The 138,850-nt window shown below is 57.2% G+C and overlaps 5 protein-coding genes across 8 annotated transcripts in view; 1 reads left to right on the top strand and 4 right to left on the bottom strand.

The window, feature by feature from the left end:
• Nucleotides 1-14,064: 14,064 nt before the first annotated feature.
• LOC140912302 (RING finger protein 112) lies at nucleotides 14,065-24,867 on the bottom strand. The gene is given in 13 exon segments (XM_073346520.2): nucleotides 14,065-14,553; nucleotides 15,018-15,092; nucleotides 18,514-18,567; nucleotides 18,791-18,849; nucleotides 18,852-18,920; nucleotides 19,057-19,186; nucleotides 19,352-19,438; nucleotides 19,648-19,704; nucleotides 20,527-20,577; nucleotides 20,876-20,980; nucleotides 21,323-21,460; nucleotides 24,122-24,337; nucleotides 24,613-24,867. Coding segments are annotated over 13 exon segments (1,785 nt in total).
• Nucleotides 24,868-36,203: 11,336 nt separating this feature from the next.
• On the bottom strand, nucleotides 36,204-43,343 carry LOC140912300 (RING finger protein 112). Its single transcript, XM_073346518.1, has 14 exons — nucleotides 43,299-43,343; nucleotides 42,297-42,403; nucleotides 41,802-42,117; nucleotides 41,107-41,322; nucleotides 40,559-40,696; nucleotides 40,224-40,328; nucleotides 39,996-40,046; nucleotides 39,279-39,335; nucleotides 39,043-39,129; nucleotides 38,758-38,881; nucleotides 38,505-38,635; nucleotides 38,048-38,101; nucleotides 37,254-37,328; nucleotides 36,204-36,701 (listed from the first exon to the last, which is right to left on the bottom strand). The coding sequence occupies exons 2-14, from the start codon at nucleotides 42,317-42,319 to the stop codon at nucleotides 36,204-36,206; spliced, it is 1,875 nt and encodes a 624-aa protein (XP_073202619.1). The 5' UTR covers nucleotides 42,320-42,403; nucleotides 43,299-43,343.
• Nucleotides 43,344-48,586: 5,243 nt separating this feature from the next.
• On the bottom strand, nucleotides 48,587-98,394 carry LOC140912299 (RING finger protein 112). The gene is made up of 20 exons (XM_073346517.1): nucleotides 98,350-98,394; nucleotides 95,590-95,692; nucleotides 95,096-95,411; nucleotides 94,421-94,636; nucleotides 93,950-94,087; nucleotides 93,619-93,723; nucleotides 93,391-93,441; nucleotides 92,649-92,705; nucleotides 92,414-92,500; nucleotides 72,509-72,638; nucleotides 72,256-72,386; nucleotides 71,798-71,851; nucleotides 69,951-70,025; nucleotides 55,961-56,017; nucleotides 55,726-55,812; nucleotides 55,435-55,564; nucleotides 55,182-55,312; nucleotides 54,724-54,777; nucleotides 52,877-52,951; nucleotides 48,587-52,258 (listed from the first exon to the last, which is right to left on the bottom strand). Exons 2-20 carry the CDS (start codon nucleotides 95,610-95,612, stop codon nucleotides 51,737-51,739), a joined length of 2,439 nt encoding a protein of 812 aa, XP_073202618.1. The 5' UTR covers nucleotides 95,613-95,692; nucleotides 98,350-98,394; the 3' UTR covers nucleotides 48,587-51,736.
• Nucleotides 98,395-108,106: 9,712 nt separating this feature from the next.
• ELOB (elongin B) lies at nucleotides 108,107-109,942 on the top strand. Its single transcript, XM_073350514.1, has 4 exons — nucleotides 108,107-108,398; nucleotides 109,143-109,277; nucleotides 109,469-109,577; nucleotides 109,655-109,942. The coding sequence occupies exons 1-4, from the start codon at nucleotides 108,126-108,128 to the stop codon at nucleotides 109,765-109,767; spliced, it is 630 nt and encodes a 209-aa protein (XP_073206615.1). The 5' UTR covers nucleotides 108,107-108,125; the 3' UTR covers nucleotides 109,768-109,942.
• A 16,813-nt stretch (nucleotides 109,943-126,755) lies between these two features.
• SRRM2 (serine/arginine repetitive matrix 2) overlaps nucleotides 126,756-138,850 on the bottom strand; it is a 14,124-nt gene continuing 2,029 nt past the window's right edge. The window contains exons 2-15 of one of the 4 annotated variants that reach the window (XM_073346512.1): nucleotides 138,839-138,850; nucleotides 137,662-137,772; nucleotides 137,152-137,322; nucleotides 136,805-136,882; nucleotides 136,596-136,658; nucleotides 136,342-136,374; nucleotides 135,955-136,005; nucleotides 135,485-135,574; nucleotides 135,163-135,349; nucleotides 129,739-134,930; nucleotides 129,162-129,431; nucleotides 128,749-128,871; nucleotides 128,451-128,558; nucleotides 126,756-127,987 (exon numbers count right to left, since the gene is read on the bottom strand). The exon at nucleotides 138,839-138,850 is cut by the window's right edge and continues 264 nt beyond it. In XM_073346512.1, coding sequence (XP_073202613.1) covers nucleotides 127,978-127,987; nucleotides 128,451-128,558; nucleotides 128,749-128,871; nucleotides 129,162-129,431; nucleotides 129,739-134,930; nucleotides 135,163-135,349; nucleotides 135,485-135,574; nucleotides 135,955-136,005; nucleotides 136,342-136,374; nucleotides 136,596-136,658; nucleotides 136,805-136,882; nucleotides 137,152-137,322; nucleotides 137,662-137,772; nucleotides 138,839-138,850 — 6,499 coding nt within the window. In that variant the 3' untranslated portion in view covers nucleotides 126,756-127,977. The remainder of the gene's footprint in view (nucleotides 127,988-128,450; nucleotides 128,559-128,748; nucleotides 128,872-129,161; nucleotides 129,432-129,738; nucleotides 134,931-135,162; nucleotides 135,350-135,484; nucleotides 135,575-135,954; nucleotides 136,006-136,341; nucleotides 136,375-136,595; nucleotides 136,659-136,804; nucleotides 136,883-137,151; nucleotides 137,323-137,661; nucleotides 137,773-138,838) is intronic. The other 3 variants (XM_073346514.1, XM_073346515.1, XM_073346516.1) reach the window with 3 other exon arrangements.

Raw genomic sequence — 138,850 nt, 5'->3', positions numbered from 1 at the left:
TGAGAGGGGGCTATTCAGTTTGGATGGCCTCCATCTTTGCGGAATGGGGACCAATCTGCTCTGGGACAGACTGGCTAGAAGTGTCAGGAGGGGGGTTAAACTAATAGCAAACAGGGAAGGTAAAAAGAGGGAAGACAAGAGCACTCAGCTAGCTCTGAAACTGAGATGTTCAGAACAAAGGACAAGAAACCAAAGGACTGCTAAAGAGAAAGAGAAGAAATTCTTTAGTTGCCTGAGACCCAATGCTAGGAGCCTGCATAATAAACAAGAGGAACTGGAATTGTTCATTTATAATTCTATCTGAAAGCCGTTGGAATGAATGACACAATAGTAATGCTAAAATCAACCGAGGAAGGAGCAAGTGGGGAAAAGGGGTGGGGGAGGAGCACTCTACCTTTAATATGGCATTATCTGTTTCTGCGTCACTCATGGCTCAGAAGAAAATTGATTTTGAATGTTTATGGATTAAAGTCCTTATAGATAAAAGCACAAGATAGGGTACTAGTTGGCATCTGCTACAGCCACCAAAGCACACTAGGGAACAGGACAACTGCTTCCTTATGGGGAAGGAATGTGTAGGAAAAAACACTGTGTGATCATGGGGGACTTCAGTGTGAGTGGCATATGCTGGAGGTCTCCCACTGCCAGGACTAAAACATCCTTGGAATGTCTGAACATAACAGAAGACGATTTCCTAACTCAAAAAGTGTTGGGGCCAGCATGGGTGAATTCTATGTTAGACTTTGTCCTAATAGATAAAGAGGAATGGATCGCAAGAACTAAACGTTAATGGTTATTGATGACTTGATCACATTTCTAATGTGCGAGTGGAATAAAGTCCAGAGCAGTAATAGTGCTTTAATAGGGCCAATTTCACAAAGCTAAAACAAATTATGAGCCAAATCAACTGGGAGGAAAAATTTAATCAGAAAAACGTGAATGATGATTGGGAATCGTTTAAGCAACGTGAATGATAATTGGGAATCGTTTAAGATTCCCAAAAAGCCACAATACCACAACTGAGGAAGAAGGTTGTACTAGTTAACAAACTGACCTGGTTTAGAGGGGAAGTGAAGGCACCTGTAAAAATAATATCTAACATTTGGAAGAAAGGGGAAGGTGATAGTAATGAATATCCCACATGACAGTCTGATTCAAAAATTCTCATGCCACACATTAAATGGATTAAAAATTGGGCTACTGTTAAGCCTCAAAATGTGACTGTAAATGGGGAATTATCACTGAGCTGGGCTATTTCAGGTGGCATCCCACAAGGATCTGGTTTGGGCCCTACAGTATTTAACATTTTTATCAATGATCTGGAAGAAAACATAAAATCATCCCTGAGAAAGTTTGCTGATGACACAAAATTTGGGGACGTGGTAAATAATGAAGAGGACAGGTCACTGATTCATAGGGTATGTCTACACTACGAAATTAAGTCGAATTTATAGAAGTCGGTTTTTTAGAAATCAGTTTTGTATATTCGAGTGTGTGTGTCCCCACAGAAAATGCTCTAAGTGCATTAAGTGCATTAAATCGGCGGAGTGCTTCCACAGTACCGAGGCTAGAGTCGACTTCCGGAGCGTTGCACTGTGGGTAGCTATCCCACAGTTCCCGCAGTCTCCGCTGCCCATTGGAATTCTGGGTTGAGATCCCAATGCCTGATGGGGCTAAAACATTGTCGCGGGTGGTTCTGGGTACATATCGTCAGGCCCCCCTTCCCTCCCTCCCTCCCTCCGTGAAAGCAAGGGCAGACAATCGTTTCGCGCCTTTTTTCCTGAGTTACCTGTGCAGACGCCATACCACGGCAAGCTCAGGTAACCGTCACCGTATGTCTCCTGGGTGCTGGCAGACGCGGTACGGCATTGCTACACAGTAACAGCAACCCCTTGCCTTCTGGCAGCAGACGGTGCAGTACGACTGGTAGCCATCATCGTCATGTCCGAGGTGCTCCTGGCCGCGTCGTCCGGGAGCGCCTGGACAGACATGGGCGCAGGGACTAAATTTGGAGTGACTTGATCAAGTCATTCTCTAGTCCTGCAGTCAGTCCTATTGAACCATCTTATGGTAAGCAGGCAGGCGATATGGATTGCTAGCAGTTGTATTGTACCATCTTCTGCCAGGCAGGCAAGAGATGAGGATGGCATGCAGTCCTTCTGCACTGTCTGCTGCCAGCCAAAGATGTAAAAGATAGATGGAGTGAATCAAAACAAGAAATAGACCAGATTTGTTTTGTACTCATTTGCTTCCCCCCTCTCCCCCGTCTAGGGGACTCATTTCTCTAGGTCACACTGCAGTCACTCACAGGGAAGGCAGCGAGGTAAATCTAGCCACGTATCAATCAGAGGCCAGACTAACCTCCTTGTTCCAATAAGAACAATAACTTAGGTGCACCATTTCTTATTGGAACCCTCCGTGAAGTCCTGCCTGAAATTCTCCTTGATGTAAAGCCACCCCCTTTGTTGATTTTAGCTCCCTGAAGCCAACCCTGTAAGCTGTGTCATCAGTCGCCCCTCCCTCCGTCAGAGCAACAGCAGACAATCGTTCCGCGCCTTTTTTCTGTGCGGACGCCATACCAAGGCAAGCATGGAGGCTGCTCAGCTCGCTTTGGCAATTAAGACCACATTAAACACCACACGCATTATCCAGCAGTATATGCAGCACCAGAACCTGGCAAAGCGATACCGGGCGAGGAGGCGACGTCAGCGCGGTCACGTGAGTGATCAGGACATGGACACAGATTTCTCTGAAAGCATGGGCCCTGCCAATGCATGCATCATGGTGCTAATGGGGCAGGTTCATGCTGTGGAACGCCGATTCTGGGCTCGGGAAACAAGCACAGACTGGTGGGACCGCATAGTGTTGCAGGTCTGGAACGATTCGCAGTGGCTGCGAAACTTTCGCATGCATAAGGGCACTTTCATGGAACTTTGTGACTTGCTTTCCCCTGCCCTGAAGCGCATGAATACCAAGATGAGAGCAGCCCTCACAGTTGAGAAGCCAGTGGTGATAGCCCTGTGGAAGCTTGCAACGCCAGACAGCTACCGGTCAGTTGGGAATCAATTTGGAGTGGGCAAATCTACTGTGGGGGCTGCTGTGATGCAAGTAGCCCACGCAATCAAAGATCCGCTGATATCAAGGGTAGTGACCCTGGGAAATGTGCAGGTCATAGTGGATGGCTTTGCTGCAATGGGATTCCCTAACTGTGGTGGGGACACAGACGGAACCCACATCCCTATCTTGGCACCAGAGCACCAAGCCGCCGAGTACATAAACCGCAAGGGGTACTTTTCGATAGTGCTGCAAGCTCTGGTGGGTCACAAGGGACGTTTCACCAACATCAACGTGGGATGGCCGGGAAAGGTGCATGACGATCGCATCTTCAGGAATTCTGGTCTGTTTCAAAAGCTGCAGGAAGGGACTTTATTCCCAGACCAGAAAATAACTGTTGGGGATGTTGAAATGCCTATATGTATCCTTGGGGACCCAGCCTACCCCTTAATGCCATGGCTCATGAAGCCGTACACAGGCAGCCTGGACAGTGGTCAGGAGCTGTTCAACTACAGGCTGAGCAAGTGCAGAATGGTGGTAGAATGTGCATTTGGACGTTTAAAGGCGCGCTGGCGCAGTTTACTGACTCGCTTAGACCTCAGCGAAACCAATATTCCCACTGTTATTACTGCTTGCTGTGTGCTCCACAATATCTGTGAGAGTAAGGGGGAGACGTTTATGGCGGGGTGGGAGGTTGAGGCAAATCGCCTGGCTGCTGGTTACGCGCAGCCAGACACCAGGGCGGTTAGAAGAGCACAGGAGGGTGCGGTACGCATCAGAGAAGCTTTGAAAACCAGTTTCATGACTGGCCAGGCTAGGGTGTGAAAGTTCTCTTTGTTTCTCCTTGATGAAACCCCCCGCCCCTTGGTTCATTCTACTTCCCTGTAAGCTAACCACCCTCCCCTCCTCCCTTCAATCACCGCTTGCAGAGGCAAAAAAGTCATTGTTGCTTCACATTCATGCATTCTTTATTCATTCATCACACAAATAGGGGGATGACTACCAAGGTAGCCCAGGAGGGGTGGTGGAGGAGGGAAGGAAAATGCCACACAGCACTTTAGGCACAGCACTTTAAAAGTTTACAACTTTAAAATTTATTGAATGACAGCCTTCTTTTTTTTGGGCAATCCTCTGTGGTGAAGTGGCTGGTTGGCCGGTGGCCCCCCCCCCACTGCGTTCTTGGGCGTCTGGGTGTGGAGGCTATGGAACTTGGGGAGGAGGGCGGTTGGTTACACAGGGGCTGCAGTGGCAGTCTGTGCTCCAGCTGCCTTTGCTGCAGCTCAACCATACACTGGAGCATACTGGTTTGATCCTCCAGCAGCCTCAGCATTGAATCCTGCCTCCTCTCATCATGCTGCCGCCACAGTTGAGCTTCAGCCCTGTCTTCAGCCCGCCACTTACTCTCTTCAGCCCACCACCTCTCCTCTCGGTCATTTTGTGCTTTCCTGCACTCTGACATTATTTGCCTCCACGCATTCGTCTGTGCTCTGTCAGTTTGGGCGGACAGCATGAGCTCAGAGAACATTTCATCACGAGTGCGTTTTTTTTTCTTTCTAATCTTCACTAGCCTCTGGGAAGGAGAAGATCCTGTGATCATTGAAACACATGCAGCTGGTGGAGAAAAAAAAAGGGACAGCAGTATTTAAAAAGACACATTTTATAAAACAGTGGCTACACTCTTTCAGGGTAAACCTTGCTGTTAACATTACATACATAGCACATGTGCTTTCGTTACAAGGTCGCATTTTGCCTCCCCCCACAGCGTGGCTACCCCCTAAACCCTCCCCCCTCCCCGTGGCTAACAGCGGGGAACATTTCTGTTCAGCCGCAGGCAAACAGCCCAGCAGGAATGGGCTCCTCTGAGTGTCCCCTGAAGAAAAGCACCCTATTTCAATCAGGTGACCATGAATGATATCTCACTCTCCTGAGGATAACACAGAGAGACAAAGAACGGATGTTGTTTGAATGCCAGCAAACATACACTGCAATGCTTTGTTGTACAATGATTCCTGAGTACGTGTTACTGGCCTGGGGTGGTAAAGTGTCCTACCATGAAGGATGCAATAAGGCTGCCCTCCCCAGAAACCTTTTGCAAAGGCTTTGGGAGTACATCCAGGAAAGCCGCGAATGCCAGGGCAAATTAATCCTTTCACATGCTTGCTTTTAAACCATGTATAGTATTTTAAAAGGTACACTCACCGGAGGTCCCTTCTCCACCTGGCAGGTCCGGGAGGCAGCCTTGGGTGGGTTGGGGGGGTACTGGCTCCAGGTCCAGGGTGAGAAACAGTTCCTGGCTGTCGGGAAAACCGGTTTCTCCGCTTGCTTGCTGTGAGCTATCTTCTTCGTCCCCAAAACCTGCTTCCGTATTGCCTCCATCTCCATTGAACGAGTCAAACAACACGGCTGGGGTAGTGGTGGCTAAACCCCCTAAAATGGCATGCAGCTCATCATAGAAGCGGCATGTTTGGGGCTCTGACCCGGAACGGCCGTTCGCCCCTCTGGTTTTCTGGTAGGTTTGCCTCAGCGCCTTAAGTTTCACACGGCACTGCTTCGGGTCCCTGTTATGGTCTCTGTCCTTCATGCCCTGGGAGATTTTGACAAAGGTTTTGGCATTTTGAAAACTGGAACGGAGTTCTGATAGCACGGATTCCTCTCCCCATACAGCAATCAGATCCCGTACCTCCTGTTCAGTCCATGCTGGAGCTCTTTTGCAATTCAGGGACTCCATCATGGTCACGTCTGCTGATGAGCTCTGCATGGTCACCTGCAGCTTGCCACGCTGGCCAAACAGGAAATGAGATCCAAAAGTTTGCAGTTCTTTTCCTGTCTACCTGGCCAGTGCATCTGAGTTGAGAGTGCTGTCCAGAGCGGTCACAATGGGGCACTCTGGGATAGCTCCCAGTGTCCAATACCGTCGAATTGTGTCCACAGTAGCCCAAATTCGACCCGGCAAGGCCGATTTAAGCGCTAATCCACTTGTCAGGGGTGGAGTACGGAAATCGATTTTAAGAGCCCCTTAAGTCAAAATAAAGGGCTTCATCATGTGGATGGGTGCAGGTTTACATCAATTTAACACTGCTAAATTCGACCTAAAGTCCTAGTGTAGACCAGGGCATAGTGTTGTCAGCCCTTTTGCTCAAGATTCTCTTACTTTTCTGTCTGTATGTTTGTGTCCATAATAAAACAAAATAGACTGAGGGGGAAAAAAGCTCTTTATTCATTCCACACATGGTGGTTAGTGGGGGTGGAGTTTACAAGGGAGAAAATGCACTGAATGGGACAGATTGGTAAGGAACAACACAGATAAGTGTCACATTATTCTGGCTCATTGCTGAAACTGGTTTTCAAAGCCTCACAGAGATGCAGAGCTGCTCGGTGGGCTCTTCTTCTTCCCCTGGTATCTGGCTGCTCAAAATCGCCTGCCAGGTGATCTGCCGCAACCCCGCACCCCGGCAGAAACTTTTCTTCCTTTGTTTCACAGATATTATGGAGCATACAGCAGGCAGAAATAATAATGGAGATATTGCTTTCACTGAGGTCTAACCTCGGAAGCAAACAACGCACACGACCTTTTAAATGTCCAAAGGCACATTCCACCACCATTCTGCGCTTGTTCAGCCTATGGCTGAACTGCTCCTTACTGCTTTCCAGGCTGCTTGTGTACAGTTTCATGAGCCATGGTAGGAAGGGGTAGGCTGGGTTTCCCACGATCATGATTGGCATTTCAACATCCGAAGTGCAGGCAAGGCAATGTTTATTGGGGTTAATCAAGCAAGCATATCAATAGCTCTGCTTGCTGACAGAGCCTTTTTCCCTTGTCCCGTTTTTCCCCACCTCCCCCTTCTTAGCAGGCTTAATTATACCTGTAGCGCACACCCTGGGTCCCACCCCCTTACAATTTCTGGTCATATTCTGTTCTGGAGGGTCTTGAGTCTGGGAGCTTTGGTACCACCTCTTTTGTATCCCATGGGAGAGGTAAGGAGTGAGGTTGTGCACTGGACAAGGCCAGGCATTTGTTTGGCTTTTAGTGTTTCTTATGCCACCCCACCCCTCCCATCCCACTCGCCCCTCCCAACTGGTAGCTTGACCTTATCTCCGGAGAGGAGTTGAGGCAGGACTGTCCTGCAAGTGTACACTCGTATATTAAACTCCCACCAAACCCAGAAATGCTTTAACTCTATTCCTTATCTTTTCTCATTGTACTAGCAAACCCATCTGGTTGGGCAGAAGCAACATGCAGTGTCTTTGTTCACACACATATTAGGAAGGATATAAAAATATGAAAAGTCAAATGGGCAAACAAGACGCAAAACTCTATCTCAGGCAAATATACAGGCCTGAATACGACATTATCACCACAAGCAATCTCAAAAGCCACCCCTTTTCATGCACTGATGGCAGTGTGTAGATGTGTGTAATTTCATCATGTGCTGGTATAATTGTGCCCCCTAGTGTTATATTACAGGATCGTGTACATTCCCAGCAAAACACATCATACCCCATCTACAACACCCTAATCACTCCCCTTTTGCAACAGGCCACTGATCCTCCTCTTCTGTGGCCACTGAGGAGGGGCACATCCAAATATCTTTCATGGACATACATTGCTCTACTTGATTATTGTCCAACTTACACCATTCAACCCTCCCTCTCTATCCCCCAATGGTTCCCAGTGAGCTAATCCCTTTCTCCTTACTCCCATAGGGCTCCTGGGGACCACCTTTGTTACCGTCCTGTTCCAAAGTATCATGGTGACTATTACCCAGGTGCTAAACCCACAGGTGGAGGATGTTATTTTCCATGCAGATGGGTGTGTCAGGCAAGTGTGGATAACTATGGACTAGCTTCACGATTTAAAGCTGAAGGACATCGTCCCACCCATGTGTCCCTCATGACATTCATTAACATTGCTAGCTGAGCATATACACCTCCCGCCAGGTTAGCCTTCTGAAACCGTCCCCCACCAAAATTACCAGGTTTCCTGTCCATTGAGTTAACTGCCAGTTCACCTCTGCTGCCCTTCTCCATCCTGTCACCATTGCAGACACTTGCTGAGCCAGTAGTTAATTGATTTGATGTTGAAGTTTCACATTTTGGCTTATCAGTTATTTGGGTACCCAGCTGTCCCCCAGGGTCCATGCACCCAACCCTGTGTTTCCTGCTGCCCGCGAATCCCTTCTCTGGTGACGACTCCATGTGTGTTCCCTCACCCACCAACTAAATTGCTGCTTTAACCCTTCTGTGTATGTACTGCATTTGGGATGTACTCAGTCCACCCACCGTTCTTGGGGGTGCACCATGTAATGGTCTGAAAGGACACATTGGAGATCGTGGGTTGCACTTGCTTCCACAGAGGATTCCATACATTCACCCATCAGAGAGTATTTCCAGCTCCTGGCTTTGGCCAGCTTAAATTTGTATTTTCTTTAGCTTGGTATTCATATTACCTGAAGCGCAGAATGGTGGTGGAATGTGCCTTTGGACATTTAAAAGGTTAGTTCCATAGGAAAAGTGGGCTTAAATTGCAGCAAAGGGAGGTTTAGGTTGGACATTAGGAAACACTTCCTAGCTCTCAGGGTGGTTAGGCACTGGAATGAATTGCCTAGGGAGGTTGTAGAATCTCCATCATTGGAGATTTTTAAGAGCAGATTAGACAAACACCTGTCAGGGATGGTCTAGAGAATAGTCTTCCCATGAGTGCAGGGACTGGACAAGATGACCTCTTGAGGTCCCTCCCAGTCCTATGATTCTATGTACATAACTGCACGCTCAGGGATTTTCCTTTATGGAGGTACCATTATGATTACACATGGTAAGATTACACCCTAATTGTGGGACCCCATAACCCAAAGGTGGTTCATATCCTCTGGGAGACCAGAGGGTTGTTTTTTTGGGCTCTGTCTGACAAACCACTTTTATGGAGTCACAGGACCAGTGCTCTGGAACTACTCCATACGAAGCCTGTCAGGACTCTGGGAAAGCAAGCCTCCTCTCTCTGACCATCCTGTGCCAGGGCAAGAAGCTTACACAGCTTTTACCTTCCTGGGTCTGACCTCAGAGCATTCAGCATCCCCTTCCAAGCCGTGCACTTCCTGCAATGAGTCCGCTCGGGCGGGGATCTGGGGAAGACAGAGGGCCCTGCACTCCAACTCCACAGTCAGCCGTGACTCTCAGCCAGCTGGTAAAAATTTATAAGTTGACAGGAACACAGCATAGAACAGACCTTGATAACACAGACATCAGTGACTTTCAGCCAAATCCATCTTGGGGAGTCATGGACCAGGCAGCCTGGACTCCCCATCTTCCAGTCCCAAACAGGCAGACTTCCAGCTTCCAGCAACCCAACCTCCAACACGCCCGTTGCTCCTCCTCTTTGTCTTTGCCTCACTTCCTGGTCATCACCTGGTTGCATCCCCCTCATGGGTCTCAGGTTACGAAGGGCACTGGTCACAGCATAGGTGCAGGCAGCTGGAGCAGCCTCACCTGCCCCAGAGGTCTCAGCCAAAGTCACACACCTCTATTCCCACCACCGAGGAACTGGTGCAGCACACAGGGAAACTGAGCCACACACCGTATTCATGCAAAACAGTAAAACTCTCATCGGCTCAACAGTAAGACTCACATACAACATAACAAGGGAAAATCCCCACTTCGTCACATCTCTGCCCCCTTTGAGACTGAACGGAGTGAGGTCACTTTAGCCAGTGGCCTGGGAAAGTTCCACTCCCACCATACCTGGTAACACTTTAACTCTGTTTCTTATCTGTTCTCATTGTGCTAAAACCCCCAACTAGTTAGGCAGAAGCAACACACAGCGTCTTGGTTCTTTGTTCACACAGATTCGTGTCACCCTTCTGCCAGGTAGAGCCAGCAGGACAAGGGCCTGGTTTAATAGCTAGAGGTTCCTTTTCAACAATACAACACAAAACTGGCTCGAGCCCCCACCCAGTAACCTGGGACAATTACACACCACCCCCTGGGTGTCTCTGAGAGGCAATACTTCCCCTCTCGCAAGCACAGAGCCTGAGTGTAGTAAAACCTTTTAATAAAAGGAGGGATTTAACTCTGCATTAATTTGTGGAAACATCGCAACTAGGATTCATAAACATAAACCATGAGCAAAAGACCCACCCCCAAGTAAGTTGGGCACTGTCCTTTTCCCCTCAGGTTCTTAAGTCCAGCAACCCAAAAGTCCCTTTAACGTGCCCGTCCCTTCTCTGCACCCCACTCACAGTTGCTGTCCTTGGCCAGTGCAGTCCCAGAGTTCAGAGGTTCAGCCGCCAAGTTCACCTCCCACCCTGGATGGAAGTGGGGGGAGAAGGAGGCACCTCAAACACTCTGCTGCTCAAGCACTTGCTAGTTGCCCCAATGGCGGATTGCCACCCCTCTCTGCCAGCTTCCCTGCTGGCCACTCACCAAGATGTCTTCAGGGTCCCCCACTTCACACAGATCTCAGTGATTTTAGCTGTTAGTCAGGGAGACCCACTGCTGGTGCAGTCTCTTGCAATAGAGACACTGACCCAAAAAAGGTTTATTACTTAGACCTGGTTATCAGTGATTTTAGCTCTGCAGCATGTAACAAGACTCTCAATAGAGTCTAAATTATCTCTTATTATACCATGGAAAGAGAAAGGTCAAAGGGTGTGTCTGCCAGACCCAGACCCACCAAGTACAATTACCTACCACCAGCCCTTTCTTCTTATGGCACTTTGGAACCCATGTCCCCTGTCTAGCAAGTACCATTCAAGTGAGGGTGAGTCCCTCCTTCAGGGTATGCCAGGTACACTTCTGCTGCCCTCGGTTCACACAACAAGGGTAACACAACCCTTTATTACTCCTACCCCAATAACAAGGAGACTGGGGATCCAACACCAGACACAAGTGATCACTTGGGCAAGCAATCCAATCATGCTGAGCACTTAGGCAGGGTGGGTGTGTCCATGCAAATGAGATCAGCTCCTGAAGTCCTTTCGCACAACTCACCACTAGATGTCAGGGGAGACCTCATTCAGACTCCGCTTACATTAGTAAGTATATAAAAGTATCAAAAGTCAAAAGGGCAAAAAAGTCTAGCTCAGGCAAACATACAGGCCTGATAAGACATCAACATCACTGATGCTAACGTACGTCAGCATACAGCCACCGCAGTAATTACATCGCTTGTGCGTGGCTACACTTTTCTCCTTGTGTCGGTGGTGCGTGTCCTTATCAGTAGGGCTTGTATCGATTGTACTGTCAGTGTGGGGCATTGTGGGAAGGCTCCTGAAAGCCATTAACAGTTGACGTAAGCAGTGCAGTGTCACCATTTACATGCATCAACCTAATTACATCGACCTTGACTCTAGGCCGCTCGCGGAGGTGGAGTTATTAAGTTGGTGCAGTGGGGCACTTACATCGGCAGCAGCAAAAGGTTAGGGAAGACACTTCCAGAGTCAGGTCGATGTGAGCTACCTTGTGTTATGCTAGCCAGAGCCGTCCCATCCATAGGATAGACTGGGGCAACTGTTCCGGGCCCTGTGCTTTGGGGGGCCCCGTGCTTCTGGACGTGAGGTCCAGGGTGGCCTGGTGGGTTAACGGAGTGCCAGGTGCTGGCAAAAGCGAGTGACCCAGCCGCAGCCAACCCCACCCCGTTCTGCTCCATCCCGCCGGCTCCTGGTGTCGCTCATGGGACGGGGTGGAAGAGGTGGGTGGGGGTTTAGGGGAAGGGGTGGAGTGGGGGAGGGGCCCCAGCCAGAAGGGGGGGTTGTCCCTGGCCACACACCCCCTAAGGATGGCCCTGACCCTAGCTCTGTAGTGTCAACCAGACCTAAGTTTCTGAACCGAGAACAGAGATTCAAAGGTTCATAGACATGGTGAGCCAGGGTTATGGAAACCGAAGGGTGTGACGTGTCAGCCCTGTGACCTGAACCCTACGAGAGGCAGGGGGTAATTGAGCGGCCGCTCTGATGGCATCGATTGGAGAGCCAGGGCAGTCAAGTGAGCACATCGATACTTCTTTTGCATGTTAATTGGAGGTAGTCTGGGGACATTGGGATATCGTTGGACTAAAGTTTGGATTTGGGGCCATATTTTGGAGCATGCCTTGTGGGGAACCCACCTGGACAAGGACCAGGTATCAGGTCCCCTCAAAGACATGATTGTTGGCTGAGGTGAGGTAAGAGGCCCTGGACGCAGCACAAGGGAAGGAGAGAGAGACTGCAGGTTGGTGGAGCGAATACATTTTGGGGCAGTAGGGACGTGGCTGGTGCTTAAAGCCCCCGACCCCCTTGTAGCTCAAAGAGCTGAGCTAAGCGCTGGAATTGCCCTGGGGAGGCAGAGCTCACCGGGGGGCCAGTTGTCCAGCCTGGGAGGAGCAGATATTAGAGCCCAGCGGCCGTTCTGGGTGCCCAAGCAGCCGAACAAAGCAGCGGCTGGAACCATCGATAGGCCACCGTGTCTGGTGGGGGAGCCGCCGCGGGAGAGCAGGTGCACGTCCCAGAGCGGCAGCAGAAGGATTCACAGCAACCGCCTACAGCAGCTGAGTGACTCCCGTGAGGCCTCCCTGTCCCAGCTTCTGGAACTGCTATTGCTGGGCGGGCCGTAGCGCCCCGGAGCTGCCCACGGAGCAGGGACCCTGGTTTTCCTGAACTCCTGGAACCCAAACCGGGAGCGAGGATGTCGGGGAGACATGAGCTGAGGGTGGGGGGCAGAACAAACTGTGTTCAGGGTCCCATCTATTTGGGACTGTGACTGATGCAGCCTGAGGTACACGGCGGCGGAAGGCGTTAAACTGCAAATATACATCGCCAGTTCAACCCGGCCCTTCCCTTCCCTTTCCTGCCCCCAGCAAACTTCATTCCTTCCAACCTCGGCGCTGGCGAGTGGGTACAAACTTGCCTGGCAAAGGCACCCAGCAAGGTTACAGCTTCCCAGACAGCTGGGGGGCTAGAGCCGAAAGTTAAGAAATTGTAGCGAATCCCCTAAAATAAGGACCCAGCCCTTGTTGCTGCCGATGCTGATGGTAAAAGGGCGGCACGTACGCAGCAAAAGTGTAACGCGCTTCTTAGAGTGCAAACGTAACAGGGTAAAGGAGGTTACCTCACCTAAACCAAGCTCCTTGCATCTCAGACCGATCCCTCGGCCCCCTCTTTGGCAAATCGCTGTCCTCTTGCTTCGGCGGTGAAGGATACAGGGGCGTCCTTTTACCTTCTCCTTCTATCCAGCCCCCCAAAAGTCTGTGTGGCCCCAAAGTCAGGAGGATGTTTCCACCCGCCATGGTTTATTCTCCAGTGTGGTGACCCCACATCTTTGTGTTATCTTTGTGTGTCAGGTGTCAGAGTAGCAGCCGTGTTAGTCTGTATTCGCAAAAAGAAAAGGAGGACTTGTGGCCCCTTAGAGACTAACCAATTTATTTGAGCATAAGCTTTCGTGAGCTACAGCTCACTTCATCGGATGCATCATTCGTATGTCAGTGAGGCATCCACGGGGCTGGCTTACAAGGCTTAATTGACGTCATCTGAGGTGGACGGGCGAATGTACGTCCATTGTCTGGCAGAAACTTGTCTGTCGATCCTGCCTTTATTCAGACTTGAAAAGAAGTTTTCCACATGTCCATATATGCATAAATCCTCCCTCCCTGACAGTTACACATTACACACAGACATTAATGCCCAGCGTGCTCCCGGCTTCCATTTGATACATTACAAGACACTACGTATGGCTCTATACCATGACCATTTATGGCTATATACCCCTATATATAGCGGTGTGTTAGATGCAGCGAGTTTGACAGACCTGTTAGAAGCTGCTGACGCTGAGCACTGAACCCTCTGCCAGCGGGTGCCGATGGGCCTGGGTGCCACACAGTGGTTGGAGGTTTTCAAGAGCGGGTTGGACCAATGTCCCTTCTTAGAACCTGTGGGCGGCGACCCCCCTGCTCGGCCGTGGTGTGTGGGTGACGTGTCTGGGCCACGCCGCCGCCCTGTCACCTCCGTCGTCACCCCAGACCGGGGTGGGGGGTGGGGGAACCGATCAGATCAGGGGAACCTCATCGGACTGCTCCTCGGTGCCATCCCCTTGCTCCCTTTGGCCGGCGGTGGCCTCGGCCCTCATCGTATCCCTCCGAGAGATACTGCCGCCCACGCCCCCGCCCACGCAGATCCCAGCCACGGCACCCACGCCAGCGCCAAGGGCTGCTGCCTCAGCCATGCCGAGAGCAGCGGCCGCAGCGATCCCGGCACCGGCAGCGCCGCCCACCTGGGCCAGCACCAGCGCCCCCGCGCCCACGCCCGCCGCGATGACGAATTCCTTGAAGCGCTTCCCGTAGCTCTGCAGGAAGGTCTCGGCCTCCCCTGTCAACTCCTCCTCCAGCTCCGTCAGCTGGGCCGCTTTCTCCGGCGCCGGCTCCCGCATGTCCGTCCGGCACCGCCCCAGCAGCTGCCCACGCCGCTCCGCGAACAGCTCCGCCATCTTGCCCGGCCGCACCTTCAGGCAGGAGATCAGGGTCTGGGAGTCGCCGTCCTGCGTCCGCCGGGAGAGGAGACGGCCAAGAGCGTTAGAAGGGGCAATTGCTGAACTGACCCCACCCCCCTGACCGAGATGGGGGCCCCCCCTCACGCCCGGTATGGCACAGACCTGGCTGGAGGCTGGGGCTCACGTCACTCCGGGGACTGCCCAGACCCTCACCAAGTAAGATCAGGGCTCCCATTGTGCCCAGCACTGCACAGTCCAGCCTCCATTATCCTGGGTGAGGCTCACGCCTCCTGATGGAGATCCAGCTGCCATCATGCCGGGCGATGCACAGACCCCCCTGACTGAAATCGGGCCCCCCCTTGGGCGAGGGTTGGGGTCTCCCGTCTCTGCAACCACCCTGGGAGCTGGAGATGCGAACTCCCGTCTCCTGCCCCGAAGTCCAGAGCCCGTGGGGCTGGCTTGGATGGTTCTCTGGGGTTCCCCTAACTGGGGACACACCCCGCCAAACGCACCTTCTCTCTCAGAAAGTCAGCGTGGTCTCGGCGGGCTCTGTCCATGGCTCTCTCGTTGTGGAAGGTGATGGCCATCTGCGCAGGGAGAACAAGGCTGGGGCAAGCCGCAGGTCGCGGGGCCCCAACTCCACCTTGTGCAGGGGCAGGCAAACTTTTTGGCCCGAAGGCCACATCGGGGTTGCAAAATTGTATGGAGGCCGGGGTAGGGAAGGCTGGGCCTCCCCAAGCAGCCTGGCCCCGGCCCCTATCTGCCTCCACCCACTTCCCGCCCCCCTCAGAACCCCAAACCCATCCAACCCCCCCTGCTCCTTGTCCCCTGACTGCCCCCTCCAGAGGACCCCGCCTGCCCCTAACCACCACCGCCGGGACCCCACCCCCTATCTAATCCCCCCTGCTCCCTGTCCCCTGACTGCCCCCTCCAGAGGACCCCGCCCGCCCCTAACCACCACCACCGCCGGGACCCCACCCCCTATCTAATCCCCCCTGCTCCTTGTCCCCTGACTGCCCCCTAGACCTCCCATCCTAACTGCCCCCCAGGACCTCACCCCCTACCCACTGCCTCCTGCTCCCTGTCCCCTGACTGCCCCGACCCCTATCCACACCCCTGCCTCCCTGACAGACCCCCGGGATTCCCACGCCCTATCCAAACCCCCCGTTCCCTCTCCCCTGACCGCCCCCCCCCAGAACCTCCGCCCCATCCAACCGCCCCCCGCTCCCTTTCCCCTGACTGCTCCCCCAGGACTCCCTGCCCCTCATCCAACCCCCCACCCCACTTACCATGCCTCTCAGAGCAGCGTGTCTGGCAGCTGCGGGGCCCGCCAGAGCTAGACACGCAGCCCCGAAGGAGCTCGCAGCCCTGCCCCCTTACCGCACCGCTCAGGAGCGGCGGGCCAGAGCGCTGGCAGCGTGGTGCACTGAGGCTGTGGGGCAGGGGGACAGCAGGGGAGGAGCCGGGGGGGAGCCTCCCTGGCCAGGAGCTCAGGGGCCAGGCAGGACGGTCCCGTGGGCCGGATGTGGTTTGGTTGCCCCTGACCAAGTGGCTGCAGCCTCACATAACAGAGCGACTCCGCTAGCCCGTGCGGCAAGTGCTTGGAGCTTCGGGCAGCACCGGTGGGCCGTCTGACCTTCCGGCAACCCCGCCTCGGCTCCCTTCCCCGCCCCGACCTGCACTTTGCACTGACGTCACTTTCCTCTAGCCGAGGACTTTGCAAACCCCTGTCCCAGCCGGCATCACCGATGTGCTCGCAGACTTTGCAAACCCCCGAGAGCACATCCGTGACGCCGGCTCTCACGGGTCTGGTGGTGTGTGGGGGCTTTTATCGATCGCCAGGAGGCAGGTGGTTTGGGTGTGACTCTCAGCTCTCGGTGTTCTGGCTGGGTTAAATCTTGTGGTGGAGGAGCAATGAATCTGGAACCGCCTCTGCTCTGGCGCTGGGCTGGAGTGGCTATTGCGGAGGAGTTATTCCTGAATAGCTAGGCCGGTCTATTCCCCCCCATGCAGAGAAGACCCCCCACCCCAATTCTCCTCTAGAAGATTCCCTGGGTAGCACCCGTCCCAGCCGATCTGACCAAGAGAACTTTACAGTCCACATCACAGGGTCTGTCTACGCAGCCTCCTGCCCGGCTGCGGGGGAAGGCGGCGTGACTCGGACGTGAAGGGCTTGGTGAGGGCTGTGCTGAAACGCTGCCCGGCTGGCACATCAGACCGAAGGAGCCAGGGCAGAAGTTCTGCTCAGCCGGCCCGATTCCCAGCTCCCCAGAGGCCCCGTGACACTACGTAGAAAGATCCGTGCTCTGCTGTGGCTACGCCCTGCTCTGCAGAGCGTGCCAGTGGATAGAGCCCCTGGATCCACCTTATCCTGCTCCCTGCCACTGCATGTGCCTCCCATGGTTCCCTGGGGCCATGAGACACACAGCAAGAGAGGAGATGCTGGTGCATCATGGGAAATGTGGTTCAGATGCCTGACTCTCCTCGATACACCAAGCACTCAGACTACACCTCCCATGCTGCCCTGCAGCCATGATGCACCACCACCCCTTAGCAAGAGAGGACACCGTGGTGCATGATGGGAGATGTAGTTTGGTTGCCCCAACGTCCCATTCTTCTCTATTAGCTGGGCTCATGGCAGATGCAGTCAAAGCCGGAAGCCCAAGTGTGACGGGCTGGACTAGGCCCAGAGACCCACAGCTGGAGGCCTCAGGGTCCTGCCGCACTTGTCCCAGGAAAGGAGCAGTGAAGAGGTCCTCCAAGCAGGCTTGAATGGCTGCAGGGGAAGTGGCCAATCAGAGAGGCTGCAGGGAGCAGCCAATAGGGGCCCAGGAGAGCCCTGTAAAAAGGAGCAGCAGAGGCAGAGATAGGCAGTTCCTTGCAGGAGCCAGTGGAGTACAGATGCGGGCTCCTGGTTGGCCAAAGGGAACTGCACCATAATGGAGAGCTCAGTGCTAGGAGGGACCAGGGGAGTGAGGAAGAGCTCCTGGCTGGCTGCTGGGCCTGAATTTAGAAAGGCCCTCAGCTAAGGATACGGTGTCGGTGAAGGCTGGGGCCATGGGAAGGGGCCCAGGGAACTCAAGGCATTTTTGCTAAAGGGATACAGTGGTGCACGGTTGCTATTGTTAGGGTCCCTGGGGCTGGGACCTAGAGTAGTGGGTGGGCCCGGATCCCCCTATAAGTCCCTGGGGAAGTGGCCTACACTTGGACAGTGATTAAACTCACAGAAAGGGATCTGAGCTGTCTGGCTGGAGAGCTGGGGTCAGAACAGACCTAGAGAGGGCAAAACTATCGTCTCCAGGGAGGAAGCCCTGGGGTGTGGCCTGATCCTGGGGATGGGGCTGGTTAAAGAAGTGCAGACACACCCGACCAGAAGGGGCACTCGTGAGAGGTGCGTGCCACGCCATTACACCAACCCATAGAGGAGATTGGGGAGGATGGATGGGTTGCCCAAGATACATCCCCCATGATGCAGCACCAGGGTCTTATCCCTTGGCGAGGGGTGGTGGTGCATGGTGCCTTCAGTGCATCATGGGAGGTGTAGTCTAATCAGGGTGCTCAACCCATAGAGGAGAATGGAGAACGTGAGACACAAGTTCCCAGGAGCTGCGGCAGTGGCCTTTCCATACAAGAGATATTTGGGGGTTTTGCTGGAAACTCCAAGTTTTCTTCAGGAAGAACACCCCCGTCTTTGGACCAGCTCTAACAAACTCCTCTTGTTTAAATGCGGACAGGCATCTCCTGGGGAAAAACAGGTTTTGGTGACGTGGGTCTCATGGATTGGAGATGTGTCCGTAGGCTGGCGAACACTCCAGTGCCAGTCGTCCCCCACGCTAGTCAAATTCTTCTACCCCGGAGTCCAAGAACCTGAGATTTCACGCAGACCCAGATTTCCCAGTCACCTCCGGCAGAATGGACCCAGTTCCCAGTATTGTCCCAGGCCTGGCATGGACGGATGAGGGGAGACACCCCACGATCAGGTCAGAGAGAGAGAGAGAGAGACGGTACCTGACAGGGAGAGGAGAAGCCGAAGCAATGCTTCTTCATCATATCAGATAAATTCTGCAAAGGAACAAAAAGAAATCATCACATCACAGACTCCCCATGTTCCCAGCCTTTCAAAGCCCTGTGGAGGGCTTGCCCAGCTGTGAGATGCAGCCACCTCTGGGGCAGGGAAGCAGGGGAACAGCTGCACAGTGATGCCACACGGGCACTGGGGTCATCACTGAGTGCCAGCGGAGAGCACCCCATCCCGATCCCTGCAGCACAGCTGGCCGGTCCCCACCTTTATCTTGGCAGCGAGCTGTGTCCCGGTGAGCAGCTCCCCGTGCTGGTCCCTCCGGCATGTCGACTGGCCGAGCCCACCACGGCGGTGATGTAGTCCCTGAGCCGCTCCCGGAAATCCTCATCCATGCCTGCGAAGGGGAGAGAGACGGACAAAGGTGGATTTAATCCCCCTTCTCTACCTTCCACACGCTGGCGTGTGCGGTGACCCAGCTGGGTTGCTCTGCACGTGGCAGGGGCTCAGAGCCACTCTCCCGGCTCCGTTACCTCTCAGGGTTCCCTCCATCCCAGTCACGATCCGCTTGCCGGGGAAGGGCATCAGGTAACAGCGGGTGCTGTTTCTCTTCAGCATTTCCAGGGCCTTGGGGTGTTTGCAAGGGGACGTCGCCGCCAGCATCTGCCGGAGCCGGGGGGATCGTTATATCGATGTACAGAGCTTACAGCAGTGAAATGCAGCGAGCAACAATAACTGATGAGTGGAGACACACTCAGAGCCGACCCACACCAGGTGGGAAAGGCTCCATCTCCCATTCCCCACCCCCACCCAAAACCCCACACTCACCTGTCTGACGTGTCTGAGATGCTGCTCCCCACCCTGGGCTCCGAGGACCTGGGAGCTGCTCCAATCCCTCACCAGCAGGTCTAGATGCTGCAGGGGAGACAGGAGGGGAGTGGGAGTCACTGGGGGTGGGGTGAAGGCTGGGACGTGGAGAAGGACAGTGTCTGCTGGGGTAACCTCAACCCCTCGGGAGTGGGGCAGGGGGTGCATGGGGCAGGAGCATGCTGTGGAGTGGGGGAGGAGTGCAAAGTGGGGATACATGGGGCAGGGTGGGTGATGGGGGGAGGAAGCCGTCTCACCTGAATGGGGTCCAGTCCATAGGCCTCTCCCACCACTTCAGCCACCTGCACAAATATCTGCGGAGTGAAGAGAACAGAGTGTGGGGGCGGGTGAGTCTGGGGGCTGGGAGGTGTTTACACTGGGCGCGGGGATCCTTCCTGTGAAGCGCAAAGGGGCCTGGTCACCCACACCCCCAGTCTGATCTGCTCCCTTCGCAGTGAGGCCTGACAAGTACAAAACAAAGCTGGAGATGGACGGAGACATTTTCCATGGGACAGAGAGAAGCGGGATGTTCCCAGCCAACGGGGTCAGGGGAGGCCGTGGGGTACAGGGGTCTGGTGCTGGGGGGGATAGCCATTGGGCACACCCCACTTTTCCGTGCACTATGCCCCGGGGAGGAGCCAGTCTGGTTCCAGGGCTCGCCAGATCCAACCCGAGTCCCGCACAGAGAATCTCCCCAGGGCGCGGTGCAGGGACAGGACACGCCATATGCCACAGGCGGCAGTGACGTCGCTAAGAGCACGACTGCCAGGGGCTCCATCCGGCGGGGCTGGGGCTGGGTAAGAGCCTGGTGAGAAGAGCAAAGCAGAACCGGGGGCAGAGTGACCGCCCCAGGCCCTGGCCCCAGCAGCTTCCCACCGACGGCGGAGCTGGGCTGGAGGGGAGGGAGGGGTCCTAACTTTGGCCCAGTGGCCCACACGGGACATCTGGGAGCAGAGAGCCAGGCTGGGCCGTGCGGTGACAGTGGTGACCCCAGAGGCCCATGTGACCATGGGAGAGTCGTTTTTTCTCTCTGGGCCTCAGTTTCCCCATAGGACCTATGTGGAGGGATAATAACCCTGAGGGGCTAATGGGTGAACCTGGCCTGGCCACGTTCTGCGTCTCGCTGCTGGCCTCACCTCCAGGTACTCGAGATCCGGGTCCTTCACCCGACAGCCAATGTTCAGTATCTGCAAATAGCCAGGGGACAGACAGAGCTACAGCAACGAGCAGGGCCGGCCGGCCCAGGCCCCTTCCCAGCCACGTCACCCGCCCCGAGCACAGCGCCCCCTAGTGCCGCAGGGGGCATCGGGGCCTGCCCAGCCTGCCAGGGGAGAGCGCCCCCTGCTGAGCCCCTGCCCCGCTCCCTGCAGCACAGCGCCCCCTAGTGCCGCACTGGGGCCAGCCCTGACTGCCAGGGGAGAGCGCCCCCTGCTGAGCCTCTGCCCCACACCCTACAGCACAGCCCCCCCCACTGAGCCCCCCAACCTGGTAGGAGCTGAGCAGCATGGACAAGGCGGAGAGTTTGATGCTGGTCTCCTTGTTCCTTTCAATGTCCATGGAGCCCTCGGTGTCCACCAGCAGCACGGCCACCTGGCGGGGCCAAGAGGGAGAGCCCTAGGTCAGCTCCCAACTTTGTCCAGCCACGCACGGCCCCTCCACCCCCAGAGCCTGACCCCTGCTCTGCCCTGAGGGCGCCTGGCATCTCGTTGTCACCCGCCCCAGTGTTAGTTCCCTCCTCTCGCTCTTCTCCATTCCCACCTGTTCTCTCTCCAGTGGGTTCCCCTGGGGCCTCCTTCCCACATCTCTGTCCATCCCTCCCGGTTTCCCTCATTCCCTCTGTTCCCAGCCCTCTACCCTGTTCCCCTTTCCCTTCTCCCAACCCCCCCATGGCCTCCTCCCCCTTCCCTGTGCACCCCCAATGCCCCCACTTACCTTCTCACCCTTGGCCAGGACCCAGAAGGGCTGACTCCATGCCCACACCCCCTTGGTGACTTGCTGCATGTCGGCGCGCCACTCGAACCCCTCCAGGAGCTCGTCCTCCTGGCCCATCCATGACCCGTCCCTCGCATCCTGCCGGGAGGGGGGCAGTCAGATCAGGGTGGAGGATGAGAGTGACTGGGCCCATCTCTCAACAACCTGTCAATCCCCAGGCCTCGGGGGGTGGGTATGGGGGGTGACACAGGCCAATTGGTGGGTCAAACTGCTCTGTGTCACCAACTCTTGACAGGCCTGATGGACTCTCTGCACCTCACACCCTGGTGTCAGGCTCCAGACCCAATGGGTGGCAGGTGGCATCTCAGTGGCAAACTCAGCCCTCGTGGGTCTTTAATATTCGTGCGTCACGTCTGCATGGGGTCTGCACAAAGGGGTGTGGCCGTGCACGAGAATTATGCTCTTAAAATGTGTATGACAAAGCATGCATCAGCCGGGCTGCCCTGGGCCAGGGAAGGTGATAACCTGCTTGACTGGGTCTCCAAGGGAAACCGCGGGATATTGGAAATGTATTTCCATAGAAGCTACACAAAGACAGCAAGCCACCGAGGGGCAGAGATAACCCCACAACTTCCCAGCGGGAGAGAGATGCTTAGGCTAGGTTTGAATTTTCAAAGGACACATTTCAATGGTTTCCTGGGCTATAAAGAGGCGGGGGAGGGCCTGAACCTCAAATAAATCATTGACTCAATGGCTCATCTACAATATTCCTGTGTTATCAAAAGTGTCTCGAGTGAGGCCTTCGCTGAAAGTCAGTGACCCACAGGCGATAAATATCACTCTGCAAGGTCTGTATTAAAGCTAGAGGAGAAATTTGAATACTCGCTGGTATTACGCCTTAAACAGAGACATCAGACTTTGGGGTAATAGGAGCGGGGCAAAGAGACTGTGAAGGTTCCTTCCCCACTCTGAACTCTAGGGTACAGATGTGGGGACATGCATGAAAACCCCCTAAGCTTATCTTACCAGGTACAAACTATTTTACCTTTTGCCCTTGGACTTTATTGCTGCCACCACCAAGCGTCTAAAAGATACATAACCGGGAAAGAGCCCACTTGGAAACGTCTCTCCCCCCAAAATCCTCCCCAAACCCTACACCCCCCTTTCCTGGGGAAGGCGTGATAAAAATCCTCACCAATTTGCATAGGTGAACACAGACCCAAACCCTTGGATCTTAAGAACAATGAAAAAGCAATCAGGTTCTTAAGAGAAGAATTTTTATTAAAGAAAAAGTAAAAGAATCACCTCTGTAAAATCAGGATGGTAGATACCTTACAGGGTAATCAGATTCAAAACATAGAGAATCCATCTAGGCAAAACCTTAAGTTGCAAAAAAACACAAAAACAGGAATCTCCATTCCATTCAGCACAGCTTATTTTCTCAGCCATTTAAACAAAACAGAATCTAACGCATCTCTAGCTAGATTACTTACTAAATTCTAAGACTCCATTCCTGTTCTGTCCCCGGCAAAAGCATCACACAGACAGAGAGAGAGGCTTTGTTTCTCCCCCCCCCTCCAGCTTTGAAAGTATCTTGTCTCCTCATTGGTCATTTTGGTCAGGTGCCAGCGAGGTTATCCTAACTTCTTAACCCTTTCCAGGTGAAAGGGTTTTTCCTCTGGCCAGGAGGGATTTTAAAGGGGTTTACCCTTCCCTTTATATTTAGGACAGAGACATTGGCGTTATCCTACACTGGTGGGACTAACCAGAACAGAGCTCCTGAAATCACAGAATGGTGGGTCCTTCGACCAAGGGGGCTGAAGGCTCCAGGAAATGACTGGAGGGGAGAAACCTGCCACGGCCAAGACTGTGACTTGCAGAAGTTCAGCATTAGACTGGGAAGCGTATTCTCCCTTCTCTTTGCGTGTCGCCCTTTCCAGCTTTACTCCTCACACGAGGTGTCACCTAACCCTGGGGCCTTTTCTTTAATCAGCCTTGTCTGACTTTGGATATTAACCGGCCCAGGGCTGGGATTGGGATCAGCGTGTTTGCCACACTCGGTTAAATCGATAAGGGGCAGCGCATTGTCTCCGTCCAGGAGCAACGCACTGAATGGTTTCTGGGCGTGTTGCAGGAGTGGGATGGGCACTGCGGGGAGACGTCTCTGGGGAGCCCAGGAGTCGGGGTTCAGTGTTTCTTTCACCCAAGACGGGGAGAGGGCTTGCCAAGTCCTGAAGGGTTTGCTGGCAGGGTGGACAGGGAGGCTGAGACCATGACCCGAAACTTGCAGTTCTAAGAAACCCAGCAATTCATCACCTTGGCAGGGGGTTTCGGGGTGACTCGGGACAGGGTGCTGGGGTCCCTCTGCAAAAAGCAACGGGACAGTGGGAGCCTGGGTGTGGCCTGCAGGCTTGTCGGCTGCCTCTTGGTGTCCAGGTGCCATCACAGCATTGAAAGCAGAGGACGGCGGTGACAACACCCCTCCCTAGTCTGGGTTGAACCCCAAACCGTCACAGGGAGTTCACTGTGCGAGCGCGGGGTGGGGGTGGTGAGGAATACTTGGTGATGGGTGGGCGTGCTCGGAATCTGATAGACAGATGGACACGTTAGGGTGCAAACAGATAGACAGACACACTACTTTTAGACAGAGAGACACACTAGGGTCCAGCCATGGCTCCAGCTACCTGGACGTGTGGAGGGGGGCACTCACAGACACGTGTGCAGCTCTGATTCCTCCAGCAGGGGGCAGGATGGGGCCGCTCACACCCACAGCTCACTCCTGCTCCCGTTTACACTCACCGGGCTCCGGAGCAGGCACAGCAGGCAGTTCAGCAGGAAGGATTTGCCCCGGCGCTGCTCCCCGATGATGGACACCAGGCAGACGGGGGCGTCCCCCGCCCCACCCTGCTCCAGGCAGAGACTCAGGGCCTCCTTGTCCAGGATCAGGACCCCTTCCTTGTCCAGATGCGCCAGCTGCACCGGGCGCCCCGGCGCTGGCTGAGCCCCTGGCCCCTGCTGCAGGGAGAGAGCAGGGTCAGAGCTGGGACCCCGCCCCTGAGCCAGCCAGTCCCCAGCTCCCCAGAGCAGAGCCCCCTGCCCCATTCCCATCCCCCTGAGCCAGCCTGTCCCCCGCCCTGGTGTCAGATCAGAGCTGATTCCCCCTGGAGGGAAAGGCCCCATGTCCCATTCCCACCCCCTGGGTCAGCCGGTCACCGGCCTCCTGGATCAGAGCCAGCACCCCCTAGCGGAGAAAGGCCCCGTGTCCCGTTTCCAGCATCCACTATTCTCACCCGCTCTGTCTCTCTCCCCTCCTGTGGTGTGTCTCCGATTTTCTCCACCAGGTTTTTGATGCGTGTGTCTGGGATCATCCTGTGCTTGGAGCAGGGGTGGCCGCACTCGGGGCACCGGTATGTCTGGGACGACACCGAGCTGCAGTGAGCCGCGAGGCAGCCCCGGCAGACTTTGTGGCCGCACTCAATGGAGACGGGGTCATCCAAGATATCCAGGCAGATGGAGCAGGGGACGTCCTCCCGGACTCTCTGCATAATCTCCTCTGGTGCTGGCTTCAAGGGACAGACAGAGGGGAGTAGGGTATAGTGGTTAGACCAAGGCAGGGCTGGGAGCCAAGACTACTGGGTTTTATCCTTGGCTCTAGAAGCAGAGTGGGGTCTAGTGGTTGGACTAAAGGGGAATGGGAGCCAGGACTCCTGGGTTCTTTCCCCAGCTCTGGGAGGAGAGTGCGGTCTAGTGGTTGGACTAAAGGAGAATGGGAGCCAGGACTCCTGGGTTCTTTCCCCAGCTCTGGGAGGGGAGTGCGGTCTAGTGGTTGGACTAAAGGGGAATGGGAGACAGGACTCCTTGCTCCTGCAGTTTTCCAATGGAAAGAGAAATTTTCAGGCTCTTACTAGACCTGTGAAACATTTCCCTCTTCTCCGTTCTCCCACATCTGATTCCCAAGTGAAACTAATTTCAATCTTGCCTGACACGTCCTCAGGCCCCGTTGGGTTCGTGGTGTTCACAGCCCGGCAGGGTTAGCGCCATTGGGTTGAGTGGGCAAATGCTGGGGAGAGGGGGTGTATTTACAGCACCACCCACACCAGGCGATCCAGCACCAAGTGTCTGGTCCCCAGCAAGTGCAAGGTGGAACTTACACACCTGGAACATGTCTGAAAAATTAACCAGATGAACTAATCGAGGGGCTGCACTTCCCGTGATGGGATTTCTCCACTTGGCCAGCCAGCTGCAACACACTCCCTTCCCAACGCCACCTCTGATCCCTCCCAAAATCTCTGAGGCTGTTCTATGCATCAATGGCCAGAGCCCGGCGGGTTTCCGTGAAAATCGGAAAACCAGAAACGGGGAGAATGGGGGGGACACAGAGCCCCTGGCTGCTGGAGATCAGAGAGCCGGTCGCTGGGAGCAATGAACATGTCCCTGCACTGCAGACCCTCGGTCTCAGCTGGGTCCCAGCATCTGGGTGGGGGCAACACGCTGACACCTTGAAGGGGTGAGTGCCCAGCCAGCAAGGAAACAAATAATAATGGGGGAAATACAGGGTAACAGAGAGTCACTTACAGGGAGCAGCCAGGGCTCTGTGTGCTCCCTTCCCCCGACAACAGGCACTCCCTGTGCCCCCATTTGCCCCTACCCCTATGCAAGGGGATCCATCTGCCCCCCATGCCAGGGGCTCCAGGTGCCCCTTCATTCTCCCCAGACAGCCACACAACGAACACCTCTCACTGCGGCAATAACAACTTGCAGCTCCCAGTCTCTGTGGACACTTTCCCCCAAACTAGGAACCCCTCATTCCCGGATCTGAGGGGGCAGAATTCAGGGGTGTTTCAATCTGGGAGATTGCTCCTTAGTGCCGCCCCATGGCAGCCTGTTGCAGGCACTCCCCAGTCAGCCTCCCGGTGAACATGGGAGAAGAAAGAATCGGAGCCTTTATCTAGAAAGGGCTCGACCCTGCACTGCTCCAACAGGGGTTTCTCAGGCTACATCTCCACGTCTGGGACCATAGCAGCACAGCACCGAACTCTCTGCAGACGCCAGTCCCGAGTGACTTCTGCTTCCTCTCAACCTCCTTCTCCAGACAAGCTGGGTTTCTTGCCCCTCCCCCGCAACCCCACAGGGAGGCTTTTCCAGAAACTGCCTTCTCTGGGGGCTGGGAGCCACCTTCTCCTTTCCCACCTCGATTGGGCCAGCCCCCATTGTCCTTCTGCTTCCATGGCTCTTCCCCATTCTTGGCATCCCTCTGCCCCCATGTCTACAGCCCCTCTCATCCTTGCATTAGGCTGAATGAGCCAGGCTCTTTGAGTCTCCTCCCACAAGATGGGCTCTCTGTCCCCCTGAGCATCCCAGCATCCCCTCTCTGCACCTGGCCCAGCACAGAGCCCTCTTGCTGCAACATAGGCTTACAGATCCCTGGGCCAGAAGGGACCCTGGTGATCACCTAGCCTGAGCTTCCTTTATAACTCGGGCCAGAGAATGTCCAGGAACTAATTCCTGGTTCAACTAGAGCAGATCTGTTAGAAAAACTGTGGTCGGTGATGGAGAATCCCCTGCGCCCCTTGGTAAGCCATGCCAATGGGCAGTGACTCTCACTGTTAAACACTGACACCTTATTTCCAGTCTGAATTTGTCTAGCTTCAACTTCCAGCCAATGGGCTGCATCAGACCAAAGCGATGGACGAGGCCTCTAAGATCTCATTTCTATTCTCCTTGTAGGTACTTTCAGATGGGCTTCAGGCTCCCCTGAGCCTCCCCGTTGTTAAGCTGAATAGACAGGTGCCGGATTACAGATGAGGTCTTCCCAGTGGTCGCATCATACACAGAACAGAACACTGTGCAAACAGCATTGTGACATCCCTTCCAACCCATTCCCAGCAAGAAGGTTTCACTTCTTTATACGGAAGCTACGTTAGAGGAAATAGCTTTGCTTTCAGTGGATACAGACTCTCTGTGAACTGTCTGTGGGTCCCGTGTGATCCTCTTAGGAGAATATTGTGCTGCCCTCTCTCAACAAATGGCTCAGTCACCTCGTCAGCACAAAAATGGTGACATGACCATTTTCATTTCCTTTCAAAATCATTCCGTTTCTCTCCGTTCCCTCACTTTTTAAATTAACCTCCCCCCACCTCTCTCACTCTCTGACTGATGGACAGACAGACACTTTTCGACTATGAGAGAAAAGGAACATAATTTTTATAAAAATGGGAATTGTTTCATATTCGGTTTTATTTTTGTCAGGAAAACAAGTTTTTTGGACAAAAACAAACATTTTCATTTTGGTCCAAAAGCCCTTTTTCAGTCAAAATTCGTTTAACAAAAAGTTCTCAACCCGCTCTCCTTAAAATATTTCTTGACATTTAGGACAGCGTTTGGCTGGCAAAGTATAAACCCATTACGCCCTTAAGCCATCCTCAGACTTCACAGCCTAAACATGTAAGTAGTTAAACAGAGGATAGCCCATACAGTGTTGGAGTAGAAGGGAATTACATGCAGAAAACAAGCCATCGGTACCTGTCTGTGACCTAGATGTGGATTTTCCAACTCAGCCTCTACACCTAGATGGAGCTTTAGTTCCGCTGGGTTCGTCTACACTTCAGCTGGTGCTGGCAGCGGCTGTACGGTTCTTACTAGATTTCGGCACAAGTTCCCTTCAAGGGTCTCTGGATGCGTCTTTGAGGGCAAGTCAGGCGACAAATTTTCATATTTAGTAACAGGTGGCCAATCAAGTTGAACCACTTCTCTCTTTAGCTATCATCCTTTTTACAGTGAGAGAGAAACACAGGCTGACTCATGTAGTTTCATTCTTTGCAACAGGATACAGTCAACTCCCGATTATCTGAATAGCCTGGGTGGGACATGGATTTTATTCAGTTTATTGGGAGTTTGGATAAGCCAGAGGGCAGGAGCCGTTCAGTAACAGGGTGGCCTCCCACATGTCTGGAGCGGGTCATCGTCCTCCTTCTATTCCTGGCTGGGGGGTCTCTGCTCTCTTATCTGGACCTCCACATTGTCCAAATCCCTTCCTGGTCCCCAAGCATGAGATACATGAGATCATGCTGCAGAGGACAGGTGTTTCATGCTGGGGGTCAAGGAAGGGACTCAGATAATGCAGAGGTTTGGATAACAGGGTTTCAGAGAAACAGGAATACACCGTATATCTCTTCTTGTGGGATTTTAACTTCAGGATCAATCACGGGTTACGGACGTTCCTAGATTCTTCCTTTCAGAACTTTGCAGATGGGAGAAGGTTGGCTAACTGCCATAATTTGTCAGCTAGGGTTCTCCACACAAACTTCCTGAGGTTTTCTCTTGGGGGTCGTGTCCATCACCCAAGAAACACCAGACTGACATTTCTAATTCCTATTTTCCCTCTTTACACAGGTGTCCATTTTGGAGCTTTCTGACCTTTCAGGCTTTTAAACCTAGTGCATATCAATCATGTAGGATCTGTGACGGGTTCCTCCCCTTAGGGTGCCACCTGGAACTGGGGTACCACTGAGCCTCCCTGACCCACCTGCCTGGGCTCCCTTCTACACCGTATTGCTGGGACAACTTGCAAAGCCCTCTCCAGTCTCCAGCCTGCAGCTGCAATTACATGCAGACGCTCTGACCAGCCCCTGCATGAGAAGGCTACAGCTAGGGCATCTCCCAATTCCAAAGGCACACACTCCCTTTGGAGTATAAACGCAAAAATTATCCTGTCTTGCACTGTACAAGGAAATGTACAGCATAAGCTCATGAAATTCACCCCCTCCCTCAATGTGGAGAGGAATATGCAACTGCTTTCTGCCCCAAGTTATGACTCCCACACACAGGTTTTAGATAAAGCAAAAGCAAGTTTAACAACTGCAAAAGATTTTAAGTGATTATAGGGGACGGCAAACAGATCGAAGCAGATTTCCCAGCAAATAAACAAAAAATACAAACTAAGCTTAATACACTAAATAGTTTGGAGATGAATTGCAAATTATCACCCTAAGAGATGATACAAACAGGCTGCAGATTCTTAAGGGGCCAGCTGCACTTCCTTGCAGCTTGCAATTCCCAGGTGTTCCATTCACAGGCTAAAAAGCCCTTTTGCCTGGGTCCAGCACTTCCCCCGGTTCAGTCTTTGTTCCTCAGGTGTTTCCAGGAGTCTCCATGGGTGAGGGAGTCAGTGAAGAACCTTGATGATGTCACTCCCCTGCCTTATATTGCTTTTGCATATGGTGGGAATCTTTCGTTTCAAAGCTTGGTTCCCACGCCAGTCAGTGGAAAAAGACTGACATCCCAAGATGGACTCCAGCACCAGGTGACCTGGTCACATGTCCCTGTAGGGTCACAGCAGCCATTACTTGGAGGCTGTCTGTAGCGTCCTCAGGAAGGCTCCCCAGGTGGGAGATAAGCTTCTCCTAAGACCTATTGTTCTCCTAATGTGCCATTGCACTGAATAGGCCCTTCCCCACTGAATATCAAGAGTGAAAACAGCTTGTCTAGTGGGCATTCCCCAGGTGAAAACACATTTCAAATACAGATACATAGAAATATTTCTAACTTCAGAGACAGACATGATACATGCATTCAAGTAGGATAAACATATTCAGCAAACCATAACCTTTCCAATGACACCTCACATGACTTATCTTGCATAAAATACATTATGATTATGTCATACTCATATAATAATATCACTGGGAAGAATATGGGGTGAAGTGTCACAGGATCCTTTGCTGAGCTATTGGCCGATGGATCCGCCCCAGAACAGGGGAAAGTTGAACAGCAGGATGCAGTCCCTGGATGCATCTCCGCTACTGGCATCTTGGCTGACTTTACCTTTCAGCCATGCTGTTAATATCACTTGGGTCTGTGGGTCTGTGGGAAGGGTCCTGCATTGTGGGTAGATAGCCTGGTATCACAGCCTTGTGGGAAATTTTCACAGTGAACTCATAGATTCCTAGATTCCAAGGACAGAAGGAACCTTGTGATCGTCTAGTCAGGTCAGAGAACTTCCCCAAAATCATTCCGAGAGCGGAGCTTTCAGAAAAACATGTCATCTTGGTTTTTAAAAATGCCAGTGATGCAGAACCCACCACGACTCTTGGTAAATTGTTCTAGTGGTTAATCTCCTGTTAAAAATTTACACCTTATTTCCAGTCTGAATTTGTCTCGTTTCAACTTCCAGCCATTGGATCGTGTTAGACCTTTCCTCTGCTAGTCTGAAGAGCCTGTTATTAAACAGAGATACTGACAGACTGGGATCAAGTCACCCCTTAACCGTCTCTTTGTTCAGATGGGTAGACTGATCTCTTTGAGTCTATCACTCGAAGGCAGGTTTTCTAATCCTTCAATCATTCTTGTGGCTTTTCTCTGATCCCTCTCCAATTTATCAACATCCTTCTTGAATTGTGGGCACCAGAACTGGACACAGGATTCCCACAGCGGTTGCACCAGGGCCAAATACAGAGAGAAAATAACCTCTCTCCTCCTGCTTGATAATCCCCTCTTTATGCATTCCCAGGATCACATTAGCCTTTTTGGCTACGGCATCACACTGGGAGCTCACGTTCAGCTGATTATTCACCACAACCCCACAAATGTTTTTCCGAGACACCGCCCTGCTGGATTGAGTCCCCCAGCCTGTAAGTAGGGCCTGCATTCTTTGGTCCTAGATGTATATGAGACATACCCAGGGTACAATCTGAACTGCTCCCTGCAGTACCCCACTAGGAACACACCCGCTCAGCAGGTTTCCTGTTTACAATTACATTCCGAGACCTATCAATTAGCCAGTTTTTAATCCATTTATGGTGGGCCAAGTTCATGTTGCATCATTCTAGCTTTTTAATCCAAATGGCGTTTGGTGCAAGTCAAATGCCTTACAGAAGCATGCGTTTATTCTGTCAACACAATGACCTTTATCACCCCACCTTGTCATCTCATCACAAAAAGATATCAAGTTTGTTTCCTAAATTAGTACTGTGAGGTACTCTCTGCTGACAGAGAATTGTTGGCACTTGGGGTCAAAGGTCCAGAATTCCTTCTGATATAACCCATAATCCACCCTTTCCTCGCGCCAAAGCAAATATCCCGCTCTATGCAGGAGTGAGGAACAGAGCAAAGCCGCACGCTTCTTCCCCCAACACATCACTACCAGCGTTAAGGTTGCCTCAGGCTGTTTCAGACCATTCCTGAACACTGGATGCCCCTGGATTTAAATCTCTGAACTCCAGGAACTGCAGAGTTGAGGCAAAGCAAAACTAATCTTCTAAAATCCAGGAATTAAGGCTTTACGGCAAAGCAAACTTACCCCTCTGAAAACCTGGCCGAAGCTGACCCCTCAGCCCTACTGCAGACTCCGTCATCTAGGACCCTTCCTGGATTCCTCCCTGATGCTGAGCTCTTGCATACCAGCACCTGCAAGTTGCGCTGTCAATCATCTCCGGCTGCCTACGAGCCGTCACCCATCCTGGCCGATGATGACTTAGCTTTGGTTATTTACGCCATCGCCTCTCCCCTGGGCTGCAGCAATGTGTCACCCCAAGGCTCCGCCACTCAGAAAACTTCAGCTGTTCCATAATGCAGCAGGGCATCTCCGTGAGCGTATCACCCAGCCCTGCACTTCCCACACCAACTTCCCATGGAATAACTGTGATGCTGGTTTGGGGTTTCCCGGGGTGTCCACGGGTAATCACCACCCTCTGCTGCCAGCAGGATGGAGCCCTGTCTGTGCCCACCAGGGGATACTCTTGCTTTCCACTGGCAACTTGCAGACCCAGTGTGGCACGCTGAGCCTCAAAGCAACACCCTGGCACCCCCATAATCACCATGGTCAGATAATTATGATGTTTTGTACAAAGTCTGCCTTGTGAGGTATCACTTTAAAAGTCTTGATCTGTTGAACATTAATACCCGGTTGGACTGTGTGTGCTGTCTCTGGATGGGAAGTTATGAAGTTTTGCTCTGTGTGCGTGACTGAAATATGTTGAGAGGTTGGGAACACCCACAACCAGCCTTTCAGGTGCAACAGCAGAGCAGCCAGACATGCTGATGGCCCATTAAAGGAATCCACACTCCCAAGGATTATCCCAGGATCCGTATACAATGGAGACTTCTCAGAGAGAGCACGCAGACAATGGAGGCTGCTTGACTCATGTCATAGCAAAGGCTCTTTCCAGCAAGCTGGAAGAAGCTATAAAAGTGGGGAAGTGACATCATCACTTGGCCTCACTCTCCTCCCCGCCCCCACCCCCAACTGAACACCTGGAAACACGCTTGGAGAACAAAGACTGAACTGGGGAGGTGGGCCCAGGCTGGACCGGAAAATCCCAGCCTGTGTAGTAAGGAACGAGACCATCAGGGTGAGACACGGCTTGATTCAAATCCTGTCTAGTTTATAGAACTCAGATCGGGATTTTACTTTTATTTCTTAGGAAACCAATTTTGATCTTATTACTTATAATCAATTTTATTATTTTTATTTATTATTACTTTGATCAATTTTGACACTTATTACTTATAATCACTTCAAACCTGTCTTTCTGGAGTTAATAAACAGGTTTTATATTTTACCTAAACCAGTGGGATTTGCTTGTAGTGCCTGGGAAATCTGCTCAGGAACAAGAGCTGGTGCATGCCCTCTCCGCACTGAGGGAGGGGTGGACTGGGTTATAAACTTACACTGGTCAGGCTTCTGAGCAGGGCAAGATGGTACAGCCCTGGGATTGTAGACTGGGGGCGGGAATTGGCTGGAGCATCTTTATTGTTAGTTCATGAGTGAACGGGGAGAAGTATTCATGTAACTCAGCAGGGTGGGTCCTTGCCTGTGGACGTCTGTGTGAGTGCGGTATGTGGCAGAGGTTTGTGGCTTAGCAAGAGCAACACAGGGTGAGAGAAAGCCCTGGTTCAAGGGACTCAGCAATACCCCAGTTCCAGGTTACATTCAAGGGACCCTATCACACCAGGTGCTCTGCAAACCCCTCTGTATCTCACTGCAGGCTGGCAACTTACATGCCTGATCCCATTACAGTCCAGGGCCCAGTCACCTGCCTTCAGCACACCCACAATGCACGCCGATCTGCTGCCTCCATGGAAACAGAGCTCCCCTGCTCCACTTCAGTTCCAGGATCGCCTGCACACCTCGCCCTCAGGCAGGTTTTGTGAGGACCTGGGGACTAGAACCCAGGTCTGCAGAGTCCAGGGCAGCTGACATTCCCACAGTGCCACTGGGGGCCAGGCTGAGGCACAGCCAGGGAGCACTGTGGGGAGTAGGCGTCACAGGAAGTACCGCCCACAAGATCCAGCATGACAGTACCCTGCAGCCCTCTGATTGGTCAGCTGCCCCTACTTAACCTCCAGGGGTTGCCCCAGGAAATTGGCCGGGCAACCCCAGACCTTGGCCTGCTGCAGCGCCAGACTCTGCTTTGTCTCCCGATCTCTGGTCTCCGACTCCAGCCTGACTGTGACCTGGACTCTTGTCTATGGGACCTGGCCTTGTGATTCCTCCAACTCCTGCCTGGAGACGCCCGTCCCTGGTGGGCAGGCCTTGGCCCCGTTGTGACAGCTAGGCCGGACCACCTACGCCCCTGTCAGGGTTCCCCCCCACACTCTGAACTCTGTGGTACAGATGTGGGGACCTGCATGAAAGACCCCATAAGCTTATTTCTACGATCTTAGGTTAAAACTTCCCCAAGGCACAAATTACTTTCCTTGTTCTTGGTCAGTATTGCTGCCACCGACACGTGATTTACACAAAAATTCAGGGAAGGGTCACTTGGAATCGCTATCCCCCCAAAATATCCCCCCCTTTCCTGGGGAGACTTGAGAATACTATACCAACCAATTGCTTTAGCAATGTGAGCACAGACCAGACCCTTTGTCTTCAGGACACTGAAATCAATCAGATTCTTAAAAGAAGAACTTTATTTATAAAGAAAAAAAATAAAGGAATCACACCTGCAACATCAGAATGAAAGGTAACTTTACAGGGTAATAAAAAGACTTAAAATACAGAGGACTCCCCGCTGGGCTCAGCTTCACAGTTATAAAAAAACCAGGAATAAAAGTAGCTCTGTAGCATAGGAAAATTCACAAGCTAAAACAAAAGATAACCTAACGCATTTCCTTGCCCTACTTACAATTTCTGTGGATTTAGATGGATTATTCCAGGTATATTTTCAGGAGATGTTGTACCTTCTCCCTGTGTCCAGAGAGGGAACAACAACAACAAACAAATCCTCCCCCAGATTTGAAAGTATTTTCTTTTCTTATTGGTCCTTCTGGTCAGGTGCCAACTAGGTTATTTGAACTACTTAACCCCTTACAGGTAAGGCAATCCAGTACAGTTGCCAAGGATACATAAAGTTTGCTACCCTTCCCCCTATTTATGACAGCCCCCCCATCCCTCCCAGGTTTACAGTCAAACTCTCCCGCTGGTTGGTTCTCACAGCACTTGTCCAGTCCAGAGAGCTGGGATCCCCTGTTCCCCCTGCTGGCAAAGTCACTCCTCTGTAATGGGCCATTTCTTCTGCTCTTCTCCAGTCACAAGCTCCTGTCTGCGAGCCCAGGGCCCCCCTCTCCTGAGCATTCCCTTGGGGTTGGTTTGTCTCTGTAGATGGCCAGCCTGCATCTTGTCAAGCCAGCAAGCAGAGGCTGCCTCCACGGATGTGCATTGTTCTCACGTTGACCAGGTCAGCTCCCAGCCTCACGTTTGACTCCCAGAAGATTCAGAACTCAATATCCTACTGGGGACCTGGCTCTAAAACCGTTACTCATACAACCATCTGGCAATAGCCGTGACAAGCGACTGGTTCCCACCATTCGGCAGAACCCGCACACGACCCCCTTAGGTGAAATATTAAGAAGATGGTGGGACATAGGGGCCCTATGCCCACCTGGCCATGTCTGAGCTACAATATTGAATCAAGTTCATGGTCTCAGCCTGATCTTCAAGGCACTTCATACCCTGGGCCCACCATGTCTAAAAGAGCTGAGAGATCCAGGAGGAAGACCATGGTTGCCTTGAAGGCCCAGTAGAGTTCTCTACAATAATGGTGAAGTTCACCGGTGTCGATTTCCTTTAGCTTCGGAAGGTTTTATAGCCCTCCCTTGGAATAAATTATGATGCCTGTTTCTTGCAGAGCGCTTTCTCTCAGTAGAGCTCAAACCCCTCACGATCTTTCAATGCATTATTATCTTTATTATACAGATGGGAAACTGAGGCACAGAGTAACGAAGTGACTTGGCCAAGGTCACAGAAGAAGTCCATGGTAGAGCAGGAAACCCACGTCTTCCTGTGCCCTCTCCCCTGGACCCACTTTCCCGCTCAGAGGGGCGGCTGAAGATCAATCCCCCAGGACGGCATCACCGGACTGCTGTTGTAGGAAATAAGCCAGGCGCCCATGGTCACCCCCAGCGGGTGATCTCGGGACATGACCATCGACGGGGCATTTCCAAGCACTTCGTGTTGCAGCGGAGTGGCCCTGCAACATCGAAGGAAGGCAGAGCAAGAACCGAGGGCTGGAAGTTAAAGCCAGACAAACTCCCATTGGAAATGAGGCACTGGATTTCTCACAGCGCAGGTCATTCACCCGCGGGACCAGCTCCTCGAGAAATCCGTGATTTCTCCATCTCTTCTGGCTTCCGAGCCAGACTGAACGCCTTTCCGGGAGATGATTTAGTCCAACAGGAGATATCCGACCCAATGCAGGGGGAAGTGGGCGGCATTCTCCAGCTGGGTGGCACAGCAGGTCAGACAAGAGGATCTAAAGGTCCCTTCTTAGAATCTGGGGGCGAAGGCTCCCCGCTCTGGGGAGGCTTGTGGGAAACATGTCTGTGCCACGCGGCAGACCCGTCACCCCATTCCTCAGCCCTAGATTGGGGTGGGGGGCACTGATCAGATCAGGGGTGTGTCCTCAGACAGATCCTCAGTGCCGTCCTCCTCCTCCCTCCTGCCGACAGCAGCCTTGGCCCTCTGCCTATCCTTCTGGGCGATGTTCCCACCAACTCCCCCGCCCACGCCCCCGCCCACGACAACCCCGGCCACGGCACCCACGCCAGCACCAAGGGCTGCTGCCTCAGCCATGCCGAGAGCAGCGGCAGCGATCCCGATGCCGGCAGCGCCGCCCACCGGGGCCAGCACCAGCGCCCCCGCGCCCACGCCCGCCGCGATGACGAATTTCTTGAAGCGCTTCCCGTAGCTCTGCAGGAAGGTCTCGGCCTCCCCTGTCAACTCCTCCTCCAGCTCCGTCAGCTGGGCCGCTTTCTCCGGCGCCGGCTCCCGCATGTCCGTCTGGCACCGCCAGAGCAACTGCCCGCGCCGCTCCGCGAACAGCTCCGCCATCTTGCCCGGCCGCACCTTCAGGCAGGAGATCAGGGTCCGGGAGTCGCCGTCCTGCGCCCGCCGGGAGAGGAGACGGCCAAGAGCGTTAGAAGGGACAAGTGCTGCACGGACCCTGCTCCCCCAGCTGAGATGGGGGGCCCCCTCGCGCAAGGCACGGTACAGACCTGGACTGAGATGGGGGCCCCCTCGCGCCAGGTGAGGGACACGAACCCAAAAAGCTCACAGGCAAACACTCGCCAAGGCAGGATCATTCTCCCCCTTTGATAGATGGGGAAACTGAAGCCCAGAGAGACTCACTGACTCACCCAGGGGAATCTGTGGCAGCACCGTGGACAAAACCCAGGAGTTCCGACTCCGGGTCCAGCCCATTCACCACCTGGGCCATGACACCTCCACTACTGCAGCTGGCCACAGGGCAAACTTATTCCCCCCACCCCCAACCCCGGTGCAGGAGTTTGAGCCTCCCATCTCTATAGTCATCCTGGAAGCTGGAGATATGAGGTCCCCTCTCCTACATGAAGCCAACAGCCAGTGGGGTTGGCCAAGACGGTTCTCTGGAGTTCCCCTGGCTGGGGCACAGGGGCCCCCGCCGCACAGACTCACCTTCTCCTTCAGAAACACAGCGTGGTCTGCACTGGCCCTGTCCAGGACTCTCTGGTTGTGGAAGGTGATGGCCATCTGCAGAGGGAGGACAAGGCCGGGGTGAGCCGCAAGTTTATGGGGCCCTGTCTCCACCTAGCAACTGCAGCAACCTCATGTAACAGAGCGATGCCACTAGCCAGTGTGAAACTACAACTCCCATGAGCCACCATGGCAGCTCAGCCTGAAGCCAGGCACCCAAACTACAAGCCCCATGATGCTCCACAGCCAGGGACTCCCATGATGCACCATCTCCCTCCTCTATAGTGCATCATGGGAGCTGCAGTCTGACCAGAGAGCTGATTTATGGAGAGAAAAGGGAGCATGCAGAGCCAAACTATAATTCCCATTAGACACCAGATCAAAGTATTTCAGCTTTTGATATTTCGCTGGAAACTCAAATTTCTCTGCATGGGGAAAAAAAACAAACATTTTTCAACAAGTGTCAACACACTCCTGAGATGAAGCCACCTCTGGGGAGCAGCATATGGGAACAGCCACACACAACACTGCATAGGGATGGGCTCACCCAGTGCTGAGATGCAGCCACTTCTGGGGTTGGGGGGCGGGGAGCAGCTGGGGAATAGCCTCCCAGCAACACGACACGGAGATGGCTTGCCCGACATGAGATGCAGCCACCTTTCGGTGAGGCAGCAGAAAAAGACGAAAGTAGGCTACAGTTTTACATCGGAAGTGAATTCAGGAGGAGGGACACACCCCTTGATCAGGTCAGAGGCAGAAACAGGCAGAGAAGGTACCTGAGCGGGAGAGGAGAAGCCGAAGCAACGTTTCTTCATCAGATCAGAGAATTTCTGCAAAGAAAGCACAAGAAATCACAATACAGACTCCACAGGGCTTAGAAAAGTGGGAACATGGGGATGGCTCGCCCGGCGCTGAGATGCAGCCACCTCTGGGGCAGGGCAGCTGGGGAACGGACATAAGACAACAGTGGGAATCAGTTTGGCGGGGGAAATGAAGAACTTCCCTGGATGATTTAGGAAGGCTCAGTAGAATCATCCAAGCTGGGATTCTGCTAGGCTATAAATACAACCCTCATTCTTAATTAACAAAAGTTCAGCAAAAAGGGCGAAGCCCCCACCCCGCTCCCCTCAGCACAGCGCCCCCTAGTGCCACCATGAGGTACTGGGGCCAGCGCTGACTGCCAGGGGAGAGCGTCAATTACTGAGACCCCATGCCCAGCTGGCCAATCCCCACCTTTATCTTGGCAGCGAGCTGTGACCCGGTCACCAGCGCCCCGTGCCGGTTCCTCCAGATGTGTTGACCGGCTGAGGCCACCAGGCCGGTGACGTAGTCCCTCAGGCTGTCCCGGAAATCCTCATCCATGTCTGCAAAGGGGAGGGACATGGCAATGAACCCAGAGCCGGAGCGTCCCCCCACGGCCCGTTCCCCGGCAGAGACGGAGACGCCCCGTCGTGCAGGCTCAGAGCCGCTGTCCAGGGTCCGTTACCTCTCAGGCATCCCTGGCTTCCAGTCATGATCCACTTGCCAGGGAAGGGCATCAGGTAACAGCGGGTTTTGCTTCTGGTCAGCGCTTCCAAGGCCTTCGGGTGTTTGCAAGACGCCGCCAGCATCTGCCAGAGCCAGGGGAATTAGCAAAGTGAGACATCAATGGAGGGAAATACTCCGGGACCCATTCCCTGCTCCCCTGAGCCAGCCAGGCCCTTGCCCTGGGGCCGGATCAGAGCCAGCACCCCGCAGAGGGCAAAGGCCCCGTGTCAAGCCCCACACTCACCTGTCGGACGTCTCTCAGATGCTCCTTCCCACCGTCCGTTCCAAGGACCAAGGAGTTGCTCCAATCCCGCACCAGCAGGTCTAGCTGCTGCAGGGGAGACAGGACAATCTCAGGAGGGGAAGGCTGAACCCCTCGGGTGTGGGGCAGGAAGTGGCTGGGGCAGGAGCATCCCATGCAGTGGGGCGAGGAGATTGCATGGGGCAGGGTGGGGGGATGGGGGGGGAAAGTCGTCTCACCTGAATGGACTCCAGCCCGTATTCCTTTCCCACCTCCTCGGCCACGTGCAGAAACATCTGCAGAGCAGAGGGAACAGGTTGCTGAGATCCCTGGGGCAGGGAGACAGCGTGTGCCCTGGTGGCAGCTGGGGGTGGAAATCCTACCAACAAACACCCCCCTGCCACCCACCCACCCACCCACAAAGCAGCCCCTCCAGCTTGGTCTGGGTCTGTTCCCCGGGGTCCCAGGGCTTTCCCCCTCTGCTGCAGAGACACCTAGTGGCCAAAGAGCAGAACTGCAAGTCAAGGTTCCCCTCCCCCCTGCCCCATGCCAGGGGCTCTCTTTGCCCCCGTGCCCACCGACGGTAGGAGCAGAATAGACCAAGATGCCAAATATTGAGACTTCTCAGAGTCCTGGCAACACCCGTGTTCTCAGTCAGGATGGAGCTCGGGCAGGGGCGAATTCCAGACCCTGCTGAATTCGGCCCCAGGACTCCTGGGTTCTCTCCCCAGCTCTGGGAGGGGAGTGGGGTCTAGTGGTTAAAACAGCAGGGGGAGGGCAGGCTGGAAGCCAGGACTCCTGGGTTCTAACTCTGGCTGTTCCACAGACTCCCCATGTGACCTCAGGTAAGTCATTGATTCTCTCTGGGCCTCAGTTTCCCCAGCTGCAGAATGGGCAGACTACCCCATTGGGGCTCTAGGAGAATGGCACCACGTCCTGCCCTCCTCCCGCTTCACCTCCAGATACTCTAGATCGGGGTCCTTTAGCTGGCTGGAAACATTCAGGATCTGCAAGTCATCAGAGAGGACAGGGTTAGAGACAGAAACCAGCACGACCCTCTCCCCGCAGCACAGCGCCCCCTAGTGCCAACCTGGGGCATTGGGGCCGGCCCTGGCTGCAATGGGAGAGCGCCCCCTGCTGAGCCCTGCCCCGCTCCCTGCGGCACAGCGCCCCCTACTGCCTACCTGGTAGGAGCCAAGCAGCATGGAGAGGGCGGAGAGTTTCACGCTGGTCTCCGTGTCTCTGGCAATGTTCATGGAGCCCTCGGTGTCGACCAGCAGCACGGCCACCTGGGGGGGGAGCCACAGGCCAGTGTCTCATGCCAGCTCCCCACTCTGCCCCCCACATGCCCCAGCACCCAGTGAGACCCAGCCCCTGGGGGGCACTGTGTTCCCTGCCTCCCATCCCAGGCCCCGGTCTCTGAGCCCACCCAGCCTCTGTCTGCTCTGCTCCCCCAAGTAGACATCTGCTGCGGTCACTCATCCCCCCACCCCATTTCCTCACCCCTCTTCCCACTCACCTGGCCTCCCTTGGAGGGGACCCAGAAGGGCTGACTCCACGCCCACACCCCCTTGGTGACTCTGTGGGCACCAACTCGCCACTCGAACCCCTCCAGGGGCTCCTCCTCCCGGCCCATCCAGGATCCATCCTTCACATCCTGGCGGGGGGGGGGAAGAAGAAGACATGGGGGGCGGGGCAATTAGTGCAGGGGGTCGGGGGACTGTGGGTATTTTATTAGCAGGCAAGTAGCATGGGGACCAGCGCACTGGAAAGATGATGGACAGGCAGACTCAGGCTGACACAGACACACAGACAAGGGTCTAGACGGTCTAGTGGGTTAGAGCTGGGGGGCTGGGAGCCAGGACTCCTGGGTTCTGTCCCCAATTCTGGCATGGGAAGTAGGAGTCTAGTGAGTTAGAGCAGGGGGGGCAGGAGCCAGGACTCCTGGGTTCTGTCCCCAATTCTGGCACGGGAAGTGTGGGTCTAGTGAGTTAGAGCGGGGGGGGCGGGAGCCAGGACTCCTGGGTTATCTCCTTGGTCCTGGGAGGGGATCAGGGCTGCACTCACCAGGCTCTGGAGACGACGCAGCAGGTAGTTCAGCAGGAAGGATTTGCCCCGGCGCTGCTCCCCGATGATGGACACCAGGCAGACGGGGGCATCCCCCACCCCACCCTGCTCCAGGCAGTGGCTCAGGGCCTCCTCGTCCAAGGTCAGGCCCCCTTTCTCATCCACACACACCAATTGCACCGGGCGCCCCGCCTCTGGCCGAGCCCCCGGCCCCGGCTGCAGGGACAGAGCAGGATCAGAGCTGGGACCCCACCCCTGAGCTGGTGAGTCCCTTCTCCCCCGGATCAGAGCCCCATTCCCACCCCCTGGACCAGCCAGTCCCACCATCCAAAACAGTGCCCTCTAGAGGGGAAAGGCCCCGTGTCCCATCCTCTCCCCCCCACTTCCAGCTAGTCCATGTCCCCTCACCGGGGCCCCCTGTCTGGAGTCACAGCCTGTTAGCTAGGGGTTTAATTTCTTATCAGCAGGTCTGAGCCCTGAGTGCCCAGCTCCCCCCTTAGCAGCCCAGGGACCTGACCGGTTGCTAAAGGCACACAGCAATCCCCTTAGCCGGCCTTCCCCCTGACCCCAGGGCCCCAGCGTGGAGATAGGGGACACCGTGCTGCAGGGAGCAAACATGCAGCTGTTCCCCCCCCCCCCGCCCCGCCCCAGAGGTGGCTGCATCTCTGGACCAGCCTCAGGAGGGCTGCACTCACCTCAGGGCTCGCTGTCCCTGTTGCTTTCAACGTCCCTTCACGTGGCAGGTCTCTGATTTTCTCCACCAGGCTTTTGAGACGTGTGTCTGGGGTCATCTGGTTCCTGGAGCAGGGAGCCCGGCACTCGGGGCACTGGTACCCCCAAGCCGAGACCCCACTCCAGTGAGCCGCGAGGCAGCCCCGGCAGAAGTTGTGGCCACACTCAATGGAGACGGGGTCCTCCAAGACGTCCAGGCAGATGGAGCAGGTGACGTCCTCCTGGAGTCGCTCCACCATCCCCTCTGGAGCTGGCTTCGAGGAGGGGGGTGGGATCGGCCTGGGAGACACACAGCAGGGGGCCTGTGAGCCAGGACTCCTGGGTTCTATCCCAGCTGCGGGGGCAGGGGGCAGGGGATTGGGGTCGAGTGAGGGGGGGGCTCTGAGCCAGGATTCGTGGACTCTAGCCCCAGCTCTGGAATGGGTTACACCTGAATTGGGTGGGACTGGAGCACTTACCCTTTCTTATTTGCATTTCCCATAATGCAGCGGGTGACAGGCTGGGCTTTGGTTGACCAATCTCCCCTCCTCCTGGGCTGGGACTAAAGCCAAACTCTGTTGGAGAACTGAAACAACAGGACACCAATGGATTAACCCCCTCACACCCACTGAGCTCAAACAGAAGGGTTGGCAGAGGGGGAAACTGAGGCACAGAGCAGGGTTGGGACACTCCAGGTCCTAATCCCAATTCTTGAGTGCTGAGTTCCCCAGGGCTCTCCTTGTGTACTGGGGACACCCCCCGTCCCCACTAGCACCCCAAGAAATGAGCAAACTCTCTTTAGCCAGCACCTCATGCCACAGCCCCACTGCACCCAGAACCCAGGGGGTCCAGCTCCCCTCCCCATTCTAACCCACTCCTTCCTCCAAGCGATGGAGAGAGAACCCAGGAGTCCAGGCTCCCAGCCTCCCTGCTCGAACCCACGAGACCCACTCCCCTCCCAGAGCTGGAGAAAGAACTCAGGAGTCTGAGCTCCCAGCCTCCCCTGGTTCTAATCCCTAGACCCCACTCCCCTGCCAGAGCTGGGGAGAGAACCCAGGAGTCCGGGCTCCCTGGCATTAAACACCACTCATATCCGTCTCTGTTGCAAGAGGAAACCACGCGTCCCCAGCAGTCGCACATGGGGAGAGCCCGCTGCCATCTGCGCCCCCCTCCCCACCGGGCGCAAGAGCCCCGGGGGCAGCGGGATTTTCAGCCGCTCGGGACTTTTCAAGCAGCTCTCGGGCTTGGCGGCCGGGCGCGGCTCGCTGCGTGGGGACCCACGGGGCTGGGCTGGTGGGGCGGGGGCCGGGCCCCAGCGAGAGGCCGGGGGGTGGCCGGGGTTTGCCTTCAGTGCCCCCCAGCTGCTGCAAGTTTGAAACCAGCCACTCAAATCTCAGGGGGGTTGTCGGGGGACGTGGGGTGGGGGATAGACTGGAGGGGGCGATTCTGGCCCCCAGGGATGGTCGCTAGCCCCCCGTTACCTGTCCCACAGCTCGCTTCGCCTGTGTCCAAGATTTAATCCTAGGGAAATGAAAATAAAACCTTGGCTCATTTCTATTTCCTCCTGCCCGGCAGCCAGGCTCTGACCCCGAAGCAGATTGGCTCCCAGGACTGGGGGGGTTGTAGCCACAAGGGAGGATATGAATAGCCACTGGTACGTGGGGCTGGGGGGAAGGGAGCCAGAACTCCTGGGTTCTCTCCTTGGCTTTGGGAAGGAAGTGATGTCTAATGATTAGAGCAGGGGCCCCAGGGAGCCAGGGCTCCTGGGTTCTATCCCCAGTTCCAGGATGGGAGTGGGTAGGGGGGGTCTAGTGATTGGGGCGAGGAGCCAGGACTCTTGGGTTCTCTCCGTGCCTCTGGGAGGGAAGTGGGGTCTAGTGGTTAGAGCAGGACTCCTGGGTTCTGTCCCCAGCTCTGGGAGGGACAGGGGGCTAGTGGGTTTGGGGGAGGACCTAGCAGGGCTCAGTGTAGACATAAAACTCTTCTATGCACATTCCCTTCCTCTATGTCCGAGCACATTTTGAGAGCAGGTCGGACACACACCGGTCAGGGCTGATCTAGGTTTCCTTGGCCCTGCCTCAGTGCTGAACATGGGACTTGGTGCCCTCTCCAAGTCCCTTCCAGCACCATATTTCTCGGATTCTCTTGGAGACACTAAACAGCTTTGTCTCCCACTGGAAAGTTTTCATTCCAGCCCCCGGTTCCTTTCTGTGGTTCTTCTCTGCACCCGATTCCCCTCCAAGCCCTAGTTCACGGCAAAGTCCCAAGTCCCCAGGGAAAACCCAGGCCTAATGAGCATTTCCCCTGCTTTGGGAGGTGTTTGGCCAACTCCTTGCACCCCACTCCACACACAACACGGCTCCTCCGTTCTCCCCAGCATCCCACCCACACACGCGGCCTGGAGCCCAGGGCCACAACTTGCTGCAAAACTGTTTTATGTTTGATCACCAGTCGTGGGGGTGCAGCATCCCCCTTCAGAATCACGTGCAGGGGGTGCTGTGGAGCTGTAGAAGGGGCTACCCGGAAACCACCCCCCCCCACAGAGACTGCCCACCTCCCAGCGATCCAAGCCCAGCTGCCTGTGGTTTGGATGCCCCAGTCCTGCCCCCTAGAGGCATATTCAGAGCAGCTCCCTCCTCTCCGAGCGATGGGCTCAGGCTCTCTGCAGACTCAGGCCCATGGGCAGTCAGCGGTTGATCTCCACCCCTCTCTCTTCTGCATCTCTTACATCCCACGGGCAGGGGGGAGCAATGGAGGGAGCTGGGCAGGGATGCTGTGATAGGAGGTGGAGGAGGCAGGTCCCGGGGACAGTGCTGAAAAGGAGTAGGACGGGACTGACGGGACTGATGGCAATGGGGCTGGTGCTCCTGGTCGTGGTGACATAGGGGCTGTGGTTGGGTAGTGAGGGGTGCTTTTGCCGCCACCCACAGAGCCCACATGGCTACCTCCCAGGGTGGGCTGTCCACCACCAGCCTCCCCCCAGCTCACAGTCCAGTCCAGGAGCCAGGTCCTGTCTCAGGGTTACCCTAGAAGGTTCCCCAGCTGCCCCTCCCCAGAAGCAGCTGCATCTCAGTGCTGAGAGATTGCGATCATGCAGGGCCCCCTCACACCTTCCCCTCAACCCCTCAGCATCCATTAACCAGCCCCCTATAGCCCTAGGCACATGGGCCCCAGCATGGCCCCACCCACATGCTTTGGCCCCGCCCCTGGACTGTAGCCCCATCCGGTGACACACCCATGCCCGGGCAGGTATATTACCCCTGCGCCGATTGTCCCCGTGGGAGTTCACCAAGGACGGAAGCCTGGAGCTCGCTGGCATCACGGGTGTTGCGGGATGTTTGGGCCAGGATCGGTTTTCGAGCTGGGGCCCGGAGCAAATGTTGGGTTCCAGAACCGTCCCCACTGAGCGCAATGGACGGCCGTCTTCCCGGCCTGGCAAAATGTTCTGTTTTGAGCGACTCCTGTGCCCACCCCAGCCCGGCCGAAAACCTGGAGAGACAGCAAGGCCCCAGGAGCCCAGGAAAGTCTCCCAACGGGGGGCCTGCCCGGCTCAGCTGAAGAGAACAGCCCCCCCGTCTAAGGGCCAGGTGCTCAGGAGAGGGTGGAAATGAGGTGAAACCCAACGGCGTGAGGTGCCTGCTTCCACGGAGACAGCGGATCCGTGAGCATTGTGGGTTGACCAGCCCCGGAAGACAAGGAAGTACCACGGTGGGGTCGGCGTATCCCCCAGCCCGCCCTGGGAAACAACCCACAGCAACGCGGCTCCTGGCGTGTGTCCCGGCCTGGACCGAGCCCTGTGACGCCAGCGCTGAAGTGGCAAAAGCACAGGGCCGGTGTGGACGCGGGTATCCACAGCATCATGCTCGTGTCATCAGCAAGTCCACGGGCCCCTCCTCTAGGAAACACAGCCGACGAGCAGAGACTGGAAGAAACTGGGTTTGTTTCGTCTGGAGAAGAGCCGCCCGAGGGGGACACATGGGAACAGTCGTCAAGAATGTAAAAGACTGTTTATAAAGAGGAGGGTGACCGATTGTTTTCCTTCGTGGCTGCGGGCAGGACCAGAAGATACGGGCTTAAACTGCAGCAAGGAAGAGGTAGGTTAGACATTAGTTCGATCGAAAGCAGCCACGACGCACTGGTGTAGCCCTCTGCCCTGCGGCAGGGCTGTGTCCACCCAACTTCTTCTATTCTCTGGCCCTTTGGAAAATTGGGGTACAGGGGAGGGGAAATTATCATTTGGGGTTGATCTGAAATGAACCCCCCCCCCGAAAATGTCCCAAAAGTCCAGGAGGGAAATTTTTTCTGTTCAAATGAAACTTTTCTTTTCAAGAAAAGTTCAATCAGAAAAAAAATCAAACCATTTCAAGCTTTGGGAGGATTTCCCCCCCACCCCCCCGCCTCTCCCCGATCAAAAGAATTTGACACTAAGCCCTGAAAGGTTTCAGTCAAGCCAAATCTACATTGATCAGCCTTCAAACTTTCACTCAGTGCTACCCTGAAGCTTAGTGAGGAAGGAGGTCTCTGCTACCATCTACTGGTGAAGCGGAGGAAGGGCTGGCATGGACCAGACCTCATTTGCATCTTGGTTACCCCCAGCATTCCAGAGTGACTATTTTGGTCATTTTAGTTAAAATTCATTGAAGTTTTGGGGCATGGGAAATGAAATTGTGGTTATTCCTATTGCGGGATGAAAGGGCAACAGGGCTGTGCTTTATATGCCCTGAGTGAGGGAGCTGACCCTAAGCGTCATTTCAGTCTCAGAGCAGTGGAGGTTGACCACAGCCCAGAGAGATGAAGACTGTAGTTTTTTTGTTTTGTTTTGTTATGGATAAGGTCTTGGAGATGGACCTCCTGAGAACATTCCCAGATGAGGAAATTCCACTATCCCAACCTGTGAGTGGGGGGGCAACAAAGTGGGGAACTGGTGCGTTGGAAGACCCTGGGGTGGTGGGTGTCTTACATCACACAGTTTGTTAGGGGAAATTGAGGGGTAGGACTGTTCCTCAAAATCTAGTGGAGTAGGGTGTTTCATTTACTCGTTACACGTATACATTGTGGATTGCTCATTGCTATGTATGCCCAAATTAATGCTGCATCCTTTCCCCCCTTAGTCCTTGTTTCAGACCCGGGCTCAGCACTTGCCGCAGGGGAAGCGGTTCCTAGAAATCACACTCAGGGAAGATTTTTAGGATTCTCCCAGGTTTCTGGGTGGGGCCTCATTCCAGTGGGTGTGTTAATTTCAAGAGGAACCGCCTACATATTCAAACCCCGCCCTTTGCACTGCCACGAACCCCCAGCAGGATTCCAGTGTCACCTCACCTCAGTCAAATCTTCCCCGTCCCCGTGGGAAAGCTGGGGATTGAGAGATGACAGACTGGGCAGGCGACTGGAACAGAGCTGTACGAGAGATACTGAAAAAACCAGGTTCCAGGGTAAATGTCACGATCCTAAAACTGCTGCTGATTTCTGTGTTGACCCGAGGGAGAATTTCAGTCGGGTAGATGAAGACGTTTGGTGTCAGAAATGTGATGTTTGCCTTCCAAGGCAGCATTTTGGTCATTTTGGTTCCAATTCAAGACAGGCAGAGCCCCGCTGCATTAATATTTTGGGGGGGCACCGACGGGGCGCGTTCCTGCTGACGTGCTTCAGACTTTGCCTGAGACAGAATCTGGCAACCAAGATTCGCTGGTAGCTACAGAGCACTTCACAAAATGGCCTGAGGCTTCCCCAAGGAAATCCAGAGGCTGTGACAGCAGCCGGGCTCCCAGGGAACAAATCCCTCACCACCTTTGGGCTCCAGGGTGAGTTACTCACATATTAAGGGAAACAAGTTGAATCCAACATTTTTTGATGGGTTGGGGAGAGTCTAGGCATCCACAAAACCCGGCCACCCCAGCACACCCCCAAGCGGATGGGGTGGCTGAAAGGATCAAAAGCACTTCTCGGGGGGTCCTCTGGTTCCCTTTGCAGGACAGCACCCCAGGGACTGGGACCAGTATAGTCCATTCCTTTTGATGGTTTATAGTACAGCAGCAAATGAGAGTACGAAGCATGCCCCAGCCTCTCTCATTGTGGGGCAGGAGCAAACCTCTTGGAGGGAGATCCCAGGGAGGAAAACAGGGGCTATGGAGTAACCCCACAATCCAACACTGAGAAAGTTCACACCGTTGCTGGAGAAAACAGGAGGAAAGCCTGAGATACAATGAAAAGGCTGCAGGAGCATCATGTGTAAGACAGGGGAGGTAATTTGTGACAGGTTCCCCCAGGCTGCCACCTGAAACTGGGGTACCACTGACCCACCAGCCTGGGCTCCCTCTCCCACTGTGCTGCTGTGACAAGCTGCAGACGGCTCCTGGTCCTACACTTCCATCAGCATTCCCACAGGCAGGGACACACCCAGCTGCAGTTACATGGGGGCTCTGGCCAGCCTCTGCATGAGCCAACAACAGATAATCCCCAGCTCACACGCCCCTGCTGGAGTATAAACCCAGAATTCTACCCTCTCACACTGCACAGGGATCTGGACAAAGTAAACTCATTACTATGTTCGCTCTCCCCTCGATGTGATGCTGAGATGTTCCCCAGACACTTCACTGAAGGGCACACTGGTTTAGGCCAACAAAGCCTAAAATCCTCGCAAGACTGGATATGAATGAGCAATTTCTCACCCTGGCTGATGATACAAGCAGTTTACCGAGTTTGGCTAAGAAATCCTTTTAGCCTGGGACCAGCACTTCCCCCAATTCAGTCTTTCTTCCTCAGGTGGTTCCAGGAGCGTCCGTGTGTGGGGAGAGAGGCCACTTGATGATGTACCAGCCAAAGATTCTCTATGGTTCCGGCTCAAGTTGCTGATTGAAAGAAAAGATGACCCAGTCTGCTTTCTCGCCATTTTATTACAAGTAAAACAACCCACCACAAATACAAAGTCAAGAAAACAGATCACTGAGACCAAGCTGGTACAAACTCTACCCAACTGCCTCAGCCATTCTCCAGTTGAGGTGAAAATAAGATCAAGTAGCCAAATTAGCAGCAGCGGAATTAGAATCAAGTCATCAACGCAGTCAAATCAACAAAGACAAGAGTGGGATGGGGTGCGAAAATGGGGAATGTCACGTGGGGTGTGTTAACGGGAAGGTCATATGTCAGACTCAGGAGGCAACTGTCCCCTTCTACTCAGCACTGGTGAAGCTTCCGCTGGCATCTTATCTCCAGTTTTCATCACCGCATTTTAAGACAGATGGACAAATTGAAGAGAGTCCAGAGGAGCGTGACAAACACGATCAGCGGTTTAAGAAGACAGGGCCTATGAGGAATGGTTGAAAGAACCTGGCATGTTTAGGGAAGAGAAGGCTGGGGAGGGACCTGAGAACAGTCGCCCTATATGTCAAAGATTGTTCTAAAGAGGAAGCTGATCAATTGTTCCCCACGTCCTCCAAGGCGAGGAAAAGAACGACACACTTAGTGTGCAGCAAGGGAATCGTGGATTGGACGGCATAAAAAATGTGTAGATCTAAGGCAGGGGTCTCAAACTCAATTTACCTCAATTTACTGAGTGCCAGTCCTCAAATCCTCCCAGGGGGCCAATAATGTCACTCATGCAACCCAAACCCTGCCCCCCAAAACTCCGCCCCCCCACCTGCCTAAGGCTTTGGATGGGGGAGGAGCTCTGGGGTATGGGACTGGGGGGCAGGCTCCGGGAGCGAGTTTGGGTGCAGAAGGGGTGAGAGGTTGGGAGCTGGGAGGGAGTTTGAGTGGGGGAGGTAGTCTGGCATGCGGGCTCTGGGATGGGGTTTGGGTGACAGGTGCAGGCTCTGGGCAGGGGAGGAGGTGTGAATGGCTGGGCTGAGGAGGTGGGGACACCTGAGCTCATGGAAGCAGGGGAGGGAAGGGGCAGAAAAGCAGGAACTGAGTTGTCAGGGTTTCTTCAACTTTCTACTCTTGGGGCAATTTGTGTGGGTGTCTGGACTGTTACAGAAATACTTGCCGACAGGTATTTTGAAATAAATTACCAAAATAAATGAAACTGGTGTGATTATATAAGGTTATTTTGACAAATAAAATGTGCAGAAATTTAAACTCTGCGCAGGATTTTAAATTTTTTTGGCGCAGAATTCCCCCAAGAGCAGTTTAAAGTCCTTCCGTTAAACAGAAGTTGTATCTTCCCTGAAGCGAATTACAGCTGATAGTTTCTGTGGAGACTTGTCCCAAAATTAGGAACTCACCATGCAAGGTTCGAAGAGTTAGAACTTCACAGTTATTTAGATCTGGGAGATTACTCTCTAGCACTCCCCATGACAGTCATTTACAGGTGCTCACAGACTCACGCACGCACTCATCCATACATTGACACCCTAACACAGTACCCCAAATATCTTTCCTCCTGTTGGGCACAAAGGAAATTGCTTAAATGCCTCCATTGCTCTGAGACTGTCCTGCACCCAAGACCTGTTGACCGGCCACCTTCCAGCAGAAACCTAACTTCTCCCATTGGACACTTTGCAGACCACAGTCTCAAGTGACTTCTGCTTTCTCTTCTTAGGTACCAAGAGGTGCAGCCTTTGAAAACCTGCAGCCCTGATATTAGGTTTCCAAGGAGTTCTTAGGAAGATAGGACTCAAAGAGCAGGTTAAGGGGTGACTGGGTCCCAGTCCATAAGTACCCACCTGGGGAACAAATATTTCATAATGGGTCCTTCAGTCTAGCACAGAAAGGTCTAACATGCTCCAATGGCTGGACGTTGAAGCTCAACAAAATTCAGACTGGAAGTAAGGCAGAAATTTTTAACAGTGAACAATTGGAAAAATTTACCAAGGGTCGTGGCAGATTCGCCATCATTGTCCATTTTTAAATAGAGATGGGAAGTTTCTCTAACAGATCACTCCAGTTCAAGCAGGGATTAATTCAGTGCAGGGTCATGGCCCCTGTTATCCAGGCCTTGGAATCTGTGATGGGAAGGGGCGCTCCCGGCTCACCAAGGCAAAGCCATGATGGAGCTGACCCCGTACCTCACGCTACAGCGGCCTACGGGATCGTAGGCGCCAGCTGAGGCTGGCCTGGGCATGGAACAGCTGGAGAGTACCCCTAGCCCGAGCCCTCATTGGTTGGAAATCCTCAAGCCCAACTCCTGTTTTTATAGCCCTCCCGCAGAATACATAACGATGCCTGTTTCTTGGATAGCGCTTTCTCTCAGTGGAGCTCAAACCCCTCACCATCTTTCAATGCATTATTATCCTCAGTATACAGATGGGAAACTGAGGCACAGAGAAACTAAGTGACTTGGCCAAAGTCACAGAGGAAGCCCATGGTAGAGCAGGAAACCCAATCCATGTCTTTCTGTGTCCGCTCCCCTGGACCTGTCTTCCCGCTCATAGGAGTGGCTGGATATCTATCCTCTAGGACCAGACAACAAGGCTGCCCCTGTAGGAACTAAGCCAGGTGCCCATGGTCACCCCCAGTGGGTGATCTCGGGACAGGACCATCGGCAGGGCGTTTCCAAGTGCTTTGTGTTGCAGCCGGAGTGGCCCTGCAACGTTGGAGGAAGGCAGAGCGAGAACCGAGGGCTGCAAGTTAAAGCGAGAAACTCCAGTTGGAAATGAGGCACTCGATTTCTCACAGCGCGGGTGATTCACCAGCAGGAAAGCGGTGGGGGTCTCCGTCTTTTCCGGATTCCGAGCCGGACTGGCCGCCTTTCTGGGAAATGATTTAGTGCAAAGGAGATATCGGGCCCAAGGCAGGGGGAAGTGGGCGGCATTTTCCAGCCTGGGTGGCACAGCAGATCGGATGAGAGGATCTAAACATCCCTTCTTAGAATCTGGGGGCAACGGCTCCCTGCTCTGGGGTGGCTTGTGGGGGATGTGTCCAGGCCATGCTGCTGTCTTGTCACCCCATTCGTCAGCCCCAGATTGTGGGGGGGCACCGATCAGATCAGGGGTTTCTCGTCGGATAGATCCTCAGTGCCGTCCTCCTCCTCCCTCCTGCCGCCAGGAGCCTTGGCCCTCTGCCTATCCTTCTGGGCGATGTTCCCACCAACTCCCCCGCCCACGCCCCCGCCCACACACATCCCGGCCACGGCGCCCGCCCCAACCCCAATGGCCACCACCTCGGCCACGGCGAGCACCCCAGCCGCCTCCGCAGCGATGACAGCGGCGGCAATCCCGGCACCGGCAGCGCCCCCCACCGGTCCCAGGGCCAGCGCCCCCACGCTCACGCCCACCAAAATGGCAAATTTCTTGAAGCGCTTCCCGTAGCTCTCCAGGAAGGTCTCGGCCTCCCGCGTCAGCACCGCCTCCAGCTCCGTCAGCTGGGCCTCTTTCTCCGGCGCCGGCTCCCGCATGTCCGTCCGGCACCGCCAGAGCAACTGCCCGCGCCGCTCCGCGAACAGCTCCGCCATCTTGTTCGGCCGCACCTTCAGGCAGGCGACCATGTTCCGGGAGTCGCCATCCTGCGCCCGCCGGGAGAGGAGACGGCCAAGAGCGTTAGAAGGGACAAGCGCTGCATGGACCCCACCCTCCCGACTGAGATGGGGCTCCCCTTCGTGCCGGGTACGGCACAAACCAGGACTGAGATGGGGGGCCCCCTCATGCTGGGCGCACCACAGACCTGGACCGAGATGGGGGCCCTCCCGTCGCGCAGCACACAAACTCAGTGAGAGGCCATCCCTGCCCCAAAAAGCTCACAGGCTAAAACACCCAAGGGCAAGATCATTCTCCCACTTTGATAGATGGGGAAACCGAGGCCCAGAGTGTCTCAGTGATGAGCCCAGGGGAGTCAGCGACAGTACCATAAACAAAAGCCAGGAGTTTTGACTCCTGGTCCAGCCCGTGAGCCACCTGGCCCATGAGGCCTCCACCACTGCAGCTGGCCACAGGGCAAACTTATTCCCTCCCCCACTCCCAACCCCGGTGCAGGAGTTTGAGCCTCCCATCTCTACAGTCACCCTGGGAGCTGGAGATACGAGGTCCTGTCTCCTACCCCAAAGCCCACAGCCAGTGGGGTTGGCCAGGACAGTTCCCTGGGTTCCCCTGGCTGGAGCACAGGGGCCCCCGCCGCACAGACTCACCTTCTCCCTCAAAAACACAGTGTGGTCTGTGCTGGCCCTGTCCAGGACTCTCTGGTTGTGGAAGGTGATGGCCATCTGCACAGGGAGGACAAGGCCGGGGTGAGCCGCAGTTTATGGGGCCCTGTCTCCACCTAGCAACTGCAGCAACCTCATGTAACAGAGCGATGCCACTAGCCAGTGTGAAACTACAACTCCCATGAGCCACCACGGCAGCTCAGCCTGAAGCCAGGCACCCAAACTACAAGCCCCATGATACACCATCTCCCTCCTCTATGGTGCATCATGGGAGCTGCACTCCGACCAGAGAGCTGATTTATGGGGAGAAAAGGGAGCATGCAGAGCCAAACTATAAGTATTTCAGCTTTTCATATTTTGCCGGAAACTCAAATTTCTCTGCAGGGGGAAAAAAACAAATATTTTCCAACAAGTGTCAACACACTCCTGAGATGAAGCCACCTCTGGGGAGGAGCATATGGCAACAGCCACACACAACACTGAATAGGGATGGGCTCACCCAGTGCTGAGATGCAGCCACTTCTGGGGTTGGGGGAGAATCACAGACTATCAGGGTTGGAAGGGACCTCAGGAGGTCATCTAGTCCAACCCCCTGCTCAAAGCAGGACCAATCCTCAACTAAATCATCCCAGACAGGGCTTTGTCAAGCCTGACCTTAAAAACTTCTAAGGAAGGAGATTCCACCACCTCCCTAGGTAACGCATTCCAGTGTTTCACCACCCTCCTAGAGAAAAGCTTTTCCTAATATCCAACCTAAACCTCCCCCACTGCAACTTGAGACCATTACTCCTTGTTCTGTCATCAGCTACCACTGAGAACAGTCTAGAGCCATCCTCTTTGGAACCCCCTCTCAGGTAGCTGAAAGCAGCTATCAAATCCCCCCTCATTCTTCTCCTCCGCAGGTTAAACAATCCCAGCTCCCTCAGCCTCTCCTCAGAAGTCATGTGCTCCAGCCCCCTAATCATTTTTGTTGCCCTCTGCTGGACGTTTTCCAATTTTTCCACATCCTTCTTGTAGTGTGGGGCCCAAAACTGGACACAGTACTCCAGATGAGGCCTCACCAATGTCGAAGAGAGGGGAACAATCACGTCCCTCGATCTGCTGGCAATGCCCCTACTTATACATCCCAACATGCCATTGGCCTTCTTGGCAACAAGGGCACACTGCTGACTCACATCCAGCTTCTCGTCCACTGTCACCCCTAGGTCCTTTTCCGCAGAACTGCTGCCGAGCCATTCGGTCCCTAGTCTGTTGCGGTGCATTGGATTCTTCCGTCCTAAGTGCAGGACTCTGCACTTGTCCTTGTTGAACCTCATCAGATTTCTTTTGGCCCAAACCTCTAATTTGTCTAGAGCCCTCTGGATCCTATCCCTACCCTACAGTGTATCTACCACTCCTCCCAGTTTAGTGTCATCTGCAACCTTGCTGAGGGTGCAATCCACGCCATCCTCCAGATCATTAATGAAGATATTGAACAAAACCGGCCCCAGACCGACCCTTGGGGCACTCCACTTGATACCGGCTGCCAACTAGACATGGAGCCATGGATCACTACCCATTAGGCGCAACAATCTAGCCAGCTTTCTATCCACCTTATAGTCCATTCATCCAGCCCATACTTCTTTAACTTGCTGACAAGAACATTGTGGGAGGGGAAGGAGCAGCTGGGGAATAGCCTCACAGCAACACGACACGGGGATGGCTTGCCCGACATGAGATGCAGCCACCTTTTGGGCAAGGCAGCAGTAATAAGACAAAAGTAGGCTACAGTTTTGCATCAGAAGTGAATTCAGGAGGAGGGACACACCCCTTGATCAGGTCAGAGAAGGTACCTGAGTGGGAGAGGAGAAGCCGAAGCAATGTTTCTTCATCAGATCAGAGAATTCCTGCAAAGAAAGCACAAGAAATCACAATACAGACTCCACAGGGCTTAGAAAAGTGGGAACATGGGGATGGCTCGCCCGGCGCTGAGATGCAGCCACCTCTGGGGCAGGGCAGCTTGGGAACAGCCATAAGACAACGGTGGGAATCAGTTTGGCGGGGGAAATGAAGAACTTCCCTGGATGATTTAGGAAGGCTCGGTAGAATCATCCAAGCTGGGATTCTGCTAGGCTATAAACACAACCCTCATTCTTAACTAACTAAAAGTTCAGCAAAAAGGGCGAAGCCCCCACCCCGCTCCCCGCAACACAGCGCCCCCTAGTGCCACCATAGGGTATTGGGACCAGCGCTGACTGCCAGGGGAGAGCGCCCCCTACTGAGACCCCATGCCCAGCTGGCCAATCCACACCTTTATCTTGGCAGCGAGCTGTGACCCGGTCACCAGCACCCCGTGCCGGTCCCGCCAGATGTTGTGACCGGCTGAGGCCACCAAGCCGGTGATGTAGTCCCTCAGGCTGTCCCGGAAATCCTCATCCATGTCTGCAAAGGGGAGGGACATGGCAATGAACCGAAAGCCGGAGCATCCCCCCACGGCCCATTCCCCGGCAGAGACGGAGACGCCCCATCGTGCAGGCTCAGAGCTGCTGTCCCGAGTCCGCTACCTCTCACGCATCCCTCGCTTCCAGTCATGATCCGCTTGCCAGGGAAGGGCATCAGGTAACAGCGGGTTTTGCTTCTGTTCAGAGCTTCCAGGGCCTTGGGGTGTTTGCAAGGGGACCTCACGGCCAGCATCTGCCAGAGCCGGGGGAATCAGCAAAGTGAGATATCAATGGAGGGAAATACTCCGGGACCCATTCCCTGCTCCCCTGAGCCAGCCAGGCCCTTGCCCTGGGCCCAGATCAGAGCCAGCACCCCCCAGAGGGCAAAGGCACCATGTCAAGCCCCACACTCACCTGTTGGACGTCTCTCAGATGCTCCTTCCCACCGTCCGTTCCAAGGACCAAGGAGCTGCTCCAATCCCGCACCAGCAGGTCTAGGTGCTGCAGGGGAGACAGGACAATCTCAGGAGGGGAAGGCTGAACCCCTCGGGTGTGGGGCAGGGAGTGGCTGGGGCAGAAGCAACCCACGCAGTGGGGCGAGGGGATTGCATGGGGTAGGGTGCGGGAACGGGGGGGAAAGTCGTCTCACCTGAATGGACTCCAGCCCGTATTCCTTTCCCACCTCTTCGGCCACGTGCAGAAACATCTGCAGAGCAGAGAGAGCAGGGGACTGAGATCTCTGGGGCAGGGAGGCAGCGTGTGCCCTCGTGGCAGGTGGGGGTGAAAATCCTACCAACAAACACCCCCCTGCCACCCATAAAGCAGCCCCTCCAGCTTGGTCTGGGTCTGTTCCCCGGGTCCCAGGGCTTTCCCCCTCTGCTGCAGAGACACCTAGTGGCCAAAGAGCAGAACTGCAAGTCAAGGTTCCCCTACCCCCTGCCCAGGGCTCTGTTTGCCCCCTGTGCCCACCGACGGTAGGAGCAGAATAGATCAAGATGCCAAATATTGAGATGTTCCCAGAGTCCTGGTGAATTACAGACCCTGGAGCAGCACAGAAGTTGGGCCCTGCTGGATACGGCCCCAGGACATCTGGGTTCCATCCCCAGCTCTGGGAGGGGAGTGGGGTCTAGTGGTTAAAACAGCAGAAGTGGAGGCTGGAAGCCAGGACTCCTGGCTTCTATCTCTGGCTGTTCCACAAACTCCCCATGTGACCTCAGGCAAGTCATTGATTCTCTCTGGGCCTCAGTTTCCCCAGCTGTAGAATGGGCAGACTACCCCATTGGGGCTCTAGGAGAATGGCACCACGTCCTGCCCTCCTCCCGCTTCACCTCCAGATATTCTAGATCGGGGTCCTTTAGCTGGCTGGAAACATTCAGGATCTGCAAGTCATCAGAGAGGACAGGGTTAGAGACAGAAACCAGCACGACCCTCTCCCCGCAGCACAGCGCCCCCTAGTGCCAACCTGGGGCATTGGGGCCGGCCCTGGCTGCAATGGGAGAGCGCCCCCTGCTGAGCCCTGCCCCGCTCCCTGCGGCACAGCGCCCCCTACTGCCTACCTGGTAGGAGCCAAGCAGCATGGAGAGGGCGGAGAGTTTCACGCTGGTCTCCGTGTCTCTGGCGATGTCCATGGAGCCCTCGGTGTCGACCAGCAGCACGGCCACCTGGGGAGCCACGGGCCAGTGTCTCATGCCAGCTCCCCACTCTGCCCCCCACATGCCCCAGCACCCAGTGAGACCCAGCCCCTGGTGGGCTCTGTGTTCCCTGACTACCAGGTCTCCGAGCCCACCCAAGCTCTGTCTGCTCTGCTTCCCCAAGTAGAGATCTACTGCAGTCACTCATCCCCCCCACCCCATTTCCCCACCCCTCTTCCCACTCACCTGCCCCCCCTCGGAGGGGACCCAGAAGGGCTGACTCCACGCCCACACCCCCTTGGTGACGCTGTGGGCACCAACTCGCCACTCGAACCCCTCCAGGGGCTCCTCCTCCCGGCCCATCCAGGATCCATCCTTCACGTCCTGGGGGGGGGGGGGGGAGAACACATAGAGAGTGGCGCAATTAGTGCAGGGTGGGGGCAGGGGGACTGTGAGTATTTTATTAGCAGGCAAGTAGCATGGGGACCAGCGCACTGGAAAGATGATTGACAGGCTGAGACAGACACACAGACAAGAGTCTAGATGGTCTAGTGGGTTAGAGCAGGGGGGCCTGGGAGCCAGGACTCCTGGGTTCTATCCCCAGTTCTGGGAGGGGAGTGGAGTCTAGTGAGTTAGAGCGGGGGGGGCGGGAGCCAGGACTCCTGGGTTATCTCCTTGGTTCTGGGAGGGGATCAGGGCTGCACTCACCAGGCTCCGGAGCCGACGCAGCAGGTAGTTCAGCAGGAAGGATTTGCCCCGGCGCTGCTCCCCGATGATGGACACCAGGCAGACGGGGGCATCCCCCACCCCACCCTGCTCCAGGCAGCGGCTCAGGGCCTCCTCGTCCAGGATCAAGTCCCATTCCTTGTCCAAACGCACCAGCTGCACCGGGCGCCCCGGCTCTGGCCGAGCCCCTGGCCCCGGCTGCAGGGACAGAGCAGGATCAGAGCTGGGACCCCACCCCTGAGCTGGTGACTCCCTTCTCCCCCGGATCAGAGCCCCATTCCCACCCCCTGGACCAGCCAGTCCCACCATCCAAGCCAGTGCCCCCAAGAGGGGAAAGGCCCCATGTCCCATCCTCTCCCCCCCACTTCCAGCTAGTCCATGTCCCCTCACCGGGGCCCCCTGTCTGGAGTCACAGCCTGTTAGCTTGCTGGTTAATTTCTTATCAGCAGGTCTGAGCCCTGAGTGCCCAGCTCCCCCCTTAGCAGCCCAGAGACCTGACCGGTTGCTAAAGGCACACAGGAATCCCCTTAGCCGGCCTTCCCCCTGACCCCAGGGCCCCAGCGTGGAGATAGGGGACACCGTGCTGCAGGGAGCAAACATGCAGCTGTTCCCCCCCCGCCCCGCCCCAGAGGTGGCTGCATCTCTGGACCAGCCTCAGGAGGGCTTCACTCACCTCAGGGCTCGCTGTCCCTGTTCCTGTCAACGTCCCTTCACGTGGCAGGTCTCTGATTTTCTCCACCAGGCTTTTGAGACGTGTGTCTGGGGTCATCTGGTTCCTGGAGCAGGGAGCCCGGCACTCGGGGCACTGGTACCCCCAAGCCGAGACCCCACTCCAGTGAGCCGCGAGGTAGCCCCGGCAGAAGTTGTGGCCACACACGATGGAGACGGGGTCCTCCAAGACGTCCAGGCAGATGGAGCAGGTGACGTCCTCCTGGAGTCGCTCCACCATCCCCTCTGGAGTTGGCTTCGAGGAGGGGGGTGGGATCGGCCTGGGAGACACACAGCAGGGGGCCTGTGAGCCAGGACTCCTGGGTTCTATCCCACCTGTGGGGGCGGGGGGCAGGGGATTGGAGTCCAGTGGGGGGGGGGGCTGTGAGCCAGGATTCATGGGCTCCAGCCCCACCTCTGGAATGGGTTACACCTGAATTGGGTGGGACTGGAGTGCTTACCCTTTATTATTTGCATTTCCCATAATGCAGCGGGTGACAGGCTGGGCTCCGGTTGACCAATCTCCCCTCCTCCTGGGCTGGGACTAAAGCCAAACTCTGTTGGAGAACTGAGACAACAGGACACCAATGCATTAACCCTCTCACACCCCCTGAGCTCAAACAGAAGGGCTGGCAGAGAGGGAAACTGAGGCACAGAGCACGGCAGGGACACTCCATGTCCAAAGCCCAATTCTTGAGTGCTGAGTTCCCCAGGGCTCTCCTTGTGTACTGGGCACTCCCCCATCCCCACTTGCACCTCAAGAAATGAGCAAACTCTCTTTGGCCATCACCTCATTCCACTGCACCCAGAACCCAGGGGGTCCAGCTCCCCTCCCCATTCTAACCCACTCCTTCCCTCTAGCGATGGGGAGAGAACCCAGGAGTCCTGGCTCCCTGCTCGAACCCACGAGACCCACTCCCCTCCCAGACCTGGGGAGAGAACCCAGGAGTCTGGGCTCCCAGTCCCCCCTGCACAAAACCACTAGCCCCCACTCCCCTCCCGGAAATGGGGAAAGAACCCAGGAGTCCTGGCTCCCAGCCCCCTCTGCTCTAACCCACTAGACCCCACTCCCGACCCAGAGCTGGGGAGAGAACCCAGGAGTCCGGGCTCCCTGGCATTAAACACCACTCATTTCCGTCTCTGCTGCAGGAGGGAACCGCGCGTCCCCAGCCGTCGCACCTGGGGAGAGCCCGCTGCCATCGGCGCCCCCCTCCCCACCGCAGCGCAAGTGCCCCGGGGGCAGCGGGATTTTCAGCCGCTCGGGACTTTTCAAGCAGCTCTCGGGCGTGGCGGCCGGGCGCGGCTCGCTGCGTGGGGACCCGGGGGGCTGGGCTGGGGGGTTGGGGGCCGGGCCCCAGCCAGAGGCCGGGATTTGCCTTCGGTGCCCCCCAGCTGCCGCTGGTTTGAAACCAGCCACTCCAATCTCAGGGGGGTTCTCTGGGGGTGGGGGGGAAATAGACTGGAGGGGGCGATTCTGCCCCCCGGGAACTGTCGCTGGCCCCCCGTTACCTGTCCCACAGCTCGCTCTGCCCGTGTCCAAGATTTAATCCTGGGGAAACGAAAGTAAAAGCTCAGCTGGTTTCTATTTCCTCCTGCCCAGCAGCCGGGCTCTGACCCCGAAGCAGATTGGCTCCCAGGGCGGCGGGGGGAGCCACAGGGGAGGATATGAACAGCCAATGGTAGGTGGGGCTGGGAGGGGAGCCAGAACTCCTGGGTTCTCTCCTTTGCTTTGGGAAGGAAGTGAAGTCTAGTGATTAGAGCAGGGGCTAATCATAGAATCATAGACTATCAGGGTTGGAAGGGACCTCAGGAGATCAACTAGTCCAACCCCCTGCTCAAAGCAGGACCAATCCCCAATTTTTGCCCCAGATCCCTAAATGGCCCCCTCAAGGATTGAACTCACAACCCTGGGTTTAGCAGGCCAATGCTCAAACCACTGAGCTATCCCTCCCCCCCAGGAGGCCAGGGAGCCAGGAGTCCTGGGTTTTATCCCCAGTTCCAGGAGCGGGAGGGGGGGGTGTCTAGTGGTTGGGGTTAGGAGCCAGGACTCCTGGGTTCTCTCCCCAGCTCTGGGAGGGGAATGGGGGCTGGTGGGTTAGAGCAGGAGAGCTGAGAGGCAGGGACTCCTGGGTTCTGTCCCCAGCTCTCGGAGGGTCAGGGGGCTTGTGGGTTGTGGGGAGGACCTGGCAGGGCTCAGTGTGGACATAAAACTCTTCTATGCCCATTCCCTTCCTCCATGTCCGAGGACAAACCCATTCGTGTGCCGGCGAGGGACGGTTGCAGGTCCTGGCTGGGTTCGGCCTGGGGAAGAGAAGGCTGAGCTGGGACGGGAGAACAAGGGTCGCTCTAAAGAGGCCAGCGAGCGGGTGTGCTCCGTGTCCAGCGAAGGGCGGACCAGAAGGAAGCAGCTTAGCTTGCAGCAAGGGGCTGGGTATTAGGAGACACTTTTCGAACTCTCAGGGTAGCTGAGCTCTGGGCCAGGCTCCCCAGGGAGGTTGGGGGATCCCCATCATTGGAGGTTTTTGACAGCAGGTCGGACACACACCGGTCAGGGCTGATCTAGGTTTCCTTGGCCCTGCCTCAGTGCCGGAGATGGGACTTGGTGCCCTCTCCAAGTCCCTTCCAGCCCCACGTTTCTCGGATTCTCTTGGAGACACTAAACAGCTTCGTCTCCCACTGGAAAGTTTTCATTCCAGCCCCCGGTTCCTTTCTGTGGCTCTTCTCTGCACCCGATTCCCCTCCAAGCCCTAGTTCACGGCAAAGTCCCAAGTCCCCAGGGAAAACCCAGGCCTAATGAGCATTTCCCCTGCTTTGGGAGGTGTTTGGCCAACTCCTTGCACCCCACTCCACACACAACACGGCTCCTCCGTTCTCCCCAGCATCCCACCCACACACGCGGCCTGGAGCCCAGGGCCACAACTTGCTGCAAAACTGTTTTATGTTTGATCACCGTCGTGGGGGTGCAGCATCCCCCTTCAGAATCACGTGCAGGGGGTGCTGTGGAGCTGTAGAAGGGGCTACCCGGAAACCACCCCCCCCCACAGAGACTGCCCACCTCCCAGCGATCCAAGCCCAGCTGCCTGTGGTTTGGATGCCCCAGTCCTGCCCCCTAGAGGCATATTCAGAGCAGCTCCCTCCTCTCCGAGCGATGGGCTCAGGCTCTCTGCAGACTCAGGCCCATGGGCAGTCAGCGGTTGATCTCCACCCCTCTCTCTTCTGCATCTCTTACATCCCACGGGCAGGGGGGAGCAATGGAGGGAGCTGGGCAGGGATGCTGTGATAGGAGGTGGAGGAGGCAGGTCCCGGGGACAGTGCTGAAAAGGAGTAGGACGGGACTGACGGGACTGATGGCAATGGGGCTGGTGCTCCTGGTCATGGTGACATAGGGGCTGTGGTTGGGTAGTGAGGGGTGCTTTTGCCCCCACCCACAGAGCCCACGTGGCTACCTCCCAGGGTGGGCTGTCCACCACCAGCCTCCCCCCAGCTCACAGTCCAGTCCAGGAGCCAGGTCCTGTCTCAGGGTTACCCTAGAAGGTTCCCCAGCTGCCCCTCCCCAGAAGCAGCTGCATCTCAGTGCTGAGAGATTGCGATCATGCAGGGCCCCCTCACACCTTCCCCTCAACCCCTCAGCATCCATTAACCAGCCCCCTATAGCCCTAGGCACATGGGCCCCAGCATGGCCCCACCCACATGCTTTGGCCCCGCCCCTGGACTGTAGCCCCATCCGGTGACACACCCATGCCCGGGCAGGTATATTACCCCTGCGCCGATTGTCCCCGTGGGAGTTCACCAAGGACGGAAGCCTGGAGCTCGCTGGCATCACGGGTGTTGCGGGATGTTTGGGCCAGGATCGGTTTTCGAGCTGGGGCCCGGAGCAAATGTTGGGTTCCAGAACCGTCCCCACTGAGCGCAATGGACGGCCGTCTTCCCGGCCTGGCAAAATGTTCTGTTTTGAGCGACTCCTGTGCCCACCCCAGCCCGGCCGAAAACCTGGAGAGACAGCAAGGCCCCAGGAGCCCAGGAAAGTCTCCCAACGGGGGGCCTGCCCGGCTCAGCTGAAGAGAACAGCCCCCCCGTCTAAGGGCCAGGTGCTCAGGAGAGGGTGGAAATGAGGTGAAACCCAACGGCGTGAGGTGCCTGCTTCCACGGAGACAGCGGATCCGTGAGCATTGTGGGTTGACCAGCCCCGGAAGACAAGGAAGTACCACGGTGGGGTCGGCGTATCCCCCAGCCCGCCCTGGGAAACAACCCACAGCAACGCGGCTCCTGGCGTGTGTCCCGGCCTGGACCGAGCCCTGTGACGCCAGCGCTGAAGTGGCAAAAGCACAGGGCCGGTGTGGACGCGGGTATCCACAGCATCATGCTCGTGTCATCAGCAAGTCCATGGGCCCCTCCTCTAGGAAACACAGCCGACGAGCAGAGACTGGAAGAAACTGGGTTTGTTTCGTCTGGAGAAGAGCCGCCCGAGGGGGACACATGGGAACAGTCGTCAAGAATGTAAAAGACTGTTTATAAAGAGGAGGGTGACCGATTGTTTTCCTTCATGGCTGCGGGCAGGACCAGAAGATACGGGCTTAAACTGCAGCAAGGAAGAGGTAGGTTAGACATTAGTTCGATCGAAAGCAGCCACGACGCACTGGTGTAGCCCTCTGCCCTGCGGCAGGGCTGTGTCCACCCAACTTCTTCTATTCTCTGGCCCTTTGGAAAATTGGGGTACAGGGGAGGGGAAATTATCATTTGGGGTTGATCTGAAATGAACCCCCCCCCCGAAAATGTCCCAAAAGTCCAGGAGGGAAATTTTTTCTGTTCAAATGAAACTTTTCTTTTCAAGAAAAGTTCAATCAGAAAAAAAATCAAACCATTTCAAGCTTTGGGAGGATTTCCCCCCCACCCCCCCGCCTCTCCCCGATCAAAAGAATTTGACACTAAGCCCTGAAAGGTTTCAGTCAAGCCAAATCTACATTGATCAGCCTTCAAACTTTCACTCAGTGCTACCCTGAAGCTTAGTGAGGAAGGAGGTCTCTGCTACCATCTACTGGTGAAGCGGAGGAAGGGCTGGCATGGACCAGACCTCATTTGCATCTTGGTTACCCCCAGCATTCCAGAGTGACTATTTTGGTCATTTTAGTTAAAATTCATTGAAGTTTTGGGGCATGGGAAATGAAATTGTGGTTATTCCTATTGCGGGATGAAAGGGCAACAGGGCTGTGCTTTATATGCCCTGAGTGAGGGAGCTGACCCTAAGCGTCATTTCAGTCTCAGAGCAGTGGAGGTTGACCACAGCCCAGAGAGATGAAGACTGTAGTTTTTTTGTTTTGTTTTGTTATGGATAAGGTCTTGGAGATGGACCTCCTGAGAACATTCCCAGATGAGGAAATTCCACTATCCCAACCTGTGAGTGGGGGGGCAACAAAGTGGGGAACTGGTGCGTTGGAAGACCCTGGGGTGGTGGGTGTCTTACATCACACAGTTTGTTAGGGGAAATTGTTAGGGGAAATTGAGGGGTAGGACTGTTCCTCAAAATCTAGTGGAGTAGGGTGTTTCATTTACTCGTTACACGTATACATTGTGGATTGCTCATTGCTATGTATGCCGAAATTAATGCTGCATCCTTTCCCCCCTTAGTCCTTGTTTCAGACCCGGGCTCAGCACTTGCCGCAGGGGAAGCGGTTCCTAGAAATCACACTCAGGGAAGATTTTTAGGATTCTCCCAGGTTTCTGGGTGGGGCCTCATTCCAGTGGGTGTGTTAATTTCAAGAGGAACCGCCTACATATTCAAACCCCGCCCTTTGCACTGCCACGAACCCCCAGCAGGATTCCAGTGTCACCTCACCTCAGTCAAATCTTCCCCGTCCCTGTCGGAAAGCTGGGGATTGAGAGATGACAGACTGGGCAGGCGACTGGAACAGAGCTGTACGAGAGATACTGAAAAAACCAGGTTCCAGGGTAAATGTCACGATCCTAAAACTGCTGCTGATTTCTGTGTTGACCCGAGGGAGAATTTCAGTCGGGTAGATGAAGACGTTTGGTGTCAGAAATGTGATGTTTGCCTTCCAAGGCAGCATTTTGGTCATTTTGGTTCCAATTCAAGACAGGCAGAGCCCCGCTGCATTAATATTTTGGGGGGGCACCGACGGGGCGCGTTCCTGCTGACGTGCTTCAGACTTTGCCTGAGACAGAATCTGGCAACCAAGATTCGCTGGTAGCTACAGAGCACTTCACAAAATGGCCTGAGGCTTCCCCAAGGAAATCCAGAGGCTGTGACAGCAGCCGGGCTCCCAGGGAACAAATCCCTCACCACCTTTGGGCTCCAGGGTGAGTTACTCACATATTAAGGGAAACAAGTTGAATCCAACATTTTTTGACGGGTTGGGGAGAGTCTAGGCATCCACAAAACCCGGCCACCCCAGCACACCCCCAAGCGGATGGGGTGGCTGAAAGGATCAAAAGCACTTCTCGGGGGGTCCTCTGGTTCCCTTTGCAGGACAGCACCCCAGGGACTGGGACCAGTATAGTCCATTCCTTTTGATGGTTTATAGTACAGCAGCCAATGAGAGTACGAAGCATGCCCCAGCCTCTCTCATTGTGGGGCAGGAGCAAACCTCTTGGAGGGAGATCCCAGGGAGGAAAACAGGAGCTATGGAGTAACCCCACAATCCAACACTGAGAAAGTTCACACCGTTGCTGGGGAAAACAGGAGGAAAGCCTGAGATACAATGAAAAGGCTGCAGGAGCATCATGTGTAAGACAGGGGAGGTAATTTGTGACAGGTTCCCCCAGGGGTGCCACCTGAAACTGGGGTACCACTGACCCACCAGCCTGGGCTCCCTCTCCCACTGTGCTGCTGTGACAAGCTGCAGACGGCACCTGGTCCTACACTTCCATCCGCATTCACACAGGCAGGGACACACCCAGCTGCAGTTACATGGGGGCTCTGGCCAGCCTCTGCATGAGCCAACAACAGATAATCCCCAGCTCACACGCCCCTGCTGGAGTATAAACCCAGAATTCTACCCTCTCACACTGCACAGGGATCTGGACAAAGTAAACTCATTACTATGTTCGCTCTCCCCTCGATGTGATGCTGAGATGTTCCCCAGACACTTCGCTGAAGGGCACACTGGTTTAGGCCAACAAAGCCTAAAATCCTCGCAAGACTGGATATGAATGAGCAATTTCTCACCCTGGCTAATGCTACAAGCAGTTTACCGAGTTTGGCTAAGAAATCCTTTTAGCCTGGGACCAGCACTTCCCCCAATTCAGTCTTTCTTCCTCAGGTGGTTCCAGGAGCGTCCGTGTGTGGGGAGAGAGGCCACTTGATGATGTACCAGCCAAAGATTCTCTATGGTTCCGGCTCAAGTTGCTGATTGAAAGAAAAGATGACCCAGTCTGCTTTCTCGCCATTTTATTACAAGTAAAACAACCCACCACAAATACAAAGTCAAGAAAACAGATCACTGAGACCAAGCTGGTACAAACTCTACCCAACTGCCTCAGCCATTCTCCAGTTGAGGTGAAAATAAGATCAAGTAGCCAAATTAGCAGCAGCGGAATTAGAATCAAGTCATCAACGCAGTCAAATCAACAAAGACAAGAGTGGGATGGGGTGCGAAAATGGGGAATGTCACGTGGGGTGTGTTAACGGGAAGGTCATATGTCAGACTCAGGAGGCAACTGTCCCCTTCTACTCAGCACTGGTGAAGCTTCCGCTGGCATCTTATCTCCAGTTTTCATCACCGCATTTTAAGACAGATGGACAAATTGAAGAGAGTCCAGAGGAGCGTGACAAACACGATCAGCGGTTTAAGAAGACAGGGCCTATGAGGAATGGTTGAAAGAACCTGGCATGTTTAGGGAAGAGAAGGCTGGGGAGGGACCTGAGAACAGTCGCCCTATATGTCAAAGATTGTTCTAAAGAGGAAGCTGATCAATTGTTCCCCACGTCCTCCAAGGCGAGGAAAAGAACGACACACTTAGTGTGCAGCAAGGGAATCGTGGATTGGACGGCATAAAAAATGTGTAGATCTAAGGCAGGGGTCTCAAACTCAATTTACCTCAATTTACTGAGTGCCAGTCCTCAAATCCTCCCAGGGGGCCAATAATGTCACTCATGCAACCCAAACCCTGCCCCCCAAAACTCCGCCCCCCCACCTGCCTAAGGCTTTGGATGGGGGAGGAGCTCTGGGGTATGGGACTGGGGGGCAGGCTCCGGGAGCGAGTTTGGGTGCAGAAGGGGTGAGAGGTTGGGAGCTGGGAGGGAGTTTGAGTGGGGGAGGTAGTCTGGCATGCGGGCTCTGGGATGGGGTTTGGGTGACAGGTGCAGGCTCTGGGCAGGGGAGGAGGTGTGAATGGCTGGGCTGAGGAGGTGGGGACACCTGAGCTCATGGAAGCAGGGGAGGGAAGGGGCAGAAAAGCAGGAACTGAGTTGTCAGGGTTTCTTCAACTTTCTACTCTTGGGGCAATTTGTGTGGGTGTCTGGACTGTTACAGAAATACTTGCCGACAGGTATTTTGAAATAAATTACCAAAATAAATGAAACTGGTGTGATTATATAAGGTTATTTTGACAAATAAAATGTGCAGAAATTTAAACTCTGCGCAGGATTTTAAATTTTTTTGGCGCAGAATTCCCCCAAGAGCAGTTTAAAGTCCTTCCGTTAAACAGAAGTTGTATCTTCCCTGAAGCGAATTACAGCTGATAGTTTCTGTGGAGACTTGTCCCAAAATTAGGAACTCACCATGCAAGGTTCGAAGAGTTAGAACTTCACAGTTATTTAGATCTGGGAGATTACTCTCTAGCACTCCCCATGACAGTCATTTACAGGTGCTCACAGACTCACGCACGCACTCATCCATACATTGACACCCTAACACAGTACCCCAAATATCTTTCCTCCTGTTGGGCACAAAGGAAATTGCTTAAATGCCTCCATTGCTCTGAGACTGTCCTGCACCCAAGACCTGTTGACCGGCCACCTTCCAGCAGAAACCTAACTTCTCCCATTGGACACTTTGCAGACCACAGTCTCAAGTGACTTCTGCTTTCTCTTCTTAGGTACCAAGAGGTGCAGCCTTTGAAAACCTGCAGCCCTGATATTAGGTTTCCAAGGAGTTCTTAGGAAGATAGGACTCAAAGAGCAGGTTAAGGGGTGACTGGGTCCCAGTCCATAAGTACCCACCTGGGGAACAAATATTTCATAATGGGTCCTTCAGTCTAGCACAGAAAGGTCTAACATGCTCCAATGGCTGGACGTTGAAGCTCAACAAAATTCAGACTGGAAGTAAGGCAGAAATTTTTAACAGTGAACAATTGGAAAAATTTACCAAGGGTCGTGGCAGATTCGCCATCATTGTCCATTTTTAAATAGAGATGGGAAGTTTCTCTAACAGATCACTCCAGTTCAAGCAGGGATTAATTCAGTGCAGGGTCATGGCCCCTGTTATCCAGGCCTTGGAATCTGTGATGGGAAGGGGCGCTCCCGGCTCACCAAGGCAAAGCCATGATGGAGCTGACCCCGTACCTCACGCTACAGCGGCCTACGGGATCGTAGGCGCCAGCTGAGGCTGGCCTGGGCATGGAACAGCTGGAGAGTACCCCTAGCCCGAGCCCTCATTGGTTGGAAATCCTCAAGCCCAACTCCTGTTTTTATAGCCCTCCCGCAGAATACATAACGATGCCTGTTTCTTGGATAGCGCTTTCTCTCAGTGGAGCTCAAACCCCTCACCATCTTTCAATGCATTATTATCCTCAGTATACAGATGGGAAACTGAGGCACAGAGAAACTAAGTGACTTGGCCAAAGTCACAGAGGAAGCCCATGGTAGAGCAGGAAACCCAATCCATGTCTTTCTGTGTCCGCTCCCCTGGACCTGTCTTCCCGCTCATAGGAGTGGCTGGATATCTATCCTCTAGGACCAGACAACAAGGCTGCCCCTGTAGGAACTAAGCCAGGTGCCCATGGTCACCCCCAGTGGGTGATCTCGGGACAGGACCATCGGCAGGGCGTTTCCAAGTGCTTTGTGTTGCAGCCGGAGTGGCCCTGCAACGTTGGAGGAAGGCAGAGCGAGAACCGAGGGCTGCAAGTTAAAGCGAGAAACTCCAGTTGGAAATGAGGCACTCGATTTCTCACAGCGCGGGTGATTCACCAGCAGGAAAGCGGTGGGGGTCTCCGTCTTTTCCGGATTCCGAGCCGGACTGGCCGCCTTTCTGGGAAATGATTTAGTGCAAAGGAGATATCGGGCCCAAGGCAGGGGGAAGTGGGCGGCATTTTCCAGCCTGGGTGGCACAGCAGATCGGATGAGAGGATCTAAACATCCCTTCTTAGAATCTGGGGGCAACGGCTCCCTGCTCTGGGGTGGCTTGTGGGGGATGTGTCCAGGCCATGCTGCTGTCTTGTCACCCCATTCGTCAGCCCCAGATTGTGGGGGGGCACCGATCAGATCAGGGGTTTCTCGTCGGATAGATCCTCAGTGCCGTCCTCCTCCTCCCTCCTGCCGCCAGGAGCCTTGGCCCTCTGCCTATCCTTCTGGGCGATGTTCCCACCAACTCCCCCGCCCACGCCCCCGCCCACACACATCCCGGCCACGGCGCCCGCCCCAACCCCAATGGCCACCACCTCGGCCACGGCGAGCACCCCAGCCGCCTCCGCAGCGATGACAGCGGCGGCAATCCCGGCACCGGCAGCGCCCCCCACCGGTCCCAGGGCCAGCGCCCCCACGCTCACGCCCGCCAAAATGGCAAATTTCTTGAAGCGCTTCCCGTAGCTCTCCAGGAAGGTCTCGGCCTCCCGCGTCAGCACCGCCTCCAGCTCCGTCAGCTGGGCCTCTTTCTCCGGCGCCGGCTCCCGCATGTCCGTCCGGCACCGCCAGAGCAACTGCCCGCGCCGCTCCGCGAACAGCTCCGCCATCTTGCTCGGCCGCACCTTCAGGCAGGCGACCATGTTCCGGGAGTCGCCATCCTGCGCCCGCCGGGAGAGGAGACGGCCAAGAGCGTTAGAAGGGACAAGCGCTGCATGGACCCCACCCTCCCGACTGAGATGGGGCTCCCCTTCGTGCCGGGTACGGCACAAACCAGGACTGAGATGGGGGGCCCCCTCATGCTGGGCGCACCACAGACCTGGACCGAGATGGGGGCCCTCCCGTCGCGCAGCACACAAACTCAGTGAGAGGCCATCCCTGCCCCAAAAAGCTCACAGGCTAAAACACCCAAGGGCAAGATCATTCTCCCACTTTGATAGATGGGGAAACCGAGGCCCAGAGTGTCTCAGTGATGAGCCCAGGGGAGTCAGCGACAGTACCATAAACAAAAGCCAGGAGTTTTGACTCCTGGTCCAGCCCGTGAGCCACCTGGCCCATGAGGCCTCCACCACTGCAGCTGGCCACAGGGCAAACTTATTCCCTCCCCCACTCCCAACCCCAGTGCAGGAGTTTGAGCCTCCCATCTCTACAGTCACCCTGGGAGCTGGAGATACGAGGTCCTGTCTCCTACCCCAAAGCCCACAGCCAGTGGGGTTGGCCAGGACAGTTCCCTGGGTTCCCCTGGCTGGGGCACAGGGGCCCCCGCCGCACAGACTCACCTTCTCCCTCAAAAACACAGTGTGGTCTGTGCTGGCCCTGTCCAGGACTCTCTGGTTGTGGAAGGTGATGGCCATCTGCACAGGGAGGACAAGGCCGGGGTGAGCCGCAGTTTATGGGGCCCTGTCTCCACCTAGCAACTGCAGCAACCTCATGTAACAGAGCGATGCCACTAGCCAGTGTGAAACTACAACTCCCATGAGCCACCACGGCAGCTCAGCCTGAAGCCAGGCACCCAAACTACAAGCCCCATGATACACCATCTCCCTCCTCTATGGTGCATCATGGGAGCTGCACTCCGACCAGAGAGCTGATTTATGGGGAGAAAAGGGAGCATGCAGAGCCAAACTATAAGTATTTCAGCTTTTCATATTTTGCCGGAAACTCAAATTTCTCTGCAGGGGGAAAAAAACAAATATTTTCCAACAAGTGTCAACACACTCCTGAGATGAAGCCACCTCTGGGGAGGAGCATATGGCAACAGCCACACACAACACTGAATAGGGATGGGCTCACCCAGTGCTGAGATGCAGCCACTTCTGGGGTTGGGGGAGAATCACAGACTATCAGGGTTGGAAGGGACCTCAGGAGGTCATCTAGTCCAACCCCCTGCTCAAAGCAGGACCAATCCTCAACTAAATCATCCCAGACAGGGCTTTGTCAAGCCTGACCTTAAAAACTTCTAAGGAAGGAGATTCCACCACCTCCCTAGGTAACGCATTCCAGTGTTTCACCACCCTCCTAGAGAAAAGCTTTTCCTAATATCCAACCTAAACCTCCCCCACTGCAACTTGAGACCATTACTCCTTGTTCTGTCATCAGCTACCACTGAGAACAGTCTAGAGCCATCCTCTTTGGAACCCCCTCTCAGGTAGCTGAAAGCAGCTATCAAATCCCCCCTCATTCTTCTCCTCCGCAGGTTAAACAATCCCAGCTCCCTCAGCCTCTCCTCAGAAGTCATGTGCTCCAGCCCCCTAATCATTTTTGTTGCCCTCTGCTGGACGTTTTCCAATTTTTCCACATCCTTCTTGTAGTGTGGGGCCCAAAACTGGACACAGTACTCCAGATGAGGCCTCACCAATGTCGAAGAGAGGGGAACAATCACGTCCCTCGATCTGCTGGCAATGCCCCTACTTATACATCCCAACATGCCATTGGCCTTCTTGGCAACAAGGGCACACTGCTGACTCACATCCAGCTTCTCGTCCACTGTCACCCCTAGGTCCTTTTCCGCAGAACTGCTGCCGAGCCATTCGGTCCCTAGTCTGTTGCGGTGCATTGGATTCTTCCGTCCTAAGTGCAGGACTCTGCACTTGTCCTTGTTGAACCTCATCAGATTTCTTTTGGCCCAAACCTCTAATTTGTCTAGAGCCCTCTGGATCCTATCCCTACCCTACAGTGTATCTACCACTCCTCCCAGTTTAGTGTCATCTGCAACCTTGCTGAGGGTGCAATCCACGCCATCCTCCAGATCATTAATGAAGATATTGAACAAAACCGGCCCCAGACCGACCCTTGGGGCACTCCACTTGATACCGGCTGCCAACTAGACATGGAGCCATGGATCACTACCCATTAGGCCCAACAATCTAGCCAGCTTTCTATCCACCTTATAGTCCATTCATCCAGCCCATACTTCTTTAACTTGCTGACAAGAACATTGTGGGAGGGGAAGGAGCAGCTGGGGAATAGCCTCACAGCAACACGACACGGGGATGGCTTGCCCGACATGAGATGCAGCCACCTTTTGGGCAAGGCAGCAGTAATAAGACAAAAGTAGGCTACAGTTTTGCATCAGAAGTGAATTCAGGAGGAGGGACACACCCCTTGATCAGGTCAGAGAAGGTACCTGAGTGGGAGAGGAGAAGCCGAAGCAATGTTTCTTCATCAGATCAGAGAATTCCTGCAAAGAAAGCACAAGAAATCACAATACAGACTCCACAGGGCTTAGAAAAGTGGGAACATGGGGATGGCTCGCCCGGCGCTGAGATGCAGCCACCTCTGGGGCAGGGCAGCTTGGGAACAGCCATAAGACAACGGTGGGAATCAGTTTGGCGGGGGAAATGAAGAACTTCCCTGGATGATTTAGGAAGGCTCGGTAGAATCATCCAAGCTGGGATTCTGCTAGGCTATAAACACAACCCTCATTCTTAACTAACTAAAAGTTCAGCAAAAAGGGCGAAGCCCCCACCCCGCTCCCCGCAACACAGCGCCCCCTAGTGCCACCATAGGGTATTGGGACCAGCGCTGACTGCCAGGGGAGAGCGCCCCCTACTGAGACCCCATGCCCAGCTGGCCAATCCACACCTTTATCTTGGCAGCGAGCTGTGACCCGGTCACCAGCACCCCGTGCCGGTCCCGCCAGATGTTGTGACCGGCTGAGGCCACCAAGCCGGTGATGTAGTCCCTCAGGCTGTCCCGGAAATCCTCATCCATGTCTGCAAAGGGGAGGGACATGGCAATGAACCGAAAGCCGGAGCATCCCCCCACGGCCCATTCCCCGGCAGAGACGGAGACGCCCCATCGTGCAGGCTCAGAGCTGCTGTCCCGAGTCCGCTACCTCTCACGCATCCCTCGCTTCCAGTCATGATCCGCTTGCCAGGGAAGGGCATCAGGTAACAGCGGGTTTTGCTTCTGTTCAGAGCTTCCAGGGCCTTGGGGTGTTTGCAAGGGGACCTCACGGCCAGCATCTGCCAGAGCCGGGGGAATCAGCAAAGTGAGATATCAATGGAGGGAAATACTCCGGGACCCATTCCCTGCTCCCCTGAGCCAGACAGGCCCTTGCCCTGGGCCCAGATCAGAGCCAGCACCCCCCAGAGGGCAAAGGCACCATGTCAAGCCCCACACTCACCTGTTGGACGTCTCTCAGATGCTCCTTCCCACCGTCCGTTCCAAGGACCAAGGAGCTGCTCCAATCCCGCACCAGCAGGTCTAGGTGCTGCAGGGGAGACAGGACAATCTCAGGAGGGGAAGGCTGAACCCCTCGGGTGTGGGGCAGGGAGTGGCTGGGGCAGAAGCAACCCACGCAGTGGGGCGAGGGGATTGCATGGGGTAGGGTGCGGGAACGGGGGGGAAAGTCGTCTCACCTGAATGGACTCCAGCCCGTATTCCTTTCCCACCTCTTCGGCCACGTGCAGAAACATCTGCAGAGCAGAGAGAGCAGGGGACTGAGATCTCTGGGGCAGGGAGGCAGCGTGTGCCCTCGTGGCAGGTGGGGGTGAAAATCCTACCAACAAACACCCCCCTGCCACCCATAAAGCAGCCCCTCCAGCTTGGTCTGGGTCTGTTCCCCGGGTCCCAGGGCTTTCCCCCTCTGCTGCAGAGACACCTAGTGGCCAAAGAGCAGAACTGCAAGTCAAGGTTCCCCTACCCCCTGCCCAGGGCTCTGTTTGCCCCCTGTGCCCACCGACGGTAGGAGCAGAATAGATCAAGATGCCAAATATTGAGATGTTCCCAGAGTCCTGGTGAATTACAGACCCTGGAGCAGCACAGAAGTTGGGCCCTGCTGGATACGGCCCCAGGACATCTGGGTTCCATCCCCAGCTCTGGGAGGGGAGTGGGGTCTAGTGGTTAAAACAGCAGAAGTGGAGGCTGGAAGCCAGGACTCCTGGCTTCTATCTCTGGCTGTTCCACAAACTCCCCATGTGACCTCAGGCAAGTCATTGATTCTCTCTGGGCCTCAGTTTCCCCAGCTGTAGAATGGGCAGACTACCCCATTGGGGCTCTAGGAGAATGGCACCACGTCCTGCCCTCCTCCCGCTTCACCTCCAGATATTCTAGATCGGGGTCCTTTAGCTGGCTGGAAACATTCAGGATCTGCAAGTCATCAGAGAGGACAGGGTTAGAGACAGAAACCAGCACGACCCTCTCCCCGCAGCACAGCGCCCCCTAGTGCCAACCTGGGGCATTGGGGCCGGCCCTGGCTGCAATGGGAGAGCGCCCCCTGCTGAGCCCTGCCCCGCTCCCTGCGGCACACCGCCCCCTACTGCCTACCTGGTAGGAGCCAAGCAGCATGGAGAGGGCGGAGAGTTTCACGCTGGTCTCCGTGTCTCTGGCGATGTCCATGGAGCCCTCGGTGTCGACCAGCAGCACGGCCACCTGGGGAGCCACGGGCCAGTGTCTCATGCCAGCTCCCCACTCTGCCCCCCACATGCCCCAGCACCCAGTGAGACCCAGCCCCTGGTGGGCTCTGTGTTCCCTGACTACCAGGTCTCCGAGCCCACCCAAGCTCTGTCTGCTCTGCTTCCCCAAGTAGAGATCTACTGCAGTCACTCATCCCCCCCACCCCATTTCCCCACCCCTCTTCCCACTCACCTGCCCCCCCTCGGAGGGGACCCAGAAGGGCTGACTCCACGCCCACACCCCCTTGGTGACGCTGTGGGCACCAACTCGCCACTCGAACCCCTCCAGGGGCTCCTCCTCCCGGCCCATCCAGGATCCATCCTTCACGTCCTGGGGGGGGGGGGGGGGAGAAGAACACATAGAGAGTGGCGCAATTAGTGCAGGGTGGGGGCAGGGGGACTGTGAGTATTTTATTAGCAGGCAAGTAGCATGGGGACCAGCGCACTGGAAAGATGATTGACAGGCTGAGACAGACACACAGACAAGAGTCTAGATGGTCTAGTGGGTTAGAGCAGGGGGGCCTGGGAGCCAGGACTCCTGGGTTCTATCCCCAGTTCTGGGAGGGGAGTGGAGTCTAGTGAGTTAGAGCGGGGGGGGCGGGAGCCAGGACTCCTGGGTTATCTCCTTGGTTCTGGGAGGGGATCAGGGCTGCACTCACCAGGCTCCGGAGCCGACGCAGCAGGTAGTTCAGCAGGAAGGATTTGCCCCGGCGCTGCTCCCCGATGATGGACACCAGGCAGACGGGGGCATCCCCCACCCCACCCTGCTCCAGGCAGCGGCTCAGGGCCTCCTCGTCCAGGATCAAGTCCCATTCCTTGTCCAAACGCACCAGCTGCACCGGGCGCCCCGGCTCTGGCCGAGCCCCTGGCCCCGGCTGCAGGGACAGAGCAGGATCAGAGCTGGGACCCCACCCCTGAGCTGGTGACTCCCTTCTCCCCCGGATCAGAGCCCCATTCCCACCCCCTGGACCAGCCAGTCCCACCATCCAAGCCAGTGCCCCCAAGAGGGGAAAGGCCCCATGTCCCATCCTCTCCCCCCCACTTCCAGCTAGTCCATGTCCCCTCACCGGGGCCCCCTGTCTGGAGTCACAGCCTGTTAGCTTGCTGGTTAATTTCTTATCAGCAGGTCTGAGCCCTGAGTGCCCAGCTCCCCCCTTAGCAGCCCAGAGACCTGACCGGTTGCTAAAGGCACACAGGAATCCCCTTAGCCGGCCTTCCCCCTGACCCCAGGGCCCCAGCGTGGAGATAGGGGACACCGTGCTGCAGGGAGCAAACATGCAGCTGTTCCCCCCCCGCCCCGCCCCAGAGGTGGCTGCATCTCTGGACCAGCCTCAGGAGGGCTTCACTCACCTCAGGGCTCGCTGTCCCTGTTCCTGTCAACGTCCCTTCACGTGGCAGGTCTCTGATTTTCTCCACCAGGCTTTTGAGACGTGTGTCTGGGGTCATCTGGTTCCTGGAGCAGGGAGCCCGGCACTCGGGGCACTGGTACCCCCAAGCCGAGACCCCACTCCAGTGAGCCGCGAGGCAGCCCCGGCAGAAGTTGTGGCCACACACGATGGAGACGGGGTCCTCCAAGACGTCCAGGCAGATGGAGCAGGTGACGTCCTCCTGGAGTCGCTCCACCATCCCCTCTGGAGTTGGCTTCGAGGAGGGGGGTGGGATCGGCCTGGGAGACACACAGCAGGGGGCCTGTGAGCCAGGACTCCTGGGTTCTATCCCACCTGTGGGGGCGGGGGGCAGGGGATTGGAGTCCAGTGGGGGGGGGGCTGTGAGCCAGGATTCATGGGCTCCAGCCCCACCTCTGGAATGGGTTACACCTGAATTGGGTGGGACTGGAGTGCTTACCCTTTATTATTTGCATTTCCCATAATGCAGCGGGTGACAGGCTGGGCTCCGGTTGACCAATCTCCCCTCCTCCTGGGCTGGGACTAAAGCCAAACTCTGTTGGAGAACTGAGACAACAGGACACCAATGCATTAACCCTCTCACACCCCCTGAGCTCAAACAGAAGGGCTGGCAGAGAGGGAAACTGAGGCACAGAGCACGGCAGGGACACTCCATGTCCAAAGCCCAATTCTTGAGTGCTGAGTTCCCCAGGGCTCTCCTTGTGTACTGGGCACTCCCCCATCCCCACTTGCACCTCAAGAAATGAGCAAACTCTCTTTGGCCATCACCTCATTCCACTGCACCCAGAACCCAGGGGGTCCAGCTCCCCTCCCCATTCTAACCCACTCCTTCCCTCTAGCGATGGGGAGAGAACCCAGGAGTCCTGGCTCCCTGCTCGAACCCACGAGACCCACTCCCCTCCCAGACCTGGGGAGAGAACCCAGGAGTCTGGGCTCCCAGTCCCCCCTGCACAAAACCACTAGCCCCCACTCCCCTCCCGGAAATGGGGAAAGAACCCAGGAGTCCTGGCTCCCAGCCCCCTCTGCTCTAACCCACTAGACCCCACTCCCGACCCAGAGCTGGGGAGAGAACCCAGGAGTCCGGGCTCCCTGGCATTAAACACCACTCATTTCCGTCTCTGCTGCAGGAGGGAACCGCGCGTCCCCAGCCGTCGCACCTGGGGAGAGCCCGCTGCCATCGGCGCCCCCCTCCCCACCGCAGCGCAAGTGCCCCGGGGGCAGCGGGATTTTCAGCCGCTCGGGACTTTTCAAGCAGCTCTCGGGCGTGGCGGCCGGGCGCGGCTCGCTGCGTGGGGACCCGGGGGGCTGGGCTGGGGGGTTGGGGGCCGGGCCCCAGCCAGAGGCCGGGATTTGCCTTCGGTGCCCCCCAGCTGCCGCTGGTTTGAAACCAGCCACTCCAATCTCAGGGGGGTTCTCTGGGGGTGGGGGGGAAATAGACTGGAGGGGGCGATTCTGCCCCCCGGGAACTGTCGCTGGCCCCCCGTTACCTGTCCCACAGCTCGCTCTGCCCGTGTCCAAGATTTAATCCTGGGGAAACGAAAGTAAAAGCTCAGCTGGTTTCTATTTCCTCCTGCCCAGCAGCCGGGCTCTGACCCCGAAGCAGATTGGCTCCCAGGGCGGCGGGGGGAGCCACAGGGGAGGATATGAACAGCCAATGGTAGGTGGGGCTGGGAGGGGAGCCAGAACTCCTGGGTTCTCTCCTTTGCTTTGGGAAGGAAGTGAAGTCTAGTGATTAGAGCAGGGGCTAATCATAGAATCATAGACTATCAGGGTTGGAAGGGACCTCAGGAGATCAACTAGTCCAACCCCCTGCTCAAAGCAGGACCAATCCCCAATTTTTGCCCCAGATCCCTAAATGGCCCCCTCAAGGATTGAACTCACAACCCTGGGTTTAGCAGGCCAATGCTCAAACCACTGAGCTATCCCTCCCCCCCCAGGAGGCCAGGGAGCCAGGAGTCCTGGGTTTTATCCCCAGGTCCAGGAGCGGGAGGGGGGGGTGTCTAGTGGTTGGGGTTAGGAGCCAGGACTCCTGGGTTCTCTCCCCAGCTCTGGGAGGGGAATGGGGGCTGGTGGGTTAGAGCAGGAGAGCTGAGAGGCAGGGACTCCTGGGATCTGTCCCCAGCTCTCGGAGGGTCAGGGGGCTTGTGGGTTGTGGGGAGGACCTGGCAGGGCTCAGTGTGGACATAAAACTCTTCTATGCCCATTCCCTTCCTCCATGTCCGAGGACAAACCCATTCGTGTGCCGGCGAGGGACGGTTGCAGGTCCTGGCTGGGTTCGGCCTGGGGAAGAGAAGGCTGAGCTGGGACGGGAGAACAAGGGTCGCTCTAAAGAGGCCAGCGAGCGGGTGTGCTCCGTGTCCAGCGAAGGGCGGACCAGAAGGAAGCAGCTTAGCTTGCAGCAAGGGGCTGGGTATTAGGAGACACTTTTCGAACTCTCAGGGTAGCTGAGCTCTGGGCCAGGCTCCCCAGGGAGGTTGGGGGATCCCCATCATTGGAGGTTTTTGACAGCAGGTCGGACACACACCGGTCAGGGCTGATCTAGGTTTCCTTGGCCCTGCCTCAGTGCCGGAGATGGGACTTGGTGCCCTCTCCAAGTCCCTTCCAGCCCCACGTTTCTCAGATTCTCTTGGAGACACTAAACAGCTTCGTCTCCCACTGGAAAGTTTTCATTCCAGCCCCCGGTTCCTTTCTGTGGCTCTTCTCTGCACCCGATTCCCCTCCAAGGCCCAGTTCACGGCAAAGTCCCAGGTCCCCAGGGAAAACCCAGGCCTAATGAGCATTTCCCCTGCTTTGGGAGGTGTTTGGCCAACTCCTTGCACCCCACTCCACACACGACACAGCTCCTCCGTTCTCCCCAGCATCCCACCCACACACGCGGCCTGGAGCCCAGGGCCACAACTTGCTGCAAAACTGTTTTATGTTTGATCACCGTCGTGGGGGTGCAGCATCCCCCTTCAGAATCACGTGCAGGGGGTGCTGTGGAGCTGTAGAAGGGGCTACCCGGAAACCACCCCCCCACACACACAGACTGCCCACCTCCCAGCGATCCAAGCCCAGCTGCCTGTGGTTTGGATGCCCCAGTCCTGCCCCCTAGAGGCATATTCAGAGCAGCTCCCTCCTCTCCGAGCAATGGGCTCAGGCTCTCTGCAGACTCAGGCCCATGGGCAGTCAGCGGTTGATCTCCACCCCTCTCTCTTCTGCATCTCTTACATCCCACGGGCGGGGGGGAGCAATGGAGGGAGCTGGGCAGGGATGCTGTGATAGGAGGTGGAGGAGGCAGGTCCCGGGGACAGTGCTGAAAAGGAGTAGGACGGGACTGACGGGACTGATGGCAACGGGGCTGGTGCTCCTGGTCGTGGTGACATAGGGGCTGTGGTTGGGTAGTGAGGGGTGCTTTTGCCGCCACCCACAGAGCCCACATGGCTACCTCCCAGGGTGGGCTGTCCACCAGCAGCCTCCCCCACATTCACAGCCCAGTCCAGGAGCCAGGTCCTATCTCAGGGTTACCCTAGAAGGTTCCCCAGCTGCCCCTCCCCGGAAGCAGCTACATCTCAGTGCTGAGAGATTGCGATCAAGCAGGGCCCCCTCACACCTTCCCCTCAACCCCTCAGCATCCATTAACCAGCCCCCTATAGCCCTAGGCACATGGGCCCCAGCATGGCCCCACCCACATGCTTTGGCCCCGCCCCTGGACTGTAGCCCCATCCGGTGACACACCCATGCCCGGGCAGGTATATTACCCCTGCGCCGACTGTTCCCGTGGGAGTTCACCAAGGACGGAAGCCTGGAGCTCGCTGGCATCACGGGTGTTGCGGGATGTTTGGGCCAGGATCGGTTTTCGAGCTGGGGCCCGGAGCAAATGTTGGGTTCCAGAACCGTCCCCACTGAGCGCAATGGACGGCCGTCTTCCCGGCCTGGCAAAATGTTCTGTTTTGAGCGACTCCTGTGCCCACCCCGGCCCAGCCGAAAACCTGGAGAGACAGCAAGGCCCCAGGAGCCCAGGAAAGTCTCCCAACGGGGGGCCTGCATGGCTCAGCTGAAGAGAACAGCCCCCCCGTCTAAGGGACAGGTGTTCAGGAGAGGGTGGAAATGAGGTGAAACCCAATGGCGTGAGGTGCCTGCTTCCATGGAGACAGCGGATCCGTGAGCTTTGGGGGTTGACCAGCCCCGGAAGACAAGGAAGTACCACGGTGGGGTCGGCGTATCCCCCAGCCCGCCCTGGGAAACAACCCACAGCAACGCGGCTCCTGGCGTGTGCCCCGGCCTGGACCGAGCCCTGTGACGCCAGCGCTGAGGTGGCAAAAGCACAGGGCCGGTGTGGACGCGGGTATCCACAGCATCATGCTCGTGTCATCAGCAAGTCCACGGGCCCCTCCTCTCGGAAACGCAGCCGACGAGCAGAGACTGGAAGAAACTGGGTTTGTTTCCAGGGAATGAATCCCTCACCACCTTTGGGCTCCAGGGTGAGTTACTCACAGATTAAGGGAAACAAGTTGAATCCAACATTTTTTGACGGGTTGGGGAGAGTCTAGGCATCCACAAAACCCGGCCACCCCAGCACACCCCCAAGCGGATGGGGTGGCTGAAAGGATCAAAAGCACTTCTCGGGGGGTCCTCTGGTTCCTTTTGCAGGACAGCACCCCAGGGACTGGGACCAGTATAGTCCATTCCTTTTGATGGTTTATAGTACAGCAGCCAATGAGAGTACGAAGCATGCCCCAGCCTCTCTCATTCTGGGGCAGGAGTAAACCTCTTGGAGGGAGATCCCAGGGAGGAAAACAGGAGCTATGGAGTAACCCCACAATCCAACACTGAGAAAGTTCACACCGTTGCTGGGGAAAACAGGAGGAAAGCCTGAGATACAATGAAAAGGCTGCAGGAGCATCATGTGTAAGACAGGGGAGGTAATTTGTGACAGGTTCCCCCAGGGGTGCCACCTGAAACTGGGGTACCACTGACCCACCAGCCTGGGCTCCCTCTCCCACTGTGCTGCTGTGACAAGCTGCAGACGGCTCCTGGTCCTACACTTCCATCCGCATTCACACAGGCAGGGACACACCCAGCTGCAGTTACATGGGGGCTCTGGCCAGCCTCTGCATGAGCCAACAACAGATAATCCCCAGCTCACACCCCCCTGCTGGAGTATAAACCCAGAATTCTACCCTCTCACACTGCACAGGGATCTGGACAAAGTAAACTCATTAATATGTTCGCTCTCCCCTCGATGTGATGCTGAGATGTTCCCCAGACACTTCACTGAAGGGCACACTGGTTTACGCCAACAAAGCCTAAAATCCTCGCAAGACTGGATATGAATGAGCAATTTCTCACCCTGGCTGATGATACAAGCAGTTTACCGAGTTTGGCTAAGAAATCCTTTTAGCCTGGGACCAGCACTTCCCCCAATTCAGTCTTTCTTCCTCAGGTGTTTCCAGGAGGGTCTTTGTGTGGGGAGTGAGGCCACTTGATGATGTACCAGCCAAAGATTCTCTATGGTTCCGGCTCAAGTTGCTGATTGAAAGAAAAGATGACCCAGTCTGCTTTCTCGCCATTTTATTACACGTAAAACAACCCACCACAAATACAAAGTCAAGAAAACAGATCACTGAGACCAAGCTGGTACAAACTCTACCCAACTGCCTCAGCCATTCTCCAGTTGAGGTGAAAATAAGATCAAGTAGCCAAATTAGCAGCAGCGGAATTAGAATCAAGTCATCAACGCAGTCAAATCAACAAAGACAAGAGTGGGATGGGGTGCGAAAATGGGGAATGTCACGTGGGGTGTATTAACGGGAAGGTCATATGTCAGACTCAGGAGGCAACTGTCCCCTTCTACTCAGCACTGGTGAAGCTTCCGCTGGCATCTTATCTCCAGTTTTCATCACCGCATTTTAAGACAGATGGACAAATTGGAGAGAGTCCAGAGGAGCGTGACAAACACGATCAGCGGGCTGAGGCTGGGCTGAGGAGGGCTTACTGGCTGGACTGAGGAGGTGGGGACAGCTGAGCTCGGGCAAGCAGGGGAGGGAGGGGGCAGAAAAGCAGGAACTGAGTTGTCAGAGTTTCTTCAACTTTCTACTCCTGGGGGAATTTGTGTGGGTGTCTGGACTGTTACAGAAATACTTGCCGACAGGTATTTTGAAATAAATTACCAAAATAAATGAAACTGGTGTGATTATATAAGGTTATTTTGACAAATAAAATGTGTAGAAATTTAAACTCTGCGCAGGATTTTAAATTTTTTTGGCGCAGAATTCCCCCAAGAGCAGTTTAAAGTCCTTCCGTTAAACAGAAGCTGCATCTTCCCTGAACCAAATTACAGCTGATGGTTTCTGGGGAGACTTGTCCCAAAACTAGGAACTCACCATGCAACGTTCGAAGAGTTAGAACTTCACAGTTATTTAGATCTGGGAGATTACTCTCTAGCACTCCCCATGACAGTCATTTACAGGTGCTCACAGACTCACGCACGCACTCATCCGTACATTGACACCCTAACACAGTACCCCAAATATCTTTCCTCCTGTTGGGCACAAAGGAAATTGCTTAAATGCCTCCATTGCTCTGAGACTGTCCTGCACCCAAGACCTGTTGACTGGCCACCTTCCAGCAGAAACCTAACCTCTCCCATTGGACACTTTGCAGACCACAGTCTCAAGTGACTTCTGCTTTCTCTTCTTAGGTACCAAGAGGTGCAACCTTTGAAAACCTGCAGCCCTGATTGTTGCGGTTCAGTGATGAGACAGAACACAGCTTTATGCAAGCAAACAGGCTGGTCAGCGGAGATGGGCTGTTCTGCCCCCCCTGCCTTCCACCTTCTCCTTTTATTATATTTCTCCCCCTAAGCATTACACACTGCTACACAAAGGAATGTATGACGTTGATTCATATGCTTAGTTACCATCCTCTATCTACTACAATCCTGGTTCTCAGGCCTTGAGCCCAGGCTAAAGAAACCTCCCACAGTTGCTGTCCAAGCAATCAAGTTCTCAGGGTTCATATCTAGCCCTTGTCCTTGGACACAGCAATGTGTGCATTGCTCCTAGGAAACAGTCAGGGTGTGCCCCGCCTGCTTCCAGGTGGAATAGCTAGACATTAACCCTTCATCTCCCCTTTTTTTGTTTATTGATAGTTGGCCATCTCATGGTAGCCGCCAATTTGTTTTGTCATGCTATTTAACTCCCAGACAGACAAGGACATAACCTGGGGAGCTTTCCAGGGCAAAATTTTACAAAGTCTTAACAAGGAAGGAATACATTGTACACAGCAACAACAAAAAATAAGCCCAATGATTACAAACACAAAATAACCAAAAACTTAACATCTGCAATATAATCATCTAAAAGGGGTACACTTCTTTTACTACAATTGTGACCAGCAAAAGGCAATATAAGTGTCATTCTACTAAGACAGCAAAGGGTGCCATCACTTAAATTTGCAGGAATATAATTAAAGGTGCATGAACCACAAGTAAAAACCCATCCTGATGGTAGGATGATATGGCCATACTTATATGAAACATTAACAGCATGGGAACAATTTAAAAGGGATTGAGAAATTTTTTGACAGCCCAAGGGCACCTTTGTACTAGTGCAGTTAACTACACGCGCACAGGTGACATTGTGAGCCCCGGCCGGGTACGGTGTGTGAAGGGATATAGCCGTGCGAGGCAGAATATAGTTGGCCGGGCCCCAATTAGCCATGCTAGAGTACTGGGAGAAAAGATTAGCATAAGCAAAGAACAGTATCTTATTCTCCTTCGGACTTGTAACGGGGGAGGCGCTTCCGAGCCAACCCCTACAGAAAATAACAGGCACAAAAGGCACACAATCATCAAGGTTTTGAGTGTGCAATTGGCACGTTCAACAATGGCTTGGCCCGTGGAATTATAAGGGATTCCGTGTTTAAGACGGACGTCCCAGCGGGCACAAAAGGGGGAGAGGGCTGCAGAGCAGTAGGCTGGGGCATTATCTGTTTTAATTTGGCAGGGGCGACCCATAACAGAAAAGCAGGCCAGCAAATGGTGAATAACTTTGTTAGTGGCTTCCCCACGTTGTGGGGTTGCCCAAAGGAAGCCTGAATAAGTATCAACGGAAACATGTAAAAATGAATAGGGGCGGAATTGTGGCACATGAGTAACATCCATTTGCCACAGCTGATTTGCTGCGGTACCTCGGGGGTTAACGGCATAAGAGAAAGTCGGAGCAGCAGCAGCACAGTGGGGGCAGGAACGAACAATGGAACGTGCATGATCAGCAGGAATGTGAAACTGCCGGGCCAAAACAGAGGCAGACTGATGAAAAAAGGCATGGCTTTCAATGGGGTCAGAAAAAAGGGAATTTACCTGACCACGCAACGCGCGATCGGCGCGTGCATTGCCCTCAGTGAGTGGCCCAGGCAGAGGGGTATGACTGCGAATATGAGCAACAAAGTAAGGGAAATGACGAGTGGCAAGAAGATGCTGTAAAGACAAAAACAGGTGAAGGAGGTCTGCATCAACCTGAGGGGTAATGAGGGCAAGGGGTAAATGATCAATTACCTGATAAACATAATGGGTATCCACAATTAAATTAAAGGGACAATCAGCAAAAAGTTGAAAAGCCAAAATAACAGCAGCCAATTCTGAACGCTGTGCAGAACGCTGAGGCAGTGTAAAACGAGAATGCCAACGAGGGGGGTCACCCAACTGATAAGTGACTACACCTCGGTGGGGAGAGCCATCAGATGTTAATATCGAGGGTGGTGTCTAACTTTGTAAGTAAATCACAGCCCCAAATATTGAGGTGGACAGGGAGCACAAAAGGGCGGATTGTAGCAAGGGCACGGCCTCCTGGTTTAGAGACCGTGACCCAAGACAAACTTTGGCGCCCGGGTTTGCTACCCCCAATCCCCCACAACTCTTTAGAAGGAACCGTAGGCCAACTAACCGGCCACTCCAGATCACGAATCACTGTAACGTCAGCTCCAGTGTCCACCAGCCCTGTAAAAGGAACATCATTTAAGAGAAGTATTAACTGAGGTTTCGAGGGGCAGACTGACATTGTCAGAGCAACAAGTGGAGAAGACGCGCTGTGAGACGGCGAGTGAGACAACGTCGATCCAAAGCCTCCTCCACCCTGAGTTCGATCCTCGGCAGCTGGCACCTGATAGGGGACTAAAATCAATTGTGCAATTGACCGTCCACGCGGGAGCGACTGTGGAAGATGAGTCCACACCTGAACCTTAATAATGCCAGTGTAATCAGCATCAATGACCCCTGGAATGACAAAAAGGCCCTGTTTCCCAGCATGTGAGCGAGGGAGAACAAGACCTACAAAGCCGGCAGGGAGGGGTCCCATCACCTGTGTAGGTATGGCACAGACCTCCCCTGGCAGCCGAAAGTCAGTGTCCTCCTGCATGATCAAATCAAGCCCTGCACTTCCAGCAGTCGCTGCCCTCATAGAATCTACGGATTCCAAGGCAGAGGAGCGATTGCCTGAGTAGGAAACACCCCTGTTTGGCCCTGGGTTTGGGGGGGACCCGTCGCGCGGTTTCCCGACCTGCCACGACACTGATTAGCCCAGTGATAACCTTTCCCACACTTGGGGCACTTCTTTGAGGGTCGGGCTGGTGCCTTAGATGAGCGGCACTCCCGCTGAAAACGACCCTCCTTACCACAGCGGTAACAGCGCTTCCCCTCCTTCCCAGTTTTTCTGAGGGCGGCAGCCAGAACTCCAGCCTTGTGGGCTTGTGTGCCAATATTCTGGCACGCCCGCAGCATGCCTGAGAGCTCTAAAATACCAGAGACTTGTGCTGCCTGGAGAGCACGGCGGCAATCCTCATTTGCATTTTCAACTGCCAATTTTAACAGGAGCTCGTGAGCTGCCTCAGTGTTATCCACCTGTCGGAGGATAGCCTCCTGCAATCTGTTGGTAAAATCCAAAAAGGACTCTAAGGCACCCTGACGGATACTGACAAAGCTTTTGGTAGGCTTGCCTGAATCCGGGACCTTCTTGAAAGCATGCTGGGCACAGGTGGAAATAATGGGGAAGACGGCCTGAGGGAGTTGAGACTGCATCTCAATAGTAGCAAACTGGCCCTCCCCTGCCAAATGCTCATAAATGATACCGTGCTCTCTATGTACCTGGGCTTGGCGTTCTGCCATCTGCCGATTCTCACTAAGCCAAATAACATACTGACTGGGTGACAACATCATGCGCAGCAGCGTTTTCCAATCCTCAGGGATTAGGGAGTACCCAGCACCCATCCCTTCAATGAGACCATGCACAAAGGTGCTAGTCAGGCCAAATTCACGAATTGCTTTCTTTACCTCTCTAACCACCGAGTATGGCAGAGTGGTCCAGGTGCCCACGGGGTTGCCCTGGTCATCATTCTGCCAGGTCACCGGGCAAACGGAGACCAGATCAGCCAGCTCCTCTGCTGTAAGATCTGATCGAGCTTTCGCTGCGTGAACCATTTGTTGCACCAGCGAAAGCTTCTGAGCAGATGCAGATGACTCTCCGGGGGGCCCCATGGGGGGAGGGTGATCACACACCGGCTCCGGTGGGGAAGGCCAGGGAGGCGGTGGTAATAGAGGCCCTGGGGGCGAAGCAGGGGGAGGGATGGCTGCAGGAGCGGACGGGGGTGGCAGGATCAGCAGCTCCTCTGTTGGGGCTGGAGAGGGCCTTTCCGAGGCGACACGCTGTGTCGCATCGCCAGGAGGGGGGATGGCTGCAGGGGCGGACGGGGGCGGCGAGAGCACCAGCCTCGCGAGGGAGGGTCTGTCCGAGGCGACACGCTGTACCACGTCGCGGCAGAGGTGCCAGGCATGTAAAGCCTGCACGGGTGCCCGAGGCTCTTTGTGCAATGTCTGGCCCAATCGCTCCCAGTCCGCTAGCTTAAAGCTTCCAGCTTCAGGATACCACGGGCACTTGGCACGCACCTCCTGTAGCAGGAGAGTGAGTTCTCGAGCCGGGCAGTCATGCTGAGCCTTACGCAGCAAATACTGCAGCTCATTACGGTGTTGCACTTGCAAAGCAGAGAGGGAGCTTCCCATACTTACCACAATGAAAAATACTCACCGGGATCCACGAAGTGGATGAGTGACGCGTCTGAAACCCTTGCCGGGCGAGGTGAGTGCTGAGGGCCCCACGTTGGGTGCCAGTTGTTGCGGTTCAGTGATGAGACAGAACACAGCTTTATGCAAGCAAACAGGCTGGTCAGCGGAGATGGGCTGTTCTGCCCCCCCTGCCTTCCACCTTCTCCTTTTATTATATTTCTCCCCCTAAGCATTACACACTGCTACACAAAGGAATGTATGACGTTGATTCATATGCTTAGTTACCATCCTCTATCTACTACAATCCTGGTTCTCAGGCCTTGAGCCCAGGCTAAAGAAACCTCCCACAGTTGCTGTCCAAACAATCAAGTTCTCAGGGTTCATATCTAGCCCTTGTCCTTGGACAGAGCAATGTGTGCATTGCTCCTAGGAAACAGTCAGGGTGTGCCCCGCCTGCTTCCAGGTGGAATAGCTAGACATTAACCCTTCACCTGATATTAGGTTTCCAAGGAGTTCTTAGGAAGATAGGACTCAAAGAGCAGGTTAAGGGGTGACTGGGTCCCAGTCCATAAGTACCCACCTGGGGAACAAATATTTCATAATGGGTCCTTCAGTCTAGCACAGAAAGGTCTAACATGCTCCAATGGCTGGACGTTGAAGCTCAACAAAATTCAGACTGGAAGTAAGGCAGAAACTTTAAACAGTCAGTACAATTGGAATAATTTACCAAGGGTCGTGGCAGATTTGCCATCATTGTCCATTTTTAATTAGAGATGGGAAGTTTCTCTAAGAGATCACTCCAAGCAGGAATTAATTCAGGGCAGGGTCATGGCCCATGTTACCCAGGCCTTGGAATCTGTGACGAGAAGGGGCGCTCCCGGCTCACCAAGGCAAAGCCATGATGGAGCTGACCCCGTACCTCACGCTACAGCGGCCTACGGGATCGTAGGTGCCAGCTGAGGCTGGCCTGGGCATGGAACAGCTGGAGAGTACCCCTAGCCCGAGCCCTCATTGGTTGGAAATCCTCAAGCCCAACTCCTGGCTTTTCACCAGCGCCGAAGGGTGGGAGATGAGCCTTCCTGTGCAGTTGGCCAGACGGTGTCCCCTGCTCGGCGTGCGTTCACACCTGCTCGGCGTGCGTTCTGTTCATGGGTGTTGAACAGAAAATCCTTTAGCTTTGGATGTTTTTATAGCCCTCCCGCAGAATACATAACGATGCCTGTTTCTTGGATAGCACTTTCTCTCAGTAGAACTCAAACCCCTCACCATCTTTCAATGCATTATTATCCTCAGTATACAGATGGGAAACTGAGGCACAGAGAAACTAAGTGACTTGGCCAAAGTCACAGAGGAAGCCCATGGTAGAGCAGGAAACCCAATCCATGTCTTTCTGTGTCCGCTCCCCTGGACCTGTCTTCCCGCTCATAGGAGTGGCTGGATATCTATCCTCCGGGACCAGACAACATAGCTGCCGCTGTAGGAACTAAGCCAGGCGCCCACGGTCACCCCCAGAGGGTGATCTCGGGAGAGGGCCGTCGGCAGGGTGTTTCTAAGAGCTTTGTGTTGCAACATTGGAGGAAGGCAGAGCGAGAACCGAGGGCTGCAAGTTAAAGCGAGAAACTCCAGCTGGAAACGAGGCACCCGATTTCTCACAGCGCGGGTGATTCACCAGCGGGAAAGCGGTGGGGGTCTCTGTCTTTTCCGGATTCCGAGCCGGACTGGCCGCCTTTCTGGGAAACGATTTAGTGCAAAGGAGATATCGGGCCCAAGGCAGGGGGAAGTGGGCAGCATTCTCCAGCCTGGGTGGCAGAGCAGATCAGACAAGAGGATCTAAACGTCCCTTCTTAGAATCTGGGGTGCTTTGTGGGGGACGTGTCCAGGCCACGCTGCTGTCCTGTCACCCCATTCGTCAGCCCCAGATTGTGGGGGGGCATCGATCAGATCAGGGGTTTCTCGTCAGATAGATCCTCAGTGCCGTCCTCCTCCTCCCTCCCGCCGCCAGCAGCCTTGGCCCTCTGCCTATCCTTCTGGGCAATGTTCCCACCAACTCCCCCGCCCACGCCCCCGCCCACGACAATCCCGGCCACGGCGCCCGTCCCAGCCCCAATGGCCACCGCCACCTCGGCCGCGATGGCAGCGGCGGCGATCCCAGCACCGGCAGCGCCCCCCACCGGTCCCAGGACCAGCACCCCCGCGCCCACGCCCGCCAAAATGGCGAATTTCTTGAAGCGCTTCCCGTAGCTCTCCAGGAAGGTCTCGGCCTCCCGCGTCAGCACCGCCTCCAGCTCCGTCAGCTGGGCCTCTTTCTCCGGCGCCGGCTCCCGCATGTCCGTCCGGCACCGCCAGAGCAACTGCCCGCGCCGCTCCGCGAACAGCTCCGCCATCTTGCTCGGCCACACCTTCAGGCAGGCGACCACGTTCTGGGAGTCGCCGTCCTGCGCCCGCCGGGAGAGGAGACGGCCAAGAGCGTTAGAAGGGGCAAGCGCTGCATGGACCCCACCCTCCCGACTGAGATGGGAGCTCCCCTTCGTGCCGGGTACGGCACAAACCAGGACTGAGACGGGGGGGCCCCCTCATGCTGGACCGAGATGGGGGCCCTCCCCTCGCGCGGCACACAAACTCAGTGAGAGGCCATCTCTGCCCCAAAAAGCTCACAAGCTAAAACACCCAAGGGCAAGATCATTCTCCCACTTTGATAGATGGGGAAACCGAGGCCCAGAGAGTCTCCATGATGAGCCCAGGGGAGTCAGCGACAGTACCATAAACAAAAGCCAGGAGTTCCGACTCCTGGTCCAGCCCATTAGGCACCTGGCCCATGACGCCTCCACCACTGCAGCTGGCCACAGGGCAAACTTATTCCCTCCCCCAATCCCAACCCCAGTGCAGGAGTTTGAGCCTCCCATCTCTATAGCCACCCTGGGAGCTGGAGATACGAGGTCCTGTCTCCTACCCCAAAGCCCACAGCCAGTGGGGTTGGCCAGGACAGTTCCCCTGGCTGGGGCACAGGGGCCCCTGCCGCACAGACTCACCTTCTCCCTCACAAACACAGCATGGTCTGCACTGGCCCTGTCCAGGACTCTCTGGTTGTGGAAGATGATGGTCATCTGCACAGGGAGGACAAGGCCGGGGTGAGCCGCAGTTTATGGGGCCCTGTCTCCACCTAGCAACTGCAGCAACCTCATGTAACAGAGCGATGCCACTAGCCAGTGTGAAACTACAACTCCCATGAGCCACCACGGCAGCTCAGCCTGAAGCCAGGCACCCAAACTACAAGCCCCATGATACACCATCTCCCTCCTCTATGGTGCATCATGGGAGCTGCACTCCGACCAGAGAGCTGATTTATGGGGAGAAAAGGGAGCATGCAGAGCCAAACTGTAATTCCCATGAGACACCAGATCAAGTATTTCAACTTCTCATATTTCGCTGGAAACTCAAATTTCTCTGCAGGGGGAAAAAAACAAATATTTTCCAACAAGTGTCAACACACTCCTGAGATGAAGCCACCTCTGGGGAGGAGCATATGGCAACAGCCACACACAACACTGCATAGGGATGGGCTCACCCAGTGCTGAGATGCAGCCACTTCTGGGGTTGGGGGAGAATCAAAGACTATCAGGGTTGGAAGGGACCTCAGGAGATCATCTAGTCCAACCCCCTGCTCAAAGCAGGACCAATCCCCAACTAAATCATCCCAGCCAGGGTTTTGTCAAGCTGGGCCTTAAAAATTTCTAAGGAAGGAGATTCCACCACCTCCCTCGGTAACGCATTCCAGTGTTTCACCGCCCTCCTACTGAAAAAGTTTTTCCTAATATCCAACCTAAACCTCCCCCACTGCAACTTGAGACCATTACTCCTTGTTCTCTCATCTGCTACCACTGAGAACAGTCTAGATCTATCCTCTTTGGACCCCCCTTTCAGGTAGTTGAAAGCAGCTATCAAATCCCCCCTCATACTTCTCTTCCGCAGACTAAACAATCCCAGTTCCCTCAGCCTCTCCTCATAAGTCATGTGCTCCAGCCCCCTAATCATTTTTGTTGCCCTTCACTGGCCTCTGCAATTTTTCCACATCCTTCTTGTAGTGTGGGGCCCAAAACTGGACACAGTACTCCAGATGAGGCCTCACTAATGTCGAATAGAGGGGAACGATCACGTCCCTCGATCTGCTGGCAATGCCCCTACTTATACATCCCAAAATGCCATTGGCCTTCTTGGCAACAAGGGCACACTGCTGACTCATATCCAGCTTCTCGTCCACTGTCACCCCTAGGTCCTTTTCTGCAGAACTGCTGCCAAGCCATTCGGTCCCTAGTCTGTAGCGGTGCATGGGATTCTTCCGTCCTAAGTGCAGGACTCTGCACTTGTCCTTGTTGAACCTCACCAGATTTCTTTTGGTCCAATCCTCTAATTTGTCTAGGGCCCGCTGTATCCTATCCCTACCCTCCAGCATATCTACATCTCCTCCCAGTTTAGTGTCATCCGCAAACTTGTGAGGGTGCAATCCACACCATCCTCCAGATCATTAATGAAGTTATTGAACAAAACCGGCCCCAGGACCGACCCCTGGGGCACTCCACTAGATACTGGCCGCCAACTTGACATGGAGCCATTGATCACTACCCGTTGAGCCCGACAATCTAGCCAGCTTTCTATCCACCTTATAGTCCATTCAACCAGCCCATACTTCTTTAACTTGCTGGCAAGAATACTGTGGGACGGGGAGGAGCAGCTGGGGAATAGACTCACAACAACACGACACGGGGATGGCTTGCCCAACATGAGATGCAGCCACCTTTTGGACAAGGCAAAAGTAGGCTACAGTTTTACATCGGAAGTGAATACAGGAGGAGGGACACACCCCTTAACCAGGTCAGAGTCAGAGAAAGGCAGAGAAGGTACCTGAGTGGGAGAGGAGAAGCCGAAGCAATGTTTCTTCATCAGATCAGAGAATTTCTGCAAAGAAAGCACAAGAAATCACAATACAGATTCCACAGGGCTTAGAAAAGTGGGAACATGGGGATGGCTCGCCCGGCACTGAGATGCAGCCACCTCTGGGGCAGGGGCGCTGGGGAACGGACATAAGACAACAGTGGGAATCAGTTTGGCGGGGGAAATGAAGAACTTCCCTGGATGATTTAGGAAGGCTCAGTAGAATCATCCAAGCTGGGATTCTGCTAGGCTATAAACACAACCCTCATTCTAAATTAACAAAACTTCAGCAAAAAGGGCGAAGCCCCCACCCCGCTCCCCACAGCACAGCGCCCCCTTGTGCCACCATGAGGTACTGGGGCCAGCGCTGACTGCCAGGGGAGAGCGTCACCTTCTGTGACCCCATGCCCAGCTGGTCAATCCCCACCTTTATCTTGGCAGCGAGCTGTGATCCGGTCACCAGCGCCCCGTGCCAGTCCCTCCAGACGTGTTGACCGGCTGAGGCCACCAGGCCGGTGACGTAGTCCCTCAGGCTGTCCCGGAAATCCTCATCCATGTCTGCAAAGGGGAGGAACATGGCAATGAACCCAGAGCCGGAGCGTCCCCCCACGGCCCGTTCCCCGGCAGAGACGGAGACGCCCCATCGTGCAGGCTCAGAGCCGCTGTCCCGAGTCCGTTACCTCTCACGCATCCCTCGCTTCCAGTCATGATCCGCTTGCCAGGGAAGGGCATCACATAACAGTGGGTTTTGCTTCTGCTCAGCGCTTCCAGGGCCTTGGGGTGTTTGCAAGGGGACCTCGCCGCCAGCATCTGCCAGAGCCGGGGGAATCAGCAAAGTGAGACATCAATGGAGGGAAATACTCCGGGACCCATTCCCTGTTCCCCTGAGCCAGCCAGGCCCTTGCCCTGCGGCCAGATTGGAGCCAGCACCCCCCAGAGGGCAAAGGCCCCGTGTCAAGCCCCACAGTCACCTGTCGGACGTCTCTCAGATGCTCCTTCCCACCGTCCATTCCAAAGACCGGGGAGTTGCTCCAATCCCGCACCAGCAGGTCTAGCTGCTGCAGGGGAGACAGGACAATCTCAGGAGGGGAAGGCTGAACCCCTCGGGTGTGGGGCAGGGAGTGGCTGGGGCAGGAGCATCCCATGCAGTGGGGCGAGGAGATTGCATGGGGCAGGGTGGGAGGTTGGGGGGGAAAGTCGTCTCACCTGAATGGACTCCAGCCCATATTCCTTTCCCACCTCCTCGGCCACGTGCAGAAACATCTGCAGAGCAGAGAGAGCAGGGGACTGAGATCTCTGGGGCAGGGAGGCAGCGTGTGCCCTGGTGGCAGGTGGGGGTGGAAATCCTACCAACAAAAACCCCCCTGCCACCCACCCACCCACCCATAAAGCTGCAGGTCCAGCTTGGTCTGGGTCTGTTCCCCGGGTCCCAGGGCTTTCCCCCTCTGCTGCAGAGACACCTAGTGGCCAAAGAGCAGAACTGCAAGTCAAGGTTCCCCTCCCCCCTGCCCCATGCCAGGGGCTCTCTTTGCCCCCCCGGCCCACCGACGGTAGGAGCAGAATAGACCAAGATGCCGAAGTTTGAGACTTTCCCAGAGTCCTGGCAACACCCGTGTTCTCAGTCAGGATGGAGCTCGGGCAGGGGCGAATTCCAGACCCTGGAGCAGCACAGAAGTTGGGCCCTGCTGAATTCTGCCCCAGGACTCCTGGGTTCCATCCCCAGCTCTGGGAGGGGAGTGGGGTCTAGTGGTTAAAACAGCAGGGGAAGGGCAGGCTGGAAGCCAGGACTCCTGGGTTCTAACTCTGGCTGTTCCACAGACTCCCCATGTGACCTCAGGTAAGTCATTGATTCTCTCTGGGCCTCAGTTTCCCCAGCTGCAGAATGGGCAGAGTACCCCGTTGGGGCTCTAGGAGAATGGCACCACGTCCTGCCCTCCTCCCGCTTCACCTCCAGATACTCTAGATCGGGGTCCTTTAGCTGGCTGGAAACATTCAGGATCTGCAAGTCATCAGAGAGGACAGGGTTAGAGACAGAAACCAGCACGACCCTCTCCCCACAGCACAGCGCCCCCTAGTGCCAACCTGGGGCATCGGGGCCGGCCCTGGCTGCAATGGGAGAGCGCCCCCTGCTGAGCCCTGCCCCGCTCCCTGCAGCACAGCACCCCCTACTGCCTACCTGGTAGGAGCCAAGCAGCATGGAGAGGGCGGAGAGTTTCACGCTGGTCTCCGTGTCTCTGGCGATGTCCATGGAGCCCTCGGTGTCGACCAGCAGCACGGCCACCTGGGGAGCGGGGGGGAGCCACAGGCCAGTGTCTCATGCCAGCTCCCCACTCTGCCCCCCACATACCCCAGCACCCAGTGAGACCCAGCCCCTGGTGGGCTCTGTGTTCCCTGACTACCAGGTCTCCGAGCCCACCCAAGCTCTGTCTGCTCTGCTTCCCCCAGTAGAGATCTACTGCAGTCACTCATCCCCCCCACCCCATTTCCCCACCCCTCTTCCCACTCACCTGCCCCTCCTCAGAGGGGACCCAGAAGGGCTGACTCCACGCCCACACCCCCTTGGTGACACTGCGGGCACCAACTCGCCACTCGAAGCCCTCCAGGGGCTCCTCCTCCCGGCCCATCCAGGATCCATCCTTCACATCCTGGGCGGGGGGGGGGGAGAAGAAGACATGGGGGACAGCGCAATTAGTGCAGGGGATCGGGGGACTGTGGGTATTTTATTAGCAGGCAAGTAGCATGGGGACCAGCGCACTGGAAAGATGATGGACAGGCAGACTCGGGCTGAGACAGACACACAGACAAGGGTCTAGACGGTCTAGTGGGTTAGAGCAGGGGGGCTGGGAGCCAGGACTCCTGGGTTCTATCCCCAGTTCTGGGAGGGGAGGGTGGGGTATAGTGAGTTCGAGCGGGGGGCCGGGAGCCAGGACTCCTGGGTTATCTCCTTGGTTCTGGGAGGGGATCAGGGCTGCACTCACCAGGCTCTGGAGCCGACGCAGCAGGTAGTTCAGCAGGAAGGATTTGCCCCGGCGCTGCTCCCCGACAATGGACACCAGGCAGACGGGGGCATCCCCCACCCCACCCTGCTCCAGGCAGCGGCTCAGGGCCTCCTTGTCCAGGGTCAGGCCCCCTTCCTTGTCCAGATGCACCAGCTGCACCGGGCGCCCCGGCCCTGGCTGAGCCCTCGGCCCCGGCTGCAGGGACAGAGCAAGATCAGAGCTGGGACCCCACCCCTGAGATGGTGAGTCCCTTCTCCCCCGGATCAGAGCCCCATTCCCACCCCCTGGACCAGCCAGTCCCACCATGGGCCACATCCAAGCCAGTGCCCCACCCTCTCCCCCCCACTTCCAGCTAGTCCATGTCCCCTCACCGGGGGCCCCTGTCTGGAGTCACAGCCTGTTAGCTTGCTGGTTAATTTCTTATCAGCAGGTCTGAGCCCTGAGTGCCCAGCTCCCCCCTTAGCAGCCCAGAGACCTGACCGGTTGCTAAAGGCACACAGCAATCCCCTTAGCCGGCCTTCCCCCTGACCCCAGGGCCCCAGCGTGGAGATAGGGGACACCGTGCTGCAGGCAGCAAACATGCAGCTGTTCCCCCCCCGCCCCGCCCCAGAGGTGGCTGCATCTCTGGACCAGCCTCAGGAGGGCTGCACTCACCTCAGGGCTCGCTGTCCCTGTTCCTGTCAACGTCCCTTCACGTGGCAGGTCTCTGATTTTCTCCACCAGGCTTTTGAGACGTGTGTCTGGGGTCGTCCGGTTCCTGGAGCAGGGAGCCCGGCACTCGGGGCACTGGTACCCCCAAGCCGAGACCCCACTCCAGTGAGCCGCGAGGCAGCCCCGGCAGAAGTTGTGGCCACACTCAATGGAGACGGGGTCCTCCAAGATGTCCAGGCAGATGGAGCAGGTGACGTCCTCCTGGAGTCGATCCACCATCCCCTCTGGAGCTGACTTCGAGGAGGGGGGTGGGATCGGCCTGGGAAACGCACAGCAGAGGGCCTGTGAGCCAGGACTCCTGGGTTCTATCCCAGCTGGGGGGGCGCGGGGCAGGGGATTGAAGTCGAGTGGGGCGGGGCTGTGAGCCAGGAATCGTGGACTCTAGCCCCAGCGCTGGAATGGGTTACACCTGAATTGGGTGGGATTGGGGCGCTTACCCTTTATTATTTGCATTTCCCATAATGCTGCAGGTGACAGGCTGGGCTCCACCAGATCTCCACTCCTCCTGGCCTGGGACTAAAGCCAAACTCTGTTGGAGAGCTGAGTCAACAGGACACCAATGGATTAACCCCCTCACACCCACTGTGCTCAAACAGGAGGGCTGGCAGAGGGGGAAACTGAGGCACAGAGCACGGCAGGGACACTCCATGTCCTAATCCCAATTCTTGAGTGCTGAATTCTCCAGGGCTCTCCTTGTGTACTGGGGACACCCCCCATCCCCACTAGCACCTCAAGAAATGAGCAAACTCTCTTTGGCCAGCACCTCATGCCACAGCCCCACTGCACCCAGAACCCAGGGGGTCCAGCTCCCCTCCCCATTCTAACCCACTCCTTCCTCCAAGCGATGGAGAGAGAACCCAGGAGTCCAGGCTCCCAGTCCCCCTTGCTCTAAGCCACTCGCCCCCCACTCCCCTCTCGGCAATGGGGAAAGAACCCAGGAGTCCGGTCTCCCAGCCTCCCCTGGTTCTAACCCACTAGACCCCACTCCCGACCCAGAGCTGGGGAGAGAACCCAGGAGTCCGGGCTCCCTGGCATTAAACACCACTCATTTCCGTCTCTGCTGCAGGAGGGAACCGCGCGTCCCCAGCCGTCGCACCTGGGGAGAGCCCGCTGCCATCGGCGCCCCCCTCCCCACCGCAGCGCAAGTGCCCCGGGGGCAGCGGGATTTTCAGCCGCTCGGGACTTTTCAAGCAGCTCTCGGGCGTGGCGGCCGGGCGCGGCTCGCTGCGTGGGGACCCGGGGGGCTGGGCTGGGGGGTTGGGGGCCGGGCCCCAGCCAGAGGCCGGGGGGTGGCCGGGATTTGCCTTCGGTGCCCCCCAGCTGCCGCTGGTTTGAAACCAGCCACTCCAATCTCAGGGGGGTTCTCTGGGGGTGGGGGGGAAATAGACTGGAGGGGGCGATTCTGCCCCCCGGGGACGGTCGCTGGCCCCCCGTTACCTGTCCCACAGCTCGCTCTGCCCGTGTCCAAGATTTAATCCTGGGGAAACGAAAGTAAAGCCTCCGCTGGTTTCTATTTCCTCCTGCCCAGCAGCCGGGCTCTGACCGCAAAGGAGATTGGCTCCCAGGGCGTGGCGAGGGCGGTAGCCAGCGGGGAGGGTGTGAATAGCCACTGGTAGGTGGGGCTGGGGGGAAGGGAGCCAGGACTCCTGGGTTCTCCCCCTGGCTTTGGGAAGGAAGTGAGGTCTAGTGGTTAGAGCAGGGGCCACTGGGAGCCAGGACTCCTGGGTTCTCCGCCTGCCTTTGGGAAGGAAGTGGGGTCTGGTGGGTTAGAGCAGCAGGGTCTGGGAGCCAGGACTCCTGGGTTCTTCCCCTGCCTTTGGGAAGGAAGTGGGGTCTGGTGGGTTAGAGCAGCGGGGTCTGGGAGCCCGGATGCCTCTGTTCTCTCCCTGGCTCTAGGACAGGAGTGGGGTCTCGGGGGTAAGAACGGAGCAGCCACTGCCAGCAGCCAAGACTGGGAGCAGGCCCACCGCTGGGTTCAGAGCCATGCGGAGGCTGGGGATGGGCCTGGAGCAGAGCTGGGGGCGGGTGCTGCTCAGACTCAGACTATCAACACAAAAAAAGGGGGGGTGGATCCAGAGATCTGCAGCAACTGCTATGACAAACGGGTAGCAAATTCCTTCTTGGGGCCGGAGCAGCTCGATCATAGAATAGCAGGGCTGGAAGGGACCTCAGATGGTCATCTAGTCCAACCCCCTGCTCAAAGCAGGACCAATCCCCAATTTTTGCCCCAGATCCCTAAATGGCCCCCTCAAGGATTGAACTCACAACCCTGGGTTTAGCAGGCCAATGCTCAAACCACTGAGCTCTCCCTCCCTCCATGACGCGGTCCATGCCGGGAGCGTGGACGGCGAGAGAGTTCCAGCTGAGCTGCTGCCCTGGCCAATGAGTTTGGGGGGCGCGGGTCCGATCCAGGAGGCGCCCAGACCATTTCGGGTTTGACGGGGTCCCTGCCAGGCTCCGGGTGAGGGTGGATGGTGCAGAGCTGGCCTTGCAGGCTGGGCCTGAATCTCTTGCGGAGTCTGGGGTGGGGGGACGGCGGAGAGGGGGCGGAGAACCGGGTCCCTGGATCCACCCCCATGCCTGCCCATCCCTCTCTGTCCCACCCCATCGTCATCCCCCCGCACACACACCCTCATCCTCTGCTCCAGTCCCCACCCGCTTTCCTCCCACATCCACCCACCCCACACTGGCATCCGTTCCCCTTCCCAGCTGGCCACACCACACCGCCTCCCACACACACACACACACACACACACACACACACACACGGCAAAGCCTATGCGGGACCCGAACCTGTGACACAAAACTCTCCCGCCCGAGCCAACGGGCCACCCCCTCCGTCTGCAGCCTCCTTGACCGACACCAGGGGGCAGCGTCGGCTCAGGGCTCCTTAAGGCCGGCCGCCATGGGGAATTCGCCAGTCTCCAGGGGGAGTTTGCGTCACCCTGTCTGGTGCGGCTCACGGCCGTGAGTGCCAACCTCAGGCCAACCCGGCGGCCTGCCGGTAATGAGATTTCGCCATGCCAGGAACAAATGGGAACTCCTGGACCCCTAAGAAAAGTCGCGTCACGGACAGTCTTAGACTCTCCAGGCTCTCTGGCCGCCCGGGCAAAGTGGACTTCGTCGTGAAGGGTCATTTCCACCCCAAATCACACCCCGCTCAGGTTGCTCCCAGTCCCCAGAGCCCCGTCACTTACCCCAGTTCAACTGGTGCCCTCGATCCCACACCACTGATGACACCTCTGGCCAGTCCTGGTGCTGTTGACAGGTTATGAGCTACCAGCTAACACCTGAGAGGGACAGTGCTGCCCGTTCAAATCGTCCTTCTGGGCGGACCCAGGAGTAACACCGGAGGGTCTCTGGCTTCAGTCTGGCCCTGTGAGCGTTCAAACAGCAAAATTTTCCACCAAGCTTTGTGACGGCCACAAATTTTAGAGTGCTGGGCTGGGTTTATTTCAAGGTGCAGCAGGAATCCCAGGACTCCAGGAGCATGGGGCTTTAGACACGGAGCGATAGCACCTTTCCCCGGGGGATGGTCTTACTACCTGAGTAACAGTTTCCCCAGCTGGTGACCCAGCATGGCTGTTTGCAGGGGAGGATCAGAGGGGCCCGGCAAACAGAGTGGGCAGATTTCATCTCTGAATCGCACTGGCTTCAGCGGCTGCACTAGGGCGACATCGGCTGAATGGCTGCACCTCTCGTAATCAGCATAGATGATGATCTGGTGCATGGGGGATCAGACCTGGCTTAGGGAGGGGTTGGAGAGCTAGTTTCTAACCCACCCACCCACCCCCCCGCGCCCCCCAGGGTTCACAGAATAGGCAGGCTGAGGACCAGAGATGGGGAGCAGAGAGAAAACAATGATCAGTGGGGGGAGATGGATTGTAAACATGGGCAAAAATGCAGTGGGGTCCGGGGTGGAGCAGCAGGAAAAGAACCACCCACAATAACACACCTGGCTCCCAGTGGCCCCTGCTCTAACCACGAGACCCCACTTCCTTCCCAAAGCCAGGGGGAGAACCCAGGAGTCCTGGCTCCCAGTGGCCCCTGCTCTAACCACTAGACCTCACTTCCTTCCCAAAGCCAGGGGGAGAACCCAGGAGTCCTGGGTTCATGTGGCTCTTCGTGTGGCTGTGAAATGCAGCCACCTCTGGGGCAGGACAGCGGAGGAAAAACTACCCAGTGACGCCACACGGGGATGGCTTGCCTGGTGCTGAGATGCAGCCACCTCTGGGGTGGGGCAGCTGCAGAACAGCTGCCCATAACCCCGCATGGGGATGGCTCTCCCAGCAAGGATCCAAGCAGCACATCTGCCTGTCCCCTCGTCCCTCCCCACCCCAAGTGACTCACCTTTCAAAGCAATGAGCTGCTGACACAACCCACTGGTCTGAGATGAGGGACCCTCTGCAACAAAGACAGCCGAGCAAACGGATGCTGACCTGTCACAGTCCCTGGACCCATGGGGCACCCCCCGCCCCAAACATTTCAGCCAGGGATCCTGGACTGGCGACACACCGGGGGGGCAACAGCACTGACATAGGTTGAGCAGAGAACCCAGGAGTCCTGGCTCCCAGCCCCCCCTGCTCTAACCCACTAGACCTCAGACCTTTCTAGAGCCGGGGATAGGTCAGACACAGGGTTCAGAAGTGACCGTGTTACAGACCACGAGACAAACATCCAAACCGAGCAGTGCAGAACGTAAGAACTTCACAGGCCCGGCAAAAACTTTCCTCTGTCTGTTTAGACTGCGGTCACTCAGGGTCTGTGCAGCGCCTGGCGCGATGTGGCCGCGCCCCGCGATCTCAGTTTCTCCTCCTGTGATACTCTTCCACTTCCACTGTGATGAACGAAATCTCGCACCCAGCTGTGACCAGTGACCGTCACCCACATGCGAAGACTCTGGCACGGAAAACAAACGTCTATTTCCAATGCAAAATTTCAAGTTGTTGTCAAAGAAACCAGCCAGCAACATTATTGGCAAAGAAGCCAGAAGCGTCTCAAGCTTTTGGGTTTTAAAAATAAATCAGAAAATCCCCCTCCCAAATCACACACTTTCTGTGGAAAAAAATCTGTTGTGTCCAATACCCTGTTTTTCCACACACAAAAAAAACAGTAAAAGATCTTCAGAAAACAGAAAATTTCAACTTTTCATAGAAAAGCCAAAAACCTGAAAAGTTTGGGCCAAAAACTCAAATTCTATTCCCCACCCACCCGCCCAAGGAATCAGACACTTTTCAGGAAAACTTCCCATTGACATTTTAATTTCCCTTCAAACCCTAGTTCAGCCTCCAATCCCCCATTTGCCAGTGTCAAAAACAAAATTCCTGTCAAAATCCCCATGCCGAGGAGAACTTTCCTACCTAGCAGACACATTCGGTGAGCATCTGGTTGGGTTAAAAGTCACGTGTGGAGAGAATCTCCCATCCGCCCCATCTGACGAGAAAGCCAGGCGGCACCCTGGCCTTTTCCAACTCTTATCCTAGTTGCTCCAGACAAGACAATTGAATGCAAAACTAGTTCATTGATATTTCTCAGAACAGCAGGTTTGAAGCAACTCCAGCATAATATTCCCTCCTATTTTCTCATAGGTGCCTTGCCATACTTGTTAACTTTCATGGCAAACACACAGAGAAGTTAGCTCAAACCTAAACAGCCTGTCTGGAAGGTATCAACGTAACATGACTTTATTGCTTAGAATCCAGCTCAATAACACACAAGACCCGCAAAACAGAGGAAAACAAAACAGGCTGCTCCTTTAAAAGCAGAGGGGCACAACTGGATGGGCCTTACTCTAGGCTGGCTCTCTGCAGAAATGTCTCTGATAACAGGCTTCTTCACAGAGTCCCCTAGCCTGCCAACAGGACCCGGAAACCCACTGAGAATCTAAACTGATCGCTCACAAATTTTAATACCGTTTCCAATGCATCACAATCGTCATCCACAGGGGGCACTGTAAAGCCAAGGGCATGTGTCTCATCCTCACCCAAGCCCTCCACTGCACCACCTGCGCCGGAGGGGTCCTATCTCTGGAGAGGGGGAGCCAACTCCAGTAAGCTGGCAGACACCCGTCTTTCACAGGGCTTATACAACTAACCAGGGCACCGTTCTGGGGTGACTTCACCGTTGATTCCCGGGACACAGAAGCCCCTTGTTGCCAACCAGCAAAATGTTCATTGTTTCTTTACAAGCAACTCCAGTCTCAGCCCTGACAAACTCATAAGAACATGAGAACGGCCACATTGGGTCAGAACAAAGGTCCACCTAGCCCAGTGTCCTGTCTGCCGACAGTGGCCAGTGCCGGGTGCTTCAGAGGGAATGAACAGAACGGGGCAATTATCGAGTGATCCAGCCCCTGTCATCCACTCCCAGCTTCTGGCTCTTGGAGATTTAGGGTTGACCCAAGCATGGGAGCCATCGAAGGGTACAACGTCAAGAAACACTGTCCCCGCCCCGACCTTTAAGGCCCCACCCACCTGTAATCTCCACCCCCGAGACTGACACATGACCAGAAGCATGGGGTGCGATGGGGTGGGAACCGACCTGGGGTTGGATAAATCTAAACCCAGGGGACTGACAGCTGTTCCTTCCCTGAAACTCGGCAGCTAGAGGCCTTCCTAGAGACCCCGGAGGCCCTGGCCAGCCGTGCCTCAGAAAGCGAAGATGAATCAGGCCCAGCGAGGTTTTGCTCAACGCCAAGACGCATTGCTCAAGAGGACCCCGAGCGGGACGAGGAAGACAGCTGTGCGGACGGAAGGAAGGCCCTCGGCCCAGAAGCTTACGGAAGATTGTGGGGGCCGCGTCAGGGACATGCCGGGCCAGGAGCATCATGACTGCGTGGACTTCAGAGGACAGAAACTGCAAGCACCGGGGCCTGTGTGCTGACCCGGGCCTGGGAAGAAGCCGTAGCTTATCCCACGCAACGTCTGTGCTTCACCCATGAAAATGTAGCCCACGGTGTCACCTTGGTAAACGCTGTGCAAAACGCGAGCGCCCCGGACAGTGGTTTAAAGAGAATTAGCCAGTCGAAGGATCCCGGCTTAGGGCATTATACTGCCTGGCCGATCCGCACAAACCTCACAGAGCCCTGCTAAGGAAAAAGAGGATTTGTAAGAAATCCAAAAGGGTGAAGTCAGAGGATGGTGCCGGGATGAAATGTGAGATCAAACCTAGGAAACCTTGGCATCTGTGAATAACAATATCTATTGGAAAGGCCACTGAGACCATCCATGTGTCTGTTACAGGGGCCTTAGATTAAGACGAAGGGTTTGATGGGGCAGGTTGGTTTGTTTTCAAGGGCCGTATGTCGGTCCAATACAATAGCTTGCCAGATCCCGGCTATTTAAGAAAAAAGACGGATTCCCAGCCAAGAAGCTGAAACGCCCGCAGGAGAAACGGGGGTGGGGAATAAAACCAGCAAGGTGAGTTTAAAAGACAAGCTAGGAGCTCTCGCATTTTGTGTAAAGCCCGGACGTCTGACACACTTGAGCTCAACAGCGCTCACCCAGCCCCATCGACCCGCCCAAGGCACCTCGGTCACCTGCCGTGGCTCTATAAGACCAGGCCTAGGGGTGACTCTCCAACCCAGATTTCCTTCGCTTTCCATCAGGGTTGAAGATATTAGGCCCTGCTGGGGGTTGGAAAGATTGTCAGTAATTAGGGCTAAAGGGCATTCACCCCCCAAAAGCGGGGCGGGGAGCCCAGATTGGTAGTAAATCAGACAGAAGCTCAGGAGTTTATACACCCCTGTGGGTCATAAAATCATAGAACCATAGAAGATTAGGGCTGGAAGAGACCTCAGGAGGTCATCTAGTCCAACCCCCTGCTCAAAGCAGGACCAACCCCAACTAAACCATCAGGTGTAATAACCCCTCGGGAGTTCGTGGCACACTCCGGGTCAGGCTTTCTAGCCTCGCAAAGTCACTAGACGGTTGAAAAATCACATTATTTCCAAAGTCAGCGCCTGGCTAACCCCAGACCGACACGTTGCCGGGGGTCGCACGCCTCCCCTGGATTTATAAATCACACTGGAAGAACAAACTCCTCCCTGTCCAGCATTTCAAAGCGAGGGGCATTTGGGGGGGGGGGTATTTGCTATGGCTCTCCGACGTCCATTTCAATTGAAAACCCAACCAAACCGTGAAGCGCCAAAGTAACAGGTTGAAATGGAAGAAACACGAAGACCTCCATTGGATGGTGGTGGGTGGCCACTTACTGCTTGGGGTACTCTGGTCTGAACTGAAAACAGAACAATAGATTGGGACGTTGTCATTCAACGTGCAGGAGGTCAGGCTAGATGACCCGGCTGGTTCCTTCTGGCCTTGCCGTCTAAGAGAAGTAGCTGAATTGGAAAGTTTTGGGGAGAAGCCCCAACGCTGAGGGGGGGCTCTTCTGCATCAGCCACTATTTGAGCCTCAGGGTCTCTCGCGAGCGGATGGGAACCCCGCTCCGTGGGCTTTTCGAAATCAGACTCTCCGCGATCCCACCCCTCGTTCTCAGTCATAACAGTGTGTTTTCTCCTCCCTGCCCCTTCCACCTTTTCTACGTTTTTTTTTTGTTTTTTTTTTTACAGGGATTCTCGCCCATAGTTTCGGCAGGCGCCTCTTTGTCCCCCAAACCCTGCAAATCCAAACGCTCATTCCACCTGCCGCCGCTGAGCGCTCCCTCTGCAAGTCTGCGCAGGCCCTCGTGTGTTCAAACCCCGTTATCCGCACAGCCGTGAGCCCCATGCCTAGGTACCATCTCCTGTTAGAAAAACCCAATTTTTGACCGCCACCAGCATAGACTTTGTACAGTTATCGGTCTTTCCAAGTCACTCAAAGGGTCGGCACTCAGGGACAGAACATCCCTCATCAATGTTAGCTCCCAATTTCCAAAATCCTTACTGCTGGTGTTAATGAGAGACAGAGAAATTATTGCAACAGTGTTTTTGCAGCCCGTAGCCACCCTGGCACTGTGTGTGTTTGCAGCCCTATTCACCACCCTAAAGCGCACACCCGCCTCCGTGTTTTTGCTCACAGCTTTCTCCGGGCTCGGTGCGGTGTCAACCGCAGAGGAGCTGAAGGTGTGGCAGCCGTGCTGATTTTTGAGTCATTTGTTTTGGCTGGCCGGAGCTAAGTTTTGAGTTACCCTGATGCTTTGTCTGCGCTCGTCTGCTGGTTGCATTGTTAACGGGCTCGGCAGATTCCTGGTTGTTCGGTGGTTCGGCCGGCCACATCTCCGTAGCTCTGACTGCGGCAGGTCGGGAGAGTCAGACAGGATTGATTAGCGAAAAAATGTTCCAATTTAGCATCAAATAAACAATGTTCACAAACAAACCCTTAACTCTATAATCTATAATCTCTCCCTCTCACCGAAACGCACCCCCACCTAGGTATTCGCTTAACAACAAAACCAGTTGAGCAACCAAACAAATAATCAAAATATATTTACTAGGTTTCAACCATCTGTCAACTGTTGATCCTGGAGAGTTTCTCTCCTCTCGTTCTTTTTCCCTTTGACTTCTTTGCACTGGGGTCTAAGGATTTCTCTTGTCCCCCCCCCCCCTCCCTACTGTGGGGAGTCAACATGACTAAAAAGACACAGGAAACAGTTGTGTGAAATTGAAAAATCAAGTGATAATTTAGGGGAGGTGCTTTTTGGTTGTGTTGGGGCTGTTTAAAAGTCACTGTGCTACACAATCAATTTCAGACTGTAAATTACCCACACACAAACAATTCCCCCCGACCCCACGTTTTGCACAGAGTAAAAAAAAAAACAGTATTTTAAGCATCCAAAACCAAACCGTTTGCAATAAAATACCTTTAAAAACCCACACTTTTATACCCCCTCCTTTCCTGAAATCATGCATACATTTTCCTGGGTGGGGGAGGGGAAGACACCTTTCATATGCCCCTAAATCACAAACAATTTAAGCATCAAAACTAATTTTTATCCCATTTTAAAACATACATTTGCCCAGAGTAAAAGAAAAAGAAATCTCCCCGTATTTTAAGCCCCCCCAAAGCAGTTTGCAACTGCAACAAAACACTGTAGAAAACCCACCCGCACCTGTTCCTACATAGTTAAACATGAAAACAAACTTTTGTAACCATTTTAAAACATACACGGACCCCATTTGGCAGCCCGTATATTTAAGCCTCCGAAACCCAAACAGTTTGCGACAAAATACTTTTAAAAAACCACATACCCATTCGCCTCCCCCGCCTGCCCGAGGTCACGCGTACATTTTCTCAGAGGAGAAAAACAAAAGTTCAGTGCTTATGCCCCTAAATCACAAACAATTTAAGCACCCAAACTGACTGTTTCAAGAAACCCATTTTAAAAAGGCAGATTTGAAAGCAAGTTTCAGCAATTTACACGGCACTCCAGGGTAAAGTGATGCTGGCACGTGGTTATCCTTCTTTCCCCTATGTGGCTGTGGGCCTTTGGTTTAAGAACAAACAAAATTTTAGCTAGTATTATTCCCCAAGCGCACACCCCCTGCAGGCTGTTTAATACCAGGAAAACACAGGACGAAGCATAACCGTAGTTAAAATGGGGCTTTACCTTGCCCTGGTGAAACACAGCCTGAAGTGGCTGTTTCCACACTAACCAGCTGACTTTGCAAGAAAGTATCACTATTAGTAAGGAGAGCGGGTTCAAAGAGTAAGAATCTAGAATACGTATTTTCAGAGTTAGAAAACAAGCCGTGGAGCTGCACGTGAGGTCTCTACCGAAAGCTTGTGACTTCTTGAAACTCCGGATCACTGCGAGATGTGTGGACGGGTCATAATGTAGCTAATATTGAAATGTATGCCCTGGTGGTCTTGGGAGGGCAAGTTTGTCACCAGGGAATCAGAGGCCCATTCAGGTCGCAGTGATCACCCTTCCCCAGTAACGGGGGTGATGGAATTCATGGGTCAGTTCTCTACCCTGGTCCCAGCCCAGAAGAAGTCATAGAAGGTAATCATAGAATATCAGGGTTGGAAGGGACCTCAGGAGGTCACCTAGTCCAACCCCCTGCTCAAAGCAGGACCAATCCCCAATTTTTGCCCCAGATGACCCCCTCAAGAATTGAACTCACAACCTGGGGTTTAGCAGGCCAATGCTCAAACCACTGGGGGATCACCATGGGGGGAGGGTTAGCTCAGTAGTTTGAGCATTGGCCTGCTAAACCCAGGGTTGTAAATTCAATCTTTGAGGGGGACATTTAGGGATCTGGGGCAAAAATTGGGGATTGGTCCTGCTTTGAGCCGGGGATTAGACTAGGTGACCTCCTGAGGTCCCTTCTAACCCCGATAGTCTATGATGCTAACTCAATAGAAACCCTCCAAGACAACGGCAAACCATCGGAACCGCCTGGAGGTGAAATGGAACAACAGGGCAGCGAGGGGCTGCCCCTGTCCGAGAACAGAAACAAGTGTCTGGTCCAGTAGCTCACAGGGTGGAGAAGGCCTAGGGTGACCAGATAGCAAGTGTGAAAAATCAGGACAGGGTCGGGGGTAATCGGTGCCTATGTAAGAAAAAGCTCAAAAAATCGGGACTGTCCCTATAAAATCGGGACATCTGGTCACCCGGCATATATCTTGATGAGCAGGGGCCCAGGGGTGTCCTGGTTCCATGAGGCAAGCAAATGCTGCAAAAGAGTGAATTTTGGGGTGACGCACTCCTTTGCTAGCTCGGAATGGTGACGATTGATAGGGGTAGGTCCTAGTTTGTGTTTTCTGGTTCGTTTTGGACATGACCGTTTGTTCCCATCTCTCCCACGTGTTTCCAGTTGAAGCTCTGCTCTTTCTGGAATAAATTTCCTTTTGGTTTACTGTCACGGCACTCAAGCGCTGTGGGTGGAGGGGGCTAAGGGGAACCCGGCGCACTGGGGTCTGCTGGGAACGGAGGATCGGGGCTGGACACCACAGGCGGCCCTTGGAAGGGACTCGGGCCTGGGGCATAGGCACGGACGCCCGGAGTGCTCCAGGGCTCAAGCACTCATGGGGAAAGCTAGGGGGGTGCTCAGCACCCACCGGCCGCAGCTGGTGGGAGCGGGGCCTTGTGGAGGGGGTGGGAAGAGGCAGAGTAGAGGCGGGGCCTTGGGGTGGAGCCTGTGGCCTGGGCTACGTTTATTGTCAAAGGGCCAGGGCAGATTAGCCAGCAGAAGCATGACCGCCGGCTCTGGGATCTGCCCCTTCGGGCCCCCACGCCCCGCTCCCTCCCGGGTCCCGGCTGGGAAATCAGACGTGCAGCTGTAGCCCACACACCTCCTGGGTGTGGGGGTCTGTCCCCGCCAGTGGCACCGAGACCACTGAGCGAGAGCGAAGGGCCACGTGGCTCTCAGCTCATGCCGTGGAGGCTCCTGCATTGAGCCCCAGAGGTCGCCGGTTTGATCCCGCCGGCCGACGCCCGGGCTCTGTCGGCGTTACACCGCCCCCTGGGGGTGCGCCGTGTGGTTTTATCCCGACGGGTCCGGTTTTGTCTTCTCTCCAAGAGCTGCAGCCCGGGCGCCTGTCACCGCGCCCGCAGGGCGGGCAGTCGCCGCATGCAAACTCGGGGGTCTCTCGCTGCAATATGAACGGGGGGGGGACGAGACGGGGTCAAGGCGGGTTTGGTGAGGGCCGGGACGTTCGAGGGCAGCCAGTCGGGGTGGGGACAGGGGTGGCGGGAACGGTGGCAGAGGCAGCGGCACTGTTCGGGGGGAAGTTCACCACCGGGAAAGTCACACCCGGCACGGCTCGGGTGTCTTGGCTAAAGGCTGGGGAAGGGGCTCGGGGGGGCTCACAGATCTCGGTCTGGGGAGGGAGTCTGTGCAGCGACCAGGGCTGGGACATAGAACCCAGGTGTCCGGGCTCTCTCCACTCCCTTGACCTTCCCAACATGGCGGCAGCTCAGGGTCCGACAAAGTCATTGGACCTTCTCAAAATGGCTGTCGGTAGGTGGGGGGGTTTCCTTCCTTGAACTTTGACCTTTCCAAGATGGCGAATTGGCACAAGGCCTGCTCAACATGTCCCCCTCCGCGCCATGGCGGCCTGACGCTGACGTGACCTTCCCAACATGGCCGCCCGCCAGGCCCTTTCCCCCCTCCCCATTGGTCCTGCCGCTCCGCCGACCCGGCCTCCCCCCGCCCCTCCCGACCGGGAGGAGGCACCGCCTCTCCCAAGATGGCGCCCAGCGCGGGGTCGCGCGGCGTGCGTCGCGGGTCGCGCGGTGCAGGCTGGGACCGTGGCGGAGCCGGGGGCTGCGGCTGCGTCTGGGCGAGCGGGGAGCGGCCGGGATGGTGAGCGAGAGAGCGAGACCGACCCCCCCGCCCCCCCCCGGCACCGCCCCTCCCCCCCGCCGGGACCCCGCCCCCCCCGGGACCCTCCCGCCCGGCCCGGCCCCGCCCCCCCCGCCGGGGCCCTTCCCAGGAGCCGCCCCCGCGCTGAGCCGGTGGGGAAACTGAGGCACGGCCCGGACCGAGCGGGGGGGGCGGCGCGCGGGGCCTGGCGCTGAGCCGGTGGGGAAACTGAGGCACGGCCCTGTGGGAGGCCGCGCGGGGCCTGGCGCTGAGCCGGTGGGGAAACTGAGGCACGCCCTGGGCCGGAGGGGGGTCCCGCGGGGCCTGGCGCTGAGCCGGTTGGGAAACTGAGGCACGGCCCTGTGGGAGGCCGCGCGGGGCCTGGCGCTGAGCCGGTGGGGAAACTGAGGCACGCCCTGGGCCGGAGGGGGGTCCCGCGGGGCCTGGCGCTGAGCCGGTGGGGAAACTGAGGCACGGCCCTGTGGGAGGCCGCGCGGGGCCTGGCGCTGAGCCGGTGGGGAAACTGAGGCACGCCCTGGGCCGGAGGGGGGTCCCGCGGGGCCTGGTGCTGAGCCGGTTGGGAAACTGAGGCACGGCCCTGTGGGAGGCCGCGCGGGGCCTGGCGCTGAGCCGGTGGGGAAACTGAGGCACGCCCCGGAGCGCGGCGGGGGTGGGGGGGAAGCGGGGCTGGTGCGCGGGGCCTGGGGCTGAGCCGCCGTGTCCGTCTGTCCCTCCCTCCCCCAGGACGTGTTCCTGATGATCCGGCGCCACAAGACGACCATCTTCACCGACGCCAAGGAGTCCAGCACCGTGTACGAGCTGAAGCGCATCGTGGAGGGCATCCTCAAGCGGCCCCCCGAGGAGCAGCGGCTCTACAAGGTGCGGGACGGGGGGGGGGGTGGGCAGGGGGTCACGTGCTGCGGGGAGCCAGCAGGGGGGCCCGCTCCCTTGGCCGGCCGTCCCCGTGCCGTGTTATATGCGGCGGTTCCCCAGCTGCCCCGCCCCAGAGGCGGCTGCATCTTTGGGTCTCAGGCCGCGCCGCTCCACTCTCGCCCTTCTCTCTGTCCCAGGATGACCAGCTGCTCGACGACAGCAAGACCCTGGGAGATTGCGGCTTCACCAGCCAGACGGCGCGGCCCCAGGCGCCGGCCACGGTGGGCCTGGCTTTCCGAGCCGGGGGTGAGTGCTTGGGGGGAAGAGGCCGTGGGGAGCCTGGGGGGTTGCTCCTGCCTCTCTGACCCTCTCTCCTCCTCCAGATGACTCCTTCGAGGCTCTCCGCATCGACCCCTTCTCCAGCCCCCCGGAGCTCCCCGACGTCATGAAACCCCAAGACTCCAGCAGCAGCGCGAACGAACAGGCCGTGCAGTGAGATCGGGGGGGCGGGCGCAGTGACCCCCCCCCACCCCCCCCCAGGATGTCTCCCCCAGCCCCCCAGCACACAGCCCTCGCTTCCCTGTCTGGGATCAAACCCCCTCCACCAGCCCCCCCGAAATCCACCTTCTCTTCGGTTTGGAAACAATAAAGGTTTGGCTGGTTTTGTGTTACCCAGGTCTGGGGTCTGACATTGAGGCAGGGGGGTTCTCTGGGGATCCCCCATAATCCTCTGGGGCTCCCCGAACCTTTGTCTTACTGGGGGGGTCCTGGGCTGCCGCCCTTGAACCTCAAAAACCAGCAAGGTGCCCCACCTCTCTAACCGTGCCAGCCCCCCATCTCTTCCACCCAGTACCCCACAGCACCCCCTCTTATAGTGCTGTCCCCCCCAAGTTCCTCTTTATTACCAACAGGTTATCCCCCACTTCTACCACAGACATTGGGGTGTCCCAGGGCTCCCCTATAACACAGGGCCCCCCATTCCCATCTCTAATATTGGGGTGTCACAGGGCCCCCTTTCCCATCTAATATTGGGGTGCCCAGGGTTCCCCATAACACAGGGCCCCCCATTCCCATCTCTGATATTGGGGTGCCTCAGGGCTCACATATAACAGAGGGCCCCCCATTCCCATCTCTAATATTGGGGTGCCCCAGGGCAAGGCAGGGAAGGCTCTGTCCTGGGGGTGAAGGAGCTTCCCCAAAAGGGGCAGTCGGGTCTTTGCACGCACACAGCCCTGGGGTTGGGTTCAGGCCAAAGGGGGCCTTCCAATGTTGGGGAGCCCCAGAGACATGGCCGGGTTAGGACCAGCTTTGCATGGCGACCAACCTACCCCAATCCCCCTAAATGCTCACGGGATCGCTCCCTGCCTCCCCCAGCTCGGGGGGATGGGTGCCCCAACCTGGCTGACCCATGGGGGGAGGTGGGTTCCCTGCCCCTTCACTCCCTGGCAGGTGAGGGGAAGAGGTCATGGCAGGGACTCAGCTCACTGGCTAAGACCCCCCCCCCCCTCAGTTCAACTTCAAAGGAATGTGTTGTCATATTTCGATGAAGCCTGGCTGTGCCTCAGTTTCCCCAGCAGGGGGCGTGCCGTTTGCCTGCCGGGCAGCCGGGAGGAGGGTCTGTCCACATTGCAGCACTTGCGTTAACCGCATTGCAGCACTTGTGTCTACACTGCAGCGGGGGGGTCAGAGCCCACTCAGCCGTCTCCCAGGCTTCCTCGCGCCCCCCAAAACATGGCCACTCTCGCCCCGGCTGGCTGGACGACGCCTTGGGGGCAGTGTTGCCTGAGCTCCCGGAGCAGCAGTCCAGCTGCGTCTACACTGCGAAGGAACAGGGCTCAAACCTGGCTCCCGGCTCCCGGGCCGACTGACCGGGGCCCAAGCCAGCAGGGTGGGAAAGCAGAGAGGACGGGGCAACCGGGCAGAGCCCCCAGCCCGAGACCAAAGGACCTGGGGGCGGAGGGAGAAGTGGGGGCTGCTGGAGGACACGGGGGGCTCTCCCCAGAGCCGACCCTGGAGGAAATGGGACCCCTGGGGGTCTGGCACGTCGGAGGGAGGGGCTCCTCGGTGGGATTCCTCCAAAGCTGGGGGGCAGAGTACCGGTCGTGGGGTCTGGGACATGCCCCCAGGCCCATCACTGTTACTGGGGTGCCCCGCAGCTCCCCCATAGCACAGGGTCCCCCATTCCTATCACTGAAACCGGGGTGCCCCAGAGCTCCCCTATAGCACAGCCCCTGCTGTTAACCCTGATCCTGAGCCCCCCAACCCTGATCTGCAGACAGGGCTGGGCGCATCGAAGGGAAGCTGCCTGGCTCTGAGCCAGGGAGTGACCCCCCCCAGGGCCTAGACCCCGGGGGGCGGGATATGGTCCAAAGGGGGGTCGATATGGTCCAAGGGGGAGTCAAGTAAGGTCACGTGGGGTAACAACAAGGGCACTGTGGTCATGGGTGTGTTACAAGGGGGGGCCTGCACAACCAAGAGGGGTTAATGCAGGGGTGGTCGCATGGGGGAAATGCAGGGGTCACATAGGGGGTTAATGCAGGGGGGGGTCACATGGGGAATTCAAGCACCCCAGCCCCGCCTCATCCGTGCTGTGGGGAACACACACACACACCCCAGCCCCCAGCAGCTGTGTAGACGGGCCCAGCTCAGACTCCAAGACCCCCCGCCCCATCCCGGCCGGTTCTCAGCCCTCCCTCCCCTGCCCTGGCTCAAGCCCGAACAGGCCTGGGGTGTGTGGGGGGGGGAGAAGGGGGGAGGTTAGGGGGGTATTTTAGCCACATGGCAAACAGCAGCCCCCATCTCTCTGCGAGGCAGCGAATCTGGCTGCACCCACTCCCCTGCCTGGGCACAAAGCTCCCGGGGGGGGGGGGGGGCGCGGATCTGCCACTGCCCCAGACAGCTAAGGCAAAAGCACCCCACAAGCTGGCCTTGGGGGGCCATGCCTCCCCTCCTCCCCCCCCGGCCTAGCTGTCCCCATTTCGGACCTATCTCCTTGTCCCCAGGGAACACTGCTCAGCCCCCCAAAAAGCACCAGGCCCCGTTTCAGCTCCCCTCCTCCCCCAAGCTCTGCCTACAGGGTTGCCAGCCTGTCGGTGTCTCTGGAGCAGTCATGGGGGGGCCTCGTCTTTCCAGCCCCCCTTCCCCAATCATGCACGCAATACACACTGGTTTCCCGGCACCTGACACCCCCCTGACCCTCCTGGGGGGGGCCGACGAGGCTGCGATAAAAGCCCCCGGCCGGGCGTGGGCTGAATACTGCAGTGGACGTGCTCCGGCGCGGCACAAGACAGCCCAGGCGTCTACACGGCCGTTCGGCACCCTAGACGATGGCCCCAGCCTCGGCCAAGGGAGTGTCTCGTCCACCGACAGGAAGCAGGCCAGGAAAATCCTTCCCCCCCCAGCTTGTCTCTCCGGACCCTTTGGCGCACTTGGAGAGCGGGGGTCACGCCCAGCTCCGTCATGGCCCCGCCAGCCCCGGGTCACGCAGACCGGTGCCAGTCAGGAGCAGCAGGCCCCCTCTGGGCAACGCAAAGGCCAGAGGGAAACTGAGGCAGGCAGCGGCCACATACCAACATGATAGGAACGGCCCATTTCCTCTCACCGGGGAACAACTGAGAAGCCACCTGGTGCTGGCCGGCCCTGGGTTCGCATGGAGGGGGGAGTGAAGGTGAAGCCGGGGGCCAGCCCAGCCAAGCCCCCGCCACACCCGGTCCAGATGGGACCTCCAGGCGCTCTGCAAAAGGCAGCTCCGTTCTCTGGCTACCCACCTCCCTGGCTCCTGCCGCCTCCCGGCACTGGGGTCCCCGCTCCCCCGAACTGCCCCATCACCCCCTCCCCAGTGGTCAACTAGTTACACGCAGCGTTGCCAGCTTTGGGCGTCGGAAATTTGAATGGAAACCGAAACATGAACCTCCCAGCCCCCCGCCCGCTTGGAAAGCATGTGCTCAAACAGGCACACTAGGTCTGAAAAGTGCGACCCACAGACTCACGCCCTCGCACAAGCCGCTGGTTTTCACGGCACCGTCGGCGTGTGGGTTGGCCAGGTTAGCGGGGTCTGGACGAGCTCTCCCCTGACAGCTGGTGATGTGGGGGAGGCTGGGGGGGCGGCGTGACAGGCCCCCGACTGCGTTTCCATGAACGCCCCCCCCACACGGCCTAGGTATCGAGCGGGGTTGGCAGGTGCTGGGTTACAAAGGCAACGAACGACGTCGCTGCGGGATTGGATTTACTGAGGGACACCCTAACCTAAACTGGCCACTGCTCAGAGCCAGTCGCTCACGGCGAGCTTTGCTTTCCACACGCGGCTCTCGCTGTTCTGCGAGTGACGCGCCCGACTACTTGGCCGCCACGAGCCAAACCGTGTCATTCACTTTATTCACCGACATTTGGGCTATAGCGGATGATGTGTCACGTGGGCTCAGCAGGTCCGAGCCCGGCGCCCCTGGGCCCGGCAGGTCCAAGCCCCGGCACCCCTGGGCCCGGCAGGTCCGAGCCCGGCGCCCCTGGGCCCGGCAGGTCCGAGCCCGGCGCCCCTGGGCCCGGCAGGTCAGAGCCCCGGCACCCCTGGGCCCGGCAGGTCCGAGCCCGGCGCCCCTGGGCCCGGCAGGTCAGAGCCCGGCGCCCCTGGGCCCGGCAGCTCAGAGCCCCGGCGCCCCTGGGCCCGGCAGCTCAGAGCCCCGGCGCCCCTGGGCCCGGCAGCTCAGAGCCCCGGCGCCCCTGGGCCCGGCAGGTCAGAGCCCCGGCACCCCTGGACCCGGCAGGTCAGAACCCGGCGCCCCTGGGCCCGGCAGGTCAGAGCCCCGGCGCCCCTGGGCCCGGCAGGTCAGAGCCCCGGCGCCCCTGGGCCTGGCAGCTCAGAGCCCGGCGCCCCTGGGCCCGGCAGCTCAGAGCCCCGGCACCCCTGGGCCTGGCAGCTCAGAGCCCGGCGCCCCTGGGCCCGGCAGCTCAGAGCCCCGGCGCCCCTGGGCCCGGCAGCTCAGAGCCCCGGCGCCCCTGGGCCTGGCGCATCAGTGATGAAAGCAAAAAAATTGCTTGAGCACCTTTTTCATTACGAATTTAGCACGGGTCACCCCCAACTGAGCTGCCCTCGCGAGGCAGGGGGTTTGGCTGCCAGATCCTCGTGGAGAGCGAGAGGGAGAGGGTGGGGACAGGCGTTTTGCTGGGCGGCGCGGGCTCTGCCGACGAGTGACCTGCTCCTCGCCCTGGTGTAAGGGGAGAGCTGACGAGGCTCCAGAGAGAGTCTTTGGGTTGGTGAGGCGACCGGCAGAGCGGCCGTCACGGATCATCCGGTCGAAGCCCTGCTGCGGGGCAGAGTTTCGGTGGCAGAGACCACCCAGCCTGCAGGAGGGGCGAGGCTCTCCCCCCCCGCCCCCCCGAGAGCTCGTGGGGCCCCAGGAGACCGACTGGCAGAGGGGACGGCGCGGGGGCCCTCGGGGCCGGAGCGGTGCCCCACAAATAACAGCAGCCAGAGCGGGGAAGTGAACTCCCGCGAACGCACCTCTGGGTCTGCACCGCCGCTGCGTGCGGGGGCCGTGGGGGGGGGAGGGAGGGGCAGGTTGCTAAGGGAACATTTGTCGGTGGGACGAGGCTTTAGCGACTTTGCTCCAGAATGCGAGATTTGTGGCTGGGAAATTTTTATACGTTTACGTTTCCTAGTCAGCCAAGATTTTTTAAAACGCATCGTTTGCCAAGGCCCTTATCTCACATTGGTGCCATTTCAAGAAGTCATAATCTGGGGAAGCTTCTGTCCTAAACATTTTTATTATTATAATTAATTTTTACGTAAGAGCATTAAAACAGCCATACAGGGGGGTCAGACCAAAGGTCTAGCCCAGTGTCCCATCTGCCAGCAGTGGCCAATGCCAGGTTCCCAGAGGGAATGAACAGAACAGGGAATCATCAAGTGATCCTTGCCCTGTCTCCCATTCCCAGATCCTGGCAAACAGAGGCTAGGGACACCCTCCCTGCCCATCCTGGCTAATAGCCATTGATGGACCTGTCCTCCATGAATTTATCTAGTTCTTTTTTGAACCCTGTTACAGTCTTGGCCTTCACAACATCCTCTGGCAAAGAGTTCCACAGGTCGACTGTCCGCTGTGTGAAAAAATACTGCCTTTTGTTTGTTTTAAACCTGCTGCCTGTTAATTCCATTGGGTGACCCCCAGTTCTTGTGTTATGGGAAGGAGTAAATAATACTTCCTTATCCACTTTCTCCACACCAGTCATGATTTTATAGACTTCTATCACATCCCCCCTTAGTCGTCTCTTTTCCAAGCTGAAAAGTCTCAGTCTTGTTAATCTCTCCTCACATGGAAGCCGTTCTATACCCCTAATCATTTTTGTTGCCCTTCTCTGAACCTTTTCCAACTCCGATAGATCGTTTTGGAGATGAAGGGACCAGGACTCCACACAGTATTCAAGATGTGGGCGTCCCATGGATTTATATAGTAAATGTGGAGGAGCTTGGTTTGCCAGACCCATCAGCAAAGCCACTGCTGACACTCTACGTGAAAAGGCTGCAAAAAACACCCAAGCCTCGGGACTGCATCGAGATGCAGAAAGCCTTTAAGCCAGGCCCTGTCAAAGCCAATTTTAGACACGCTGAACGAGGCTGTCGAGAATGCTGGAGACACAGCACACTTCATGCAAACAAACATGGCTGTCGCATCATTCTTGCTGAAATGGAAAGTGACACCACGCGCTGCAAACTGGAGGCCAAAGTTAAGGGCCTTGGCACGTGTTCACCCTGAAGCTGGACACTGGTTCCTACCCAGACCAGCGAAGGCTCTCACTATCTTCCTGCAAGAAACTCAGCCGACTGGTTAGAAGCATGTGAAGTAACAGCGAAAGACTCAGCCGTTGAAAAAGCGAAGGCCTCTCTCACGGCATTCGGAAAATGTGTATACGTGGCTGGTGAATGCACCGATGCAAAGGGGCATCCAGTGGTAGGCCAGTCGATGCATTTCTAGATGTTCAGATGATAGAAGATGTTAGGGTACAGATATTCAGGCCTGTCTGTAAAGACCCAGACTCTAAGAATTTAGGGGTATTCTTATCACTTGGCTAGTCCTAGAGGTATAAAAGAAAGAATGAAAATCACTGTCTGCCGGTGTAAGGGCCTTCTCTTACTGTGACAGTCGGAGGCCCTGTGCTCAGGCTAAGGCCTTTGGCTAAGCAGCAGAGGCAGCCATAAGCTGGGAAGCGACCGGTCACCTCCTCACATCCCAAACTAGTCACATTGAAATCAGGTGCTATTGGGCTGCTAGGATACAACCCTGTCCTGATAACGCCCATCGCCTCCAGAGAAAGGGAAGTGCCTCGAAGATGTAAAAGGAAACTTAGTTTGATAGCATCCTGTCTGGCAAGAACTCACTTCTCAATAGCTGGGATTTGAAATCCTCATTTCTGTGTTGTTCTATCATTGTAGTCCTCATTTCCCCATTGTTTGTCTGTATAATCTCTGTCTGGTTCTGTGATTGTTCCTGTCTGCTGTATAATTAATTTTGCTGGGTGTAAACTAATTAAGGTGGTGGGATACAATTACTTACATAATCATGTTACAATATGTTAGGATTGGTTAGTTACATTTCCGGAAAATGATTGGTTAAGGTATAGCTAAGCTGAACTCAAGTTTTACTATATAGTCTGCAGTCAATCAGGGAGTGTGTGTGGGGAGAGGGGAAATGGGAACAGGGAATGGGGGTGGGGAAATTGGAATCGTGTTTGGCTAAGGGGGGGGAATGGGAACAGGGACACAGGTGAAGCTCTGTGGTCTCAGAGCTGGGAAGGGGGACACTAAGGAAGGAAACTGGAATCATGCTTGCTGGAAGTTCACCCCAATAAACATTGAATTGTTTGCACCTTTGGACTTCGGGTATTGTTGCTCTCTGTTCATGCGAGAAGGATCAGGGAAGTAAGTGGGCGAAGGAATAAGCCCCCTAACAGAAGACACATCAGTTGCATCTGTGACAACCCACATCTTAGAAGCATTAAATGCTCGTCAGTGGGCCCCCAAACAGATGGCTGCTTGTGCATTTGATGGAGCTGCAGACGTCTCTGGAAGCCATGGTGGAGCACAAGCTTTGCTCAGAGAAAAGGGTAACCCTAGTCTCTCCTATACGCACGGCAGAGGTCATCTACTCTAGCTAGCACTAATATGAGCTATACAGACTCTTCAAAAGGCAGTTAAAAAGCTATACATTTAATGTCTTTGTTACACGCTTTTTTTCAGCAGGAGTCCAAAAAGACTGAACGTCTTGGAAAACATAGACCATGCACTGGGACTGAAGTTCAAATTAGTCCAGCCTGGGAAAACCCGCTGGCTTTCTCACGAGCGATCCTTGGCTGTTGTCTTAAAATTACTGCAAATTATTGGCTTTGGAAAGTATCTACCGAGATGGGATGGATCTAAGAAGTGAGGCTGGTGGATCACTTCCACGGCTACGTTCGGAGAAGACTATCCCCATTCTCTCTCTTGTAAATCTTCTGTTGCAACCCCTTGGGTCACTAAACAATGCCATCCAGGCATCTGCTACAACAGGAGTAGGTCTTTGCCCAGCAGTAGAAGTTACCCTTGGGTCAATCAGAGAGAGCACCATTGCAAACGTGCTGGAAGAAGCAAAGACTTCAGTCAGGAAGTTGACCAATGAAGGCACTTATTCTGAATCCTTAAGTGAAGAGGACAAGAAGTGTTTGCTAAGCCAGCTGGAAAAGTCAAGTACACGGAGTTGATCCTTACAAACCTACCACAGCAACTTTTGGACTCTATCAACCTCTACGTAGCGTTTACAGATGCCTGTCCTATAAAACACCGACAGCTGAGTGAGTGGAGTGGGCGCAACCAGCCACGGGGCTGCCGTGTGCTCAGGACAGAGACTTTGAACACAGAGTGGAACGTCACACGACGAATGAATGAAGATTTGACTTCAGCTTCTTCTTTATCATCACTCGTGGTTTGGCCCAATTTTTGTGCTCTGTCTCCCGGGATGAAGGAAGTCGGAATTGTTCTCCCGCTACTCGCAGTCACAACAGCTACGGTCGAGCGATCTTCGGCCTCACTGAATAGCGTTTTGTGCTCTGAAAGGATTCGCCGCCCCTGCCTGATCTCGTGAAGGACTGGACGCACCGGACACACGAGAAGCCACCGAAGACGAACGCACTGCGTTCGAGAAGTTCATTAACAGAGCTGTGCAAAATTACAACAAGAACCCAAGAGGGCTGGAGCGGCCGGGCTTCACAGAAGGCCGGAAGAGCCCGTTTTCGTTTGCGTGATGATTTTAACACACAAGTTCAATTTAATCAAATGGCCGGGAGACATTTTGCACTTTTTACGATGGTGCCCGTAAGCCCCGCTTCGCCCTCACGGTCTCACCCCTCGGCCCTCACCCCCGGTGTATTCGAACACCCCCGTTAATTTCAATTCCCGGGTGAAAACACCAGTCCCGAACGGGGCCCTGCTCCATTGAGAAGCTGGGGGGGAAGGATGCGGGGGGGGACAGGGGACGACTTGTTCCCACATGGGGTGGCTCAGGCATGGCAACAGGGTCCTGTTCAGCCCGACCTTTCAGGCGCGTCCACACAGCAACCCCCCGCACCCTGGGGCAGCGCAGCTGAGAACCTGGCCCTACACACTCAGGATCAAGCCGCCGGGCTAAAAACGCCGGGAGAGCCGTTCCCGCTCGGGCTGGGACCCAGGGGCTGCAACCTGGCGAAGGTGTCGGAGCCTGGCCTCCACCGCCACAGAGAGCAGCGGGCTGCGGGTTGGGAGTGAGGGGCAGCAGCCGAGCTGGGCTGGGGCGGGCAGGGGGGCTGGGGCTGTTTCTATATTTGCAGGGCTGAGTTTCCGGCCTTCTCGGCATTGCTCTGTGGTTCGGGGCAGGCAGCAGCGCCGTGCCGGGAGGGGGGTGGGGGGGCGGGTCTGTTGGGCGCGGTTTCGAATCGGCCGCGTCATGGAAAAGTCCAGAGCGGGGCGGGGGGGTGGGGGGAGAGCGTTGTGTGGTTGTGTCCTTCACGAGGGGGCTGTGATTGGAACTGGGGGAGCACGGTCGGGATGTTGCCTGTTGGGGGGCAGCGTTGCCCCCTACTGGAGGGGGGGGGAGGTTGGGCCTGGGTGTATTTCCTGCCTCATGCACCAGCCAGCGTCTCTGGGGTTGGGGCTCACTGAAGGGGGGGATCCCAGGGCTCCATGTGCCCAAACCCAGACACTGGGGGACAAACACCCCCACACCGCAGCCCCCTCCCAATCCTCCTCCCCCCCGTCCCCTGCAGTCCCCCCGCCTGCAAACCGAGGCCCTGAAAATAGCAGAAGTCACAGCTCAGCCACATCCTGGCGCCTCCACTGGGCAGGGCGAGGGGCGGCTCGGCTCCTCTCCCCAGGGGCCACTTGTACCCATATAAGGGCATAAGCCCCGTCCCACTGCGCAGGGGCCCCTGCGGGACGTGGCCCACATCCTGGGGCTCAGGACTCCTGGGTTCTCTCCCCAGCTCGGGGAAGGGAGTGGGGTCTGGTGGGTTAGAGTGGGGGAGGGCTGGGAGCCAGGACGCCTGGGTTTCTCTCACTGCCAGGGGCCCCCCAAATCCGCCCCACCCTCCTCCACCTGCTGAAAAGCCCTTTATCTCCAGGAAGCCATCCGACTTTCAGGGCGGGAGCCACTTCCTGTCCCAAAGCCCCTGACACAACTTCCTGTCCCATGTGAGCCTCAGATCCCCGGGCCCAGCCCCAGGGTTAACCCCCCCAACTCTCCGGGCTGAGCTCACACAAGCTGCCCCCCAGCATTGAGATGCAGCCAGCTCTGGGGCAGGGAAACAGCTGCAGAGTGAAGCCCCCCCCCGGCCCGCCAACCCCCTGCCCTCAGCCATGGTTCAGTTCCCCCAGCTCCAGCGACCCGGCACCTCCCACCCCCAGAGACAGAAAGAGGAAGCAGGGCCTGGGGGGAGGGGAAGCCACCCACCTACACCTGTGGGGCTCCACCCCCCCCCCCCACTGTGCCGGTGCCCCTCACTCCCGACCCGCAGCCCCATTAGCCCAGCCCTGCCCCCCCAGCTCCACCGGTGCCCCTCACTCCCGACCCGCAGCCCCCTGCTAGCCCAGCCCTGCCCCCTAACCCTGCCGGGCCCCTCACTCCCAACCCGCAGCCCCCTGCTAGCCCAGCCCTGGCCCCCCCAAGCTCCACCGGTGCCCCTCACTCCCGACCCGCAGCCCCCTGCTAGCCCAGCCCTGCCGGTGCCCCTCACTCCCGACCCGCAGCCCCCTGCTAGCCCAGCCCTGCCCCCTGCCCAGCCCTGCCTGTGCCCCTCACTCCCAACCTGCAGCCCCCTGCTAGCCCAGCCCTGCCCCCTAACCCTGCCGGGCCCCTCACTCCCGACCCGCAGCCCCCCGCTAGCCCAGCCCTGCCCCCTAACCCTGCCGGGCCCCTCACTCCCGACCCGCAGCCCCCCGCTAGCCCAGCCCTGCCCCCTAACCCTGCCGGGCCCCTCACTCCCGACCCGCAGCCCCCCGCTAGCCCAGCCCTGCCTCCTAACCCTGCCGGGCCCCCCACTCCCGACCCGCAGCCCCCCGCTAGCCCAGCCCTGCCCCCCAACCCTGCCGGGCCCCTCACTCCCGACCCGCAGCCCCCCGCTAGCCCAGCCCTGCCCCCGCCCTTCCACAAAACGTTATGAATTTTCCATTCACACTTGCACCAGATGTGCCATAACCACTAAAATTAAGGTCACAGCGTTAACCGAGCCTGCGGGGGAGGGGAAGGCAGGGCCTGGCGGTAGCTTGGGGGCAGGGAGCCAGGAGGGAATAGATGGGGATGGGGGCGGGCTGGGAGCTAGAGGGGAGGGGGCTTTTCTGCTGTCCCCCACCCCAGCTCCACTGTGCTCACCCAGAGTCCAGGGGCCTGAGCTAGGGCAGGGCAGGAGTTGGAGCGCGGGTGGGGGGGGACTCAGGGTACTTGGCTGTCTGTACTTGGCCCTCAATCCCCTGACCCCCACTGACTGCCCCTGGGGAGAGAACCCAGGAGTCCTGGCTCCCAGCTCCACAGCTTTAACCCCCCCAGACCCCACTCCCAGCTGGGCTGGCAGGGGGCTGCGGGTCGGGAGTGAGGGTCACCAGCAGAGCTGGGTGGGGGGCAGGGCTGGGCTAGCAGGGGTTGCGGGTCGGGAGTGAGGGGCACCGGCAGGGCTGGGCGGGGGCAGGGCTGGGCTAGCAGGGGGCTGCGGGTCGGGAGTGAGGGGCACAGGCAGGGCTGGGCGGGGGGCAGGGCTGGGCTAGTAGGGGGCTGCGGGTCAGGAGTGAGGGGCACCGGCAGGGCTGGGCTAGCAGGGGGCTGCGGGTCGGTAGTGAGGGGCCCCGGCACAGCTCCCCAAGCCAACTCTTGCCCCTGGCCCTTTAACGGGTCTGGAGGAGCCGGAGTGGGTGGGGGGGTTGTTCCCCTTTCTGGGCCGAGATCCCCTTCCTGCCACCATGTGGGGCTGGGTCCATTAACCCCACGCGGCCAGGGGTGAAGCTATGCACTGAGCTGGGTGAGGGGGCTAGAATTTCCGCTGTCAGGCCCCACTTCGAGCCACGGCCCCCCACTTCCTGTGGTTGGGCGGGGGGCGGGGGAGGGCGGCCGATCACATGACTGGTGCGGGACGGGGGAGGGGCGCATAGTGGGAGGGCCTCGGGTCAACCATAAAAAGCCCCGTCACCGGCTCCTCGCTCTCTCTCCTCTGCAGGTTGCTGACCGGAGCCCCCCCGTCCTCCACCCTGAGCCCCCCAACCCCGCCACAGACACAGGTGGGTTTCTCACCCTATGGCGATGCAGGACTCCTGGGTTCTCTCCCCGGCTCGGGGAGGGAGTGGGGTCTAGTAGGTTAGAGATGGGGGGGCTGGGAGCCAGGACTCCGGGGTTCTATTCCCCACTTCGGGAGGGGAGTGCGGTCTAGAGGTTAGAACAGGGGGGGGGCTGGTAGCCCGGACTCCTGGGTTCTATTCCCAGCTCTGGGAGAGGAGTGGGGTCGAGTGGTTAGAGCGGGGAGGCTGGGAGCTAGAACTCCTGGGTTCTATCCACTCTGCTTCTCTGTGCCTCAGTGTCCCCAGTTCTGGAACTGGGGGGTGTTGGGAGGGGGGGTTGCTGGGCTGTCTGTTGCGTGCTGCGCCCCCCAGGAGCGGAAGTTGTCGCAAACCCGCACAGGGGTTTATGCAACAGCAAAATGGCGCCTGCTTCCCGCTTCCACCACAGCGGGGGGCGGGATCCGTCCGGGGCCCGAGTCTGGGGCGCAGGGATGCAGAGCCCCAGAGTACCTGCCTCTAGTCCCTTCTGGGGTCCCCCATCCTGCTTAGTCCCTCCACCAGCCTCTTCCTCTTGGGAGTCATGCCCCAATCTCTGCAGGGGGGCAGCAGTAAGTGGGGAGTACAGGCTCAGAGCCCCTCTCCTCCCAACCAAGCAAACAAGGATTTTGGGGTCCCCCCAGCCTCTAACATCAGGAAGCACCTCGCTTGAATCCCATACCTGTGAGCTGGATACGGGGCACAGGTAAGAAGGTCTCCTTTGCTCCAGGCTGGGAGCCCGGACTCCTGGGTTCTCTTCCAGCTCCAGGAGGGGAGCAGGGGCTAGTGGGTTAGAGCAGGGGGGCTGGGAGCCCGGACTCCTGGGTTCTCTTCCAGCTCCAGGAGGGGAGCAGGGGCTAGTGGGTTAGAGCAGGGGGGCTGGGAGCCCGGACTCCTGGGTTCTCTTCCAGCTCCAGGAGGGAAGAAGGGGCTAGTGTGTTAGAGCAGGGGGGCTGGGAGCCCGGACTCCTGGGTTCTCTCCCAGCTCTGGGAGGGGAGTTGGGGCTGGGGATTCCTTACTAATTATTTCTTGCCTTATTTGCCAACTCTAAAATAATTTGCTCACTGCACCGATCCTCCTGAGACAGTTTCCTCGGCTAAAATGACGTTGAGGCTCTAGTCTCTAATCGGTCCATCTCCCACGCCAGCAGCCCTGCAAGGAGCCAGCGGCCGGTTGTCAAATTAGGAACCGAGCGATTACGTTTGCAATCATTAGCCATATCCTAGGAAATTACATTGCGCGTCTTCTCATTTGCTCTCTATGCTTTCCAATAATTAGCCATTTCACAGTGATTTATTTGCAGCCCAGAAAACCCTTTTTGCAGCTAGAAATGACAATTAACAATTGGTCAGAATTGTATAATTATTAGTCTCTTAATAATAACAGTATTTAGTAATTAATCCCCGTTTTCTAATGAGTAATTCAATCAAGAGCCTGTGCTCTGCGGCGTTAAATGGCGCTTAAATCGTTCCTCACCACCTAACGAGCAGCGGATCCACCTTGGAGATCATGAGGGGTCGTTTGATAATTGGCAACGAGTTAAGCAGAATCAGGATCTTTATTTTAATATTGTAATTAGAGAATTAATACTGCAGTGATCGTTGTAACCCCTTGCTGTTAAATCAGTCAAGTAATAAGTGATCATTCGTTTACAACGCTCACTGCACAAGTCATTATTTTGTTGCTAATTATACCAAATTACAGCTCTAGGAGGGGAGTGGGGTCTACCAGGGTAGAGGAGGGGGAGGGCTGGGTTCTCTCCCCGGCTCCGGGAGGGGAGTGGGGTCTAGTGGTTAGAGCAGGGGAGGCTGCGGGCCCGGACGCCTGGGTTCTGACAATCCTTCCCCGGGTCCCTGAACCGGCCCCCTCTGCTTGTGGCTCCCTGTTCATCTACCCAGCCGGGGACCGCAGGCAGCGGGAGCTGAGGGAAGGGCAGGGCAGGGCACGGGGCAGCCGGAGCCTGGCACAGGGCGGTGCCCGCCGAAGGACGCCGCTTGAGACCTGGCACCGATACGGACAGTGGACTCCTCCATAAAGTAGAAAGCACTACTAAACCGCCGTGTCCCGTGTAGTGTTTCCTACTTTATGGATGAGTGTACTGTGAGCAACGGGAGGAGAGACCGCCGCGCCGCAGGGGCTGGGGACCCAGGAGTCCGGGGGCCAGAGAGGGTGGGGGAAGGGAACCCAGGAGTCCAAGACCCCGGGGTCTGGGAGGAGAAACGGGGGGAGTGGTTCCCAGCACCAGAGGTGGGGGTGTTGGTGCAACGGGACCCAGGAGTCCGGGTCTTGTGGCTGGGGGTGGGAAGAGGACGCGGGCACCTGGAGGACAAAGAAGATCCTGAGGGCAGGACCCAGGCATCCAGGCACTGGAGAAGAGCAAGGAGCCAAGGGAAGCCGTGGTGTCAGAATGGAGGGACCCAGGAGTCCGGGACTTGGGGGTGAAAAGCCCCCTGAGAGTCCCGGGGATTCAGGAGCAGAAGAAATGAAGGTATCAGGAACCCAAACTTGGGGAGCACCCAGAGTCTGCTCAGACCCTGGCCCGGGAAAGGGGGGGATGGTTTCAAATCTTTGCTGAGGCAAAACAGCTATAGAAGGTTGTTATCCACACAAAGCCGGGGAGGAAGGATTTAGGGACTGTACCTCAGCCAGCGTCTGGATTCAAATAAACTGCTGCATTGAAAGACAAAAACTCATAAATCTGCCTCCTCAAATTCATTTGTCTGGCGCGGAGATGCAGCCACCTCTGGGGTGGGGCAGCTGGGAAACAGCCGCATGTAACACCGCACTAGGATGGCTCACCTGGCACTAGGATGCAGCCACCTCTGGGGCGGAGCGGCTGGGGAACAGCCACATACAACGCTGCACAGGGATGACTCACCTGCGGCTGAGATGCAGCCAGCTCTGGGGTGGGGCAGCAGGGGAACAGCCGCACAGTGACGCCGGGAACACAAAGTGGGAGGTAAAATCCATTCTGGTGCTGAGGGGGAGCGAGGGAGGCAGAACAGACGCCCCTGGTTTGGGACTGGACCCAGACTCCGGGGCTTGGGGACATTTTCAAAGGAAATGCTTCCCCTGAGCTTCACCCCGTTCCCTGCAGCACAGCGCCCCCTAGTGCCGCCTTGGGGCCCGCCCTGACTGCCAGGGGAGAGTGCCCCCTGCTGAGCCCCTGCTCCCTGCAGCAAGCTGCACAAACCATTGCAACCACCTGCCTACCACACACAGGAGAAGTAGAGCGCCGAGGGGCACCGGCAGAGCCCTGTGAGGGAAGGGACCCCACGGCTGGGCTGGCAGGGGGCTGCGGGTCGGGAGTGAGGGGCACCGACAGAGCTGGGGGGGTGGGTCAGGGCTGGGCTAGCAGGGGGCTGCGGGTCAGGAGCGGGGGGCACCAGCAGAGCTGGGGGGTCAGGGCTGGGCTGGCAGGTAGCTGAGGGTTGGGAGTGAGGGGCACCGGCAGAGCTGGGGGGGCAGGGCTGGGCTGGCAGGGGGCTGCGGGTCGGGAGTGAGGGGCACCGGCAGAGCGGGGTGGGGGTCAAGGCTGGGCTAGCAGGGGGCTGCGGGTCGGGAGTGAGGGGCACTGGCAGAGCGGGGGGGGTCAAGGCTGGGCTGGCAGGGGGCTGCGGGTCAGGAGTGAGGGGCACCGACAGAGCAGGGGGGGGTCAAGGCTGGGCTGGCAGGGGGCTGCGAGTCGGGAGTGAGGGGCACCGGCAGAGCTGGGGGGGTCAAGGCTGGGCTGGCAGGGGGCTGTGGGTCGGGAGTGAGGGGCAGGGCTGGGCTGGCAGGGAGCTGTGGGTCGGGAGTGAGGGGCAGGGCTGGGCTAGCAGGGGGCTGCGGGTCGGGGGGGGGCACCAGCAGAGCTGGGGGGTCAGGGCGAGGCTGGCAGGGGGCTGCGGGTCGGGAGGGGCGGGCACCGGCAGAGCAGGGGGGGTCAGGGCGGGGGGGTCAGGGCTGGGCTGGCAGGGGGCTGCAGGTCGGGGGGGGCACCAGCAGAGCGGGGGGGTCAGGGCTGGGCTGGCAGGGGGCTGTGGGTCGGGAGTGAGGGGCAGGGCTGGGCTGGCAGGGGGCTGTGGGTCGGGAGTGAGGGGCACCGGCAGAGCAGGGGGGGTCAAGGCTGGGCTAGCAGGGGGCTGCGGGTCGGGGGGGGAGCACCAGCAGAGCTGGGGGGTCAGGGCGAGGCTGGCAGGGGGCTGCGGGTCGGGAGGGGCGGGCACCGGCAGAGCAGGGGGGGTCAGGGCGGGGGGGTCAGGGCTGGGCTGGCAGGGGGCTGTGGGTCGGGAGTGAGGGGCACCGGCAGGGCTGGGGTGGGGGGGGGCCCAGCGGGGTTATGAAATGGGACTTTCCAGCCTGCACCAAGGCGAGGGGGAAAGCAGGGCTGGACTTGGTCCGCCCGGTGCTGCCCTCCTGTGGCCGTTGCTGATATAGCAGCAGGCTCAGGAGCCCCCGGGATCCTGCCTGTCGCTCCATAAAGGGGTTCACTGGAGTGAGCCCCTCCCCCAGCCCCCTAACCATCCCCGGGCACCCCCATTATGCAGGGATCCCTCCCCGGCTTTTTCCTGCCCCCTGTGGGTCCCGGGGGGGGAGCATCTCCCTGGTTATTGTCTGGCCGCCCGGAGCAGGGGGCGAGGTTTGGGGGGGCCCCCGCCGCCCCCCGAAAGACGCAGGCACCCGAGGAAAGGGAGGGGGCGCAGGCTCTGCATTTCGTAGTTTATTTCACAGAAAAATGTCTCCTTGCTGTACAGATTAAAAAAAAAATCGAACGCTTTTAAGAAACGTGAAGAAAACTCTCTGCCCCACCCCCCGCCCCACCCCCCAATCTGCCCTTCGATTTAGGGTTTCTCAGCCGGCTCACCACCACCCCCCAAACTGTGGGGCCCGCGGCACAGCCACTCACGCTCCAAAACTGCAGATCTGGGCTCTGGGGTTCAAAGAGCCCCCCCTCACATCCTCTATTGGGGGGTCCGGTGAACCCCCAACTCTGCCCCCTCCACACATCAGACGAGGTGCTCCAAATTTAACTGAAAGCACATATGCTCCCCTAAAAAGGAGTCTAATTTTGGGGGTGGCTCCTGAGAAGAGGGCAGACTGTGCCCTGGAACTCAGGATGCTCCTGCTAACATCCCCCCAAATATCGATAGCGAGAACCCCCACCGTGAGCCCGAAGAGGCGCTCCCCCACATTTTAACGGCAAGGAGAACTCAAAATCACTTCCTTGCCCCCAATCAGAGTAATTTGGGGGGGGCTGGGAAGGGGGATATGGGCCTGGAAATTTGGGGTGCTCGCAACGAGAGCGCCCCCTGAGATTCTGGAGCAGCTGCCAGTGAAAGCGGAACAATCTACCCCCTAAAATTTGGGGGGGGGCTGCAAAAGAAAGGGGTGATCTAAACCCGAGATTTGGGGGGATTCACCCCCTGAAAATTGGGGGTGCTTCAAAGAGGGGCGATGCACCTCAGAAATGTAGGGGGACGCATGCCATCCCATGCCATGCAGGTCTCTGCCGGAGAAGCAGGATCTCGCCAGCCCCCCGACTGAGAAACACTAAATCAAGCCGGCTTTTTCAATTCCCCTCCCCAACCCCCCCCCCACTTTTTTTGTGTTTTCCTCTTTAACCATTTTTTGTCTAAATCAACCCAACTCCCCCCCCACCCCCCACTTGTCTCAAAACACAGAAGTTTTGTCGGGTTTTTTTTATCGGTAAAACTCACAGAAGAGAAAAAACTGAAACGCTCACATGGGAAAAAAACGAGATTCGAGTCACAACGGGGCGGGGCCCCGGCAGCCGAGGGGGCGGGACGTAGCCGCCGACCAATGAGGGAGGGGGAAGTGAAGGAAGGAACCAATGGAAACAGAGGAGGCTGCTGCCGGTGCCGCTGCTAGAGGGCGCTGCTGCTGGAGGCTGGGCGGAGCCCCGCGGGCTACGGCGACCTGAAAAGAGGAGAAAGGGGGGGAAGGGTTAAGGGGATATGGGGAGAGGTCTGGCCCCCTGTGGAGAAAGGGGGAAAATGCAGACCCCAATGGGTCAGCCTCACAGGCCCATCTATCCCGGTATCCCGCCACCTCCCTGCCCTTCCGGATTAGCCTCATGAGCCCATTTACCCCGATCCGCCCCCCAGATGGCCCCACGGGCCCATGTATCCCGCCCTGTCCTGCACCCCACACCCATCAGCCCCATGTACCCCACCCCCTCCCAGATCAGCCCCATGGGACCATCTACCTTGGTATCCTGCCCCCTCCTGGCTGCCCCAGATCAGCTCCATAGGCCTATCTACCCCAGTATCCTGCCCCCTCATCAGCCCCATGGGCCCATCTACCCTGGTATCCTGCCCTCTCCCAGCCCCCCCAGATCAGACCCACAGGCCCATCTAGCCCCGTCTCAGCCCCCTCGTACCGGGACGCTCGGCGACGGGCAGCGTGGGGGGGGCTGGGCGTTTCCCGCCTGCGCTTGCGACCCGGGGAGCGGCTGTTGGTTCCTCGGCTCCTCTGGGAGGGTTTGTCACTGAGGGGGGCGCCGGGTAAGGGGAGGGTCAGTGGGGCCCCCAGATCTGACCCACAACCCTCCAAGCCTGCCCCCTCCCAGGCGCCCGATTCCCCCCTCCCCTGCTCCTCAGCCCCCCCACCCCTCACCCTTCCCTCCTAGCCCCCCTCCCGCCCACGAGCTGGTCCCTGGGGTTCCAGCAGACACCTACCTGTGCCGCTCCCGCTGGGCCGGGGGGGGCTCCGGGGGGGAGGGCCGGCGCCGCTCGGCCGGGGAGTAGCTGAGAGAGCGCGAGTCACGCAGGGAGTCGATCGGTTTCCGGGGGCTCCGGGAGCTGTACGGGGGAAGGGGGGATGGCAGGTGAGAGAGCAGCGCCCCCTGCGGGGGGTGGGACCAGCAGCACTCTGGGCAGGACAGGGCAGGGGACCCAGGGTCAGCCAGCTGTGCTCCTGCTCCCTGGGGAGAATGGGGACCCAGGCGTCCGGGCTGGCATCAACCACCAACTCCCCTCAGACAGACCCAGAGGGATCCAGGGGAAAACAGGGACCCAGGTATCCAGCCTGGCAATGCCCAACCCCTAGGACAATGAGGACCCAGGCGTCCAGACCAACACCCCACACTTACCGCCTCTGCTCAGGCGAGAGCTTCTTGGGGGCCGCCTTCGGCTGTGGCTGGGGCCCCGGCTTAGGAGAGGAGGAGGAAGAGGAGGAGGAGGAAGAAGAGGACGAGGAGGAGGAGGACGACGACGAGGAGGAAGACGAGGAGGACGACGAGGAGGATGAAGACGTTGAGCTGCTGCTGGAGCTGCTGGAGCTTCGGGAACGGCGTTTCCGCTTGGCCACCTCCAGGGGGCGCCCCTCGCGGGCCAGCTCCTTCTGCGCCGGACTCAGGGACCTGCGGACAGGGGCAGAGTGAGAAACTGGGGCAGGGGAGAGTGGGACTGGGCAGGGGGCACCATGCGCAGGGTGGTGGCTCAGCAGGGGGGCACTGGGCTGGGCCAGAAGGAATGGGGTGGGGAGCCGGGTGAAGGGTGCCCTGCTGCAAGGGGCCGGAGATGGGAGGGCGTGCCGCGAAGGAATGGGGACAGGCCGTGGGGGACCAGGCAGAGGACAGGCCTGCCGTGCCATGGGGGACCAGGGAGAGCGGGGACATGCCACATTGTGGGGGGGCTCTGGCCGGGGGGGCACCGCAGGGGACTCACTCTTTCTTCGCTGTCTCCAGGTCGGGTCCCTTGCTCGCTGGAGAGTCGTGGCTGGACTCCGAAGAGCTGGAGCTGGAGTCGGAGGAGGAGGAAGAGGACGAGGACGAGGAAGAGGACGACGAGGAGGACGACGAGGAGGTGGACGAGCTCCTCTTCTCTTTGGACGGGGTGCGGGGGGGCACCGGCAGCGGCACCAGCAGCTTGGGGACTCCACTCCGGGCTTTGTCTGGCAGCTCCCCGGGCCCCTCCGGGGCTGGCGGCTCCGACTTGACCTTTGGCCCTTCCCTGTCTTCCTCCTTGGGGGGCAGCACCGGGAGTGGGGCGGGCAGGGGGCTGGGCACCTTGTGGGATGCAGAGGAGGAGGAGGAAGAGGAAGAGGAGGAAGATCTGACTTTCTCTGGCCCTTTGGCTGGGGGGAGGCGGCCGGCAGGTGGGGAGCCCCCAGGGGCGACAGGGCAGGAGTTCAGGGTCCAGGCGGGCGCTGGACCCCCATTCCTCACCGCTCCCAGAGATCCCTCTGGCCGTGGGGAGTGGATCTTGGGGGCAGGGGAATGGGCTTTCCTGGCTTTGGGGGAGGCCTCGTCCGGCGCCGGCGGGGAGCAGGACGGACTGCGCCGGATGGGCACCACCACCACGGGCGACATCTTCTCAGCTCTGCCTGGTGCTGTCTTGTCAGCTGCTCCCACTTTGGGGTATTTCTCCAGCACCGGCGGTGAGCGGGACCTCCTCCCGGCTCGTTTCGGTGAGCCCGAGCCTGAGCGGGTCCTGGCTGGTGACGCCTTCGAGCGGCCACGGTAGGAAGAGGCTGGAGTGCGGGAGACGTCCAGTTTCGGCGGGGAGCGGGAGCGGGGCTGCCGGGAGCCGCGGCGCCGGGGGGAAGACCCCGCTCGGGCTCGGCGGGGCGGCGTGCGGGATCTGCCGCGGCGGGGCGAGGATGGCGAGCGCTCCCGGCGGCGGGAGAATCGCGAGGTGGATCTCGAGCGGCTCCTGCCGGGCGACGAGATGGATCGGTCCCTCCGCAGGGAGCTTCTGGATTTGCCTCGTCTGGAGATGGACCGGGAGCGGGTTCTCCTGGGCGAGGACCCAGATCTTCCTCGCCGCAGGGAAGATCTCCACTTCCCCCTTCTGGAGGGGGAGCTGGACCGACCACGCCTCGTCGGGCCCTTCGGTCTCTCTGGAGACGACCCAGAGCGGCTGCTTCTGGGAGACGCCCCCAGCTTCTCTCGAGGTCTCGGGGATGAGCCGGACCTGCCACGCCTTGGAGGAGATCTGGATTTTTCTCGAAGTCTTAGGGACGAGCCTGATATACTGTACCTTGCAGGCGATCTGGATTTCTCTCTAGATCTCAGAAATGAGCCAGAACTGCCATACCTTGCAGGAGATAGGGATTTCTCTCGAGGCCTGGGAGATGAGCCCGACCTGCTGCGCCTCGGGGGCGATCGGGACTTCTCTCGCGGCCTCGGGGGCGATCGGGACTTCTCTCGCGGCCTCGGGGGCGATCGGGACTTCTCTCGCGGCCTCGGGGGCGATCGGGACTTCTCTCGCGGCCTCGGGGGCGATCGGGACTTCTCTCGCGGCCTCGGGGGCGATCGGGACTTCTCTCGCGGCCTCGGGGGCGATCGGGACTTCTCTCGCGGCCTCGGGGGCGATCGGGACTTCTCTCGCGGCCTCGGGGGCGATCGGGACTTCTCTCGCGGCCTCGGGGGCGATCGGGACTTCTCTCGCGGCCTCGGGGGCGATCGGGACTTCTCTCGCGGCCTCGGGGGCGATCGGGACTTCTCTCGCGGCCTCGGGGGCGATCGGGACTTCTCTCGCGGCCTCGGGGGCGATCGGGACTTCTCTCGCGGCCTCGGGGGCGATCGGGACTTCTCTCGCGGCCTCGGGGGCGAGCCAGATCTGCTGCGTCTCAGAGGTGATGAGGATATTTCTGCCCGTTCTGGAGAAGACTCCGAGCTGCTTGGAGGTGTTCTGGATTTCTCTCTGATGCCAGGGGACGACCCCAATCTGCTCCTTCTTGGGGACATTCCATATTTGTCTTTTGTCTCAGGAGACATCGGCTTGACCTGACTTGCTAAAATCCTCACTAACTCTGTAGCTTCTGGAGAAACCACGGGCCTGCTGTGTTTTGAAACTGCCCCAAGCTTGCTTCCTGACCCTGGAGAGGATCCGGATCGGCTGCGTCTTGGGGGCGAACTGGATTTCCCTTTCAGTGTCAACAATGTTCCAGATCCGCTCAGTGAGGGAGGCGATCTGGATTTTGCTTGCTCTGCAGAGACCCCTCTCATGGGCGGAGATGGGGACTTCTTTTTCACTTCTGGAGAGGATCCGGATCGGCTTTGCCATGGCTGAGGAGATCTGGATTTTTCCTTCACCACTGGAGAGGCACCAGGCTTAACACATCTTGGAGGTGATCTGGATTTCTTTTTTGGCTCTGGAGAAGATCCCGATTGGCTATGCCTTGGGAGTGGTGAGCTAGATTTATCATTTAGTTCTGGAGAGGATCCAGACCTGCCTCTCGCAGGCGGCGATCTGGATTTCTTCATCGGTTCTGGAGAGGATCCAGACTGGCTACATCTTGGAAGCAAGCTAGATTTCTCTTCCACCACTGGAGAAGACACAGCACCACTGTGTCTTGGAGAGGTCTTAGACACCTTCTTCAATTCTGGAGAGGATCCAGATCTGCTTCTCCCTGGAGAAGATCTGGATTTCCCTTCCACTGCTGGTGAAGATCCAAGCCCACTTTGCCTTTGAGGAGAACTGGATTTCTTCTTCAACCCAGGAGAGGAGCCAGACCTGCCTCTCGCAGGAGGTGATATAGATTTCTCTCTCTGTTCTGGTGAGGATCCAGATCTGCTTCGTCTCAGGGGTGATCTTGGTTTCTCTCGCACAGCTGGAGATGATCCAGATCTGCTTCGTCTCGGGGGCGATCTAGATTTCTCTCGTACTGCTGGAGATGATCCAGATCTGCTGCGTCTCGGGGGCGATCTAGATTTCTCTCGCACGGCTGGAGATGATCCAGATCTGCTGCGTCTCGGGGGCGATCTAGATTTCTCTCGCACGGCTGGAAATGATCCAGATCTGCTGCGTCTCGGGGGCGATCTAGATTTCTCTCGCACGGCTGGAGACGATCCAGATCTGCTGCGTCTCGGGGGCGATCTAGATTTCTCTCGCACGGCTGGAGACGATCCAGATCTGCTGCGTCTCGGGGGCGATCTAGATTTCTCTCGCACGGCTGGAGATGATCCAGATCTGCTGCGTCTCGGGGGCGATCTAGATTTCTCTCGCATGGCTGGAGATGATCCAGATCTGCTGCGTCTCGGGGGCGATCTAGATTTCTCTCTCAATGCTGGAGAAGACCCGGATCGGCCTCTCACAGGTGGTGATCTGGATTTCTTCTTCACCACTGAAGAGGACCCAGATCTGCCTCGTCTCGGGGGTGTTCTAGATTTCTTTTTCAACACTGGTGAGGACCTAGACCTGCTTCGTCTCAGTGGTGATCTAGATTTCTTCTTCAACACTGGCGAAGACCTAGACCTGCTTCGTCTCGGTGGTGATCTGGATTTCTTTCTCGCCAATGGAGAAGATCCAGATCTCCTTCGTCTGGGGGATGACCTGGATTTCTTCTTCACTTCTGGAGACGATCCAGACCGGCTTCTTCTAGGTGGTGTTCTGGATTTCTTTTTGAGTGCCGGAGACAATCCAGATCTCCTCCTCCTCCTCCTGGAAGGCGTTCTGGATTTCTTTTTCAGCACTGGAGACGACCCTGACCGGCTCCTCCGAGGGGAAGATCTGGATTTCTTTTTTGGCCGAGATGATGAGCCAGAGCGGCTCCTCCGAGGTGATGATCTGGATTTCTTCCGTAGGCGAGGGGATGATGTGGAGCGGCTGCGTCTTGACACTTTCCTGGATTTCTGCTTTACTTCTGGCGACGAGTCTGACCGGCTCCTCCGCAGGAGCAGCCTGGATTTCTTCCTCCGCTCAGCTGACGACCCAGAGCGGCTCCTCCTGGCTGAAATCAGTGATTTCTCCCGCCTGGGAGAGGACCCTGACCTGCCTCGCCGGGGCGGGGTTCTAGACCGGGACCTGCCTCGCCGGGGCGGGGTTCTAGACCGGGACCTGCCTCGCCGGGGCGGGGTTCTAGACCGGGACCTGCCTCGCCGGGGCGGGGTTCTAGACCGGGACCTGCCTCGCCGGGGCGGGGTTCTAGACCGGGACCTGCCTCGCCGGGGCGGGGTTCTAGACCGGGACCTGCCTCGCCGGGGCGGGGTTCTAGACCGACCCCGCCTCGCCGTGTTCCTGCTCCTAGACCAGCCAGGCCTCTGGGGTGTCCTGGAGCGGGACCATCCTCGTCTTTGAGGACTGCGAGATCTCCCCCTCCTCTGGGGCGTACGGGATTTGCCCCACCTGGGTGGAGTGCGGGAACGGGAACGGCCCCATCTCTGGGGGCTCCGGGACCTGCCTCTCCACTGGGGGCTCCGGGATCGGGACCGGCCCCGTCTCGGTGGCGTGCGTGAACGGGCCCCCCGGCGGGGCGGGGTGCGGGAACGCCCTCCCCGGCGGGGCGGGGTGCGGGAGCGCTCCCTGCGGGAAGGGGGCGTCCGCGAGCGTGACTTGGCGTCTCTCTTTGAGAGGGAGCGGGTTTTGGCGCTCTTCGCGGGGGTGCCAGATCGCTCACGCCGGGACGAGGGCTTGGGGGCAGCCTTAGCAGGCTGGGAGGGCTCCGGGGAAGAACTGGAGCGGTCCCGGCGCTGGGAGCCCCTTGATTTCTCCTGCCTGCTTGGGGCCGGCTTATCCCGCTCGGGAGAAGAGGAGGAGGAGTCTTCGTCGCTCTCAGAGCCTGAGCGGGATGGCTGGGGGGAGGGGGCCTTCCGGGTCGTGGCCGGTGCCGAGGGGGCAGCCACTAGCGACGGGCTCTTGGGGCGATCAGCCACTGGCTTTTTCGGAGGCGGGGAGGAGGAACGGGGGGACTTGGTCTCTTTGGAGGGTGGGCGCTTGTGGCCGGACGAAGCCCTCTCCCGGGCCGGCTCGGGGGACGGGGAGCGGCGTTGCGGGCGTGGCTCACGCGCCGAGGTCAGGGTGGGGGTGGATTTGCGCTCTGGCTGCCGGGGGTGATCCTTGTCCTTCTGCTTCCCCTCGGAGACGGGCGACAGGGAGGAGGAACGCTGGCGCGGGGAGCGCCGAGAAGACTGCTTCTGTGGGAGGGGGAGAGAGAGCTGCTACTGCATGGACTTCAACCCACACCCCCAGCCTCACTGCTCTCACCCATTAGCCCCCATTCCCCTCCCAGAGCAGGGATAGAACCCAGGAGTCCTGGCTCCCAGCCTCCCCCAGCCTCCCCCAGCCCTCTGACTCACTAAACCCCCCTTCCCTCCCGGAGCTGGGGAGAGAACTCAGGAGTCCTGGCTCCCAGCCCCCACCACTCACCTCTCGCTTATCTCGACCCTCCCGGGGGCTGCCACTCTGTGCACGCCGGCTGACCTCAGGGGATGCTGAGTGATCTCTCTTGGGGGCATCCTTTGGGGCACCCTCGGGGTCAGCTCTCCTCCGCGGCGGCGCGGCAGGGCTCACGCTGGGCCGGGAAGCCCGTTTCTGAGTGGTGACACTCCGGGACCTGGGGAGGTTGGGGCAAAAGAGAAGGATCAGAGATCACTGAGAGCAGCAACACCCCCTGGGTGTTAGGAAGCCCTTCGAGGCAGGATCCCGCGCCCCTGACACCCCACCCCCACCCCACCGGCGGGGCGCCTACCTGCTCCGCGAGCTCTCCGAGGAGGAGGAAGAGTCTGGAGAGGACGAGCGACCTCTTCGGCCCTTCTGGGATGCCGACTCGCTGGTGGATCTGAGAGCACGCGGTCGGTTAGGGGGAATAATACCTGCCCTTGGGAGGTGGGCAGCGTGAGCAGCACAGGCTGGGGCGAGGAAATCAGAGGAATCCTGGCCGGTGGAGGGGTAGGGCAGCCGGGGGGGGGAGCCAAATCAGGGAGTGTGGGGAGCGCAGGCGGGAGGGGGGGTGATTAGTGGGGAGGAATCCTGGCAGCAGGGGGTGGGCGACGTGGGGGGCGAGAATCAGGGAGCATGGGGAGCGCAGGCTGAAGGGTCTGGCCGCAGCATTGGGGGGCACAGGCCAGGGAGGTGCAGGAGGGGGCTGACAGCGGTGCAGGGGTTCAGGAGGGGACTAGCTGTGGCATTCGGGGGGGGGGGCACACACTGGACTCTTACCTCTTCCTCTTCTTCTCCTTGGCTTTGTGTTTGCTCTTGGGACTGGGAGACCTGAGGTGAGTAACAGGGACCATTGGGAAACGGGAGAGCCCCCCACGCCCAGTGCCCCGCCCCCAACAGCACCCCCTGCTGGGAGAGGCCGGGGCTAGAATACCCCAGAGTTCCCCCCACAGCTAGCGCCCCACCCCACAGAGCCCTCTGCTGGGAGAGGCCAGGCCTGGAGTCACCAGGAGCTCCCCCCAAAAGCCACCGCCCCGCTCCACCCCACAGCACCCCCTGCTGGGAAAGGCCAGGGCTGGAGTCACCAGGAGCTACCCCCACAGCGCCCCCTGCTGGGACAGGGCGGGGCTGCCCATTTCACTAAGAAAAACCAGCGCAGTCCCTCACCTGTGTTTCCTCTTCTTCGAGTCTGACTCAGACCTGGACAGAGAACATGGAATGTGAGGTCAGCAAAACCATGGCACCCCACTGCGTCCCAATCACCCCGCAACTAACAGACCCTGGGGCCCATAGACTCCCCACCCCCAGAGCCAGCCAGTCACCCGCCTTGGGGCTGGATTGGAGCCAGCGCCCCCTACAGGGGAAAGGCCACATGTCCCATTCCCTCCCCCCCCCCCACCCCGAGCCAGCCCATCCCTTACCTGTGTTTCTTTTTCTTAGAGCTCTTTTTCCTCTCCCTTCGAGAAGGGGATCTGCTCTCTGACCTGCAGGGGAATGCAACTGGAGTCAAACGCAGTTGGAGGGCATCAGAGACTTCCAAGAGACCTGGCTCCCAGCCCCCCCACTCTACCCACTGCACCCAACTCCCCTCCCAGAGCTGGGGAGAGAACCCAGGTGTCCTGGTACTCACCTGCCTCTGTCTTTCTTCTTTTTCTTTTTTTTCTGCTTGGGGGATGGAGAGCAGGAGCTGCTGGACTCACGGACCAGGCTGGGGACAGACAGAGCAGGCGTGAAGGGGTTAATCGCCCCTGGTCCAGCCCCTCCCTCACCAAGAGCTGAACCCCTGGTATGGAGGCAACAGACCTCGAGCTTGTGTCCTATTGTTTGCGTTCCCGCCGCTAGAGTGCAGGGCTGCAACTCAGGCCAGACAGGGAGGGGTATTGAGCATCCACCCCAGCACCGCACACAGCCTGCCCCCTGCCAGCACGGGGCCCCCACAACCCCGAAGACCCCAGCAGGGGGCACCCCAGCCAGTACCCGTACTGCTTCTGCTGCTCCTGCTGCTGCTTGGCAGCCGCCGCCTCCTTCGCCCTGCGGCTGGGGTCGAACGAACTCCCGTCGACGTAATTCTCGCTGATGCCAAAAGCCGCCCTCAGCCGCTCGTTCTTCTTCTCATTGGCCTCGGCCAGCTGGTGGGTCTCTGTGACCCTGGGGAGGGGAGAGGAGGCGGTAAGGGGCGCAACAGACCGCAAGACTGGGGGAGCCCAGAGCTGGGCTAGCAGGGGGCTGCGGGTCGGGAGTGAGGGGCACCAGCAGAGCTGGGGGGAGCCCAGAGCTGGGCTAGCAGGGGGCTGCGGGTCGGGAGTGAGGGGCATCGGCACAGCCGAGGGGGGCAGGGATGGGGCACCCGCTGACACACCTCAGGCCCGAGACGCAGGAAGGGAAGGTGGAGCCCGTCTCTAGTGCCCAGCCAGTGAAGCTCGCAATGCCGGGGGGAGGCACGCTGGGGGAAGCGCCCCACTGCTGGTGGCCCTCTTGGGTACTTACGCTGGTTTCTGCTCAGGCTGCTGCTCCCCCTCCTTGCCCAAAGCCACGTCCTTCTCCACGAGCATGAGCCGGAAGGTCGCCACCTTCTCCTGGATCTCGCCCTCAGCATAACTGGGGAGAGGAGCCAGGAGAGTCAGGGGGCGCCGGGCGAGACGGGGTGTCCCCGGACTCTGGCCGAGGACACCTGAGCGAGGCTGGGCCAGTGCCCGGCTTTTCCATCCTCCGGCAGCTCCCAAAGCAAGTCGGGGGCAACGTGGACCCCCCCCTCCACCCCACGGTCTCGGTGCCTCCCAGGCCTTTTCTACGGTGCCCGCCAAAGAAGGCGACAGACAGGCAGCGGTGGCAGCATCAGCTACGGGCCCACCAGCCCGGGGGCAGAGAGCCGGGGCAATGTCCCCTCTCCACAGGAGGGCTTGAACTGGGGTCTCCTGCCCCGAGAGCTCCTCCAGCCACCAGGCCACAGCCTGAGAAGACAGGGACCCACGGCACATGCCCCCTCCCCCATGCACCCCTGCACTGCGTCAAGGGGCCCGTTGGAGCACGAGACGGGCCCTCTCCATGGCAGGGTACAGCCTACTTTGGGGCACCCTAGCTACATTCATCGGCATAGCACAATGCACCCCCCCCAACACACACAACCCCCGTGTCCCATCCCCACCCCCCGATTTGTGCCCCCCAACAACCTCCACCTCCCATCGCCACCCCCTGATGTGTACCCCCCCAAACGCCCCACGTCCCATCCCCACCCCCCGATGTGTGCCCCCCAACAACCTCCACCTCCCATCGCCACCCCCTGATGTGTACCCCCCCAAACGCCCCACGTCCCATCCCCACCCCCCGATGTGTGCCCAACAACCTCCACCTCCCATCGCCACCCCGATGTGTACCCCCCCAAACGCCCCACGTCCCATCCCCACCCCCCGATGTGTGCCCCCCCACAAACGCCCCACGTCCCATCCCCACCCCCGATGTGTGCCCCCCTACAAACCCCACATCCTATCCCCACCCCCGATGTGTGCCCCCAAGCTCCCTGTGTGCCCTCCCAATGCGTCCCCCCCATGTCCCACCCCCAGTGTGCCCCCAACCATCCCCACCTCCGCTGTGCCCCTTGCATCCCACCTCCATCCTCAATGTGCCCCCCCCCACGTGTGACACAGTGTAGCACCCCCACACGTACCCCTGTTCCTCC

Source organism: Lepidochelys kempii, chromosome 6 (genome assembly GCF_965140285.1).
Source record: "Lepidochelys kempii isolate rLepKem1 chromosome 6, rLepKem1.hap1, whole genome shotgun sequence".
Taxonomy (NCBI): domain Eukaryota; kingdom Metazoa; phylum Chordata; order Testudines; family Cheloniidae; genus Lepidochelys; species Lepidochelys kempii.
The sequence above is the reverse complement of the archived record's forward strand: the minus strand, read 5'-3'. Positions and strand labels throughout refer to the sequence as shown.

Bases quoted from the DNA above. Each gene is read 5' to 3' on its own strand.
- LOC140912300 (XM_073346518.1), bottom strand. From the start codon at position 42,319: ATGGGAAATGCAAATAAGAAAGG. The intron at 42,118-42,296 runs GTAAGTGCTCCA...TGTGTCTCCCAG, and splicing joins GGAAATGCAAATAAGAAAGG to GCCGATCCCACCCCCCTCCT. The intron at 40,329-40,558 runs GTGAGTGGGAAG...CTCCCCCCCCAG, and splicing joins TCCCCTCCAAGGGAGGCCAG to GTGGCCGTGCTGCTGGTCGA.
- LOC140912299 (XM_073346517.1), bottom strand. From the start codon at position 95,612: ATGGGAAATGCAAATAATAAAGG. The intron at 93,724-93,949 runs GTGAGTGGGAAG...CCCGCTCCCCAG, and splicing joins TCCCCTCTGAGGAGGGGCAG to GTGGCCGTGCTGCTGGTCGA. The intron at 55,313-55,434 runs GTAGCGGACTCG...TCCCCTTTGCAG, and splicing joins AAGCGAGGGATGCGTGAGAG to ACATGGATGAGGATTTCCGG.
- ELOB (XM_073350514.1), top strand. From the start codon at position 108,126: ATGTCCCCCTCCGCGCCATGGCGGCCTGACGCTGACGTGACCTTCCCA. The intron at 108,399-109,142 runs GTGAGCGAGAGA...TCCCTCCCCCAG, and splicing joins AGCGGGGAGCGGCCGGGATG to GACGTGTTCCTGATGATCCG. The intron at 109,278-109,468 runs GTGCGGGACGGG...TCTCTGTCCCAG, and splicing joins AGGAGCAGCGGCTCTACAAG to GATGACCAGCTGCTCGACGA.